Source organism: Halichoeres trimaculatus, unplaced genomic scaffold (assembly GCF_033239565.1).
Source record: "Halichoeres trimaculatus isolate MK-OKI-2021-1 unplaced genomic scaffold, fHalTri1.1 fHalTri1_scaffold_7, whole genome shotgun sequence".
Taxonomy (NCBI): Eukaryota; Metazoa; Chordata; class Actinopteri; order Labriformes; family Labridae; genus Halichoeres; species Halichoeres trimaculatus.
The window spans coordinates 14570467-14684474 of record NW_027437185.1 but is presented as its reverse complement, the minus strand read 5'-3'; the positions used below and the strand labels follow the sequence as shown (position 1 = coordinate 14684474).

The 114008-nt window shown below is 41.5% G+C and overlaps 3 protein-coding genes across 9 annotated transcripts; 2 read left to right on the top strand and 1 right to left on the bottom strand.

The window, feature by feature from the left end:
• Window positions 1-2313: 2313 nt before the first annotated feature.
• Window positions 2314-58472, top strand: ablim3 (actin binding LIM protein family, member 3). 5 transcript variants are annotated; one of them, XM_074673829.1, is made up of 23 exons: window positions 2314-2783; window positions 11860-11994; window positions 28377-28560; window positions 35758-35873; window positions 38756-38882; window positions 39006-39099; window positions 43547-43634; window positions 43744-43802; window positions 43899-43970; window positions 46288-46449; window positions 48064-48093; window positions 48232-48358; window positions 49681-49776; window positions 50068-50118; window positions 53896-54012; window positions 54282-54352; window positions 54565-54733; window positions 55913-55942; window positions 56264-56319; window positions 56467-56533; window positions 56637-56647; window positions 56771-56851; window positions 57235-58472. In XM_074673829.1, the coding sequence occupies exons 1-23, from the start codon at window positions 2771-2773 to the stop codon at window positions 57346-57348; spliced, it is 2070 nt and encodes a 689-aa protein (XP_074529930.1). In that variant the 5' UTR covers window positions 2314-2770; the 3' UTR covers window positions 57349-58472. The 5 variants fall into 5 exon arrangements, with proteins under 5 accessions (XP_074529930.1, XP_074529929.1, XP_074529933.1 ...); XM_074673828.1 differs by having other exon boundaries at window positions 53878-54012; XM_074673832.1 differs by lacking the exon at window positions 46288-46449.
• A 2415-nt stretch (window positions 58473-60887) lies between these two features.
• Window positions 60888-94242, top strand: afap1l1a (actin filament associated protein 1-like 1a). 2 transcript variants are annotated; one of them, XM_074674104.1, is made up of 19 exons: window positions 60888-61117; window positions 81648-81773; window positions 81877-81960; window positions 82642-82721; window positions 83998-84136; window positions 84325-84420; window positions 84533-84747; window positions 84826-85005; window positions 86394-86477; window positions 87023-87098; window positions 87408-87527; window positions 87625-87836; window positions 88114-88259; window positions 88383-88443; window positions 89007-89121; window positions 91148-91315; window positions 92001-92176; window positions 93069-93191; window positions 93316-94242. In XM_074674104.1, the coding sequence occupies exons 1-19, from the start codon at window positions 61096-61098 to the stop codon at window positions 93340-93342; spliced, it is 2250 nt and encodes a 749-aa protein (XP_074530205.1). In that variant the 5' UTR covers window positions 60888-61095; the 3' UTR covers window positions 93343-94242. The 2 variants fall into 2 exon arrangements, with proteins under 2 accessions (XP_074530205.1, XP_074530204.1); XM_074674103.1 differs by lacking the exon at window positions 60888-61117 and adding an exon at window positions 78310-78484.
• A 101-nt stretch (window positions 94243-94343) lies between these two features.
• On the bottom strand, window positions 94344-101244 carry gabrp (gamma-aminobutyric acid type A receptor subunit pi). Of its 2 annotated transcripts, none has more exons than XM_074674106.1 (10): window positions 100964-101244; window positions 99700-99770; window positions 99456-99568; window positions 99297-99364; window positions 98994-99211; window positions 98046-98128; window positions 97610-97747; window positions 97373-97525; window positions 95255-95448; window positions 94344-95172 (listed from the first exon to the last, which is right to left on the bottom strand). In XM_074674106.1, exons 2-10 carry the CDS (start codon window positions 99750-99752, stop codon window positions 94840-94842), a joined length of 1353 nt encoding a protein of 450 aa, XP_074530207.1. In that variant the 5' UTR covers window positions 99753-99770; window positions 100964-101244; the 3' UTR covers window positions 94344-94839. The 2 variants fall into 2 exon arrangements, with proteins under 2 accessions (XP_074530207.1, XP_074530206.1); XM_074674105.1 differs by having other exon boundaries at window positions 99700-99766.
• Window positions 101245-114008: the final 12764 nt, after the last annotated feature.

Genomic DNA, 114008 nt, shown 5'->3' with positions numbered 1-114008 from the left:
TGTGAAGAAGAAGAAATGTCACATGTTAATCTCTTGTCATTGTAATCCATTTCTCTGTAGTTTTGAAAAGATATCCTCTGAAATAGGGAACCAAACTATATAAGAGTATAAAGCAGATTAAAGGACAAAGAGAGAACATGTACAATCACTGAGCCCCAGAACCAAGGAGTTTAGACTTTGCAGAGGAGGAGAGAGGGAGAAATAGAGAGAAAACGTGGCGCCTCTCACATCCCGCCATTGTCCAGTTTCCTCCAGGCTTCAGAACCAGGGCTTCCTCAGGACAGGGGATGAGGTGAGCTGTTTCTTTAATAAAGAACAGGGCACACAGACATAATAAAAACAGCACCCACATTCACACACAGTGCAACGGCTCAAGCAAATATTGAAAATTGAAAAAATTGAAATGAGGGCTTAGTCAGACCTTATCCTATTAATGTGTTTTCTAATACCTGAAGAGTTCACATTGCTGCCAAAAAATTAGCTCTAAAATTGTTATCTTCTGTTTTCATATTGCAATAAGTTTGCATAGTTTTCTGTGTATTAAACTTCACTTGTTGGACGGTCTTGCTTCATGTGCACTTTACCCCTGCCTTATGACTGTCACAGCTTTAGAAAGAGCAGATAGGTCTTTCACCATTAGATGGAGATCTTGCACACCAGATAGCAGCCCCGCCGCATAAATGTGAACACACCTCTGAGTGAGAGTGTGCATCAGCTCTTTTATCATTCACACAGAGCAGAGCGTTTGATGTTGTATGAGCTGTGATGTCTAAATACATTACTTCACACGCCAGTTAAAGCAATTACTTTGTTCCTGCAACGACACCCAGCAGTGTATCTCTGTCAGCAGTTTCTCAATTAACCCCTCGTCCTGAACACCAGTTCCACTGTAAATAATCCAATTAACTAATTTGCTTACGTCGATTTTCCAGAAGAGGGCGGTGTCATGACAGTTTTAGCTACACCCTACAAGTCAGCCAATTCATAAATCTTCTCCAGACTCTGAATCGCTTAATCTTAAAGTATTATTTTTAGTTCCATTTAAAAGTTAGTGGTTTTACATTTTAGAGAATTACGGCATGACTGATTTAACAACAGATTTTAAACTCTTGAACGCTAAAACATCTATCTCAGTCTTAACTCCGACGGAAACATGAATTCAGACAAAGACGAATGACTTTTAAACATTTACCTCGTCTTGCAGAGTGATGTAGGCTACAGCATCCCCTGAGCGTACACAGCAGCCCAGAATGACGTCGATTAACTTAGATTTAAAGAGAGAAAGAGGTCAAGTCTGTGACAGACAGACAGAGCAACACCGGAACTACCACGATCTCACTTTCAAAATAAACTCTTAATTGTCATTTTTAAAATTTGTTTTAGAATTGATCTAAAGCCTTTGCTAGTAATGCTTCTATACACACAAATCACGCCAGCTACCAGAGCATTTTATAAGTTTATCTTTATGACTAGTTTTATGAGGAATTTTTGGTTTCAAAAGTCACGTAAAGCCCTTACACAAATTGACACTTCAATCCATGATGCAGCTGGTTATGTTAATAGTGTCACAAAACTGTTTTGTTGCACAGTTTATTTTCATTTGCAAGGAGCGACCAAGGCACAGTCACCCCCTTGTGGCCCAACTGTTAAAAAGTATGTGCCAAGAAGACAAAAGATGTGCTGAAGTGCGTTATCTTGACATATCAAAGACCATTTTCTGGTTTTAATAAATTAATTGATTTTGTGGTGGCTCTTATTGAAAGGGTTGTTATAGTTATTCTGATTATTTTATAGACACATTTTGTGTTGACCGTTGTGATGCTGTGCCACAAACCACAATATCAACATGACACTTATCACTGTCAAACAAATTAAGAAACCTTTGATTACGTTTTACATAATATTGCAAAGTTAACATTAGCCTGCTTTAGATTAGCTGAAGCAAACAACCCAAAAGTGTGACTTATTGCTAGGCTTCAGACACAACCAGTGGCTAAAGGGTGTTCATATACCCGCTTTAGTTTGAAATATAGACTAATATAGTATCAATAAATTAGTTATCACGAGAAAATTATCGTTGTTATGTCGAGATAACAAAAAAAATGATATCGTGAAAAAACAGTCTTTGTAATATCCAGATAGAAAGATAATAAGTAGTCATCATGAGACAAAGAAAAAACCATGGCTGTTCTCGGCTGTAATGCATGGCACTGTACTGGAAGCTTCTCCTCAGAAGCTGTCATCTTTGTCACTTGAGATTCGTTTTATTGTGAAAGGACTGAACCGGAAAGTATTTGTTGCCGTTCTCTTGACTTTGTTTGAGAGGCGCGCGGTGACAGCAGCAGCACACGAGCAGGGAGAGCGCGAGGGAGCTGGAATCAGCGAGGAGCGAAAATGTGAAGGTGGAAATCCGACTGAGCAGCATTGTGTTGTGACTGACGTCTGTTTATCTGTGAGAGGAGGAAAAACACAACCGACACTCACACACACCAACAACTGGAGCTCTGTTTGGAATTAATAATCTGTGGAATTATTCACGTTGTAATTTTCTTTTCTTTCCCTTTATTTTTGTATCTATTCCTGGCTCAGTCCACCTTGTAAATTGACTGGGAGTAGTGTTGCGGAGAGCATCGTTTTATTTTCACTGGATAATCATTTTTTATGACACCTTGTGGATGGAGTAAAGTGTTCCGTGTGAAGGACCTCTCTCGTTTTATGGGATTATTCTCGACGAGGACGCTTTGTTGTAGTTAAGAGCACACTGGGCATCATGAGTTCCAGTGGTAAGTCCTTTCTTGCACGCTTTCTCTTTACACTTGACGCACGAGGACAATACCAAAGGTGAGAAGAGCAGAGGGAAGAATTTAAGTACCATTAAACAGGAGTTAGTCTGACACTGGTGGAGGAGAATATCACCTGAAAAAGAATGAAATCCATTTAAACACATGAAATTTTGACTTCAGCTCACCATACAAAACATGATATTTCATGTCTCTATCAAACCACATTGTAGTTAATACTGTTGAAAAATAATGAAGCAGCTTGGGTAAACTTTTACCACCTTTAAGAAGCAGGTTTAAAGAAGATGTGTTGGCTAAATATATCTAGAGGTCAAGGTAGCTTTTACCCTGAGTTCATCCTTACAGGAGCATTTTTCAGATTCCTCCTCCACAGACCAGCTGTTGCTCAGGCACTCCCTAAGTCTTCTTCTCTCCTCTCTCATCCTCCTCACCCCCATCCTCTCATCTCCACCACAAACACAACCACTACCCTTGACCTCTTGTGGGAGACCACCCAGGCTTACAGCTGTCACCCCCTGCAAAAACCAGAAAATTAAAAAGAAAGAAAAGAAAGCACCACAGTTACAATAGCAGGGCCAGGAAATCCTTAAAGCGTTTGGAGGTTGTGCACTCTAACCACCGGGCTGCTCTCATGGAGTTTAGTTCAGTGTTGCAGCACATGACAGAGAAGTCTGATGGCCTGAGGGTTTGTGTCATACCTACAGTAGACCCAGGGCCCAGGGGCAGCTATGATGCTAAACTGACCTTGTCTCAGCTGACTGTGACCCTGATCCTGTGTCAGCTGAATCAGAGCTTTCCCTTCAGGAATGGCGGGTCAGCTGTGCGCGTGCGTGTGAGCATGCGCATGCCACAGCTTTGTTTACAAGTTGAGACTGGTTGATTCACAAGGCAGATCACTTTTTCAGAAATCCCCCCTTCTTTTCCCTCAGCTGTCAGAGAGGCCTGTTGAAGTTGACACGCACCAGGTGCTCGATGAACTGTGGGTGTCATGTGCTTCCTCCCCTGTCCTCCATGTCTACAGGAGGAGGAACCGGGTATTACTGCATCATTCATAATCCTGCCTGTCATTGTGTGGCACTACATTATTCATCCACTGCTCTTAACCCTGTGGTACCGAGCCTTTGCTTTGAATGCCAGTTCTCGTGCCGTGCTGTGCTGTGCGGTGCGTGTCGGGAGTGGTGTCACAGCTCCTCGCTGTACAGAGAAATTAGTAGAATTCTTTTGTTAAGCTTCAAAATGCCCTTTCTCAGCTGACAGGGGCGGGGAGGGAGGGGAGCACGTGTGAGGCCAGCATGCAGGGAGCTGTCACAGTCCTTTTGTGATTTTACAAAGCATGTGGCCAAACAGGAGTGAGCAGCACAAACACACACATCAACAACACGTCAACCTGTGGTTTGCGTGTGGGAGGACCTGTGTGTGTGCGTTTGTGTGCCACAGCAGGCAGATGGTGGTGTGACATGTGTCAGTAGTCTGGCTTTAGGCATGAAAACACAGCAGGCTTCAGAGCTGAGGAAAGAACAGCTCTTCCTTTCTCCTCTCCTCCTTCGCTCCTCTCTTCCTCTCCTCCTCTCATCCCTCCAGTCAGTCAGACATATGCTCTCCTCTTCTCTCAGCACTCTCAAGGTTTACAGACATGAATGGGCCTGTTAGGCCGCGCTGTGTGCGCGCTGTTTTCCGCTGCATTGGGTGTGATAGCCCAGAGGCCATCGACACACGCAGAGTAATTACACACAGCTCTGACTGTCTGTCTTCATCTTCTGGGCCTTATATCTCTCATGGTCACTGGGTTTTGTGTGTGTATGTGAGTGTATGTGTGTAACTTTGTGTGAGTGTGTGCGGGCAGGCTCCTATTTTCTGCCTGGCTGGTGAAGAAGTCAGGACTGTGGGTGTCGAAGGTTAGCTGCTGGTGGAAAGGACGTTGATTTTTCTCAGAGTCTCTCAGAGAGATAAGAACATTGAGTTTAAAGATGCAGTCCTACAAACTCCCTCCTAACTGAAATACCAGGCAGATCAGAGATAGAGTGTTCGGAGTCGGTGTGTTTCCAGGGAGTGATAAAACACATGTTGATCAATATACTGATCATTGAGCTCAGGGACCTGAGGGATCCGCAGAGCCATACATCACAGACAGCTCTGACACCTCTCCCCATCCCTCTCCTTCCCTCTCTGAAGCAGAGAGTTCTCAAGGATTGGACTAGAGGCATCCTTTGGTTGTTTTGAGTTGACGGTGAACTGAAATGTTCACTTGAACTTTTTTTTTTTGCACTGCAAGAAGGCTGATCAGAATTCTTCTTCATGTTTGCTCAAAGATGTGTGATCTTTGTTTTTGGAGATTTTCTTTGGATGGGATTTTCTGGAAGCAAAACTCAGGCTTGTCTCCTCGTCAGCACAACCAACTGAATAAGAACAGAAACTTTTTTTAAAAATTATATTTTTTTTACCATGGAGTTTAGCCGTAGAAAGCCTTTCTCTCCCACCAGAGGGGCTGTTCCATTAGTGTGTGACGTCACATGAAAACTATAAATTGGATTAACAAGTTCCTCCAATTAATTAGTCATTTTAAAATCAGTTTTTGTGTTAAATGTCTCTACCTGCAGGATAATGTGCAGTGAATTGGTGACCACAAAAAAAATTAGGATCCTTTAATGTGAGACAAGATACCTCCGCTTCAGGTTAGTGTCCTGCTCACCCTGTCAGGATTCTGATTTACATAACCACCCTCTCACTTTACATCCTCTTTTAATTAGGAGCCACATGAAATAGCGAATGACAGCTTTGAAACAGGCTAAGTCAAGATATTAAAAATTGTCATTGTTGTCGGATTAAAACGTTTAACAGGCCACATGTGGCCCCAGGGCCGTAGTTTGCCCATGCCTGTGTTAGCTCTTGAGCTTGTGGCCTGGGTGTGATATAGGGATAGACCGATTATCGGCTGGGCCGATTAACATCAGCCTCAAATATTGGTTATCGGCCTTCTTGACTACAAATAATCGGTATCAGTATCTGCCCAGAAAAATCAATATCGGTCTATCTCTAGTGTGAATCCATAGGGGTGTGAGCAGTAGCTAGGGGCTCTAGCCACTGTCCTGTCCACTGAAAAAGCAACAAAAGGAATTAAAGGAAAAATAATGGCAGCATTACCTACCAGGTAGCAGCATGCAGTCATTATGTCAACCTCAGCATTTGGCGTGGTGCCTTTTCCAGGAAAATTGAATGTAAATTGTTTTGCATTAAGACCTTCCTGGAGACTTTTTTATTGCACTGTAATAGCATCAGAGACAAGAAATGTCACTTTAATCTACAAAGGTCTGGAAGCAAACAGATTGACTTTACAGCAGACTTTGTCTGCATTCCTGTGAGCTTTGGCATTTAGAGCTGATTGGAAAGGCCTCGAGCTGAACTTTTAATAATTCTTTAAAAGGTTTCTTTGAACTGATGGTGGGAATATAAGAATCATCATCAGGATCATCCCCTGTGAACAATAAGTATTCATGAAAAGTAGTCGCAAAGAAAGAACATCTTTGATTTTTCACAAACTGAATGGACACAAGGATCTAAAGAGCTTCTGACTGACACTATTCTTCACTTTAAGGGAGAAACATTATGTACATATATATATATATATATATATATATATATATATATATATATATATATATATATATATATATATATATATATAAGTACAACAACATACAAGGAGCTATCAGATAAAATATAGGTTGTGTTTCTGTTCTGACTTCAGCTCAGTTTTTTGTCCATGGTGGGAGGAGTGGGTCTGGCAGTGGGCTAACAGGGAGGAGGCCTGTATCATATATGATGCCTGTTCTTCTGCCTCATCTGGCGAGCCGTCCAAACCAGAGCCAAATACCATTTATCACTGCTGCTGCCAGACGCCTCAGTTCAATAACACCGAGAACAAAGGTGGGAGACAAAGATGCACAGATGCAAACACAGATGCTGAGGATGCACACATGAATATTCAGTTGAGTACACAGTCAGGTTCGACTGCTCTGTATTTACAGGCCAATAATACAACAATACATGATTATCTTGTTTTTGGTCACCTCACCAGATTTCCTTATTGTTGAAGCCTCTGTGGAATAGAATACCTCATTGAAACAACATGAATCTCTTCTAATGTTAAAACTTCAGGATCTTATTTTCACCTGTGTAAACAGACAGAACAGAGGTAAGTCAGTCAGCTTGAGTCTCCACACGGTGGTTTTGTACATGTTGCCTCCTCAAGGTTTCTGTCTCTGCGACCTTGGTTTCTGGTGGGACTGAGTGATCAGTCAGAGTGTCAGAAGTGCTCTGACCTCTCTTTCTCTCTGTGGAGTGGCTGTATGTTTGTGATAACACTGGACACCGTCATTGCTGTGATGGATGCTCCAGGCCAAGGTCCTGACAGAGACGAAGGGTGATAAAGGGAGAGGGGGTGAGGCAGGGAGACATCTGATCATGGGATGTATTAGATTGCTTACAGGGAACATAGGCTGTTGCTTTGTTGTGACAATGTTTAATTACAGCTCTTTGATTCTCATACTTTTACTTAAACCCTCTGTCAGGCTTCTTAGATTTGAGGCACATAAGTGGTTTTAGGTTTTGAAATAATAAAGTCCTGTTAAATATTTGTTTTATCTAAATACAACAAAAAAGAATTCGGCATCCTCTTACTTATAGGTCAGTCTATATGGGCGCAACTCGCATACTCCACTCTGCTGCTCATCCTATAAATGCATGTTCCTTCAAATGTGGTACTGTTTAAAAGTAAAATAAACAGAGTTTCCAAAACTACAAGATTTATAGCTAAGAGGCATTATTAAAATGAAGAAATTATCCATTGAATATAAATTTCCTTACTTTTAGTTTAGTTTAGCTCAACATGATTAAAACAGGACTTAAGAAAAATCAGAAGAAACTCTTACTAACCCAATAGAGCTCAGCACGGCACCGGCACTACAACTGACATATTAAGTTTTGTTTGGATGTAGATTTGAAACCAGTTAAAATAGATTTTATTGGAGAGTTCCACTTTTATATTACGTATCTGATATGTCAGAGTGCTGTTTCCTTCCAAGCATAAAGCTAAAACAAAACAAAACAAACAAACAAAAAAACCCATTACAATCTAGATTATAATGGGTTTTTTTGAATGCATGGCATAACATTTTTTACATTTACATTTTTATAAACACAGCCATGGCATTTCTGTATTTGGAAAATATATGCGTAAAATTTTCTTTTTTTTTTTCTTCAAAAGTTTGACTTTTTAGCAATTAATTAAGTTAGTCAGGACATAAGTCCATACATCATATGAATGTTTGGATTATAAGGGTTGTATTGATGTACAGTAAAAGTTTTATGCAAAAAAAAAAAAAGAAGAAAAAGGAACAAAAAGATCCTAGAGCATGTAAAAATGTAAAAATGTTAAGATACGTCCTGGCAGAATTCGTATGGCTGGTCATAAAGGTTAAATGAACGGCCCCTTGCTGTGTATTTTAAGAGAATAACTGTGACTTACTTGTTTAGTTAATATAGCTTCTTTAGTTCTATAAAGCTTATGCCAAACTGAGGATAACACCGCCTGATTGTTGTCCTCAGTTTAGCATCATACTAGGTATTTAGAGTCTTTGTCACCTTCTCTTTTTTTTCTGTCTTTGCAGCAGTATTTCAGCTCTTTGATTATACACATCAATTGAACATGATGTGATTTTAATTGTCTTATTCTGGCTACTTACAAACAAGACACAACTTATTTTGAGGCTAGCAAAACCCCCATCTTCATCCAGCTGTGAGGAGCACAGCGGTTATGAAACAGCACATTCTGACATTAATAATTCATCTTGAGACGAAGTTGTCTTTGTTAAGCTCCTCCTCAGTTCCTCGACTTACTCGTCACTGCTGATATCCCAGCATTCCCTGTGACTGAGCTCCCAGCGTGTTGTTTCCTGGGGCTGTCAGGTCAGGGGCAGAAATAGCAGCAGCCTCTCAGTCCCCAGGGACGCTGTCAGCCTCTCTGACCCTGGCCCTGTTCTTATCACCTGTCTACCGGGGGCCGTATTCTCCTGGGGCTCTGTCCGCTGATTTGGAGTCTGTGGATTACACCTGTAGTCCGCTGGCTATCATTAGAAGAATGACTCAACTCCTCAGTGTGGAAGAAGATGGAGGGCTGTTTGAGAGCTTTGTAATGGGTTTAGATGGGGACAGCTTGGCTGGCGTCTATGAGAATGAACGCGCTGACACAGTTTGATGGAGTTACATAATCATCCTTCAGCTCCTGAGATGATTGTTCACCTGGATTTTCTTCTGAGGTGCAGCTTTTTGTATTTTCATTCTTAATATTGCATTTGCACTTCACTAAAACAAACTTGTTAATCCACAGGAACCTTATTCACCTGACCTCTCTGTCTCAAACAATGAACTCCTGTATAATTAAGCTTTTTGTTATTCCACTTTGCCAGGCTGCTGCGTGTGCCAGGAGTTTGTTTTGGCTCATTTCCAGGAGGTCAGCATTGTAAATAAATGTTTGTTTGTCCAGTACGTCCTGGCACAGGCGCGCTTGTGTTGCCATTTGTTCCCATTGTCTCCCACTCACACCTGACGGGCTCAGTGCTGCTAATTTGGTTTGATGACAACAAGGTGCTTTCTCCTCCTTGACAGTCACAAAATATATATGCTACTTCCAAGAGAGGGTCATTATTTGAAGCAATGGCTAAGCACTTATCAGTTAGAGTAGAGGGTCCCAGTGGTGCCAGCATTGTGAAGAAAAACAATGAACATACAGAGACTTGAGTGTGGGAGACCAGGAGTGAGAATTAATCATGCTCACATATTTCCATTGCCCACACTCCTGTCCCGAGCAGGAAAATAAACTACAGTCATGCATACATTTTCTCTCATGGAGCTATTTATGCCCTCACACTAGCTGCTTCGCAGTATCTGCTGCAGCATACACTATGCATACCCTGCCGTCAACTTCAGAGCATGCAAACAGAGCTCAGGCTATGAAGCGTGCAACTCTGTGAGACTTTTTAAGTGCTGCCGGTCCTTCGGGATTCATCCAGTGAAATGGAATCAGAAGCTCTGTCACGCCAGCCCATATGCTCTGAGTGAAGCAGCAAAGTCCTTCAGTGAGCTATTCAGGTAGGCAGAAAGGCCAGCTGGTTAGTCCCCCATTATACCCTCCACAGAGTGTAGGGCCACTCACATGCTCCTTGAGGAAGATGGAGCAAAATGAGAGACAGTGAACCCAGCTGTTCTGGCACAGGCTTTATATTAGGAGGGCGGTCTCTCTGCGTGTGGATGCAAGAGGATCTGTTTATTGCCAGATGGACTTTTAAAGAGCTTCTAATAGCCTGAGATGTCTTATATGAAGTCATTCTCCTCACTTGTTAAGGATCAAAATGTATTGCTATTTCAACCTGTGAGGTTGTGGTAACTTTTCTGCCTTCGTATTTAAAGCCGTATATGAGCCCCATTTCTTGACTAAAGGGAATAGCTCTCAGGCATACAGGGGTTTGACATGTAAGGGGATTCCTCCACTTTCTAACCTGATGCAGCAGCGAGTGCATGCAAGTGTTAATTGTGTGCGTCAGCTGGTGTGAGTCTGTAAAAAGTAGAGACAGTCAGAGAGAAAGCCCAGAGCCTACCCAGCTTAGGTGTCAGACCTCACAGCTTCAGAAGGAGTGTTGACAGAGCTACACACTGATTTCATTGTGTGAAATGCACACAGTACAGTCTGGAGTGCTGACTGAGACCCAGTTCTGGTGACTGATGGCTGCATACGGCTGAGAAACCTATTATTGATAGGTTTGGTCAGTGTTTCATCTAACTGTTTTGTTAGCCTTGTAACCTAGCCTGATTGCCAAAGTTATATGTCAAAATTTTAGAAAAGAAAAAACCCATTTGTTATATTTGTTAATTCTTTTTGTATTTCATTGACTACACTGCAAAAAACTGAAATCTTATCAAGTGTTTTTGTCTTTTTTAAGTAAAAATTGTCTTATTATACTCAATATGAGCCACTTTCAACTTATCAATCCAGAAAAATGTCTTGTTTCAAGTTATCAGAGTACAAAAATGAGGTTTGAATGGCTTGTAACCAGTAAAAAAATCTGCCGATGAGACAAGAAAAAATTGCTTGAAAATTTCCTTGAGACTAGAACAACGTCTTCATACAAGTAACTTTTCTCTTGTTCCATTGGCAGATTATTTTACTGGTTACGAGCAATTCAGACCTCATTTTTGTCCTTAAATAACTTTAAACAAGACATTTTAATGGATTGGTCATGTGAATTTGGCTCATATTGAGTCTAAAAAGGAATTTTCTACTGAAAATAAGACAAAAACACTTGATAAGATTTCATTTTTTTCAGTGTAGGGCAATTAGGCCAGACGAGCACTTTAAATGAAACCCAACTTGAGAAACAACTTGGTGCTAGTTTGGTTTCAGGATACATGATTAACCAGCTATATTGTCATTCTTTACCACTGTGCTATGTCAGAGTGCTGCAATATTTCTTGAGCAGTGGTTGCTGGATCATGGCTCAGCTACCAAAGTGAGGTGGGCTCATTGTAGGCTGGTGGTGCTTAAGGTTTCATTGCTTTTCAAGAAGTTGTTCATAGATCTCTTGGAACAGCCGTACTCTGTTTACCCGCTCCTAAACCAATAATACAAGTGCTGAAGTTGCCAGGAATAGATTAAATTTTGTCTGCTACTACTGGCTGTAAAAGTAAGCATGTCTGGCTAACTGCTGCCTGAATAGTTATCCAACCATTCATCTTGCCTAGTCTAGTTAAAGCTGTCCTAGCCATAGCTGTTTCTGTAGCATTACGTTGCCCCATAAGTGAGCTACTTTGCGATCTGTCCTCCTATCATTTCAGCTGTACATTGTTTTAGGAGTCTTGTCTAATTCCTCTAAGTTGTTATGTTCAAGATTGGAAAACTTGACAACAGTAAATAAGCAGGGCTTGGCAAATAGTCAATTCAGCTTACAAAGAAGATCAAGTTGATCGTGCAAACACAATAATTAAAGTGTTCCTTTTTTTCCTACAGCTTATCTCCAAGGCTCTTCGAGTGGTGAACGAAGCTCTGGACCAATCAGGTGCCAGGGATGTCGGGAAGTATGCAAAGGAGAGGTGGTTCGAGTCCAGGATACCCACTTTCATGTCAAGTGTTTCACCTGTACCGGTAAGATGTAGAAACTTGATTCATTACAGCAAAAAAAAGACAAACAAAAAATGTTTTCACAGAACCTAGGAGTATGAGTCTTGGTCATAAATGTGGTTAAAGTTAAATGAAATACGAGTCACATTCCAGAAGCAGACTGGAGACAAGTCATCTATCTTGGTCACTGCCCTCTGCACTCACAACAACACACACACAAGTCAACAAACACACACTGCATCCCCCGTTCATCCATCTCAGAGTGCACATGCTGAGTGCTACTATTAGCCTACGGAGGGGATTGGATCGGATCAGAGACGGTGCCTTGCAGGGGACTTAGCCTCCTGCTAAGGTAGCTTGTTATCTCACTGCCAAGTTGGAGAGGATTTTCCCTTGGTTGTACGCTGCGGTCTAATGAGACTAACTCAACCAGCTTTGCCATGCTACAAGTGAGCACTGCTGACCTACAAAAGGCACGGTGGTGACTTAACCTCTTATCCTCTAGCAACATAAATAGTGTGGCATGGGTTTCTCTTTTTCACTGTCTTTTTGTTTTATTAAAGGCCATTAGTCAGCCTCAAAAGTATCTTTTCTCATCTCTTCAAAACAATAGCACAACATAAAAACATCACTAAACATTTGGTGAAATGTATTTTTAATTCCTGTACACTAGTATTTTTATGGCTCTATGCTTCAAAAACAGGCAGGATGGCTCGTTTTGAGCTCAGATTCACACTGAAAGCTATTTTTTATGAATAAAAATCTGTTGAATTGGAAGCTGTTTCTGTTCCTCAGTCACATTGCAGAACCATCTCACCCTGCAGAAATAACTCAGGGTTTTGTTAAACATGATGCTGATAAGTTAAATGTAGAGACTTAAGGGCACCATTATGATAGTCACATATCTGTGCATGTGCAAATTAAAGCAAAAAGGGAGGATTGTTATTTGTCATGCTGCCGTACAGCCTGGAGCGAGCCTGGTGAAGATTTTGTTAATAATGCCATTTTTAGAGCTGGAACAGTCATGAGTTTCTTTTTTAATTTGCAGATGACGTTGAAAAAGTCCCCAGATGGATTTCAAAGAAATGTGTACGCAACTGTCACACTCTGCCTTGTAAAGTTCAGGGCTTACCAAACAAGTTTTACATCCTTATTTCCAAAACAAAAGCTGTCATGCTTTACAAGTTGTTGATTAAAATCATTTAAATTCCACTTTTAATTGAAAGTAATCTGAAATCAACTTACAGTATATATCATATATATTGTTGAAATTGAAAAATGTGTCATGAAAAGTAGGCGCTCATTCTCGTAACACATTCCAAAACAGTTGAAACAAATGTAGGTTTGACATTGGGTTTCATCATCTTTTCTTTTAACATCTCACTTTTGCAGCAGTAGCGACGGTTCCTGGAGTTGTGGAAGTGAAATATTGCCCCACTCATGATTCGACTTCAGCCTCTCAACAGGTTGAAGTCTTTGTCATATTTTTCTTTCATGATGCACCAAATGTTTTCAGTGGGTGAGATATCGGGACTGCAGACGGACCAGTTTGGCACCCAGATTCTTCTATTACTGAGTCATGCTGTTGTCAAAACATACAGAATGTGGTTTGGGATAGTCTTGCTGAAATATGCAAGGTCGTCTTAAAAAATCGACAATATCTAGATGGCAGCATATTTTGCTCCACTACCTTGATACATTATTCAGCATAGCCTTCACAGATGTGTAGACTACCCATGCCATCCATCCCCATACCTTTGAGGATGCTGGCTTTTAAACTGTGCACTAATAACAAGTAGATGGTTCCTGTCCTCTTTTGAGTGAAAGACATGCCATCAGGGATTTTCAACAAGGATGCCAGATCAGATTTGTCAGACCACAGAGCAGGATTTTAGTTCACCTCAGTCCACTTTAAATAGGCTTTGGCCCAGAGTAGAAGCTTGTGTTTCCTCATCATGTTTATATATTGTTTCCTTGTTGCTTGGTACAGTTTTAACCTGTTGCATTAAATGCAGTTAAAAAATGTGTCCTGTTTTTTTGAGTTATTTTGAGCCCATGCGGTGATCTCCACTACAGAGTCATGTCTGGTTTAATGAAGAATGGGTCCACCCAGTGTTGTTTTTGGGCCATGTCTCTTTTGTTCTGAGGTTTTTGCAGAATTTCTGAATTTGCTGTTAATGTAATGTTTTGTAGAGATGATGAAATCCTCAAATTCAGTTTGCAGTTTTACGCAGAGGAACTTTACTTTGAAGTTGTTGGAGTATTTGCTCATGCAGTCTCTCACAGATTTGTGAACCTCTTTGAATCTTTACTTCTGAGACATTCCTGGAGTGCCTCTCTTTATACTAAGTTATGACACCAACCTGTTGCATATCAACCTTTTTAGCTGGGAGGTTGTTTTTTTACTTTGACAACACTGATACAGTGTTTTGTTATCGCTGATTGTCCAACCTTTTTAAGTGTGATATGAAATCAAATTCAAAATAAGTCATATTTTTAAGGTACAACATTTGATATTATGTTTGTACTACAGTTAGATATAGGATTAAAATCATTTGCAAACTGCAAAAATCCCCTTTCAATTTACGTATTAAATACATCAACATTGTCAAAGATGTTTTACTTTTAGATCCTGTCCTGCAGTCCAGGCAATGTCTGCAGAGCTTATCCATGCATGAAAAAGTTGCTGATTGTTGCAAAACAACTTAAACCATAAGTGGTAGTCACAGTGCCCACAGTGTTAAAGTTGGGACAATTGCCTAATTCATCTTTAAAGATGTGTCACCAACAAAGTCAGCAGAAGAAAAACTTGAACGAGGATAGAAGTCCACATTGTAATCCTTGCAGAAATCTGATTTACTGTTAGCAAACGTTAATGTTATGCCAAATGCTCAGTTTCATGTGAGTACAAATAAGCACTTTTACTGATCTGTTTACTGAAGCATCAACAGGTTTAGCCCTGTTGCTCTGAACTAATGTAAACTAATGATGTAGCATCCTGTTTATGCTTATTATGAGGGCTTAGAGCTGCCTGAATTTTATAACAGGGAGAGCTGACAGTGGAAGTTAAAAAAACACCAAACTTTACAGGATAAATTCATGTTTAGAAGCAGAAGAAAATCTCATCTTCCTCATCTCTCCTCTATGAATAAGAGCAATTAACCCCAAAGGCTGATAGTTTTGTTATTTTTTGTAAGATAACATTTAGCTGCGGGAAATTTAAATATGCATTAACAGATTGGGACATGACCCAGATTAATTGCTTTAAAAAGTAAAAACACAGTAAAGAGATGAAGATTAGTGTTACGGCAGGTCCTGCGTTCAAAGTGTTATTGAATTATAGAATAATGGTTGAAATGTCCAAATATGGTATAATCATAAGATATATTTTAAATGCAATTCCAGACCAGTTCAGGAAGGAGTGGTGGTGGTGTTCCTGAGGCTGGTTAAGACGCTGAAGAAGCGGGTGAACACTGAAACCTGGTGATGACCACAGTGAGATGATGGTCAAAAAAAGTTAAAGAGGTGGTATTGTGCTTTTCTATACTTTAAAGATGGATATAAATCAACAATGCTGGGTAATTACAGATTTTCAAACTGTTTCATGTTCATGAAATCCCTGAATCTGTCTGAAAACTGCTCAAAACAGTCCGTTCTAAATTGCACAAGATGTTAACAAGATGCGCTGAAATGATGAGGTCATAGCACAAGGATCTCTTATAGGTCTTCCCATGGCTTCACAGGTCTGCAGAGGGCTGGCCTATTAGAAGACAGGGGGTTTGTGGAGCAGGGAGCCTTAAAGAGACAGCAGCTGACACGGAGAGTTTCTGACAGAGGCTGAAACTTTAAAAGAGTTTTCTAAAACAAGAGAAAGTAAAGGAATTTGAGCTGTAATTCATGTAAGTTACTAAGGAGATACCAGAGGGTCAGAATAAAGCCTAAAAAAGTACAACACCCCCTTTTTAACAACAATATTTGTTTTACTGATTATAAACTAGGAAACTCAGTCAGATTGTGGCTGTTGTTGTTGGTGGTGGGTTAATGAGGTTGGTGGTGTGTGGTGAGTGTGTTATGTAGATTAGAATCCTTTCTGGATGAGACAAGACCAACAGCTTTTCATTAAGGTCATGCTTACCCTGATGGTATTCTAATTTACATATTTACCTACTCACTGGACATTATATCTCTCATAAAACTCCTGGATATTTTAACCAAATGACAAAGATATGATAAACTGAGATGTATTGTTTAGAAAAAGAAGCCTCGAATCTGTTTAAGATAAAATCATCAATGAAAAAAGTAAAAACGTTGACTAGTTAATGATTGTCTACTTTTTCTGTTTCACTTTAAGGTTTAATTTCTTGTGCATTTGTCTTTGACATATTTGAACAAATCTGTTCTATTGTAAACAGATTTCTTCCTGGTTGTTTCTGTTTGTTTAGTTCTTCTTTTAAGCGTTTTTTGTTGAGCATCCTGCTGGTTGCTGAAGTAACACACTGAGTTTTACATTTTCAGTGCATTAAAAATAAAAAGTTCAGTGAGTCCATGCCACTGGCGGTTACTTTCTCTCTTTTTTTTCTTTTTTCACAGAGAAACTTTTCATATCCTGCCCACTGCTGAAAATGACTCAGAAAGATGTACATTTGACAGCCCAAACTTTCCCTGGCAATCTTTCAAAGCTGAATTTTTACATAAGTCTGGTCTTCTGCAGCTGTTGTCGGGGAAAAGACGGCTCAGTTAGTTGTGTGTTACTGTTTGAGCTGCACAAATGTCTCCACAGTCTCTTAACTCACTGAAGGCTGATCACTGGAGGCTTGTTGTTTCATGCTCTAAACATGCAGCCATCACACATATGAAAACACATGTGTAGAGTGCACACATATGAACGTGCACTCAGGGAAACAAGCATGCACAACCATACATGTGCATGCACGCTCGCTGTGGTTGTGAGGGGTTGCTGTGGTAACGGTGTGAAGGGGGCACCCAGGCCCTGGTTGGTGGATATTCTCAGCATCTCTATGGTGCTGTTAACCAATCGGGAGGCTCTATTCTGTGCCCCTGAGAAAAAAGGGGGTGAACACAGGAAGCAAGCAGAAAAAAAATGAGGAAAGGAAGGGGGGTGGGGGGATGTTTTTGTGTCGCCTAAACATTACATCATCACTTGAGTGTAATACCAATCTGATCCTCGCTAACTCCTTTCCCTTTTCATTTCCTCTTTCACTCAGAGCAGCAGTACAGTTAATGGGAAACTGTCATGGATGAGCATCATGTTGAATACACCTATCAGACAGACCCTCCCTTCTCATGTTCCAGAGAGCTCTCCACATCCCATGAGGCACTGGGGCACACTATTGTGCAGCCAGACTCTGCCACATGCCTGCCCGTAATATGCTCTCCTGTACAGGCCTTTGCAGAGCCAGCAGTTTTCTAAAGCTCTTATTGTTCACATGTAACCCCCTTAAACACAAACATGTTGCATGTCCTTTTCAGCTTCACCTTCTGTCCTCTATTGTTTGTCTTTGCTCTCCGCTTTTCATCAGCTCCCCTCGTATATTTTCTGAGGCTCAATTGTAACTGGGTTCAAGATCGAATTTCTATACTTTCTTCTTTCTCTCCGTCATTTCGCCCCCTTTGTTTCTTTCCCTTTTTCTTTCCTGATGACACTCACTCAAGCATGAAATCAATTTCTCATCTGGGACAGGATGACATTGGCATGCGGGGTGTGCGATTTGGAGGCTAATGGCTAAACTGTATTATTCCAACACAGCAGAGTGGCGATCCGCTACCAGCAGCCAATTGCCTTATCCGTCAAATGTGTTTATAAACTCTGACTGGGGCATGTTTCAACATTTGATTTCATTCTTTGCTGGGAAATTAGCTTGTGTACCCAGGTTATTGACCCTGACCAATGATATTGTCTGCGCCTCCGACCGATGTTTTCCACCGCGACAGAAAATCCTACTTATTGCCTCATTTTTTCCTTCTGCCACTTCTCTTATTCTATCATTATTTTTGTCTCCTATTTCCTCAAAGGGGCTGACTCTGCCTCATGTAGCAAAACATACATCCACCCTGTCAGTCAATTTATCCTTCCACATTTGAACAAACCACAATACTTTCTGGAAGCTCCCTTATCATAATTCCTCTCTCATGCATTAGTCAGAAGACGATTGGATCACTAATCATGTGCGTTTAACCTCTAATCTGAACCCATTATACAGCAACTGATTATAGCATGAAGGAGCCGCCACGCAATCAGCCCAAAGAAAGAAGTGTGTGGAAAATGCTGAAGACAGAAGCCAGCCCCCAGATTGATGCATCAACTCCAGACAGAGAGAAAGGAGTGGGTGTGTGTATGTGTGGATTATGAGGATCCTGTAGCACTGCTGTCTATACTGTACGGGTGATGTGGTGTTGTATTACCAGCAGACGGGCTGACTCGTGCATACTGGCCTAATGACATAGTGACCACATTTACCCCGCTCTGAAGCGTAATTGGCACTCTTAGATTCCAACAGAAACAGCGGGGCCTGTCAATGGCACGAGCGAAGGGGCTAACACGGCCATAAATCACACGCAAAAAAAGGGCTAAATGTGCTTCTGTTTCCCCGTGCAGGCACCACACATAAAAGCACAGAGGCGCAAATATGCAAGCAACGACAGAGACGGATGTAAACACTCACACATTCCCGCATAAACTGCCAGGCTGCTCCCAGTAGTTATTTATTTTCCCAGACAAAACAGATTTTTTTCATAAAACGACGCTAAAGGGAGTAGCAGATTTACACAGACAGGTCAGATAAATACTTGACTGCTCTGCTAACGCTTCATGTCTCGCTGCTCCTCTCACCAGGGCTCCTGTAAAATCCCTGCATCCTTGTCTTTTCCTCTGCAGACCTGTTTCAGTCAGTTCAGCCTCTTCTTGGCTGCCATTAGCCCCCATCACTCAACCTCTGTGCTAATAACATCAACCCACTGTACTGTGCAGCCGCTCTGCTCTCTGAGGGTGAGAACAAGGCCGGGATAGAGAGGCAGATGCTGAAAAGAGGAAGAAAAAGACAAAAAGCACTGTGAATAAAGAGGAAAACAAAGAGAGGTTATGAGGAGAAACTGAAAAAGAGACAGCACAGAAAAAAGTGGGGGGTTATTGAGAAAGGGGAGCTTCCTGTAGCTATAGCAACCACTGGTACGCTAGTCCAATCACCACGCCAATGCCTGGTTGCTAGGGAGAGAATCCGGCAGGGAGGGAAGGGAGCGCGGCAGGCAGCGGCACTTTTCCCCTTCGACTCTCCAGGATCAGGGGGAGATGACAGGGATTGTCTATCCAAAGCGTCACCTTCTGAAGGGATTTCCACACACCGACGCCCTGCTTATTGTCTTTAAGTGTGTGTGAAGTGTGTTTCTCTGTATGTGTGTACTGACTACACTGAGGTGGAGATGCTGAAGTAGGTGTCGTGCTCAGCGAAGGAGTTATTTCTGAATGATCAAGTGGATCATTAAGCAACATTTCCTGCTGTGTTTGAGTGAAACACACATGAATCACCACCTCTACACATGTAGCTCTGTCTTTAGAGAGTATACTCAGGGCTCGTTTTGAGTCCCCACAGTGTGGTTATCCCTCTGTGATCCCATTCATGCCTCTTTTCCCCTCAGTTGAGCGTCCTCTTAGCCCTCCGAGGGTTAAAAGCTGAAGGCCTCTGCAGCAGGACTGGTCTGCTGGTATGAAGGGACTCCGCTGGGCAACCATCTGTCTCCATCAACAACCGCAGCCAAATTTTAGAGGAACCCTGTCACTCATGCATGATTTCTCTCTGCTTTAGCCTTTAGCTGTCCTCTCTCCCTCCCCCTCTCTGTCCTTTTCCATAACCACATCTCCTTCTGTTTTTTGTTAGGATTTTTATTTTTGAAGCCACTTTAGCAGTTTTGATGTTGGGTTGGTTGACGGGTTCAGACCAAAATATCTTGATAACCGCTACTCGGATTGTTATACCATGTGTTGTACAGATATCTATGTTCCCCAGTGGAAACATCCTGCAGGTAGACTCACTTTTAACCCACAGCTAACCAAAGTGTTGATCAGAGTTATCTCTTGGTTGATGTTTGTCATCCTCATGCTACTAGCCTGCTCAGTCGTTGGTACAGAGGAATTTATCCCAACAACCATTGGAAAGCTGGTGTCACTTGTAAATAACCCAACAATTATGAGTGAATGAAACTTGTCTCTGATTTTCAGTGTCACTGGAGGACAGATCACAGTGACTTTAATAATTATCCCTTTTAAGTGCTGGGAGCAGGTCAAATATTTCTTTCATCGATATTAGTGACCCCTCAGGCCACAAGCCCATTTAAGGGTTAGTACACAGAAATTCATCTCCAATCAAACATCGACATCTCTTGGTTGTTCTAAGTGAATGAATTCTTCATCTGTACTGAAAAATTAATCACAACAGCTCCTGGAAGAACTGTTGTGACATCAGATAGTAAGACTCTTGTTCCCTAGAAGATTAATCTCATCTTGCGAGTGATGTTTTCAGCCTTGTTAAAAAGTGGCCCCACATCTTAATAAAGACCCAGTGTATGATTTAAGATGCTATGAGGAGGATCTGTTTTGATTGGACTGCCTCGCCACCTTCTGGCCCAAAGTCTCGCGCAAACAGTCGGGAAGACATGACTTTTTAACAAGGCGTGTTTTTGTTTTGGAATTAAATGGAGATCAGATAAAAAAAAAATGTCCTTCTTCAAGACAACTTTTTACTAGAAATAACGCACCGAGGAAAGGGATTTAGCAACGCAGTTATGTAGCACTGTGGTTTCAAATGTGACCAGCAAACGCTGTCAGTTTGTACCATAGTTTAGTAACCATATGTGTGTAGTGCTGCTGGCAGCATTCTTCTCCCTCTTCATTTTATTGATAGGCTCTCTAGTTTGAACAGACCACTGCAGAAAAACTGCTGAATGAGAGTTGGAATGGACATTACCTCAGTTTAGCCCCTGTGTTAGCCTTTAGCACAATCACTCTCCCGTTTAGCTTTCTTCTGCTCTTCTGTCCTTTTTCTGTCATGGTTAGGCTCCTGTGTCCACCATCACTACAAAATTAATCACAGAAAATGTTTTCAGCAAGGAAAAACACAGATCTATCTTCCCACTTCTGAACTTGGTCAGCCAACGTGGTGTTGTCATAGAGACTTTGATGTGCCGTAAACCAATCCGGCCCTGCTTGACCCAGTTGGGAAGCTAAGAAGAAGCATTTAGTAATAACCATTACTGGCGTTGATGATGTTATTTTAAAGTATGGATTATGATCAGGCATTAATCTAGAAGGGAGACTTTTGCAAGATCACTTCAAAACCCCTCACAGCCCCTTTAGATTAAAGATGAAGACTATGGGTATACTCCCCAAACTGTTAGCATCACCCTGCTAATGTTAGCATTTAGATCAAAACACCAATCCTTGTGGACAGACTCACAAAGCTACCAGTGTGGCTGTAGACTTTTGTTTGCTCCTCTTCCTGTCTTTCTGACTGCCTCTTCTCTCACCCTGTGATTTGGCAGGACTTGAGAAAACACATTATTTACTCTTGAAGTGTTTCCTCCTGTCAGAGGGGCTCTGATCCAAAGGGACAGGGGGAGGGTGGAGGAGCCAGGGCCCCATGTTGGCAGCACAGATGTGGGGGTGAATAGGTGATTACCTCCCCTGCTGGAACTTGTCACTGCCCGGCTACATACATGCCTCTCTACTAAACTGTGACTGCTGCTTATTATCTTGTAAAAAGACTTGGGAATTAGCTTAATGTGGACCGCAGCAGTGAAACAATAAGAGTGTGCAGGAGGTTACTTTGATGTACTGTACAAAGCATGGCCATTTACTTAATGGCACATTATGAAGGCCTATCAGTCGCATAATGAGCTCCAAGGAGAGTCACATTGCTGGAAAAGGGGAAGGTTGCAGACTTGGGAGAAAAAAAAGGTGCAAATGGAGATAAAGTGGAGACCTTGTGCTCGGAGCCACAAAGATTTGGAAGCTGTCTTGAAACGGAAAGACATGGGAAGAGAAGGGGAGGAGGCAGTGGGTGGTGTCTGCACTATTTTGGGGTTCCGGATCGGGCCGACTTTGAGAAGGGAATTTTAATTGCGTCTGTTGGCTGGAGATAAATACCTAATCATGCAGACCCCCTGTGGGTGCGTAATCAGCGCTGTTCTAATGACCACAGCTGCAGAGACCGGCACATGCTAACCTCTAATCATTAGACTTATGATCTTTAGATGGAAACTTCTCGGGTTGCCAAAAAGTAGAATTATGAATGAGAGAAGACACATCTTCTGGTTTCCCTCGTTAGAGCCTAATTCAGAGAAAATAGATGAAAGAAAGTCCTGGATGAGGTCCTGCAAAGCTGAGTTTGTTGGTTTAGCTAATTGATGACACATCTGATTGCGTCAGAGTGATTCGACATAAAATCAGTATGTTCTTCATAAATGGCAAGAAGATACTAAAAATCACTTCTTATTTGAAATTACAGGAGGCAGTAAGTTCCCAAAGGACCATTTATAGGACTGTGAACTAGACTGGTCTGGTGTCAGGCTGCTGTTTTTATGGGTGGGTATCCACTTTATGGGCCCAGTTTGAGGCTGTACCCAAAGCCTTTCTTTTCAGGGCCAAGCCACACAGTGGCAGAGACACCAACTGTGAGCCAGCTCCACCCTCCAGGCCTCCAGCTGCAACACGTGGAGGGAAAAGTTAAAAGCAAGTGGTAACGGCTGCTGAAAACTTCGAGAGTTGAGGTTTAAGAGTTAAAGTAAAAGAAAGTGGCTTAGGGAGGAATGTTGCTCCAGTGCGTTCCAAGATTGGGGATTGAGCTGATGGCTGGGGGGTGTTGGCTTAAATTTCTGAGCACTGTTGGGGTGCCCTTGAGCAAGGCACCAAACCCCCAAACTGCTCAGGTGTGTACTGTGAGTGCAGCACCATCAGTCTGTCTTCTCTAATTAGGCCCCGTTTACACAACGTTTTATCTGAGAACGCTGAAACACAGGGAAAAAGATCTGTGTTTACATGGAAACACTGAGGGACTGAAAACGCTGTAGTAAGCATTCCAGGTCTGCAGGCGGCGCAATAACTGTCTTGTCCAGAAGCAGCTTTTGGTAGATCTCCACCAAAGTAGAGTTGAGCCGATCATCTGGTGTATTGGGGAATACCAAGTGCAAAAGTGGAGCAACAGATGCTTATTTAGTATGAAGACAGTCAGCAGATTCGGCAGTGCAATCACAACATGGTAGTTCGGGACGATCGTGACAATGGTACTGTTGTCCTGTTGTCCTGTTGTATGCGCTCACACGGGTGTGACGTCATCGTTTCCACCGAAAACGCCGGCTTACTGTTTACACGGCAACGGACGGCAGCGTTTAAGAATATCCCACTCTGGAGGCTGTTTTCAAAAGTTTCCTATTTAGGTCGGCTGAAACGCCATTTCCATGTAAACGCGAGGCTGAAACGCAACAAAATGTTTGCGTTTCACCCTGAAACCATTGTTGTGTAAACGGCCCCTTAGTGCATGCTTCCGTGCAAAGTCCTGTTTGTGCATGTATGTATACAGCATGATTCAAAATGTAAAAAACAGAATGTTCCCCAAGAGGAACAATAAAGTATATCTTTTCGCGTCTTATCTTATCTCATCTTAAAATGATTAATTTTATTTCATGTGTTCAGTTTAAAAGTCAAGGATAAAATGCTGAAAAAAACAGCAGTCGTACATTTGTTGTCATTAAAATGTTACTAAGTTATGAAGTGACAGCACTTTATAAGCCAAGAAAAAGATCTATTTTTCCTCTTTGCTATGACTGCATACTAACCAGATGATCCCTGAAATGTCAACTTAAAGATATGTGATATTTGTTGGCAGCCCCCTGAAAATATGAATAAGTTTCCTAATGTTTCAATGGTGTGTGAACAGCCGAAGCCGTGACTGTGTTCATGTTCTTGTGAATTGATTTCTTCAGTGCAGAAAAGTTATGACATTTTCTGTAAGTGCTGAATACGCTACATTCATATGAGATGATATTGCTATCTCAATATTTAACTATATTTACAGGACGTGACAGCGACATTACTTATGCGGCCTCTGACGAGTCTCAGGAATCCTGGTTAAGTGATAAAGTTTGAACAAATTTTGATCAAGCCTTTAGGTTTTATTCTGATAAAAGTCAAACTGTAATTTTGAAGCGAAGCATTTTTGGCATCACACCAGATTTCAGACTCGTTTGAAGCTCAGCATCCTCCCTGACAGCATTTTGTTTCTAGAGCCACCAGTTCACTCACCAAACAAAACAAAGTGCCACCAGCAACACCACATCACTCAGTCTGGGGACCTGGCTGTCTCTAGGGCAACTGTGGAAGGTTTACATCTCCTATGGCAACTGAGGAAGGGGGACGTCCTTTGCTACGAATCCAGCCAATCGTCCAGTCACAGGAAAACAGTTTGATTAGCCAGAACAGGTGAACCAGCCGGCCAGCCCATCCAATCCGGTCTGAGCAGAGCCGGTCTGCTGGCTGTGATTTGGTCAGGCGTCCGTATGCTAATGAAGTGCATTAGGCTAATTGAGCAGATTCCAGTAATTTGAAAATCAATCTGAGAGCAGATTGAAAAGCAAATCGTTTTAAAAGAGAGAGTGACAGAGAGGAAGAAGGAGTGGGAGAGAAGACAATTGATCGAGCAAATTTTCACTTCTGTTTAGTTTTGGAAGATTGGAAGCGTTTTTATCAAATTAATGCAATGGATCATTTGTATATTTTGCTTTGCGAAGAGTTCATGTGGAAATATTTACTCTTCCATTTGGCCTTTCCATGAAGGCATCAGATAGCCTGTGATTTGGGTTTCTGGTCAGAGTAGATCTGGTTTTTAAGGCAGCAGAGACACTTTTTGAAGCTCTGTGCCATTGTTCAGCGGTTCTGGAAATGTGGTCACACACACACGCACACACACATTTTTGCAAACACATACTTTTAAAATCTGAATCAAGATTCTTCTTCGTGCATCTTCCCTCTCTTCTGTACTTTTGCAGCCACCTCGCCTTGATGCCAGTGACCTGTCGCAATGATAAAGTTCCATCATCATATCTCAGCATACACACTGTCCCATTTCATCAACCCAGCTCTGCTCACACACACACACTGACACACACACATACACATACACACACACAGTGCCATCTCATCGGGGATGGATTTATGTGTTTCCATCCTCCTGTGGGAGCTGAGATTGTTTTGTTTTTAAGTGAGGGCCCATTGATCTTTTATTACACCATTAAGTCAATACGCTGCACTCATAAACAGCTTGAGATTAAATGAGCCCCTTTGAAGGGTTTATGTGCGTGTGTGTGTGTTTGTGTGTGTCCGTCTGTGTGTCTGTGAACCCTCGGTCTGCCAGCGGCCTGAAAACTGGTGGAGACAAATAGCAGCAGCTCTGGACTCCATTGCATGGTCTGGATGAAGTCATCCATCAGCAGAACGTTATTGATATTGGATCCTTTTTCTTTTTTCCTCCACCAACAAAATAATTTATTTTTTTATGATTGTAAAGATACCTTTATTTACTTTTTTAGAAGTGTGTTGTAAGCATTTTTTCTACCCTTACCAGACATTCCTCACATTGTTGAGATCCCTGTCAGCTGTTTTCCTGGTGATTATATTACAAGTTTTCATGCAGAGATTAGTCAGCGGTTTGGATTTAGTGTAAATGCAGTGTATTTTTTCATGGGTATTTGTTTCTATATATGCAGACTCCTACATTGAGCTCAATTACCAAGAGCAGGAAAGAATATGAGCTGTTGCGAGAAGTGGAACAGACACAAGTTTACAGTCGATTTATGCTCTGGAACAAGAAGATGAGAAGTAATGATTTTATGTGTTAAAGAAGTTTTTATTCAGTACAGTTTTTGATCACCTGCTTAATCAAATAATGTTAGATAAAGCATTCTTTCCATGACCACCTGGCCTGTTCAGATTATCAGATGACTTGAAGAATCTGCTACCGAACAGAAGTTCATTCATATTTTATCAAAGCATGTTGATTTTGAGCCTCTTCCTGTTTTTCATTTCGGTGCAGGAAGCAGCAATTGTGCTCTAATAGGAATATCAGCACATTTTAATGTGTATATCAAAATAGTACAAGCATCTATTTAGCCCACCTCAGGCCATATCTAAACATGAACATGATATTACCGATGTGACTCATTTGTGGACTTATAATCTTTCAGCTCACTGTTGCATTCACAGCTATCACTGTTGTCTCCACTGAACAAAAAACCTGTTTAGCTTTAAACCTTGTAAAGCCTAACCCAACAAAAATTACTCCTAAAATTTTGATTATTTTTGTCATCAAGATTTTATTGTTGTTACCCCTTTTAACAAAATCTACAAAAATATTGCTATTTTCATTGTTATTTTGTATAGGAAACATAGTTTGTATCACATCGGATAAATTGGTTTTGGCAACTTTTTTAATGAAGTATATAGTAAAAATGCATTCTTTAAATGCAGAAAATACTTGTTTTTTTAATTATTGATATTATTGATGTTATTCTTACCACAACTTCTTAAAAATTAGCACTGGTTTTTCTGAAAAAAAGTGTGTCTATGGTTATATGAAAGCAGCCCAGATGAAAAGGGCCAAAACACAATTTCAGTTGCCTGTAGTGGTATGATAATTCCCAAAGGGGGGTGGAATATATATATATATATATATATATATATATATATATATATATATATATATATATATATATATATATATATATATATATATATATATATATATATATATATATATATATATATATATATATATATATATATTTAAATATATGTTTAGATATAAATACATTTTAATATTTTTTCAAAATATATATATGTATAAAAAAACATTTTCTAACAGGTTTTTAAGAAAACTATTTATCATATTGATGAGTGACAGGTCTTTGAAGCATATGTATCCAATTGAACTCATTGAACGTGAGGCTGGGTAGGGGTTGACTTGCTTGAGTCAGCCTGAAGTTTTCATTTGAGAAACTGCTGGTTTGGTACGTCTGTGTTTAGGTTGTTACTTAAGAAACAGTGTGGGTAAGAAAACTATACTTGTGTAATTTCTTGTGAAACGACATTCTTATTTCAAGAAACTTGACCAAAAAAATTCAAAGCCTATTAGAAGATTATTGTTTTTACTCATTACAAGCCTTTCAAGTGTCATTTTTGTCTTTTGTCATCTTGAAAGAAGACACAGTTCTGGACATGTCAGGTAAATGTGACTCATATCAAGTTTTTATGAGACAATTTTGACAAAAAAGGACACAGCTAAGATTTTAGTTTTTGCAGTGTAATGGCCAGATCTTGAATATTTTTTATTCTGTGTGTAGTTTATTTAAATTATACAACTTGTGGTCTTGGGTAGATTTTAAACAGAGTAACATCAGCTCCAATATGTCTCGCTGTTTCAAGTTTGCCAGCTAAGCAATGAAAGCGTCTCTGGGATCAAGCAGTTCTGTCAGAGTTTGATGTTTTTTGGGTTGAACTGGCTCGTCGGCATAAGTTTTATCACCAGCTTAGCTTTTACTTTTAAGATGCTTTTGTGTTTCTGATGCTGTGTGATGACTGTTTTAAGACTTTATGGGATTCTCATCAGCACCATGTGTCTTCTGTGACTGAGTTTTTTCCAGCTACAGTTTACAATGACTGTCATCTCTGCTGACTGGTTAACCACAGAGTCTGGGAGAAACCAGAAACCAGCAGCCACAGCGAAAACACCTCCCGACTAGAGTTACACTCACTGAAATCAGTTAGATTGCACAACGCTGTAGCATGTACTGTCTGTGAAAGGATACAGAAGAAAGACACACACACAAACACACAAACTGAGTATTCACCTTGTGCATACGCAGCAAATGATTTCCTTGTCTCATCTGTTGGTATTTAATAAGTCTGTTGTTCATTTTTTTATGATGCTGGGAACTTGCAGTGTGTTGTTTTGTCTCCTTCTTCACATTGTTGAGCACAAAATGACTTTTCCTCTGATTATGTCATTATATTCCCATCAGACCAAATTGGCTTACCACTGTCTGGAGCTGAATAACTTCCCAAGCAGCCATGCATGAAGACAAACATTCACACATACACACAAACAAGCACATGTGGACACAAATGCAGGTATAATAGACCGGAAAAAAACTCTAAACGGAGCAAAACAGGACTCTCCAGTCCATTTGTTATTTGATTTGACTTTAACAGAACATGACAGGAATAAACCCACAATGTTATTTCAGAGAATTGAGGCTAAAAATATCATTTCTGCTGTGGTCTGAACATTTGTGGGTTAAACTGTTTGCATAGGCTGCTCACAGTCTCTCCTCTGTTTTCTCCACAGTGTGTAACTGTGATCTGGCGCGATCTGGCTTCTTCCAGAAGAAGGGTGAATACATATGTACGGCAGACTATCAGCGTCTGTACGGGACACGCTGTGACCGCTGTGACACCTTCATCACAGGAGAGGTGGTCTCTGCTCTGGGACGCACATACCACCCCAAGTGCTTTGTCTGCAGTGTCTGCTGGTAAATATGAGCCCACAAACTCAAACATCCAATGTCCTGTATGTAAAACAGTTTTGGCAACATTTATGGTTGGACAGTAACACAGCAACATTTTGTTTTGGGGCTCTATGTTGGATCACCTGAGAAAAAGGACAAACAATGTAAGGCCAATGTTTCAGATGTGTGCATCAAGTCTTTTTTAAAAACGGTCATCTTTGCTAAGCTGCACCAGCAATATTCTCCGGTTCAACATATGACTAACATTATTATTTTGTCGACCCAAAATGCCAGTGACATCTCAAAGCGATAAACTGAAACCTCCTCTCGCCTCCGCGGCACCAAAAGGTTTTTACAGAATTGCCGTTTTGAAGACTGTCCCAAAGCAATAATTGAGCTCGGAGGAGAGAGGAGGGAGGAGGGAGGAGACTGATCGGAGGAGCAATGATTGAGGAGACACGAGAGCTGGCTTTCACTGACAAACACGCCCCCATACAGGATTTCGCTCTCTGATTGGACGCTGCAGCGGCTCCGTCTTCTCTACATGAACCTTCACAAACACAGCAGAGTTTATTAAGAGAGAAAAGACGAGCTGAAAACAGGCACTGAGGATCATTCAGAATCAGGTCATAAAGCTGGGAACAAAAGGTGTTTGTTGTGAGTTTAAAGCACACAGAATAAACAGAGAGCAGGTTTTCTTCATGTGATCGTGTTAAACAGGTCAGAGGAACAGACAAAGCCCTGGTACCATTTATGTTTTATTAGAGCTGTTACAGCGCACATGTTCAGACACACCAACAGCTGTTAGAGCTGACTGACAGAGGGTCCAGAGGTGATCAGCTGATGCAGTCATCACTGAAACACGTTATTTCATGTGACGCTCTGGAGAAGAGGACGTCCCATTGCTCTAAAAGCAAATCTGCTCCATTTCTCTCTCTCTTCTCTTTATTTCTTTGGGTCTCTCCCATCATCTCAGGTGGGAGGGACTAAGACACAAGGTAACGACGCAAGTAGAGGAAGGAAGGATGGAACTTTGGAGCTTTGATATGCACCCCTGGTCCCTAAGTAGCCACCCTATAGTTGGAGCTGCAGCTCTGGTTAATGGCTGCTGCTATAATGTTATTGTGCTGTAGACCCCTTTAAAACATAATTCATCATAAAGGTGTGACACATCTTGGCAAAAGAAGCAGCATCACTCTCCATTCATTTCGGCTAAGTAAGTGAAATCTAAATAAAACTGTAAGCAGCATTAAGACATCCAGTTGTTCCATGTTATATCGTGAACTAAAGTTCAGAACTAACAGTGCTGTGGAGAAAAGAGCAACCATGCTAACTAGTGACCTTTGGCCAAACATGTCAGTGATAGTCAGCTGACGGTCACTTGTTAACCATGTCACACTTAACACTGAAACACCTGCGACAGCCATGACTGAGCTGTTAAATGTGATTAATATAACCCTCCTTAGCTATCCAGGTTTGACTGTAAATAAGTTACATTAACCAATAAAGTTTCTAAATCCAGTTTTCAATTTGTGCAGTTAATGAAAAAGTTGGTCCAAAACCATTGTACTCCACAGTACTTTGGTTACATAAATGTGCATGCAACTGGTATATAAATAAAACACTTGTCAGGGGCTATTTGTTACCAACACAGGCTTGTGGATGTTCATCTGCAAGGAGGACCAAGGCTTGTGGTGCTAGCTCTGCTAATGTTAGCGTCAGTAAAACTGATTTTACATTGATTACTCACAAACTCTATGATTTTGTGATGGCTGCCATAAACAAACTGAGCTTGGCTTCCAAGAGAACATTACAGATCAATTAAAACATTTGCATTTCTTGTTGTTGAGCTGAACTCAATCACCCACAACAAATATATATTTTTTTCTGCTCTTGGTTTGTTGCCTTTTCTGGAGCATCGCATGTTTTCTGAAGCAGAGACTCTGTTCTGCTTTTTTGTCTTTTGGCCATCACCAACTTTTGGTGAAGTCTTTTGCTCCAGAATGCTCCACTGTGGAGTCCACTGTTTGCTGCTTGGTTGCTAACCCAGCATGGGTCAGATCATATAACTTAAAGCCCTTTTTTGGAGAGGGGGATTGTATCTGGTGATATTTGTCTTTTAGATCAGGGATAGGCAACCTAGGGCACAGGTGCCAGAGCTGGCACATGAGGCTATTTATGTTGGCATGCAAAGAATAATTTACAATGAGACAGAGGACCAAATAATTAAATAAATAAATAAAATAGTTGATAAAAGTATTGTTTTGTATTCTATTTAACACAAGAAATTTAGTGCACTATAAATGTTCTTCTGTAAAAATTTAACAAATAACTTAAAATAATGAATTTAAATAATTAGTGTTACAAATGTTCAAGTATGTCTGGCAAGTGTCTCCCCGCAAATCTCTTGGGATGCCAGTCGGCTAGCTCGCAATTACATTTATTTAGCGGCAAAACAATGTTAGCAAAGTATGGGAAACAAAGCAACACATTCAAAACTTTTTGTACTGGTAAAAAACAGCAATAGCAGGGAGTTAAAGCATATCTCACTGCATAACTAAGCATGGAAGGAGAGCATTCAAGGAGACTTTGTTATCCACTGACAATGAATTCATAAAAGAAGTATCTTAAAGTTGTAGGAGTCATGGAAAAGGTTGCCTGCCCCTGCTTTAGATTGTAAGTTTACTGTGTTTTTCAGGGTTTGGTTTAATTTGACAGTAAAATAAGGCAGTGGAAATTTGACTTGTCAAAGAAAAGGAAACAAAGCAGTGAATAACAGTGGAGTCACATTACCGAACGAGCGATGCACCGATGCTCTCTGTTTTTGTCATGAGTCACCGTTTTCTGCCCCGTGAGCACGAAATCCCTCCTCAAACCATGCTACACAAGTTTCATCTTCAGAATAAGAAATTCAAAAAGGTGATTCATTCCTGTATAGTGGGTGTATTAATGCCAGATATACAGCCTGTGAATCAGTCTTTTCTGAGCTCCTGGACATCAATAAATGTCTGATTAAAGCTCAGGCAGTCTGGCGTTTTGCTTAGTCGAAACACGATTCTTTAAGGAAAGCTGACCTGGTGTTTTACTCTGAGGTTTTTGTAAAAGTAGGCCATCTCTCTTCTGACCTCCATCACTTTTCATGTTAAGCTCCTCCTGAATGAACTAAGAGTCAGCACTCCCTGTTGGCTCTCTTTTCTCTCCTTTTCTATTTCACTGTTTTTGTCTCTTCCAAGGCTTTTGTGCTGCATGTATTTCAGCACCTCTTGCATTTTCACTCTAAATATGTGGGAACAAGTGTCTCATTTTTCCTTTTCTTCCTCCTCTTCCTCCTCCTCCACCTCCTCCAAGTTTTATCCTTTTTTAACTTTTTCAGAGGTTTAAACAAAAGCATGTATTTCCTTGTAAAAGAGTGCAGTTTGTGGTATATCAGCTAATAAACAAACAGTCTTACCAAGACGCTGAGGGGCAGAAAAAACTGACCCAACACCAACTGGCCAGAGACAGCCAGTGGAGCAGTCTTGGCAGTGATCAGGATGTCTGTGTGTGTGTTTATGTATGTGTGTGTGTTTGTGTGTGTCAGTGCATGTGGAGTCAACCAGAAGAGACAGCAAGAAGCCGAAGGGTGAATCTCTTCCTCCCCGCTCCGTCTGCCCTCTGTCACATTGCTTACAGTCCTTCCTTTTACCTCCTCTCCTCTCCTGTCTGTCTTCTCGGCACACGCCCTCCTCCTCCTCATCATCTGCCTTCCTCTCCTCATCATCATCCTAACTGCCATCATCCTTCTTTCCTCTCTTAATCATCATTCGCATCACATCATCTTCCATTGCGTCTTCATCATCCTCTGTCTTTCTCTTGTCATCCTAATGAAGGCAGATTGCAACTTTCCAAGGCGAGTTTCCTTTTTTTTGAAGTAACAGCGGTGATCAAAGCTGGAGGGTGCACCGCTGAAGCCAGAAATAGCTTTTACTTCTGCGGCCAGTTTTTTACGAAAAAAAAAAAAAGAGTAGGGGGGGTAAGAAAAAAAAACATGCATTAAATATGTAAACAGATTTAAATTTTTAAAGCACTGAGAAAGGCTGACAAGGCAAGAGCGTCTTGAGGGAAAGAGCAACACACAGGTAAAGACAAGGTCAAGATAACATACTCTTCTGCAGCACTTCCTGTGCTTAAAATGTGCTGTACTCTGGGGAAGCTCTGGTTATACATGTGAAAGATTCATCTTGTCATGCCTGGAAGTGGACACGGATGGAAACCACAGAAACAAGCTTCATATGTCTAATTACACTTCTCTGGTTTCTCTGTTTGCTCATCTGCCGGATGCTGTTGGAGACTGCTAACAGATTGTTGTCTGCGGCAGCGGCACCAACTGAGCAGTTAGATTCATATAAAACACTCAATAAAGAATACTTCTTATCAGCTTTCTTAGACTCACAGATTCAAACCTTCATCTATGTAATTTAAAGCGTAACATGTCTCCCCTGGCACATCTCCCTTGCCTTCTTGACCTTCCTTTCTGTTTTATGTATGGATAATGGATACAGTCTCCTTTAAATTATATAAAAGCTGAAAAGAACAAGCCTGAAATACTGTCGCTTCCCTCCACACACACACACACACAAACGTCCAGACAGAAACACTTGTAAACTTCTGGTTCCCTTTGCACGGCCCACAACCTCCAAAGCTGCGAGTATTTAACGCACAAACCTTTACTCCGTCTGGGTTTGTACATCTGAGTGTGAACATGGAAGCTCGGCACTCCTGTGCGCTGACTGCGAGCTCTGCTGGAGACTCTAGCCTCCCTCTGGGTCTTGGCTCGGGCTCCAGGCCTCGGTGGGGGAGTAAAAGGATTACCGCCGTCTATGTCTTTTTAAACAGCCTTTCCTAAGCCTTTTAGCCTTCCATTCACTCTCACAACCTACCCAGTCATAAAAATCAGTCCCCGTATTTAAAAAAATACTTGACAGGAGGAAAGACATGTAGAATGATGCAAGTTTGATATTATTAAATTAAATTTTGTTTCATTTGGATTTTATGTGTTCAGATGGTATTTAAAACGTTGTGCCCACAATGGGCCTCACTTACTAAAAATGCGTAGAAATGTTATTACTCACTCAAATCACCAAATGAGTCATGATGCAAGCACACCACCCAATTTTCTTATCTCCACCGAGGCTATGGTAGTGAACTAGAATCATCCTAAATTGAAGGACCTGTGCCACCAACCCGCAATCAGTATACTACCATGTCCCAATTTATCTATATAAGGACGTTTGTTCATTGCGTCAGAAGGCGCCATCGACCTTGACATCCGCATTGCCAGCGTCATCCACACAGCCCACTCACCCACCCCGTCACCCCAAGTCTTTAAGAGGTGATCAATAACCAGCAGGCTCTCCTGAGTACTGTAAGGAAAAAATATGAAGTGATAAGGAGGAGCAAGTTATTTCATGTCTTTATCCAGTTTGCATTTTTGAAATGTGCTTTAAGACTGACCTCTATTAGAAACGCTGCATTTACCAAACCCAACAATTTAATTAACATTAAATTTGAGAATGACATTTTAGAATATAAATTGTGATATTTAGAATTATAAAACTAAACATCTCATATAAGAATCAATGTTTGTAGTATGAAAAGAGTGAATATGCAACAATATCATAGTTATTTAAAACATTTAGTTAATTCACAGTTTTTATTATTGAATTGTATCAGAGTCTTTTTCTTTCACCGAAAGCAGTTTAATATGTCATGCATTTAGTTAAACGTGAATATGTTTACATTTTCTGAGAAAATTGGTCGTCTTTGGGTGTATGCGTAGTCTGAAGAGATTTTATTTTTGTTCAGAGTAAGAGCAAATTCAAGAAGTAAAATATTGATGAATCACAGATTTGTGCACCAAACGTTCATTTGAGCAATTAAGGCATTAAATTTGTGGGTACACACTGTTTGTGATTGAGGCCCAATGTTTTGATAAATTAACTCTCCTTTCTGAAAAGCTTTAAGCTACAACTGGGTCAAGACTGGGCTAGCTTGTTGTTTTGTTAGTTAAATATGCCATTTTTCCTTTTTCCAACCCTAACAAGGTACAGGCAGGTGGCTGCCTATCATAAGTCTGGTTCTGCCCAAGGTTTCTGTCAGTTAAGGACAGTTTCTACTCACCACTGTAACTTTCTTAAAGCTGCAGTACTTAGACTGTCCCTGTGGTACCTCTGAAGTAGCTTTACATGATTTTCTACTTAAAAAAGTGTTTCTCCTCACTCTGGTGTTTTTTAAAATACTAATTTTAGCAGCTGTCTGTGAGGCTCCTTGCTCCACACCCCCTAAATGATGTCGTCATCTAATTTCTTATGGACCTTTTTGCACTTTCTATACTCTTTCTTACTTTTGTTTTCTTAAATGCTGCGATGACTCCTGAATTTCCCCTCGGGGATAAATAAAGTATTTTCTATTTTCTATTTCTATTTCTAAAAAAGGCCAACCTTGGTGTTTGAGGCCCACTCCACCATGTCATGAACCATATATAAGATTGAACTGTGATGATCTATGGCATGTAAATGTGTTTTGGTTTGAATAGTTGGGCAAGGGGAGTGACACTTTTCTTGCCAGCTTCAAGTGGTCCTCAATGATATGCACTTTCAGAGTTTTTACTTCTCTTTTCATCACTTTCCTTCTCAGAAGTTTCTTCTTGGTTGGTGTATAAATTTATTCCTCCTGTAGTTAAGGCAAAAGCCTTGACATGATGGCAACAGCCGCATAGGGAGTAGACTACAGCAGAGTGAGCTGGGCGTACAGGCTGAGAGAGAAAGTAACTCCTCAGATCAGTATGCACTCCACATAGTCTCACTAATAAGTTTTCACTCTCGATGAGGGAGCCAGTTTGCCTTTAAGAAGCCTGTGGCAGCGTCACATTATCGGCTCTTTAATCACAGAGCAGCCAGGTGCTCCTGCAACAAACAACGTCCTATTAACCCGCAGCGGCAACTGTTTGGAAACATACTTTCAGGTTCACAGAGGACGTCAGACTGCATTTAGCCTGTGTCAATGGGATTATGGCCTGTCTGTCACCCAATCATGTTTCTGCCAGCACTCATTTGTTATTACCCTGTGTACACTTGGATGTGATGTAAACACACAGGATGACTGCAGGCATTGTAATCTTTCACTGTGTGCTTGTTTTCTGACTCTCTCCCTGTGTCTGCCTGTTATTTATTTCCTCCTCAGTAAACCCTTCCCCATCGGAGACAGAGTGACGTTCAGCGGAAAGGACTGCGTGTGCCAGCACTGCTCTCACACACTCATCAAGCCAAATGAACCTATCAAGATCCACGGGCCCAGCCGTAAGTCCGCCGTCCTCCTTCCTTTTAGGGCCATCACCCTCCACGGCTCTCCGAGTCTAATGTGACGTCTCTATGAGGCCTATTAAGCTCATTTAACCAATCAAGTGTCTGTCAAATCAGTGATCCGACCTGTAGCACTGATCTGCCAGCTGAGGATTACGCAATACAAACAGGCCCATAATTCATTCATTACTGTCAACATGCAGAGAGTAGATGATTTTATCTGTTCACTGCACATCTGTTCACATACTCCATCATGAGCACACAAACCTTTCACTGATGCACCACACGGTTAGTTAACAAATCAGTAAAAGCTGACCTGAATATCCCGTGTAATTAGCCTGGGCCTGCTTCTTCTGCAGTGTAATGCAGGATGTATGATCCCCGGCCAGAGCAGCAGAGATTGATAGTGAATCATTTGTTAAGTGTTGCGCACAGACAGCTCACTGCTGCTCGCTGGCTGTGCAGTGATAACAGATGCTGCAGAGGCAGTGAGTAACTGTCCTCCCCAGATCGCTCCATTCAGGAGGATAAAACCCAAACAGCTCCCCAGGTACATGTTCATCACTTTGTCTTATGAAGAGGCAGTCTGTGAGACGGCTCGCAAAGCGCAAACACTTAATGTTATGCACTTTTACTTTTCCTACATAATTTTTATGGGTAAGAATGCAAATGTGCTCTGAGTGCAGACCTATTTTTATAGACAGTAAAAAAATGATGACTTTAGGGGAGAGGCTGAGAGTCAGCTCTGGGTGTTGAGTGTTTTTAGTTAGTGTTTGACCAAACTTTTACACTGATAAATACAGCTTTGGAACCTCAATCAAAATTTCAAATAAAATGAATTATCCTTAAAGAGACAGTACCACTATTTTGTTACATTCTTACCAAGCAGCAACCTCAGGTCTAAAAATACAACCTGGATACAATCTGGAGTTTGTTGAGTGTCTGCTTGAGGCTGGCTCCAGAAGTACCAGAAAACACCAAGCCAAAAAAAGGTGTTTTCACAGCAGAAATAAACATTTTTCCAGCCTGTACATTGACAGATTTTTTTCTTATGCAGCAGTTTAGAAGATATCAAGATTTCAGGGTCACCCAAAAAGAGGCACAGCTCAGTTGATTGACAGGCAAGGGCCCTATAGCTGTTAGTGTGGAGGCTCAAAGCCCGCCCAGTTTCCTATATGGCCCCTTTCAGGGATTTGCTTCAAAACTCTGTTTCAAACCAAGCAGCAACCTCCAGTCTAAGAATATGAGACAATACGGAAGTGCTAAAATCTGATGTTTCTCGAGTGTCCGCCTGAGGCTGGCTCCAGAAGTACCAGAAGTCACAAACACACCAAGCCAAAAAAAGCTGTTTTCACAGCAGAAATTAACCTATTTACAGCCTGGTTCAAAAAACGTCTCCTGTCTGAATCACTAATTTCACTGTTGACACACACTGTACGGGGGTGAATTTTTTTCTAACTTGGCAGTTTAGAGAATGTTAAGATGGTAAGCTCATGCAATCAAAGGCACAGCTCAGGTCACATGACCGACATTCACCCTATAGCTGTACTCCAAGCCCTTGCCTCTACCAATATGGCTGCGATTGCCGGTTTGCTTCAAATTCCATTTCAGAAACAGACGGGTGACGTAGACTACATCTATTAATGATACAGTCTATGTGTCAAACACTAATAGGTGACATTGCTGAGACTGTTTCAATATATTATACAGTTTATGGCTACACCCTGTACAGGTCACCAGCCTCACATTGCTAACATGTACAGTTAAAATACAATTTACACATGATAGTATCCTGATCCTGGCACTTGATAGGATTTGTAGGATATGATCCACGGATGACTGCACTGACCACTGCACCATCGTGCATTTTAAACACAAAGACTCAGTATGAAATATATTTTGCTTTTGACAGCTAACTCAAACAAATGCTGAGATGAGAAACTGTGCAGCAGTTACTTTCTCCTCTGTAATTCAGTATTTCTAAAACCACTCCTTAAGATTTCTTCTCACGAGCTCTGTTACATCTTCGTCAGATGGGCTCATACTGTTTTTGTTTGGTTGCTAAAATGGGAACTGTATCATGACTCAGAGGAAAATCAGCTGTGCGGAGTAACAGTCTGGGGCTGAAATCCTGGCTGTATGGACTCAGCACTATCACCCAGAATGACAGTTGAGATTTATTTAGACTGCAGAAACCCAACTCAGTACACAGCAGTTTGTCTTTACCGCAAAACACAGTTTGTCTTAGCTGACAGGGCTGAGTGAAGTCGTCCCCTGTGCCTGCAGGCTCCTCTCAGGGGCAGCAGACCGGGTCAGAAAAGGTTAAGCTAAGCCAAACATCTTCCAAATGAAAACAAATGGAGCGCTGACCTTTTCCAGCATTTTGACACACTGCTGCCATGCATCATTTGAAGCCTCTTTGCTGTCCTGCTTCTTAGTGCTGGTCAATAACGCCTGCTGGGGGCATCTGAGTAGAATGCACAGTCTGCTAGTGTACAGCTTGTGAGAGTGAAAAAGACAGAGAGGGATTCAGACATGCCTCATGTGAGGGGGATTTTATGCAACTGTTTTAGCCCTGAGGCTGTTACAGTGCTACTTGCTTCCTGCCTGCATTCAATCATGTTTAACAGTGCTTACAGTTGAGAGAACAAGCCTCACAGCACTGCAATATCCCGCAGCAGTGTGGCTATTGATTAAGGCGGTGGCTGTGCCACAGGGGCTGTATCTACTCTTAAGAGGACTTTAGAGATAAACTGTTAAACCTTGTCTCACTTTGTCTCTCTCCTTCTCCTCCCTGCTCTATATTTATCCATCTGCACCCCCCTCCCCCTTTTTCTTTTCTTCACCTTTCATTTGCACATAATTCCCTCCTTCCTAAGACTGTGCTGGATGTGGAGCCGAGATCAAGCAGGGGCAGTCTCTTCTGGCGTTGGAGAAACAGTGGCACGTCAGCTGCTTCAGATGTCGGACCTGCAACATGGTCCTCACAGGAGAGTACATCAGCAAGTGAGTGTGAACACAAACACCAGATCCAGAGCAGAGGGTATCATATCTCCAAAAAGCACATAAATAGACATACTGTACGTCTCATATCCTGCAGCACTTTGATTTGTGCTCTCTGTGTTACAGGGATGGAGTGCCATACTGTGAGGCAGATTACCACGCCCAGTACGGGGTGAAATGTGAGACCTGCAGCAGATACATCAGCGGAAGAGTTCTGGAGGTGAGGAGCTGACAAGATATCAACACAGGGTGGAGTTAATGGAGATTTAGCAGCACATAATGCTGCAGCAGTACAGGCATCTGAATTGGGAGTTAGCTGTGCTAACTGAGTGTAATCAACGTTATCAGAACGGAGCAGTTGCGTTTGATTCTCGCCTCCTGTAAGCCCTGCTGTGCTTCAGGGAGAGAGCGACTTAAGATGAGAGCATGATAAAAAATGTTTGTCCTGCGTAGCTAACACCAAAACAAATTCAGCTGCAGCGTGGAAGCCTGCTCGCACATTGGTGCATATTTACACTTTTCCAGTTTGCTCCAAAGCCCAGATGAGCAGGAAACACTGATAGGAGGAGCAAAAAACAAGACCGAATTAAAACAACGTGTAAGGAGTTGAGAAGAAAAGGGAGTTATAAAAAGATCAGAGGGTAAAGAGCGGAGGAGAGACACAGAAGGAAAATTCGTCAGTGACAGAAAAGCACATTTTGCACTTTGCGTGATGTTACGTTGAAGCAGTTTTAAAAGAGACAGGAGTAAACATTCAGGAGAGGAGAGGAGAGGAGGAGAGGAGCTCAGGCAGAAGAGGATGGGTTTGCCAAAGAAGTGAAGGGGAAATGATGAGGGGAGTGGGGTTAAGAAGAATCAAAATGATAAAGTGCAAATGTTAATTAAATGTTTTGGAAGAGTCTCAGGAGTGTGTTTTCTGTGGGGACCTGAGGAGAGAGCAGATGTGGTACAACTTTAAAAAAAAAACACACACACACACACACATATTAACAACCCCCTCAAACACACACACACACGCACACATGCACGGGGCCCTTTTGGTCCCCTGCTCCTTTGCCTGTCAGAATGGCTGGTGTAAAGTGCTTTGTTCCTGCCTATCAGCCTCTCTGGGCTATTTATAGACATGGGGACATGTCAGCCTTTATCTGTGAAGCTCTCTCTCTCCCTCTCTCCCCGTTATGTCTCTTTCTCTGGGTGTGCGTGTGTGTGTGTGTGTGTGCTTGCGCGCATGACGCTCGCTCTTCACTCTTGTCACTCTTTTCCCTCCGTCAGATTTTGATATCATAATGTTTGACTCCTCAAGCTGCAGCAGGAAACTGAGTTGACTCAGAGTAAGTCAGGTGGGGAATGGGGGAGAAATCTCTGCCAACACACACTCCTCACACACTTCTCACACACTTCTCATTTAGGATGTGGATTACCTGCTGATGCCATCAGTGCCGTTTCACTGAAACTGGGATAAAACCTGTGTGAAACTTGAGAGGCTTGTTTGATCAGATTTTTGTTTGTTTTTGATAACTTGTATGAACAATTCCAGTTTAGTATAACTGTGTTCTCTTTTCACTTGGGCTGTCACTTTAACGCATTGATTAGATTAATTAATTACACCACAAATTAATGCATGTTAAAAACTAAAACAAGATTAACTCATTGGCTGTCAGCCACTTTCAGCGAATATTCAACAATCCTTCAAGACCTGAATAATATTGTTTTCTATGACCATGTAAACACCAAAACTGCCTTAGAAGAGTGGACTCTCTTCTTTTATGTCTCTCTTCATGTTTTTGATCCAAAAACCAGACAAATCAAACATTTTTTGATCACGTTCTTCTCCGGTGCTCCATCCTTTGATCCTCTCCATGATCGTCGTCTTTTCTCACGATCGCGCTGCTCTTTCTCTCTAAACTACAGTGACACATCCTCAGTTTGAGTGTGAGCTGCCTGAACTTTTCTGACTCGCAGCGTCTCTCTGTGTCTCTGTCATCTCACACCTTCTCCTCATATCCATGCTGACCTCTCATCCAAAGAGCGCACTGCTCTCACCCACAGTAGTTTATGAGCATGATTTTGACTGACAAGCTCCTTCAGACCCCGCCTCCCCCTGCTGAGAAAACATAATATACTTCTATAGACGCAGTAAACAGTTGCACGTCAATGGCAGCGAATACAGACATTTTAATCTTGGCCACTTGAAAAAAAACGTGGATTTACAAATCTCTTCTTCATGTATTCATATGATTAGTCATGCAGTACAATTTTGTATTGTCTTAGAATTCAGATTCTTTATTTGGGTGCCTTAAGCAGATATAAGGTTAAAATATCATTAGTTAGATTAATCAATTAGAAATCCTGTTATTAATTAGACCAGCTTTTTTAATCGCCTGACAGCACTACTTTTCACATGAAGTTGTGATGTTTGTGGCTCTTGATTACATGTCAATCAACTTTTATTATTGAGATTAGAACATTAATGCCTTCGCTTTCAACATGAATCATTTTTGAGTCTGGTATTTTTGAGTTAACAGACACAGTCAATCCTTGGTGGCTAATGACATAGAGGTCTTCATGTGGAGCAGCTCTGCAGCTGACAGAGTGACCTCCTGTATTCACCTGCAGCCTGGTTTGTTAACAACGTTGTGGTGGTAGTCTATAAAATATGACTTAACCCAAGGTTGAACTGTCTATTTCAGTGTTTTCACACAGGGTTATTGGCAGGGGCAGATCCAAAGGGGGTGACATGGCCACCTTGAAACCTGTTGGAGGCTGTTTGCCTTGTCAGAGGCAGGACCTCAGTTGAAATCAGTCATTTGACTGTGTTACTGCAGCCTGTTGGATTATTTTTTATTACCATTTTTATTACCAAGGAGGTTATGTTTTGGGGAGAGTTTGTCTGTGAACAACACAACTCAAAAAGTAACAAACAGATCTTGATGAAATTTTCAGGAAGTGTTCAAAATGGAATAAGGAAGAAAAGATTAAATTTTGGAGGTGATCCGTATCACCGTCTGGATTTTTCTTAAAGGATTCTTTATCATTGTAAGATAGGGCCGTTTTCACCATGTGTGTATATAACTCCACTATAAATGGTCGGATTGCTTTTTAAAACAATACAAGACAAGGTCACCATAATTTCTGACAGATGTAAAAGAACGATCCGGATCCTGGCAATATTCTGGATACTAAGATCTGGAATATGAAATATGTACTGGCTCATCATCATTTTCAACACTGTCAGGTAACAAATTATCATACAAACCTGCAACTAACACCAAATTGTAGCAGACAGTCTGCTGAAAGGGAGTATAACATTAAAGTAGGACTAAAGTGTTGGTGACAATCACAATATGCTTGGTGGAGGTCTGCGCTCTTTGAGTGCTTTTCTAGTATAAGCTTCATTTTTGTCAAATTCATGCCTTGTTGTCTGTTTTACCATCACAGGAGCTTGACAACTTCTTTGTCAGAGTTTCTTTTTCCCAATGCTGAAAACTCAAAATAATCTCTGGATGTGCTCATTTCTGTTTTGTTGATGAGGCTTGTTTCACAGAGCTCTGCTTCAGACCAGATTTCTAGTGCAAAGGTTGTTTCTTAATGAGAAGCTGTAAAGCAGAGAAAGCTAGAAATAAAAAAAAAACAGGAAGTAAAGAACTGGATCATAAAATCTCCTCTCTTTAGTTTCACTGCTTTCCTCCTCCTTACTTCCTTCCCTGGCGTCTGAGTTCACCAATAAATATAGCAGCCTATTAATGCCACCATAGAGGATGGAGGGGGGGGCTCATTAGAAACGGTAACAGCAGCTGTTCAACTGATACCTCAGGAACCCAGACGGTAAACGCTCTGCTGCTTGGAAAGCACAAGACTGAGAGGCTGCATCCTCAGGCTGGCTTTCCTTTCAGAGAAACCAGAGACAGAGAGGCAAAGCAGGGATTGAAGATGTGGCTGAGATTCAATTAAGAAGCATACTTTTTATTGGCAGACAGAAATGTCTCATTTTTCTGCAGATCGCATAAAATACTAGCATAAAAAGAAGGGGATGTCAGAGGCACATAATCAAAGGGAACCCACAAACATTGAATTACAAAAGCTGGGAGTGTTCAGGTGAGTCCCAGACATGCAGCTATAAATAGAAACTGTCTGATGGTATGACAGGAATGCAGAGGTGACAAGACGGGGCCACACCTCAGCCGTGCAGGGACACATTTGAGACACCTCAGGACTGCATTAATGGACACAGTGACGTCATACTGCATCATTTCATGTGTCTGTCTCACTACACATGCACCACGTGTGTTTGGGCATGGTCCCTTGGGGTGCTCTGAATGTCCAAGGACATGTGTCGCACTCGTGTGTCCTTCACGTACACAGCAACCTGGGCTTACACAGCCTCACATGTTCCCCTGAATGACTGACCCATCAGGATCTTTGCTCTAATTATCGTACGGGGGGAATGGGTGTGCTATTCGCTGATGAAGCAACTACAGGCGATGATATAATGTCTCAATACACTCTGAGGCCATTGCTGGTCAGGTGATATACAGTAGAAAACATATGGTGGTAATGACCTGCTCAAGGTGGGGGTACGGTTTGTAGATTAGCCCACACTGTGTGAAGCTGTTCGTGATGATAATTTATGTTCAGTCACACCTCCTCTCTTGCTCATCTTCTCACAGGCCGGAGGAAAACACTATCATCCGACCTGCGCACGATGCTCCCGCTGTAACCTGATGTTCAAAGAGGGAGAGGAGATGTACCTGACAGGTGAAGCTTAGTACCATCTTTTTGTGCACACACTTAAGAGTACATGCCCATGTAGATGAATGAATGGCATGTGGGAACACCCAATCTGTCTTCTCTGACTCTTCTTCAGGATGCGAGGTGTGGCACCCATTATGCAAGCAGGCGGCGAGGGCAGAGAGGAGACTCAGGGTGAGATAGAGTTTGAAATGAAAATGTTCAGAGAAATTGAAATCTGTAATTTCATCACAGCAATGTCTGTTTCCTTTGTCTGTTTGTGCCTCACAGCACAGACGTCTGTCGGAGGCCTCCATCTCTCCGCCTGGCTCCTCCATAGGCTCTCCCAGCAGAGTTATATGTGTAAGTAAACCGTAACTTTAAAGCTCCCTGTCACTTTGACTGTCACTCCAGCTGGCACCAAACTTATCCTGAAAGCACAGTCACTGCACCAGAAACACAAGCACTACCCAGAAAGCTCGAATGATTCAGCACCACATAGAGAGGCTGCTCACTCCTTTGGCCTGTTCACCTGTCTGTGTCCTGTCCTCTGTTGAAGCAACTTCAGTGAGTCAGAAGCAGGAAATATGAAGGGTATTATCCTGCTGTTCAAAAGCATTATGGACCATTTTTAATATCATGAATGACCATCGCCAGTCATCAGTTTCTAAAAAATAGTTCCAGAAATCGAGTACTTTTTTTTTTTTTTTTAATAAACCCTGTTGGAAGTTAACAATTTTTGAGTCCAGTGTTGTATAAATAAGGCTAAAGAAGTCGAAATCTTGGCACAAATGATATTGGCCCTGGTGGATAAGTACTCAAAATATGAAAGATTCAGTAACATTCAATTCGTAGTTCAACAAATGTAGAAAATTTTATTTTTGTCTTTAACATTAAAACCTGAAATAAAGAGAAATACTTAATCTAAAACACTAAATATCAGCATATTGGCATTAAAACTGTAATACATGCTTATTTTAGCATTTAGTTTAATAAAACTACCACTCAAGACTCTAAATCGTTTTCCTTTTCACACATGAACTCTATTTAAAATCAATTAAGGGCCGTGATAGTTTCAGGAAGTGCTGTTCACACATGCATCTCATAAGAGAAATATTTGTGAGTCTGATCTTTTCTTGACTCTACCTCCCGACATAGTTTACAATACCCAAAAAAAAATACACAAGAGCGGCATCTGTCCACCACCAAGAAACTTTTCAGAAATAAATTACTTGAATTCAAGGCAGCCAAATGATATCTTCAAATCACCACAACAATCAGACGTGACAAACATTTCAATGAGGTGTATTAATTTTCTAAAGTTTGACCACAGCCCATCTGGAATGGATGGGGAGCTGAATTTTTTGACCCAGCCAGCCACCAGGGGAGCAGTGTTTGTGGCAACCTCACAGTCGATGATGTAAAATGGGAAAGGGAGAAGGTAGCGTACCAGCACTCTACCAACTTTCTTGCAATTCCAAAATATCACCTGTGGATACTCATTCAGTCGACTCAGCTTTTCACGACTGTTTTACCGGAGCGCTAAAATAATAAAGTTAGCACGAGGTCAGGGCTTTTAGTATTCACACATGCTGCCCATCAGCAACGTGGGGACATTTTTAAGCTGTGCAGCTCATGTGTAAAAGAAGATTTGCTGAGACTTCAAGCTGACAAAGCATTTATTCCTTAATTAATTGATAACTTAATACTGTTTTCAAGAAAGGGAAGAAATCTTTAAAAAGTCGAAGCACATAAAAGTATCTGAAGTAAAAAGAAAAAAAGAGAATCATTATTACTGCACCAACCCAACACACACCGACTTCAGGATGATCGTCCTCGGGGTTGTGGCCTTAGGCTTTTAACTTTAGTAGCGCTCCCCTGTGATTAGTATTCTGCAGCCGTGTCTTAAACACACAGGTATAGTATTAAATAATATCACAATGGTATTATATATTGTAGTGAAACGGAAGAGAGTACCTTTAATGTGAAAATATAAATGTGCACACTTAAGTGTAAACAAAGAATTGCAAAAAAAACTTCAATACTGCTTCTAACAATAATGATGATAATAAAAATATAAAACAGACTTAGTGTATGTGAAGGTAGTTGCTCGGGGCACTTCACAGTTGGACCACTCTGTCCAAGTGTGCTGCTTGGCAGTTTGCTGAGTGTTGCTGCATGCTGGCTGTATTAGCATGTCGAGGGTTGTCTGCATGCTTGCAGGAGTCACTGCTCTCTGCTCAGCCCTGCCCCGCTCTGCTCTGCTCTCGTCTCATAATCAATGACCTTTCTGTTTAAGGTGATGGATGAGGGAGAAATGCAGTGTAAGCATGCTTCTCCTCCATGCTGTCTCCTCTCTCCCTCTTTCTTCTTTTTCTTGCTCATCTGCTCTCTTTCTCACACATGCTGAGCCCCTGAAGGTCAACAACTTACACCGCTGTCAGGTTGTGCAGCATGCATGTGTACGTCTGATGAGTGCTCACACACACACACACACACACACGCACATGCATATGTAGATGTGTGTGTGCTTCATCAGCTCTTTCCCTCACTGCTGCATGATCTGCCGTCTTCTGCTGGTGGAGTTTTACTCTGCTTTGTTCCTGTGAATCGTCCATGTGTTTGATGTTGGGTCTTGTTGCTGTTGTCTTTGGTGTGTGTGTGTGTATCCTCTCTCCAGGCCAGAGTGAAGAATGAGATCCTAGATTATAAGGACCTAGCTGCCCTGCCAAAGGTCAAGGCCATATATGAGGTCCAGCAGCCAGACCTCATATGCTCCTCATACCATCCCTACCACAGATACACCCCTGATGACAGGCTAGACACTTACAGCTATGGGGAGGTACTACAGCTACACACTCCAGGCCAGACTGAGGGTTCCCCTCATCATCAGAGTGTTTCAGGAAAAACACTGCGCAGCTTTTAAAAGGAGCTGTTCTGACAAGAAATGTGTTTGTCATTACAACTCAGCAATGTAGTTTTTGTTGGGCTCATTATTTTCATTTTTTCATGATTGACTTAATTCAATAAATTGGAAAAATGAACGTTTTCATTTTGGATAAAATGTTTAATTTGAGAGGCATTTCTCAAGGACACTTTTGTCAATATCAAAGGTGAAAAAGAACTTGGTACCCTTCAGTATCTCTTAGGTAAAGCAGCATTACAAGAATATTTGATCTATTGTAAAAAAAAATATTCTTGTTACCATTTTTAAAAGTAGTTTTCAAATGAAAATAAAAAAATGTTGAACTGAAATTTCAGCAAAATTTTGTCAAACTGAAAATGATGAGCCTGTCTGTAGTTGTTTTCATTTGGAGTGAGTGCTTTGTAGATTACACGCTGATTTTCTGGTAAGTGTCTCTTTCTGAACAATTCAATCATTCAGACCTTATTTGTAAAGCACTTTTTTTTTTTACCTCTGATGCAGCACAAAATGCTCTAAATAGACAGAAAATCAATAAAACAATTAAAAAGCACTTCCCGAGCAAGGTTTAAGACAAACTTAACAAGTATAATATGTCCAACAACAAGCCCAAAAAAGTAATAAACAAATAATAATAAAAAATTATAAATCAAAAACAGAAACTGATAAACTGGCGGGACACTTCTGAAAGTTCCTATTGATGGAATACAGGGCCATACTATTAATTGCTCACATACAAAGAACAAATTTAACAAATTAAAACAAGATTTTAGACGTCTTTCATTCTTAACACACAAACACTAAGGAGCAGGCCATTAGCTTAGCTTGCTAATATCAAAAGAATGGGCGGTGGTCGGGGAATAGTTTGTTGCTTTTCAGTTTATTCAGAAAAATCCCTGCATTAGCAAAATTGATTTACCCAACTGGATTGAGAAATGTCTCTTATCTTGTACACAAACAACTTCAGGGCAGATTCAGGGTGTTGTCTTGAGCCCTGGTGAGAAATGTTATCGCTAGTTCCCACCAAGCGCAGTTATCAAACCCAGATCCAATCTGTGCTTTGATAAAGGAAATTAACTTGTGGGCATGTTAGCTTTTATGGGAATGTTGGTCTGAAAATAAGGTGTGGTCGCGTGTATGTTGCTGTTTTGAGCACACTAGCAGTAACTGTGTCCTAAACCAAAAATCACTTTATTAAGTCTGCTGCTCTGTACTTAGCTGCTTTTTGGAGGATGATTTACAAAGATTAGCAAACATTGGTGAGTCTGATGGATTGAAAATCAATACTTGTATCAAGAAAGCAATTGGTTTCAGTTCTTGACAGGTCTATTTCTTACACTGACTTTAAAATAGAGTTAACGTGTTGTCCAACGAAGAAAGCACACACAAAATATGGATGTTTGTATAAAACAGTGATTGAACTTGTCAGACCATTTGGTTTTTTCTTGCAGCTCTGATATAAAAACATGCTTTGTGATGTACTGGTCCGCTACTTTACAGATAATAACTCTTCTCTGTTTTCTGATCCTCCAGTCACTTGGGACACTCTCCCCCTATTCTCAGGTAAGAGCCCCCCCTCCACCTTTATCAGCTGAGCATTTTAGATGAGTTTAAACATGTCAGCATTTCACATTAGCCTGTCGATGAACTATTTGTCCCCGCGTTGCTTTCACCTCAACCTTGTCTCCCTTTTCTTCTCAGGACTACGACAGCCTGGACATGAAGCAGAGACGATGTTCCAGTCCAGGTTTTATTGACTCGCCCACGTTTAGTCGTCAAGGCATGTCACCCATCATGCCTCGCTCCCCACAGCACTATGTCTACCCTGGTGAGTCAGATGGTTTTCTGTTAAAAGACGTCATGCTGTGCCTAATGTGAAGTACACGTCAAACAAAGTTGAACAATTTATCTGCTGTCTGAATAGTTTTTTTTTAATTTATTAAATTATTATAAATTATTACACTCAAGCTAAGTAATTTAAAGGAATGACTGGGCATTCTGGGAAATGTTTTTATTTGTTCCCTACAAATGTTGAAATTGTTAAGCTGATACTGCATTTATTGGGATCAGTTTAGTTTAAAACTACTGTTGTAAGCTTAGCTGAAGCTACCATAATAAGCTAACCTGACTCTTAAGTTGCCTTCGATCTCGTTAGGGTTTATGACAACCAGCATGGGGGAGTGTTTACTCTTTCCCGTTTTAGGTCAGGATTTTACATACACAAGCACTACTAAGTACAGGTTTGGTCATTAAATGTCACATTTTATGGGCTGGGAGGAAAGCCAAAGACCCAGAAATTTCACTAAAAGACTTAATAAAGTGATTTTTGCATAATATGGGACCTTTAAACACAATTCTATGAACTTGAGGTAAAACTTTCAGCATGTATTTAAGCTAAACAATGCCACAACAACCAAGTAGCTTTTTCCCCTCAGGCTTCTATTCAATGGATGCAGGAATTAGTAAATTAACAACATTAGATTATTTAACATTTACATATGCTGTTCTTTAGCTGCTGCTTTGCCCACACTGACACTCTTGGTCATTTTTACGTTTGCATTCCCAAGCCAAAACTAAGATGCTCACAGGGCAGCATCTTTATTTGTTTGAAGGAAGGTGCTGGACGGTTTCTTGTCTATTCAAACATTTCCACACAGACATCACCAGAAAATATCCATCGTGTCAATATGGTCTGTTTTCATATCCCTGTACTTTCAGCAAGACAACAAGTCGCAGTGGGTGTTTCCCAAAATGTGAAGCTGCTCCTTTAAGAATAGTTATGTTGCTTGTCATTCCAATTTAAAATCATTGTCATTTTCATTTGTTAACTAACATACCATCTTAGTATATCAGTTTGAGGGGATCACCTCCTCAAAGCAGAATCTCTTTAACATCTTTCCCCAAAAAAAGTTGTTCTGCTGTATCACATCCTGCATTCATCTCATTTAACTCTTACACATGTGCACTGACACTGAAATTACCGTGGTATGAAGATCAGAGAACTTCCTTTGTCATCACACAAGTGGAAAAGTTAACCGGTATCGCTCAGCTATTTGAAAGTTTGTTTTCATCTTCACGGATGACTCTTGCCTTGAAGCCTTCCTTCATGCTCATGTTTCCTTTGCTGTGATTGGCTGTGGCTGGCTGCAGGCTCTGAAAGTGGCAGGAGTTCACCTTATTACGGCCAAGAGGGGCGGTCAAGCACACCCACCACAAACCAGCCCCCTAAACATTTTCATGTACCAGGTAGGACTCCTCATCTCCTCATCGCTCTTCACAGAGACTTTTTTTTAACTAGCCATTTCTCACTAACGCTGATCATTTAGAAAGGTCATTTTATGTTTCCGGGGAATGAGGGGGTGTGAGAATGTGGCTAAGTTGTATTTTTATTCCACACATAATTGCTCTGGTGTATTCTCCCCCTTTAATTGCATTTAAATCATCTTTCCAAACCACACCTTCTCCCTTGCGTTAATCCCAGCAGATTCACTGCCACTCCTCCACGTTTCACTTCTCCATCTCCTCTTCTCTCCTCAGCCACAGGAGACCCCAACATCTACAGGAAGCCTCCCATCTATTCCAGAGCGGGTACAGTGCAGTTAGCCGCGCCTTAGCCTGCCTGTCCTCTTGTTACTTTAGCCATGCTGTGCTTGAGTACTCGCCGTAGATGTTTCTTTTACTGACCTATTGATGTGTTACACCAGCCCCCTGTGAATCAGTCCTATTGATGTTCCAATTATCACCGAAATTGAGGCCATCAATAACATAACTGGATAAACAGAAAGGGTTCAGTCTGCGCTTTAAAATGCTTTTGGAAGGTATACGAGTCTTTGTTTAATGCATAAATCTTTAGCAGCTGAATCCAAATGGAAAAAGGTTGCGTGTTAAGCACAAGCACACTCTGTTGCTCCTGTGTGCATCTTCCAGGAGCAATGACAGGTTCTTGTGGACAAATAGGCCTGGAATAGACCTTGAATGAAGTGAAGGGCGCTCAGGCGTGACATGTGTTGAGTTGATGGGACTCTAAGGACACACAACTCAGCAGAACAGAACAATGAAAGAAGCACTAAAGGAAACTGTCTGATAACTGGAATTTATACTTTCTTTGGAGACATCTTTTTTGTCTCCAGCTGAGCAGTTGGTGTGATTTAAGGAGATGTAAGTGTTTGAATCTGGAGACAGCTGTGTGCCTGTAGGTTGGTGAAAACAGTGTGAATGTGAGAGGGGGGAGTCTGATTTCTTAACTGTGTGGATTTGATGTTGTTCAGTCAAACTGCATGGCAGTGCAGTTAACACAAGATGCTATTTTTGCCCTTTTTTTCAAACAAGTCATTAAACTTGGATGCACTTCAGCGGGCTCCAGTACAAACATTCATGAGAAAAAGATGCACTATCCCCTTGTCAAATTAGACTAGAAAAGATGTTCAGCTGAGAGTCATAAGACTGGGGATCTCTTGATGGAGGATAGTGTATCTTTGTTGTTGTCCTGCATGGTCCTCTGTGCTGTTATTGTTTGTGTGTGTGTTTGTGGAGTCAGCTCTGCAAAGCTGTGTTCAAACACTTCTCTATGTCTCAACTAGCTTGTAATCAGTACATAACTGGCCATTATGTCCCCGGAAAAGACATTTTGTGCTCGCACAGATTCAAGTAAAAGGTTAAGATGGCAAATAAAAACACCCTCTGACTTTTCAGTGTGGCTGTGCTGACATTCAGCACACATTTCAGCTTCAGTCCCATTGATCCTCCTCGTTCTTTATGTCTTCCTGAACAGCTATTGATTATCGTTTCCTCTTGTTTCAGCACTAAGCAGGATTGATGTAAATCCAAAGCCACTGCAGACACACGAGAAGTTGTGTTGCTGTGCGCATTAAATGCCTGTTATGTACTATTCTGTGAACACATTTGCTACCTGTGCAGTTGTCTGTATGGTTAGCAAAGCTCTCATATCCCAATAACGTTTCCCTTCTTTCACCTCTTTCTTGTTGCAACCAATCACTAAAATCACTTCCCTTCACCTTCTGCTCCACTTTACCTGCTGATGATGCTGCTGTAAGTATCCCCTTCCTCTCCTTGTTTCACTCATTGTTAATAAATCTGATCATATTTGTCTGTTAGCATGTGTGAAGTGTCAGTCCCTCTGTCTGTTTCTGTCACTCCATGTAAAACTGTGTGTTCATACTTCCTCTGACAGAAGTCTCAATCTGCAGTCTAATTTTCTCTAAATGAGTGTGTGTCAGTGTGTGGCGTCTTGGCCGTGTCGTCAGGCTAATAAGAGCGTGTGTCCCAAAGATGAGGATGTCTGCCGTCGGAGTCATGTATCATGTATATAGGAATTCAATGGATCATGGATCGGGGCTGGCATGGCTAATGGCTAACAGAGTGAGGAGCGATCTATCTGACATTAGGCTGCATGTCACCCCCATTGACTCCCATTGACTGTGCTTTAGTGCAGAGTGGCATCAATATCATCGCCTCATGCCATCATGAAGCGACTGCGTGCCTCGGGGCGGCGCAGTAACTGAACTCACTTTAACGCTGGTTATTTTCCTGCTGTTGGCTGAAATATTGATCTCCTCTGACCGGAATGGTATATATGATGACTCCATAGCATAAATGAACCCTCTCGCTGTGCGTCTTTGTGATATTCATTAACACATTTTTCTCCAGAGCACGCTGCAGCACGATAGCTTACAGGCGCAGTTTGTGAAACACTCCTATTTACTGTTTTGCCAAGAGCTGGTGGAGAAGATTGAAACGTCTTTGATATCTGTCTGTCCTACATAAAGCTGAAGCCAGAATGAATTAGATTAGCTTAGCACAAGTACTTCAAGCTAGAGGAAAAGCTAGCTTGAAGACATGAAATGGTTAGAAAACCTGCCAACAAGCAGCTACAAATCTCTCTAATTTATACTCACATGTTTAATCCCTTCAATTAATGCAAAGTTCTTCTATAAGTTAGAGGTCATAGTCAGGAAATAGCTACACTTACAAATCCATGTCACACTTTACAGCCGTCTCGCTAAGGGTCCTAGAGTCAAAAAACATATCTCTTAGCCTAGCATAAAGAGTTTGGGCACTTCAGAGACTTAAGGACTGAACTGTTAGCTTGGCGCTGTCCAAACTTATTCATTTCAGGTTACTGTCTCCTACAGGTAACTACCCAACCTCTAGGTTTTTCTCAGTCATGCAGAAACCTGGCATAGTGATCTGGCTTGGTTTTGAATTCACAGCCTCACTGCAGGCTAAACAGAAAGCTTTGATCAAGGATCCTTGGTGTCAAACAGAGAGCTACAGAAAGGCCTGAGAGATTCGGCTTTCACTGGACATTTTATTTTCTATGTATCAGTGAAGATGTCTTTTTGTTTTACATGCTTGTGAAGCAAAACTCATCGTACTAATAATACAGTTATACTCTGCAATGAGGTAGCTACATGCTGCTTTTCTTTTGGTGCGGCTGATCATTTTACTCTTTTAATAAGCTTTTTTCCTTTTTAATCATCTGCTTAGTAGCAGAATTCATTCAAGTTTTTATTTCAGCTTCTTAGTACAGTTAACTGTTGTCAGAATGTTACTGTTTATTTGTGTCTTTGTGTGAAAGCTGCTGTGAACCAACTGCCCCCAGAGGGGCTCATACATTTGTTTGAATTTAATTGAACTGAAACCCTCAGGTTGGTGTGTAGCTGTTGTAGACTCCAGGAAGTGTCTGTTTCCAGCCACTAAAGAGCTGACAAAAAGCTTCCTGTTAGAAAATCAGTTACAGTTTAAATTTTTTAAAGATTAAATAAATTAGATACCGCGTGTTGATTTGTTAGCTTTAGGTGATAACATGTTGTGTTTTTAATTTTAGGACAGGAAGAGGTTAGCTGTTTCCTGTTTTTAGCAAAGATAAGCCCTCATGAGCAGGTTTGATTTAGCTGTGAAACAGGCTGTATTTAACAGTAGGTCCCCTCTATGACCTATGAAAACTGAAACAGCAACAAAACTGAAACTGTAATGTTGACATTTTTATGGCCTCAAACCGCAGCAATGGGCTGGTGTCAGACCAGGTGAACTCGGAAAAAAACAGCCATTTCTTTCCTGTTGTCACAGCTAATGAACCCAGGGAGGACAATTTTATATACTGCACATACAGGAGATTTAACATACTCTCCACAGGGGGCGCCAAAATCAACCAACACATTCGCATTGAGACTTAAGCATAATAATCTTCTCTGCCAGTTCTTTACAAAATAAGCAAATAGGTGTAGTTCTCCAAATCTCCAACTGCTATTTTTCGAACAGAGATCTCGATCACTTTTTTTCATCTTGTATTTATTTTCCCCTCTGACTTGACCTCTCACTTCACAGACATTCATGTGGACGCAGCAACCAAAAGCCGGACCAGTGAGGACATCCTCAGATCCTCCAGGCTGTCCACCTACTCCCCCGAGCCATACTCCCAGTCAGAGTCTGACTACTACCCGTACACCAGTTCCCCTAGGAGTAAGAAGCTGTTTTATTTGATCACATTTGGAAGGATGATCTGCAGAGTGATGAACAATCCTTCACGTTTTATTGAGACCAAACTCACCACAGAAGAGCAGTGTGTACTGTTTCTTTAAGAAGTCATAGTCATTAACACACCCGCACATCAAAGTAGAGAATATTTTGTAACTCTGTGTTGTCATGTTTATTCGTACTTCCTGTGACTTTGCTCAACTGTAAGATCTATATTCATACACAGGAATCTCTTTTATCTGTTTTTCTTCCAGCCTATCGAGTGCAGAGGAGACGCTTCTCGACAGGAGGAGATGAAGAGAGTTGGAGTCACGGTCTTCAAAGAGTAAGAGCTTCATTATTTTTCTTTCTTTCCTTCTTTAGTGTCTGGTTAGAGACAGCTACCTACTTAAAAACACCCATGAATAATACACCTCTCATGGTATGGCTCCTAATCTCTCCACCTTTGTATTTATTTGTTTCCTCCTCCATCTTGCATTTGCTGTACATTCAATTATCAGTTTTCCCTCATGACTCCTCTTCCTTGCTCCGGCTCAGATTGGGAGTGGCATCGGGAGGATGATCCTAAAGGAGGAGATGAAAGCTAGATCTGGTTCCTATGACAACGACCCCTGGGGCAGCGCAAGGAATTCTCGTAGTGGGAGCAAGGAAACACTCAACACAACGGGCTACGGCACCACGGCGTACAACAACACCGTCAACGGCTGTAAGAATCCTCCCTGCCCCCTATGCGTCGCCCTCTTTGTCTCTCAAGCGTAGAAGCACATGAGCAGCCGTGCCTCTGCTCCCACTGTGATCATATGTCGGTGTTTTATGGGCCTCAGTATCTGCTGTCATCTGGGTTTAAGGAGAGGGCAGGGAGGTTGTGGATGCAGGTCAGGAGGGGTCATGGCTGCTGCAGGCGAGGCGGTTTATTGAGATGTAAAGATGCTAAGATATGCTGCTGCAGAAACTGTCATAGGCCGGTGGCAGCAGCAGCAGCAGATGTGGCCTGTCTGTGAAGGGGGGGCATATCTAATCACACTGATCCTAAACTGGTTTTGCAGAAGTGCCAGGTTTGATGAAGTGTGACCTGAAGCTAACAGAGTTGTTTCTGTTTCTTAGAACCAAAGCTTCACACGTCACAGATTATACTCCGTGTTATTTTAGTGTATGACTTATTTACGCCAGCCTGTTTTCCTCTCCACTCAGTGATTCCCTCCTCTTTTCCCTCCCTCGCTCCACGTCTTTTGCCATCCTACATTTCACTAAATTTCCTCCTCCTCCTCCTCTCCCCAAAAACACTCCCTTTCTCTACACTGTTAACTCCTCATGTCTCTATCTTTCCATCCATCTCTGTGTGTATCTATCTCACTCTCTTGCTCACACAGCTGGTGTCCCACGTCCTGGTTTATTTATGAGCAGTAAGATCTCTCATTAAAGCTGTTTCTCTGATGGGAGGGGACAAAACTGAACAGGACTCTGTTGGCTACAGTTGAAATGCAGAAGAGGCTTGTGTAAACCAAGCTGTGGTGTGTGATTGGATGTTGAAGCATTCAGTGTCTTTGTGTGTTGTTTTTATTTTCTCACTCCCCTCCTCTCCTTTCCTCTCCTTTCCTCTTTTCTTTTCTTCCCTGAACCAGTCCTTGCCTGGCCTCTTTCTGCCTTCTTGCCCCTTTGATGTTTTGTGTGCCTCCCGGAGCTTGATGGGTTCCCAACTTACTCCTTTTCAATGTCTTTGTTGCGTCTCTAACCAGAGAGATGGCTGTCAAATCCTGACTGTGAATTTCCCAGAATGAAGAGTTTCATCAAAACTTAAAGCAGAGCAGAATAAAAATGCTGTGGTATATTTGACTGTTACAAGAAGGAATATACCATTAAACTATATTACCTGTTTATTTTGCAGCTCCCAGATCTCAGAACAGTGCTGATAGTGGTGAGTTATATTTCATAAATATTCCCTGTTTTTAGGCTCAGAATGGACAGCTGTCATCAACAGCTGAGGCTGATTTAAGTTATTTGTAAGAGTCATTTTGGTGTTAGCGTTGTGCTATATGTGATGTATTATTGCTAAGTCCAATGATTTTAAACAAACAGAGCTCCAGTGTGATTTACACACAGCTGGAACTTCAGGATTTTTTTGGTTAGTCATCACCGCCATCTTCTGGCAAAGAGGTGGCATTGCAACTTCATTAATATAAATGTAAATTTTAAGCCTTTGACTTTTCTTATCTGCAAACTTCTCTTTGTTGTCTAGATTTTGTTTGTAAGTCAGCATCGCTACCAGGATATGGACGCAACGGCATTCAAAGGGTGAGACTGCACCAAACACTTCACAATACACTGTATTTAATGAAAAAATGCCCACATACGTCTTATGATATTGACTTTAAATCTAAAGCTCTTGATTTTAGTATTTTTTTATTTAGTCTAAGCTGCTGTCTCTGTCTCAACCTGCAGCCTCAGAGTGCAGACTGCTACCAGTACCAGTACAACAGCAGCAGCGAGGTCAACTGGGGAAGCAGAGGTAATTCAGTATGGATGTAAAACATGCACCACTCATTAAATTAACTCAATTAATTCAATGTCTTAAACTTTGTACTCATTTTGCTCTCTTTTTTCCTCCTCAGCTGAATACACGGTAAAGTTTTTAAATGATCATTCTAATAATTCTTTCCATGTGAGGAGGTCAATATGCAAAATAACCCCATTGAGACATTAGCGTACTGTATGTGGTTAAACTGAGTTTTCTCTGTCTGTGCAGGTGTATCCATATGAAGCGCTTATTGTGACCACCAGAGGTCGCAACAGGCTGCCCAAAGATGTAGACAGAGCTAGATTGGAGGTGAATGGAGTTTAAGGTTGTGGGGGGGAGAAGTTCTCCTTTGAGAAGCCAAAACTAGTGCTATTAACCATAAGTCTTCTTTTTTTGTAACAGCAGAAGATAAACTACCTGCTGTGATGAAACTAACAATAAAAACATTTTGTGTTCATCATCTGTAATTTTTGACAGTGAAAAATAAACTACAGTCTTAAAATTTTGGGATCAGTCTCAAAATGTGTGTCACTGTATGCATGTAATTGAAAGCTTTTTGTTATAACCTTATTGGTTTGTTTGATAACTGAGGTCTTGTTTTTGAGTGTTTTATCTGAGGGATACTGCACTTTATTGGTGCATCCAACCATGACTTGTGACACTGTATGTCTTTTTCATTTCCCATCTCTCAGCGCCACCTGTCCCCAGAGGAGTTTGTCCAAGTGTTCGGTATGACCGTGGAGGACTTTGACCGGCTGGCTCTGTGGAAGAGAAATGAGCTTAAGAAACAGGCCCGACTGTTTTAATAACAAGCGGACTTCTGTTGATACTGCCATATCTTGAGCAAGAGACTTTACTGACTGTAAGAGGGGAGAGATGGGAGGACGTCTCTACAGTTTCACTGCCATGGCTGAGAACCTGTTCTTTATCTCCTTTAATGATGAACCAAATCTTGGTCACACCGGGGTGGACTCCTGAGGCTGCAGAGACATTATGCACAGATATTACAGACTGATAAACTCTTACATGGTTGCAGGCGCAACTGTGGCTGTGTGGCATGTAAGCAATAGAGACGGAAGCGCTGTGCTTTACTTAAACCAGAGAGATGGAGGAAGTGTGTCTGTGCCCCTTGAAGGCCACACATGGGGACGCGTGTGACCAGAGCCACAGTACTAAAACATGAAGAGGAGATTTTTGGCTTTGCCTTATTTGTTATGCTCTCTTAGTTATGAGTGTGCAGCACCAGCATCTGAATGGGTAGAATGTAGTAACAGGTTATCATTTATGACACTTTATCGGTGTGAATGATTAGATGGGAGGAACGGATAAGTGAGCATACAACATCTTTCTACTTTAGCTCATGGGGTTGAGTTTTGTTTACCTGTTTAGCTCCTTCACATGGTTTACTGTGTCCCTCTAGTTTACACTAATTAATGCATAAAGAAACAAGAAACAATCTGAAGTGAGCATGACTTTTTCAGGCATATGTGTGACTTTAAATGAACTGTGTGCAAATGAAAACCAAAGTGAGAATGCAAATTTACAGATTAGCAGATCACCTCCATGTAATGTCTGGATAAATATTTTAAAACGTCACCGTTAGATACAGTTCACTGTGCAGCTGTAAGAGAAACCTAAAGGAATGTGCAATTCAGAAGAGAAATAGATTAAAGAGACATGATAAAGTCCTCCAGCTTCATATTTTCCAGCTCATTGCAATAGAGTGATGACTAAATGTTTTAGGATGTGGACTGCTGTCATTCGTAAATTTCCTACATTCACTATAATTTATATTCTTTAATGATAACCCAATAATTTTGTAGCTCCAGAGATTATATTCACTCACATTGAAATGTTCTGCAAGTTATTTAACACACTAAGATCCAGGGTTGTTGAAGACTTCTTTTGAATAATGTTATTTTTGATTTTGTCACAGCAAATAAAGCTTGAAAAAAAATCAGTCTGCTCTTTCTTGATATTTAGTTTGGGAATCTAATTAATCAGTCAATCAGTAAATCAGTAATTTGCAAAAACTAAATTAAAAAATCACCATTTGTCATAGATTTTAAAAATAAAACATTGAATACAACTAAAATATGAAAATGTCTCAATGCAATTCAAGAAGAATTTTCCTTTTCACCTTCTAAACTAAACAGTAAAATCTGCTGAAAATTGTCAGGATAATAGTCAGGGGTATGAGAAACAAGAATCCATTACAAGATCTTGTCATCTCTCACAGATTTTAGTCGGTTTTAATATTTATTTTGAAAAATCTTTGACAGGTGAAAAAGTTCCTGTGATAGATTATTGTTCCTTATGTCTCTGGCAGATATCCTGAGAATTTTCAGATTATACTGTATAGTTTGGGAGAAAATTACAGGTAAGTAAAAAGTTCAAGTAAAACCTGCTGAAAATTTGATGAAGCTTTTTTAAGTGTTAGAGCTCATAAGTGAAATGGTTAACAAAAAGGTTCATTTCTTAAGGCTTCATATGCACACAGTCGTCCTTCCCCCCCCCGAGCGCGCGCTGGTGAAATATATGTACATACATACATACATACATACATACAATAAGACATCAAATGCACTGATTTACATGACTCACCTGACACACCTAGCATACCCTATTCAACAGATGCACCCTACTCACCCAACTCACCCTGTTCAACTATAAATATCAGACTAACCCAATGCATCAGTCGCATTCAACATACCTGACCCACACCATACACCCAGCTCACCCGAGACACCTGGCGAATTGATGCACACGACACAACCCCACTCGGCCATCACACCCAACAAACCCAACTCACCCAATACACCCGAATCATCTGGCCAGACGATGCATCTGACTCACTCAACACCATTCTCACCTAACACACCCGATGCATCAAACTCACTTGACCAAAAAGACACACCCAACAGACAAGATGATCTGACTCACCCAACTAACTCAACGCCCCTGATTCACCCAATGCACCTGTCCCAACCAAGGACACACCCGGCTCACCCAATGCATCTGACACAAACAACGGATCCGACTCACCTGGTACACCCAATTCATCTAACGCACCTGTTGCACCCGACTAGGCACCTGACACATTTGACACATGACGCATCACCCAACAAAATGCTTTATAAGATATGGACTTGTTGTGGATTTTGTTTAAGTATTTTTGTTTAACCCGTGTTCTACCCTTAAGCCCATGCTCTATCTCTCTCATGTTTAGCTTTCTTCTATTCTTCTGTCTTTTTCTGTCAGTTTGGCTCCAGTGTCCACCATTACCACAAAATTAATCCAAGCAATCGTTTTTAGCAGGGATCTCTCTACTCACTATCAAACTTTATCAGGACTGGTGTTGTCATAGACTTATGGTGCATTCAAGGAAACCCATAACTCGTATATTTCCCACCTGTAACTCGTGAAAATGCCCTGGAACGGCAAAAAACTTGTAACTTAGACCCGTGAACTTGTACCAGATCGATGCACTCTGAGTTACGACTTTGACGTCACATCTGTGCCAAAATTATATGGGAGCCTCTATAGATGCTGGTGCTGTGCGTGACACATGGTGAGAAATAGACTTTACAACAATGTAAAGTAAATTCAAACGTTGCAGTCACAATTTACACACACAATTATGAACTATAATCTGTTATGTGTCCGAGACGGTAGACAAATGTGTCGCTAACACAAAATAGCTAATAGAGAGAGAATAGAGGGAGGGAGAGCTATCATCACTGGGCTACAAGTGTAAACTTCTAGTCTAATGTTCACACATTGCACATTGGCAGCAACTCTGGCGTTCAGTGCATTAATCAACAAAAAATACACTTTAAAATAACAACATGTACCATGAAATATAAAGTAAATACCTCATGCGCCGTTTCCCCTCCTCCATTTCACTTGAATAAAGAATTTGCAGGCTCCTTTGGTAATTGAAATGACCAAGCAATAATCTTAGAATTTCTGCCATACATCCCAGAATTTCTTGCGCTCAAACCAATGTCATAAATTGCCTGGAACGCTTTCAGGTCGGAACTCAGAGATTTCAACTGGGAAACATAGGAGTTAGGGGTTGCCCCGAACGCACCATTAGATGTAGCCTACTCTAAATGAATCTGGACCTTTCTGACATGCCCAAAAGCTGAGAAATAGCATTTAGAAATAACTATTTTGGTGCTGAAAACATCATTCAAAACTGTAGACTGCAATCAGATCAAGTATTGAGACTTCTTCAACATCGCTTAAAAAGTCCTCACAGTTCCTTTCACAGTCTTTAAATATCTCATTCACCCCTACAAGTGACTTAGTTGGACCGCTCCATTCAAAAACTGTGAGAACACGCCCCCTCCTCTACGTACCGCTCCTTACACCAGCTGACGCTAGGACCCTGCAGAGAAGCCGCCTTCCCTTCGAGTTCCCCGGCCTGCAGATTTGTAATGTAGCGACAGTATCTGTCAGCAGAGGCCCCACACGCCTTCACACACTCATTCACTCATGGCCCTACACTGAAAATCTGTAACTCTCACATGGACTGAAAAGCTGGAGGGATGGACTCAAGAGGCACGAAATGTAAGTTTCCTTTTAAGCCTCACACAGTGAAGAGATGTTAGGCATGGGGAGGGCAAAGCTTTATGCTACAGGGGTTGATCACTTTATGCATGCAAATGTAAATGTATGTTTTAATTGATAATTCTAGTGGTTTTTAAACATGTCAACCTCTCATGCACGGTGTTTCCCCTTTGCACCTGTGACTGCACGCCTGATTTAACTGGAGACACTTGCTCGAAGTCTTTTCATTGCTCTCAGTTTGCAGTTTGTTTACCTGTATAGTCCTGTATGAAACTGTCTGAGAAAACTCCCCTTTCCCCCTGTTGTTTTTCCTCCTGATGTTCATCTAAGAAGACACAATGGCAGTGCTCTTTAAAAAATAAATAATTCTGCTTTGGTCTCCCCCCAGCTGCTTGAGAGGCAGAAAACCAGCTTCTCATCTAAAGTTGGATTGTTTGTACAGAAAGTGGATCTGACTCATCCCCAGTCAAGTCAAATATCTGGATTAGGCTGACACTGTTTGATATTGGACACCCCCAGCAGAGAGCTCCTCTGTTCTGTAGTTAAACTCTACTATTATATTTAAATAAGTGGAAATACAGCATGTGTTTCTGCCTGTGTGTTATTCTCTGGGAGGGGTGTAGTTCCCCCCCTACAAAGTACAACATTTTCCACATTGTAATTGAAAACAAACACATTTCACCCCCGTGTGGGCTTAGGGTGAAGTCAGATATAACAACATTAGCACATCATGTTGTGACACAGCTCAGCGTTTTAAATGTGAAGTAACAATTCCAGTGCAGAGCTGAGATTTCCACCATGTTTGTGTCAGGCTCCTGCTTTGGAGTGTTGTTCAGAGGCTTGCTGCCAGCTGTCAGGCAGGTAAACATGTGACAGTGATTATAGCATTAATGGAAACTTAAGCTTAGTTGAAAGGGGACAAACTGCCCACATGTTGTCTTTTAAAAGCTGTGTTGCCAGTGAGAGAAAGGCAGTTTTAGCCACAAACATCACCCCTGACTTCCTCATCCATGAATTTCTTCTTTCAATCCCTCCTCACCCTGTCAGTATTTGGATGATCTGGAAGTTTTTGTGTTTAGTGTACACAGCATGTCTAAAGAAGGAAGTATGTTCAGGTCTTCTCCAGGTTTGAAGAAATCCTCACTCAGACACACAAAACACATGCTGGAATTTGGATTGACTGACTTTTTGAAGTTTGTGTAAACACCACAGGAAAAAACACAAAGTGACGACTACATATCCCTGGGGAACGCCCAAATGCTTATGTGCTCTTTGAACACCTTGATTGGCTGCTTCTAATTTACTTTCCTTAAAGTATTTCATAATCTAAGAAAGAATTGTGAAGTCAGTGAGGGATCAGCATTAACCTATTCACTCCTTAGTTACTTTTGACTGATAATGATCTTGGAGTTACTTGAGTTCAGAAATCAAGCTCAGTGAGATTACTGAGAGGCAGGTACGAGCATGAATACTGAAACTTCTGAATATGCAAAAAGAAAAAAAAAAAACAATCCAGCTGGAGCAGCAGTGAAACAGAGGTTTAGTTTCCACTGTGAGAAGCAGAGCATCAGGTGGGTGTGAGAGGGGAGAGGCTGTCCCTGCAGAGATGGAGCAGAATGGTGGGATTGTCTATGAATTTTGACCAGCTGATAAGATGAATCAAGGCTATTGTCAAGAAGTTTTACTTTTGAGCATATGGGAGAACTTTTTAGACAAAACAGTGATCTGCTCGGACTTGATGCACAAATTAAACAAGCTGCTTTTCTAACCTGAGGTCTGAAATCTTCACAGTATCTGTGTCTTTCCTTTAATGAGATGGTTGAAGGTTTCCAGATATTTTCGTTCCATTGAGAGATGAATGAAAAGAGGCTGTGTGTGTTTGAGGAGAAAGTTTGCCATTCCTTGAACCAAATTTTTCCCTGAGAGTTATTTACATAAATATTAATGATGCTTTTATGTCACAAATATGTGTTGATGCTTGTGGATGAGGTCCTTGAGATTTTAAGCAAGGAATTGTTTGAAGCTGAATTAAAACATGGCCTTAATGGGTAAGGTTGAGCAGGGCAAGAGAGCACATTTAAAATGCTGTGTACTGACGTCATCCAGCCAGTGGTCAGCGACCTCACTGTGCATGCATTGGTGTCATAGACCTTTTCATGTATTGTGTGGTGTAGGATTGTCACATTGCCAGAATCTTAAACTTTGATTTATTACTGGTAAAAATCTAACTGCACCAAAATAATTGAACTCCTGAGCACATTTGAGTATCTTTTCTCATTTATAACCATGCTGTAAGTAGTGCTGATTCAGGAAAAAGCAACTGAACATACATTGTGTCTCACCACTTTGTTTTCATTAGTGATGCTCACTCCTGTTACTTTCTCTCTTTGATATGTGACCCTCTTTTCCAGCTTTGGGTTGAAGAGTCTTGATTTTTAATTTTTTTTTCAAAAGGTTTGGTACTTTTCAATACTTTTGGTGTAAAATTAAGGAGCATTGCACCTTTTTGAAGCGTGTGGTATTGAAGAGTTTTTTAATGTCTAACAGTTTTACAACTCTAGGGCGGTGTTATCTGCATTTTTACATACCAAAAAACAGAGTTTGTGCATGCGCCATGACTCTAAAGTTTTGATCATTCTTACAGGATTAGCTTATGTCAGCATTTTACAACCAGGGTCATCCCATTTTAAGTGCGGCTCATGCAGCTGAAATGTCGAGCTTTCATTGTCCTGATTTTGGACGCACAGTTGGAAGCTGTTTCAGATGAGGAAACAGGAGCCACATAGCAATAAAACCTCATCCTGTGGCTCAGGGTGGTGTCAATCCCACTTTTACAGTTACAAGTTATGGTTTTGGCAACAGATTTTAATGTTCACTTTCATTTAAACATCTTCATATGTTTTATCTGAGCATGAGTCTGTAATAATGCTTTCCAGAGAAGCACTGAAACGCTTCACTGAATAAAAATGCAGCCTTGTTGTAACAAGCTTGAACACCAGTAATGATAATGAGAAATAAGGACAGGGGACCTCCCCTCCATATGATCATTATTTATGCCTGAAAAGTTCACAAGCCCTCTTGTTTTGTTGTCTCCACCAGACTTTATGACGTTTTTTTGATCTAGTGATAGAGTGCAGACATGCTGACACACATATACAGTTTAGAATAATATATATGTATGTCTGCCTCATCATGCATGAGCTATAAATCATGCATGATTGTGGACCAGCCCTGTAAGAGTGGAATTCCCCTGTATAACCTTCGAGAGCAGAGGAGATCACAATGATTCATATGGCTGAGATATGTGCAGTGCAGTTTAGTGTGGGTGTACACATTGTGTATAGGCAATGGTCATTCTCTGCCCGGCTGTTTGTATTGTGTTCCCATGGAGATATCCTACACTGCACTGCAGTAGAGGACTGTAGAGTGTGAACAGGCACATCCAAATATGTTTTCTACTTCTGTTGCACAGGGTAAAACATGACTGTGCCTGGAGCGTGTATGCACCCAGGTAGTGAAAGGAAAATTTCAATTTTATTGAGAAGACTTGGCAGATTATACGAGTCTTAGTAAGAAAAGACTTGAACAACCTGTTATCAGTGTCACTGTTACTCAACAGGAGTTTGGCTCTTAAATATGAATTATGTTAATATAAGGGTGTAGAGGTTGTATTTTTGCCTGTAGGTTAACAGTTCACAGTAAACTTGTTTGTGTTATGCAGAACATAATTTACAGATAGTGTGCCATCATTTTATGATGCTTAATGTCAGTTAGCATGTGGAATGTGTTCAGGGAGTTTTTCTAAAGCTCCTGTGAAGAACTGTTAGCCTGTGTCAACTCTAGATACCCCCCTGAACAAAGCAATACACTTTGTCCGTCATCCAAACTTGAATGCAGCTAGGTTGAATCCAGCAGTATATGGCTTCAAAACTCTGCATCAGAAGCAAATGGGTGATGTCATGATCACGACGTTCTTGTTTTATAACATCAAAAACACCTGAAAAATTCTGTCGTAAATGCCAGGATAGGTATTGCTAACTAGAAATGGTTTGATCCATTGACATCATTAGCCTTTGCTTAATGCTTTTCTTGTCAGATCTTTACCAGTACCAGAAGTCACATATACACCAAGACAAAAAAAAACATTTTTTTTAAAGCATAAATTAACCTATTTACAGAGACAAAAAAATGTCTCCTGTCTGAGTCGCTAATTTTACTATTGGCACACACTGCACGGGTTGGATTTTTCTCTAACTCGGCCGTTCAGAGGATATTAAGATCGCAAGCTCCCCCAATAAGAGGCACAGCTGAGGGTCATGTGACCGACAAGCGACCTTGCCACTACCAATATGACCGCTATAGCCAATGTGCTTTATTTTCCATTTCAGAAACAGTCGGGTGATGTCTGCAAGACTACGTCCATGTTTTATACAGTCTATGGGCCAGACCTATGTTGATGTCACATGACCTACCACACGTCAATCATGCTTGTCAGTCAGCAGCAGAATTTCCAAGACAATGGCCGAGAGATGAAGTGATCAAAGCTCTGCCTCAGTTTACAAACAAGGACGCAAAGTGCAATTTGTGCAACACTGTAGCATCATGCAAGGGTGGCAGCACCACCAAACATTTGTCACAGCATTAAATACCAAGAGTGTCACGTCATATTGATTTACTTATAAACTCAGTAAAATGTTGACAAAGGAAAACTGTGAAGTCTACTTTTTGTATACAGAAAATTCACAGGAGGAATTGATAAGGGAATCAATTAAGAATTTGATCACAAGGGAGACTGATAGTGACATTGGTACCAGTAAAAGTCTTAGCAATATCCATCCCTTAAATAACAGATCTGCCTCCAGGTGTAGCAGCAGATACCTTAGCACCTTCCTTTTTTCTTTAAAAGAAATCAGTTATTCCTTTTTTTTCTAAAGTCTGTTGTTACATCCATCACATCCTTCATTTATCAGAGCTTGGCTTTTCCTTCTACACTGCCATATATTCTGATCTGTCTTTGTGATCTCCAGACTTGCTGCACCTTTTAGCTTATCAATCTGTTACTTCATGCTCCTTTGGCACATACAATCTTTAGACAAATAATGTCAGGGATGATTCATTTTTGTAGATTTAAATGTTGCATCAGGCCAGAATTCACATCAACCCTTTTCATTCATATCCACAGTCATGTTGTATGAAAAGGCTCCCTGAAGCTTCCTCGATAAGAAATCAACCTAAGTAATGACTTGTACCCTACATAATGGATAGACTCAAACAACGGCCTTAAGACTCTGAGAATGTGTCCTAGTTTTCTGGTGAACAACTGAAGACAGCGCTCTGCCCCGGTCAAAATCTCATTAACACGAAAAGTCCCAAATGGAAACAAAGCAGCTTCTTTTCTCCTGTTGTGTGGATGTGTGTAACTGGGATTGTGTGTGTGAGTGTGTGTGTGTTTTGTGTATTTTACCCTTGCCTGTGCAGCATCAGTAAAGCAGAGCCTCCACTTGCAGAATAGCATCTTTCTCAGTGTGTGAATACTTTTCTGTGAGGCAGACATAGCTGTGTGGTGATCTCATAGGACTCAGGGCAGATACGGGATCTGAATAATATTGACTGCACTGTGGAGCCTTTGTCTGGCAGCAGGCTGAGTCAAGCCCTCTGTGCCATCTCAGACCTGAATAAATCAGAGAGCACAAGATGAAAAATGAGAGAGAGGGGAAGGAGGTTTGGCAGACATGAGACATCCCCCTAAATCATGGTCAGTTCTGTGATCGTTGACCCTTGACCTGTCTCCACACTGACTAATACCCAGGTGCAGCTGTGACACCTGGCGTGTAACGCTGTTCTACATTAAGACACCCTCAATCCTGATGACTTTATATTCCTCAACCTCTTTTTTTCAATCAGGGTTAAAGGAAGATCTGTCCATCCCATAATGCATAGGAAAAAACTGGGGAAACCCTGAGAGATGTCAGGGCGGTAACATGGTTTAACAGGTTAAGATGTTTTCTGACAAACACCAGCATCTGAAATTTCAGAAATTTCAGAAACAGCAGTGCAGAGTGATATCAAGTCAAAATTTGCCTCTTAAAAAGATGCATAACCGATAGCTCTTCTATCGTCATCATGTTTGATGCCAGAAATGTTTCTGTTGTGTGAACTCTTTTCTGCGGTGTTTTTGACTTAGAGTGGTGCCCTCTGGTGGCTGTGTTGAGTCACAAGGAAATTTCCCTATTATTTTAACCTTTGTTCATTTCATATCTGGGCGATTGGTGTATACTGGGTCTCCTGAGCATTTTGAGCTTGCTCAAGTAGACTTTAAAGAAACGTCAGCTTTTGGCACTTCAATACTGGCCTCTTATTTTAACAGCAGAGGCTGCCAAATGGTTTTCTGCCATTCATTTGTGTTGATTACCATCTGAACAACAGATTTCTCAAGATAAGGCAGGAGAAGAGGATGAGTGGGGATGAATCTGGCATTAATAGCTTCTAGGGGAAGTGGAGAGCCCTGACATGTGGTGAAAACAATGGAAAAGCTGTTCTTTTTACAGGATGCATCTCTGTTTTTGATGCACTACATATTGGATGTATTAATATGACATCTCACTGATGAAAACCGTTCAAAGGCACAGTGAAAAACAGTAAATGGGAAAATCAGCAGCAGTGCTTTAGTAACCTGACCTGCAACTGGAGCCTTTGACTCTCACTGCTGACATAGCAGCTTCCTGCAAACACCACTGCTCCCCAGATTACTCAGCTGCAGTGAGGCCTTAGTGAAGTGTGTAGGTGTGTGCATGTGTGTCTTGACTTCAAAAGCTTCTGTGCTCCATCGCTGCCCTTGAAGAGCCAGTTAATGCTTAAACAGGTGAGTGGGAGGCACCAGCCCATTATTCTTCCTCACCATCACCATGGGAACATCCAAACTGCTTAGAGGCTGACTGCGTTTTAGAAAATTTCTTCCTCTGTGTCATGCTCATTAGAGTGGTCTGCAAAGTAGAGAAGATGCATGTTAGAAATGAGCTCCAAGCATGTGTCAAACGCTGACTGCATGAATAAGTTACACCCAGTTTGGATGACGTCTCGTCTCCACATATTTGCAAAGAAGAGGCGACCTAACCAACACTACTCTTCTTTAGGGTGACACACTCTTTACTTACTCTGTATGAAATGTGTTTTCATGCTGTCCAGCTGACCACATGTACTGAGAATGTGTTACTTCGTTTGTCTTTGTGTTTCTAGCACAAAAGGTGTGCAGACTCAATTTGGTGAGTCCACCAAAATGTGCGACTGTTTCATTTCTCTGACAAGCAGTGATCACTGTTTCTCTTATTCTTTTCTGACTAAAATGGAATTTTATTGATGGCATAGGCCAGGGATTCTTAAAGTGGGGTCCCAGAACCCCAAGGTGTCTGCAAACCACTGCTTGGGGGTCCACAGAATCATTTAAAAACGATTGTAAAAGTGTGATGTATCACTGAAAAATCATGTCAACAAACTGGGATCTCCTGCACCAATAAAATCAGCTTTTTTTTTTCCAATACTTCCACCTATTTATGTTTCGGGGAACAAATCTGATGATAGTGACATGTCTATCACTTCACATAAGGCAACGATAGGAAAAAAAAAGAAAACCTTGGAGCCAACATTTTCTCAAAGTTTACTTTTTTTAATTTGGAAAGTATAAATGTAGTCTAGATGTATCATTGCAAAAGTCATTATTAAATAGTTATTATGCTAATCTATGTTACAATACTGCGAGGGTCCTTTGAAAAATGTCCCACCTGAAAGGGGTTGTTGGTCTAAAAAGGCTTAGGCAGGTGCTCCAAATCAGTGTTTCTCACATTTTTTTCAGACAAAGGACCACTTATCCTCCCAGAAGAATTTCGTGGACCACCACGAGCTAAATAGCCCCAGAACAACACTTTCTAGCTTTACCTGATGTAAGTGCCCACACATTGAGGAAGCTTAAGGCCTGTTTACATGCCATGTAAGCAGCTCCACTACTCAGGAAGGGACATCAGCTTTTATGGACCCATTTTTGTAGATTTTATCAATTTGTGTAGCAGCCCTACAACTTGCACAAAAAACCCCCACAATTTCCTCACGCTCATTGTGGACCACTTGGAGGCACTGGTGGACCACTAGTGGTCCACGGACCGCAATTTGAGAAACGCTGTTCTAAATGACTCTGATTGGCATGTTGACTGTGCACATCCTTGAGAGTTAATGTCCGGCAGAGACAAGATGCAGCACACATTAACAGAAGGGTTAAAACTGCAGCAGACATGGCTATCCAAAAAGCTGGTGATAGAGTTACACTTTTAGAAGTTCACTTGGAAACCTGGAAAAACTATGTCTCAGTATAGAGGACGACATCGGGACAGTGCTGTTAGTTTGTTTTTTCCAAAGCTCTTCTGCTGCCTCAGCTAGCTTATGAGCCTGTCACTTACCAGGCTAGATCGACATGACAGTTACACTTACAGATACTGTCCCATGTCATAGATGAATTCAGTCCGGGGGATGAAACCCATCGCCCCAACAAGCTGACGTAACCTTACTGAAGTCGATCTAATATGAGGTGGAGAGGTGAAGTTAGTGTAGGCTTTGCCCTCTTGCAAACGGCTACAGTGTATCCCCCACACAGTCTGTGCCACGGGAGAAATTAGCTTTCTGAACCAAACCATTTTTTGTACCAGGCTGTATTTGTATGTCCATTTGCTGTAAAGGTAAGACTTTTTGAATAGGTGTGTATGGTGGTTCCTGGTACTTTTGGAGCCAGCTTTAAGTGGACATTTGATGAACTGCAGCCTTTAGCTCTTTTGTATTGGCTGTATTTCTTGTGACTGGAGGTTGCTGCTTCTGTTCTTCCATGTCTCTTGCATGGGCTCTATGATTTTGGTGGTTGCAAACCGCCTAAGCTCTCTAGTGTGCCCTCTAAAGGTATCCCCCAGTAAGATGCATAGTGTGTAGTCAAGTATGTGAACCAGAAAAGCTCTAATTCAAGATTAAAAAGAAAGAGTATGTCCAGCCATAAAGAAGCCTGGAGGGACAACTGAGTATAAATCATCTCTTTTATGTTTCGAAGTGGAGGGAGATTGGTGGGAGGGTGTTGCCCACCCACATCCCCTCAGCGCACCTGGTAGGAAGTGTACATTTCTTCTTATGTTGTGGAATGTGTGCTTGGGAGGTTTGAGTTTAAATATTTCCACAAGATGAAGGTTCAGTCTTTAATTGTCAGCCAACCAAGATCTGTGAGACAGAATAACAGCCGCTGCTTTTAAAAATAAACCAAATTTCCATCCTTTTGTGTTCACCATGTTTGTATTGAGACTTATGAGCATCACAGTGTTTGTGGTGAGGTCCGTGCTGTATTTTACAATAACCTTAAGCGTCTCCTTGTGTTCTATAAAAACAGCGGGGAGAACATGTTTCCCCCTCTCTGTCTTTAATTAGTTCACCTTTATGACTTTGTCAAACCAAATAAGTTTTTCCACATGCATCCCTCACCTGCTGCTACACTTCAGCCTGTTAACTGTGTGTATTCATTGTTATTCTGATTATTGTATGTGTTTAAAATGTCCACCTACTTAATTCATGCACATGTCAAAGCCATGAGAACGAAGGTCTCAGGGGGACACCTGCAGCAGCTAAATAAAGCTTTGCTATTATTCCATAATTAGGAGCTCTGTTATGTTGTCACGCCCTTGAAACAGTCACAGAAGTGGGCACACTGAATGCTATCTTGCATAGGATCTTGACAGTGAATTGAGATTAGGGTCACCAGAGACAGTACAGTAAAAGCAGGAGAGGGTCAGCTGACAGGAAGAGGAAACAGAAGGCCGGAGGTGATAAGTGATGTCATCAGTGGTGGGAGGAAGTCCATCTCCGTAGGGGGCATGTGGGGCATCCCTATACAGTTTGTGAGCCCATTAACAAATGTAGGGCAGGAAGAGTGTTTTGTTGGCAGTGAGCAGAATAAGATGAAAATCAGCCTCTGAGGGTCTTCAGCTGCAGGCTTATCAGGGCCAGCATGCTCTTTGACTGTGTGCTTTGATAGTTTTCACCCTCATCTCTTGATGTATGATGGCCATTTTCCCAGCAGCTGGATCTGTTGGGGTAAAGTCACCACCACAGACTGACTACATTAGTATGGAACCATTTGGTTACAACCAATCAAAGCCACAAAAGCTAATGTAGCTTACAAGGCTAGCTAAATAGCTTCCTCCAAATGAAAAACTATGTATTTCTACACAGGCGTAGCATGATTTAGTAGCATTTGAATCTTAAGTGATCTACTGTTTCGTGAAGGCTCAGCTGCCTCTCACCTTTTCCAGCTTCTGCCTGTTGCCTGTTTATACTGGTTACCATGAGCTTTTTTGCTGTCTTCTTGTTGGTGTTTTGCAATTTGGGCTCCTTCCCTGTTGCCCCCACTCCCCACAATGACGCTGCCCAGTCCCATCAGTACTGACACACTGGGGCATTACAAGCCATCTTGTTAATTTAAAATGCCAACATAGCTTAATCCATGTGTCAGAAAAGCCTAATATCAGCTAAATGGTTTGTGTTTGTCTGAATTAGGTCAGATGGAAATCTCCCTGTAAGTGAGCAGAAACAGACGCATCCTCCAGAGCAAATAAAACACAGATCAGTTGTGTTCCCAGGGTAGTTTTCGGCTGCATTTTCCAATGATCTTTAATTTCATTGCATCTCCAGGGAATCTCATAAAATTTCCCAGACAGTCAAATGAATAAAGGAAATTAACGTTAATGTCCTTCCTGTGTGTTTGACAGGCAAAGAGCCAGTAATAATAACTTAGAATCAGGAGTAGTAACCTACTTAAACTGATTCTTTTGGGCAGTGGAAATAAGCTGCTAATGCATCAGAGGCGTTAAATGTTGTTATCACAAGCCTGATGGCCAGCAGTTGTTTCCCTTACAGATTCAGATAGAGCAGATTCAGAATAATTTTTACAAGTAGTTGTAGCAGTGTGTCTGGAGATATGACCCATACAGATTACCTTTTAACTACTAAAGCTCCGTTCACACCTGCATAAAAGTGACACCTGACTTTTTCTGGATGGGCAACATGTGTTGACATTATCTGCCAAATTTTTCACTCTGACATTGTCCTGATTTCCTGCCAGTCCAAGGGTCCAGGACCCACTGTCACGAAAATGTGACTCTTACAAAGGCCTGCATTTCTTTTAAAGCAAATGAATAGGGAGTAGATCTTTTTAACACTACTTAGTTTTGTAACCTCACAGCTTTGTGCTCTGAGACCAGTCTGTAACATACGTGTAAGGTTAGTAAATACAAGCTATGTTGTACCAGTGCTCATCTACCAACTCCAACCTCACAAAGCAGAGTTAACATAACCTCACTCTTCATTTTATTGATAGACTCTCAAGTTTGAACAGACTACTTCAGAATAACTGCTGCATGGGGGTTGAAATGAACATTAGCAAAAACAGTTTAACCCCTGTGTTAGCTGTTAGCTTGTGCTCTACCGCTCTGCTGTTTATCTTCTTGTGCTCTTCTGTCCTTTTTATTTTTGACAGTCCAGCTCCTGTGTCCACCACTACTACAAAATTACTCAAAGGATTTTTTTTCTTCAAGAAAAAAACAAACCTTGCTGTTAGCTGGCGTGGTGTTGTCTTCAGGATGCATTTAGAAACAAAGTATTTTGATGCTAATTATTCCAATTTAAATTGTGGGTTACAATCAGGCATATATCTTGAGGTGATACTTTTTCAAGATCACTTTAAAACCCTTCACAGGGACTTAAACTTGATTGTCAGTGTTGTGTTTTTTAACACAGGCAAAGTCACCACAATAAAAGTCTCCTCCTGCTCCCTTTGCATGCCCCAGCCACCCAATCACTTGACACCAGAAGGTATTGAGCTGTGCTGAGAAGGGCAGATGATCTGCAAAGACCCTAAATGATCTTCTTTAAGATGCTCAAACAATGTAAGTTCAAAACTTAAGGCACAAGTCCAAAACAAATGCAACATCTGAAACACCTAAGACTTCTATCTATCTTTGTTTTGATTGCTTGTATTTGCAGCTTGTTTTCTGTTAACTCAGTCACCTTGGCTTTTGCAGCACATTTTCTTTCTTTTTTCCAAGTGTTTAATTGTAGTCTTTTGCATGTGTCTTTGAATTAGCATGAACGCATTTGCAGCACCTTCCAACAGAGATCACTTGGTCCATTGTGGATCATCTGTCTTTGTAGGCTCTCTGTATTTGAGTGACAAGTTCATGAGAAGATCAGGGCTTGAATTCATTAAATCTGGGTGTGAGCCATGATTTTTGAATAATTGAATACTCATTGATTGTTAAGAAATTATTCAGTTCATGCAATCTACTATCACAGCTTAAAAATGGATTTCAATGCAGTCACACAATGGCCAAAAGTGAAAACTTTTTGCTACCCACTGTAAAATAACAGGAGAGGAAAAAAGCATTTGGTGCCAGTTAAACTGCTGTTGTGAGATTTGGAAAACAGAGAAGACTGCAGGCTTTTGTAGCTGCCAAAGAGTTCTGTGGAGAACTGCTTCAAAACAAAATGAGGTCAAGTGCGAAATTTGCCCTGTTGGCCAATTAAATAAGATATGATACACTGAAACTTTGGGAAAGTTCCTTAAAGATGACTACACAGACCTTACAGTGGGTGATAATATTTAACAGCCAGGTCATGGTTGCAGTCATCACACTCATTTGTATCATTTCCCCTGTAAACCAGTAATGTTTTGGTTCACTTATCATGGACTGTAGAGATGTGACTGCCCAGGCATGTCTTGTACTGGGGAGAGGAGAGCCGTCAGACTTAGGAAATGCCTGGAATCTGAGGAGTCGAGTGGGAGGAGATTTCATCATGATAGGGCACACTGGCTGGTGAGAGAAGTCATTGTTGGCACAGCTCTCGATACAATTAAAAAACCCCAAACACATCTGGTCATGGGGTTTACCTCACTTTGTTAGCGTGCTTTGGTTACACACATCCCTGTGATCCATCCAGAAATACAGATGTGGCTTCAGATGTTTTTATCTGCCTCTAAAATATTATGAATCAGCGATTTTCTTCAAACATGCACGTCTCAGCTTTGAAGACTGAGCTGCATGGTGGTATTTAGATAACCCTCTCATGGCATGAAGATAACATTCAAACCCTGGTGTCTCTCAACTGACAAACCTCTCCAGTGACTCACTTAGCATGAGATAAGATTTTGCCTTTTCACACAGGCACAAAAAACTGCTTTTCTTTTCCTCTCATAAGTTCCTGAATTATGTTGTTAGTCTGGTCTTTGTTACGAGACAAAGACAATCTCCCACACTATGTCTTCTGGACACCTCAAAGTCTTTAACCTGCAGTGCTCTTTCATGTTGGATCAGGGTGGGTGATGGCTGTGTATCCAACATGTCCAAAGACAATAAGGAAGGGGCCACTTCCAAGAAAAACCCAGCAGTTTTCATTAGATCCTGATCTCTTGTGGAGACACAGATGGTACACTCGTTTGAGTTTTGCTCAGCAGCTTTGTCCAACAGGAGTTACCGCTCTGTGGTTTGACTTTGTTTTGTGTCGACTATTGTGGTCAGTCGTCTCCGGTGTTAATATTTGTTTTCCAACTAGAAGTCCTTCAAGTTTTAGCCTGAGTGAGTCTGTTTTACAGGAGAGCTTTTGTATCCGGTCTTGTAATACTCAGAGTGCCTGCCTGACCCTTCTCGGGCATCAACAGTCCTGTGTGAGTTTACGGCTTCCCAGAGGGGGTCAGGGGTCACATTTAGTCACAGTGAGGAGTGGTTTCAAAAACCATTACCAAGCTTAGAAGGGTGTGTCTGTGATATTTGTCACAGCCAGTAAGAATTTTGGTTTAGTTGGGGAAAAAATCAAATCAAGGCCCAGTGGACTCTCTGTTTGGAGGCTGGCAGGAAAACATGTTGCTAATATATTGAGGTAATACTTTTCTGAGTTTTCTGCACTGACATTGAGCGCATCTATTATTTCATAGCTCCATCATCCAATGAAAACGTGTGCTCGAAGCTCTATTCTTTGAAGGTGTTTCACAAACAGGTGCATCACAATCGGGTGTCAAGGTCTCCCTGTATCAATGTTTCCTTTAAATGTGGTCTTGATTTGGCCAAATAGGTCTCTGTGATGCCACCCATTTGTTTCTGATAAGGACTTTTGGAGCCTGTCATTGGATGCAGTAAAGAGGCAGGCCTTTAGCATCTTTGCAGACAGCTACAGGGTGACCACCTGTCAGTCAAGTCGGCCATTCCTTTACATGAGCAAAACCCTTAAGCTGAATTACCTAAAAACAAATTATGAGTAAATTCTCACCTGTATAGTCTGTGCCCCCTGGAGATAAGAGCTATTCATACCAGGACCATTTACAAACACTTTTATTGAATCTGTGAGGGAGCAATAGCTGGCTCATATTTTTAGAATGAAAGCTGCTGCTTTGTTCTGCTTCTGCTTTTGCTGTAATGTTATTGAACTCAAACACTAGGGAATAATATCACTCCCCTTTGGGGATCAACTCTCAATACAAAGGCAAAGTGATTGTGGAGCATATTTGAAGCACTGCGATGAAATCCTAACTCAAAAAGGATCTTTCTATATCTACTCCATCCATCTAGTTTTATTATAAGAGAGGGCTCAAACAACAAAGAAGCAAAATTTAGGGCTGCAGCTAACGATTATTTTAGTAAACAATCCATGAATCAGGGGGAAAAAGGGTGAGAATGCGTAATGGTAAAATTTGCAAAACCAAACAATCGTTGTTATTTTAATTGGTTACTATTGCTTTCTTAATGATATATACAAAGAAACAACATATTTGAACAGTGTTTAAACTGACCAGATGCAAAATTTATAAAGTATAACAAATGACAAGAATGTATTGTCATTTAAGGGATCAACAGTATGGGCAAAATAACAGAAAATATATTATGTCATCAGATTAAGAACTTAGTGGTTCAGAAAAGCAAATAAATAAAACTGTGTTCTCAATCCTTTCACCTGCAGGTCAAACAGTAAACCCCCTCTGCCCTACCACTATCTGTAGCAGCTAATGCTAATATGCTAACATTGGTTTAATGAACTCCTCGTGGTTTTCAAACGGGGTGACGGTTTAATAAAAAGACAAAACGAGTCCTAAAATACAAACCATGTATTTCACAACATATAAAAGGAGTGTATGTGGGATTTTGTAGCTCCTCACCTTGCTTTTGGGCTCCCCGGCTCGTCATCGATGAGCCCAACATGTTTGTGTTTTAAGTGCTGGATCACTGCAGTTGTACTGCTGTGCCATGCGAGCTCATTTTTGCAAACATTGCAGTTAACACGCTGTGTGCTTTTACTCAGTGTGAAATACTCTCAAACTCTGGAGTTTTTCAGATGAACGGCTTTTCCGGCTCTGCCATTGTTCGCGTTTTTACTCGTTTCCCTCGCCTGTCAGCTCGGCTTCTCCTCTGCCACGCTGATCTGTTCATATGTGACGTATACAGCCCCGCAGCCCAGGTAATCTACACTCCAGTTAAGTAGGTGGCGGTAATGCACCTACAGCTAGTTGTGAACCGCTAAGTAATCTGACCAAAAGAAGAAGATAAATAAACTGAAGACAAACTAAAGCTGCGTTTCCACCAAGCAGACCAGTTTCGGTTTGTCTCAGTACGGCGCGCATTTTGTGGCTTTTCCACTGACTCATCCCTGGACAGATCCCCAAATAACCGAGACGAGCCATCCCACTTTTTGGGACCCCTCCGTGTGGGTGTCAGACTGAACCGATCCGATTTCGGAAGGTGGAGCAACACACTACAGACCGTTGATTGGTTGAAAGAATTGTCACTTACCCCAACAGTGGCTGTATTTCTCGTTACGGCTCACAGACTTCTCTGAAACAAAGCTTGATTGCTCTTTGTATCAAATCTTTGTTTAATGTGTCGGGTTTTTCTTCTTCATTGGATTTATTAGTGGGGTTAACTGTGTCCCGCTGCTACGGCGTCACGCCATTGTTCAACAGCTGCGGCATCCGGCTTACGCAGCCTACCACAAATGGGCACAGTTTGCTGTGGTAACACAAACAGGATGAGGCTTAACTGTACCAAACTGTGCCAAACTGTACTGAACCGAACTGGTCTGCTTGGTGGGAACTCGGCTTAATACAGTGAGGGCACAGCACAGTGCATCAATTATGGAAAAACATTGTCGACACTTTTACTATTCCATTTGTATTGGTTTTATCAATTCTTTGTTGCAGCCCCCAAAAAATCGTTCCTGTTGTTTTTTAGCAATGCTTGAAAGAAGAAAGTAAAGAAATGTTTCATATGGCTAAAGTGTATTTAATTCAAAACAGGTTCAAAGAGGTTAAACTGATCTTGTATACCCTGTACTCCGTTATAGGATCTTTATAGGACCTGTAGAGTCTTGTGTGACAGACTGCCCCACAGCTGACTGTGTTTAAATTCTACAGCTGATATATACGGTTACAGCCTACATTTAATTTGTATGAGCATTTGAGTTGCAGCATTGTGGTGTTTGTAGATGTGTCTATTGTTCTGTGGGGGTTTGAGGGTTTGTTTTGCAGTGTGAGTGTCTGTGTGATTGAAGGCAGCGTGTTGCATCGTGTCAGAGCCCATGAGCCCCCCTGAGGCAACAAGTCATCCACGTGTAACTCTGAAAAGTCTCAACTTGCCTTTGCCTCTGCTCCGCAGCCTTTTCCTAATCCCTACTTTATCTGTCACATTTTTAATTTGATAGGAATCAATCAAAGCAAAAAAGTGTTTGAACATGGCTTTGGACTTACAGTGTCAGTAAAAGTGATACAGATGCTCCAGTTTGAGGTGAAGGTACAATAACTTACTGTGTCATGGGTGTCAGTGGGTTCACTGGCATCTTGTGTACGGCAGCCCCTATGTGGATCTAGTTAAAGGTTAATAATGTGTTGAGGGAAAGAATGTGAAGAATAAAGAATGTGAGTAAGCTATTAGTCGACATGTGTGTGTTTACACAGCAAGCCTTTCCCAGGTGCTATACGATCCCTGGGATTACAGCGGAGGGGGCTGCAATAGAGCACACACACAAACAGAGCACCACTAAACCCCCCTCTGCAAGAAAGGAGAGGAGGGGAATGGAGTTAGTGAGGGAGGGAGGGAGGTGTAGGCAGATAACAGATCAGAGGGAGGAGAGGAGAGGTGAGGGCAGTGTGAGTGCAGCAGGAGGCAGACTTCAGCTTACCTCCACGACAAAGACTTCACAAGACCAGGCACACGGGGAGCGAGCCTCTTCACTTTCTGATGCTTTATGAATGAACCTGTTTGTCTTCTCAACGTCGGAAAATGGTCGGACTCTCATCCACTGCTGTAGAAGGTAAGAGATGAAAAGACAAGTAACAAGAAAGTGTGTTTCCAAGATTAGGGAGGATGCAAGGATTTCTAATGTTTATGGACACTTCCTAAAGGCACAGAGACTGTAAGGAGACTCAGAGTTACACGCCTGATGTTTACTACACACACACACACAGCATCATTGCTGTTCGCTGAGATCTGCTGAATTGTTGAGAAAGCCACATTGTTGCCACCCAGGCTCACTCGTGAAACATTGTTATTTTGGAGCCTCCAGAGACTCTTTGTGGGATGTGATTCTTGCGTGATTAGTTGGAACGCCTGCCTGCAACAATATTGTGAAACACATGCATAATTCTGTGGCTTGCGACACAAGAGTTAATGTGAGAGACGGAGAGGGTAAGAAAAAACCCGTGCACCCAGCTGAGGTCACATTATTCATCATATCAGGGTTTGGTGGACATGTTAGCACAGGTGCTCAACTCGCTGACATTATTCATCCACCCCTGCTTCCCCCTTTCCCTCACACAGTCTGCTAATGCAAGCCTCTTTGAAAAGTCTGAGTCTGCACTGTTGAACAAACTGCTCTCATTGCCTCACTACACAATCCACACAAACACACACAAACACACACAGAGTCCAGCACTGTTAACAAGGTGAGGAATGTGTCCTGTGTTTAACAGCAATTGTCAGAGTGGTGTGAGGAGGGAAAAGTTTGAGTGTTTTGCACATTCTTGCAGGCACTGCCTGCACATAAATGATGATATATATCAAGATGTTTTTAGATTACAGATTCAGTCCAAAGACTTTTATCGCAGATTAACATCAACTGTTTCAATTTCTTCCTTATCTTACATGTTTTGACACAGCATTTTCACTTTGTACAAGCTTCTGTGCAGTTTTCCTCAGGTGCCAAGCCACAAAAAACAGCTTAATCAGGCTTTTAAAGACATCAAAGCGACTTCACACTCACACTAACATGCACAGGTTAACTGTTGGGGCAGAGATTTAAAAGATCATGTGCTGCTTTGGAAGTGTGTGCAGTGTGGTGTTGATTATGAGGGCATGACCGAGGACTTTAGGGTGGTCTTATGTGCCTCACACGCCAAATGCTGTGGAGTAATTCCTCTTTGCTCATTTTGGCACGAGTTAAATAACGCTGTAATCGTCAGATTGGATAATCAGATCTTTAGAAAGCCGTTCCAAGTGAAATATTGTGATAGTTTACGGGTGTTTTGACGCCTACTCCCCAAAAGTAACGCCTTGATTTCTGTGTTATATTTGATTTAATGTTGACTGGTTTAAATTTCAGTTTCTCTTTGCTCTGTGAATGACTCATGCTGCGGATAAAGTTCTATCTTCCCCTCGATTAGGGGAAGCCCAGCAGTAAGCTCGAGCCAGGATCTAAACAGCTGGAGCCTCTGGCAGAGACGCAGCTCTCACCGGGCCAACACTTCCCTCTCACGAGCTTCCTCTCCATCCACGGCCTCTTTTTCCTCATTTCCCCTCGGGGTGAATCGGGTCTTAATGAGGACACATTCCAAGTCTTCCACGAATAAATTCCTCATGCCCGCTTCTCTGAGCGTGCTTTTGTTACAATGGACGGAAACTGCTATAGTAAAGAAGACAGAGTTGTTAGACAGACTCAGGCAAATATACACCTACTGGAGCTTTTGTTGCTCTTTACTGCAGCTTTGGCTGGGCATTGTTAAGCCCATAGGAAGACCCACCTCAGGAAAGTATGTCTGTCTTTAAGGAGTGGGAGCAGTCTGAAATGTAGAGCACACTTCCCTGAAAGAAAAAAAAAAGATACATCTTCCAGATCATCAAGATTTTCTGCTTGTCAGCACAAGATTTTTGTGTCAGAGTGATACATCCAACAGTAAACATGCCCATCAAACTCAGAAACACAACATGTTTGCCTCTTTCTGACCAGGCCTTGGTGAGAAAATACATTATGCAAGCAGTTTTGAACATTTGGCTCATGTGGGCAAGTCTTTATGTTTGTTTAGCAACAGGTCTTGTTGCCACCTGACCGCCCTCAGAACAAAGACTTCTCCCCTGTCCCGTGGCTGACCTCCAGTAAGATGCATGGTTCAGCAGGTCTAATGTGGCTGGACTGTGAAAGCAGAGCATGTGTGGAGAGAAAGAGAGATGTGGGAGTGGGGAGTGGTGGTGTGAGACGGGGGGGTAAGTGTGCCAGCAGTGACTCAGCCAGTTGTCAGGGATTTCTGTGGATTTGAGGAAGATTGAGAAAGAGATGTCCTGTTACGGATTCAACAACACAGACAGAAAGAATCAAAACAAAAGCTTCATGAAATAACAGAGGGTTGGTGAAAAGAGTTTCTGTCCGTAACTGTGGAGTCCAAACACAGCAGCAGGTTGTGGACCTGTGCTCTGAGGGTCCAGCAGCTGCAGGATCGAGACGGTTTATTTAATTTCTGTTCTGAAAACAGGGAGTGGAGCAGTCCCACCTCCCAGATCAACATCTGATGTGAAGCTTGTATCCCTATAAGCCTCGCAGTGTTAGACAGCCATGTGAAAAGTGTGGATTGAAGGAGGTCGACCTGTCTCAGCCAGCTCTGGCTTTTGTGATTCCAGGACTGAAACCTCCCGACTGTAAGATAAAGATCAGGTCCCTCTGAGAGCTGCTGGATTTGGCCTCTTCTGGCCTCTGTTAAGTGGTCCTTCGATTGTTCTTGTCAGAGTCTCATATTTCTGCCAACATCTTTACAGGCTTCTTAATTCACCTTTCCCAGCGCTGAGAGTGACAGCTGATTGATATTTGGGTGTGTGAGCCAGCAACGTGTCAGAACCGCTGCAGAAAGAAAACTTATTTTTTTCCCGTCTGTGCCGCAGGTTCAGTTCTTCTGTTTAAGTTATTTTTCCACTTTCTTCAGGGTAAATGAGCAGTTAGCAAACCTGTTTCCTTTCTCTGCAGCTGTTTTGTTGTTGTTTAGTCTGGCTGGTTAACAGGAGAGAACTGGGGGAGTGCAGCTGTGTGATAAGGCAGCAGGTTGATGTACACAAACTGTGAGGCAAAGTGACAGAAAACGAAAGAAAGACACAGAAAGAGCCTCTCTGACATTCACCTCTGGGTTTGTTTGGACGTGTCAGTCTGACCTTCGCCCTTTTTGGCTGATACACTGAGCCAGTGCCCCACTGACCTTTGCCCCCCTTCTGTGCAGCAATGGAGGTGTTGGTGAGTGAGCTTGGCGCACTGCTAAAGATGCTGGACCAGGAGAACCTCAGCTCCTCCACGCAGGAGAAGAAGACCTGTGTGTGGAATCTCCTGCAGCAGATTCAGCCATCAGGTCAGTGAGACAGACTCAGAATATATCATGAAAATCCAAAAAAGGTTTTATTTTTCAAGGCAAAATTATGACTTTTCCATGTGGCTGTTTGCTTCTCTTCTAGTAACAGGAACGGACTACATCTACATGAACTCATCAGTGTACAGGAACGGCACCAGCTTTGTGGAGTCTCTCTTTGAAACATTTGGTGAGATTGGACTCCTTTATTGAGTCATTACCATAAGCTGTCTATAGAGTGGACAGCGTGGCTCCGCCATTTACCATTGTATGATTTTGAAGCCAAAATTACCCTGTCTCAGGCGCTGCCATTAAAGCAGTTTGGAGCCAGAGTCTGCGCAGTAGAGACTGTGAGGGATTCTGGGAGAATCTGAGTGGAGCTGGGTGACAAAAAAAACATTTTTTTTTTCTATCAAGAGTCTAATCACTTCTTGACTCTACCTCCCAACATATTTTTCAGTCCCTTAAAAACATACACTAGAATAGCAGCTGTCAATCTTCATTAAATGTGAGGTAAAACCTTGTTTTAAACCTCTTATAACTACTGACAATGAAACTTTTCAGAAGAAAAGAGAGCTTTAATACAAGGCAGCCAAATGATATCTTCAAATCACCGCAACAACCAGACGTGAGAAACATTTCTACGAGGAGTATTCATTTTTTAAAAGTTTGACCACAGCCCATCTGGAATGACTGGAGAGACAGATTTTTTGACCTATACTGCAGCCAGCCACCAGGGGAAGCAGTTTTTGTGGCGACCTCACTTAGTGCCGAGCAAGATGACGTCCATTTCTTTTACAGTCTGGAGTCATAACATGGGAATTTATTGATATATGACCTCAACATTGTCTTAATGTGTTGTCTCATGCAGATTGCGAGATAGGGGATCTAAAGGATGTTACAGATGATCTCAAAGAAGACCAAAGTCTACAAATGGACACTTTAAAACAGGTAAGTTCTCTATATACATTTATGTACAGTCATATCACCTATGTTAGTAAAGTTAAACGTTAGTAGTTAAACGGTTGCTAGGCGCTACCCAAGTAGCTGCCTGTTGCAGCAGCCTGTTGCAGCAGCCTGTTGCAGCAGCTCTCTCGTCTTTGTCCGTTTCTTGTAATTTTTTCGTCTCTTTTTCGTAATCTTTGTATTTGGAGTAGATCATTACTTTGTATGGTTCATTGTCGGTCAAGGACACCAAACTTTTTGTGGCTTCGGCGGTATTTTTTTACTACTTTTCTCCTGTGTTTGTCTGGAGATCCTACATGTAACCATGGCTGCATTGTTTACATGCAAAATTAGCTCTTAGCAGCCTGTAGCATGTCAATGCTAACTGGTGTAGGGCTTGATGATTTCCCTGGAGCTGAGGAGGAGGTGAGGACGACGTGCTGGTTCTCGGATGTGAGCTGGGAGGTGACGACGTGGACCTGTCCTTCCATCCATCGTTGTTGGGAACGTGGGATCTAGCCCCGGGGGATGGATGAGCTAGCTGTGCTAATCCAGCGGCATCGTGCTGTTCACGGACGTGGCTGGCGGAGCTGACATTGGACGCCGCGACACATCGGAGGAGCTTCGCCTGCTGTGAGCAGACAGGATCCAGGAGACAGAGACTGAACAGACTGCTGGGGAGGCTCAGTCCTGGACCCTGTGGAGGTGGAGGCTGGCTGGACTGGAGAGTGGTGGACGAGTGGTGGACGGGATGTCGTCATCTAATTTCTTATGGACATTTTTGCACTTTCTATACTCTTTCTTACTTTTGTTTTCTTAAATGCTGCAGTGACTCCTGAATTTCTCCTCGGGGATAAATAAAGTATTTTCTATTCTATTCTATTCTATTCTATGTATGAATATAGGGCTTTAAATCCTGAAAGTGGGTTAACACAGTTTGTTGTTGTATGCATCCATCTTTTTGAGAATGCAGTCCGTCATTTCAGCACTTTATTTCCAACTTTCCGGAGGAGTATTGTGCCTCTTTCAGGAAAAAAAGGCAAAGAAAACAGAGATTATGTTCCATGCTGGGATTTTCCCGTGCACACATGCTCATCACTCCGCAGGCTGTTGGAAGAGAGAAGATTTCAGGGCCCGCCCGGAGCCCATGTGTCTAATTAATGGATGTTGTTTTAAGTTTTATTTCTGTGTCTCTTTGATGATGTAGTTCGCAGACTGTGTATTAACATCCTTCATGTTTATGGAGGAAATCTGATCGTTGTGTTTGTGTGTCTGTTTTAAGGAGAGCTGCACAGACTCCCAAGCCCCACACTCAGCTGACTCTCCCCCACCTCTGCCCACAACACCTCCCCCTGAAGAGTACTACGAGGAGGCAGTGCCACTCAGCCCTGGCAAGATGCCTGAGTACATCATCACTCGAGGTCAGCATCTTCCCGCTGTGCTGAACTCTGTGCCCTTACTGCCACTGTGGTGCAAAAGAAAAAAACGAAGCCAGCAGTGAGCATTAAAGTCTATAAACACAGGGATGCAGCATGCTACCAAACATAATTACAAAGTGTATGTTCGAACATCCTGTGTGACTAATTAGGACGTTCCTCTGTCTCTGCAGTGAGGCAGAGCCCTCCAAACTCCATCGAGGATGGATATGAAGATGCTGAAAACAACTACCCGACTACCTGCATCAACTCACATCGCAAAAACTCCTGTGAGTTTAGTTCAGCAAACTTACAAAATAGGACACTCTTTTGTTTCCGTCTGCATCTGCTAAATTAAACTGTAGAACTGTAAATATATCTACTCCGTGATTTCTTCCACAGACAATGACTCAGATGCTCTGAGCAGCTCCTACGAGTCCTACGAGGAGGATGAGGAGGAGAGGAGCCCGGGTGTTCGACTGACTCATCAGTGGCCCTCTGATGAGAGCTCCATGCCTCCTGCCAGAGACTGTCGCATCTGCGCCTTCCTGCTGCGCAAGAAACGCTTCGGCCAATGGGCGAAGCAGCTGACTGTCATACGAGAGAACAGACTCCAGGTGAGGAGCTGTACGATTCTTCAGGAGAGCAGGAAACCGTGCATTCAGGGTTGATTCACACATGTCCTTTACCTGCAGTGCTACAAGAGTTCCAAGGACACGTGTCCCTACGTGGACCTGCTGCTGCCTCAGTGCACCGTGGTGTATGCACCTAAAGACAGCAAGAGGAAGCACCATGAGCTCCGCTTTACTTTACCCAATGGAGACGCGCTGGTGCTGGCAGTACAGAGCAAGGAGCAGGCCCACAGGTGGCTCAGGGTAAAGACACTTAAATACAATATGTAGGAGCTCAGCCTCATGATGAGGGAAGCTCAGAGAAAATCAGACAATCAGGGTTCATGCTGATCATAATGTTAATGTCTTATTTTTTTCATTAAAGTCTACTTGAAAAAATAAGAATCTTCAAAAGGCTCTACAAAAGGGTCTACAACTTCAAATTGAGCCAGATAGACACTTGATGAGGTTTAAGACTCGGTCATACTGGCAGTCCATACCGTGCTTTGGCTTGCTTCAACCCCTAAAGTCCAGTTCCTTTGGTCAATGTGACCGCAAGTGTGCCATGCTTGAGCACGGTTCACTTCTCTGCTTTGGCACACTTCAGAGAGGTGGGCTTCAGCACGGGTACAGGCATGGGGACATGGGACACGATCTTTGACATAGGATCGCTGTGACAAACCCCCAAATAAAGGTGGATGATTATTTTGAAGTAATAAAAAACAATCATTAGAAAGTTCATTTACAGTTCTACAATTTAGCAGATGCTTTTGTCCAAAGCAACGTACAACACAAGCAAGATTTTAGACAGAAGGAAAACCTAGTTAGTGCGACAAAGTGCTACAAGTAATTTGGCTGCAGGTGCTGCCATTAGGTGCAGTTTTTTTTTGATAATGTAGAATAATGTTGCCAACTAACCACAATCAACTGCTGCAACAATATACTTCAATCTTCAACAAGCTTCAGTAATTAATGCTGAAAATTGACTAAGAGCTGGGTCTAAGGCCTTCTGACTCATTTATCACCTGAGGACAAAGAGGAGAAGTGTCAGCTTAAGTGCTGAAGGTGCACTCAGTATATTCTGACCTAGAATGGACGTTATAAAATTGGTAACGAAGAAAATGTTCAGGGACTGGTATTAAAGTGTAGTACCAGTATTGGTATCGTAAAAAATACTGAATGATACCCAGCCCTAATTAGATTATGGTCTCCGATCACTGGAGGTGACAAATCAGGCTCTAAATCTGTCTCAGAATCATCCAGCTCGTTGCTCGCCTCAGCAAGAAATCATGTATTCTTTTGTTTATAAATTAAACATGCAAAAATCCTCAGAAACACAAACAAGTGTTAGGTATTTAAAAAGGACTTTCATCCAGATCTGTTTTCCTGTGCATTTATCTTCTTTTTTTTGTTCTTAAAGGCAAAGAGTTAAGCTTTCCATCAATAAATATGCTAGCTATGTTTATTAATAAATGTCCAATTATTTTCAGAAATAGGAAAAAATCTTTTCACAGGAGGAATTTCAGTCAACCACAATGTTCAACTGCGATATATCAGTGCATCCTGTCTTGTAACACAGGCTTCAGTCTTGCTCACATTCTCTTTGACAGTGTGTAAACAGCAGTGGATTGATATGTACGATACTCCTACAGGTTGTCAAAGAGGTGAGCGGTCAGAGCGCCGCGCCTGAGGAATCTGCATCCCCCGTCATTCAAAGAAAAACTGAACTTGACAAGGTAAGCACAGAAGAGAGGATGTTTGTTTTAACACGTCTCTGTCAGGTTTTTTTTTTTACCCCCAGAAGAGAAATATCTACCGCCTCAGCCACGGGAAAAGAAGGGATCTAGTTGTCAACATCAGTTTTCTCTACCACCTGTTCAGTTTCGCAGCGATACTTGTATTTGGCTCACAGAACAAAGACAGTAACATAATTGGACAGTAAGACAGAAATGATAGCAGTGGTAGTGAGTCAGTGTTGGAACAAGCACATCTTACCAACCTGTCAGAACATAAACTCAGCTCAGCCTGTCATCAGTGTGAGCGCGGAGTGATGAGAGAGGAGGTTTCATGAGGGAAAATACCAGAGGATTTACTCCAATCTGTCATTATTTTATAAGTTCAAGTTGATGTGGGAGCATGTGCGAGTGAAATAAAACCAATAGATTAAATATTTAGCTCTTAGTTTGTCAGAAAGGAAGGTGTAAAATGCCTGGCTCTGGTTGTGTTCTAGCAGGCAGACAAAGAGACGGTTTAAACCTGTGTTTATGTGTTTCTTCTTCAGAGATTATCTGCAGAGAGGAACACATCAGATTCAGACAGCGTGGGCGTGTCGACTGGCGAGAACTGCAGAGAGAACGGTGAGATGAAGATCCACAGAGCCTCAAATCAATACAACAGACAGTATTTAGGAGCTTTTTGTAAGCTGCCTCTGTGGTCATAATGACTTCATTTCCTACAGATTACAGCTTACGTACTGCTCTGTGGTAGAGATGGTACATGTTGTAATTATCCAGGGTGTCATTTTAAAAATTAAAACAGCAGTGGGATATAACAATTTGACTTTTAAATGTTGTAAATATTTGACAAAATCAAACAATCTGGGGCTGTTCAGCTTGGCAATGATTAAACAGGCAATAATAAACGTCACATTTTTCTCTTTTCCCCAGGCAAAGTCAAACGTGGTGCTTTTGCTGCTGGCCGTAAAATAACACGCATCATCAGCTTCTCCAAGAAGAAGTTTCCTCGTCCAGGAGATCCCCGCTCATCTTTCAATGATCCTCGACAAGGTTAGTTCCCACTTACCCTCCATCTTCACCTTCATCTTCACTCTTTACATCCTCAAGTTCGCAGCACCTCATTTCTCTTTCACTTGTCTGTGCACAGGTTACCTGTCTGTGTTGGTGAACCAGGTGTGGAGGGAACAGTGGTGTTGTGTGTGTAGAGGTTCGCTGCACTTCTACAATGAAAAAGGAGATCCTCGAACCTCGCTGCCTTCACTCCCACTCCACGGCTGTGAGGTGGTACCGGGGCTGGGGCCCAAACATCCCTTCGCCTTTCGAATCTTAAGGAGCAGCAACGAGGTGGCTGCTTTAGAGGTAAAATCGTTTTTGATTTTTTCTTAAGTTATGCAAATCCATTAAAGAAATATCTGTCAGCTCAGTGTTTTGATTTTACTGTTTGTACATTTATTAAAATCCTAATGTTTACACTGCTCCATTTCTGGTGGATGTGCAACTGGCTTCAGTTTGCTGATATAACTCACATCATTCATTCTGTCAATGTGCTATTAATGACACATCAACTGCCCAGTAGATGTTGAAAAAAGATACTACATCAATAAAACATTTTGCTGATGTGTTGCCTACTTTCTAGGCTGGCAGCTCTGCAGAACTTGGAAGGTGGCTTGGCGTCCTCTTGGCAGAAACGGGCTCCACGACAGACCCCGAGTCACTGCATTACGACTATGTTGACGTAGACACCATCGCTAACATCCGCGACGCTGCAAGGCATTCCTTCCTGTGAGTGAGACGAAGAAGGAGGAGCTGAAATATTTGGACGGGGTCAGAGCAAGGCCGCTGACCAATGTAATGATGTTAGGACCTCACGCAGATTTCCATTTCCTCTTTTTCCTCTGATCCTAGGTGGGTCACATCCTCCACAGAGAGCAGAACGTATGATGAGGTCCCCAATGAGGACATGCAGGTGAGATACACGTGCTCAGACTCACAGACTCATGCTCTCAGCTCAGTAAAACCTCAAGCCTGATGCTGAACTTTGATGTGACTAGATTAGAAGCTGCGTGTGTGTGTGTGTGTGTGTGTGTGTGTGTGTGCAGCTGTTAAAAACTGTCACCACTGAAATATGACACTCCGTATCAGTCATCAGACAGACAGGGCTCTGTTACAAGCCTATCAATGATGGCTCTTTGTAGGACAGAGGACAAGCAGTGTTTGGGCTTGGGGCGAGGGAAACAGACAAAAAAGAAAAAGCGATCAACGGGTGACAGGAAGGCAAAAGGTCACTGTGGTTTTACAGCCAGTAAACACCTCTCTTAACCCCTCTGACACGCACTTAAACATACACCTCTCACCTCCTATGGCTCAAAACATACATACCACAGTGGTCTTAAACCAATAAATCTGAGGATGACTTTGTTTCTAGCTGACATACAAATGTTTGGTTTTATTTTCTCTCTGTCCTCATTCTTCTTTTTGCATCCTGCCACATCTGTCACCCCCCCACCCCCCACCTCCCGCTCCAAACAGTCAGGGGAGGACCACAGACAGCAGTGTGGGAATCAAGTAAAGCGGCGCTCGAGTTTCTCCAGCAGCGACTCTGAGAGAGTCAAACCTCTAGTCTCCCTCAAACGAACGGGCTCAAGTAAGTACCTTTCAGTAGTTTTCCAAAGAGTTGTTGCTGCACATTAAGTGATTTCAATGAGAATTAAAATGCAAAAGCTTGAGCATAGAGGTTAAAGATTGTGGGGATGATCAGAATCGTCATCACTTGGATTTTTAAAGCTTACTACATTTGGCATCTATGGAGTCTTTAAACTTGTTTTAACTCTTTAAATGCTTCAAGGAATTAAATTTGCTAAGCACAAATATGAGTAAAAGCTGTCTCACATTTCAATCTGCATTTTTTGCAATGAAAAAACTCTACATGGTTCTCCTTAGAATGACTAATGAATGAACAGTTTTTTCATATAAAACAGATGTAGTTTTCTTCTGGGAAAAAAATGGCTGAAGCATCAGACAATAACATCAACTAAACTGATTAGGGATGAGTACCTTTCACATTTGAAATGATACGGTACCGATGCCTGGTACCTGGCAATTGGTACCTGTACTCAACGGTACCAATTTTCGGTAAAATAAAATGTGATTTTTTTTTACTTAAACATATTTATTCTTCAATATAAAACCTTGTAATGCTGTGTTCATGTCTATCATGGAAAATCGCCCACTCTTCCACTCCCTCACAGTCACAAGGATGCATTTAGGTACCTAAACATGGAACCTTTCGATTTTGCGTGAATCGCCACCCAGTACTTTTGACAGAATTCGGTAGGTGCCTATAAAAGTACCTAATTCGGTACCCATCCCTAAATCTGATGAATGCTATGATGTAGATGGAAAACTAAGCAAAACTTTAAATATCTTTATCACATTTATCAGAAATACTGAATGAACTTGAAAAAGTAGCAAACTTTAGTTTTCCTCTTTACAACAGTTTACTGGTTACAAAGTCATTAAGTGAATCAAGCCACTTCTACAGTGTTCACCTGAGCTAAATTGAATGAGAGCAGAGTCACGTGTGAAGGTGTAAAAAAAACTTGTTTTCAGTTCTGAATTATTGTCTCACTTATAAAAGGTAAGAGGACCTTGAATTGACCCCTGTGGGACACCTCTGAGGAGCTTTAGTTGTGCATTATGAGCTATAGTGAACTATTTTTTGTAATGTCCATAATTGGAGGCTTTTCAATAATCAAATAGTATAATCTGTGCAGTTTTAAAGACAATGAGCAATGGACTTTAACATCTGCAGAGTTTTTATCTCAGCTGTGTATAATATCACTCACATCTTATCAGGTAGCTGAGAAATAAACGTGGACTAACTCTTTATAGAAGCTTTTCCATAATACTCAGCTTTATGACCCTCTCTGCTTCCTGTCTTTTTTCAAAGACGCCCTTTGAGGAGGCCTACAAAAACTGCAGAGCACACCTGATCATAAAGTTGTGATTTATTTACCAGTGTGATAGGAAAGCTCTTTTCTCATACAATCCTTTCACTGGTCTTAAAATTTGAGCTTTTGTCTGGAAAAATATTTCCCTTTTCCTTCCTTCTCTCAATCATGTCCTCACTCTCTGTTCACAGTATCTTCCTTCATCCCTCACCTCTCCTCCTTTCCCTCATATCAGTTGGCCTCTGCTGTACAAATAAAGGAGACGAGCATCCTGGGTTTAAGAAAGTGATATCGGTGTAGTTGGCTGTCTCTGTGCTCTCCTCAGAGCTGTTTCTCAGGCCGTCACTGAGGAGCTCTGGCACTTCAAAGAAACGGCTCTTCCCTGGTCTGAAGGCTTCAGGATGTAACCTGAGATTTATTGGACATTTACATTAGTTTCGCTGTCTTGCCTCTTGACCTCAAACTCTGCAGGAGTATGTGTGTTCATGTTTTATTAATACATTTTATCAATGTTTGGTACAAAAGTCTTTGTTCAAATCACGACAATAGACTTGTTTATTGTCAACACTTCCCTTTGAGGTTTAGGGGAGGCGTTGTACTCCTCACACATGAGACTATAAAGGAGAGGGTGAAATATTGCCATGAGACGTGTTGTCTCCTTCCCATAACCCTCAGCCATATGAGCCCTAACCTTTGCTCTCTCCTGACTTCTCCACCCAGATGCCAACCAGTACGGACGTTATGGGAAAACACGGGCTGAAGAGGATGCTAAGCGTTACCTGAAGGAGAAGGAGGAGCTGGAAGGAGAGAGGGATGGGATACGAAATGCACTGGTGACGCTGCGACAGGAGAAGAGAGAGCTGAAGGAAGAGCAGAAGACAGCCTCTGGTACAAAATGTTCAAAGTAGAGAAGCTGCTGCACAAATTCTAGACACACATCTACCACATATATCTCAAATACTGCAGGAAAGAAACTAGGAGAGCAAATAGAAGAATGTCAGATCATAAATTTCCTTCAGGATGTTTGAGCACATTCACGATCTGCGCATTAACCACAAGACGTGCATGTCCACTGTAAATTGTGTTTCCTTGTTCTCTACTGACTTACACTGTGACCCTGTTATGAGAGGGCAACGTGAGAACAGAATGTCCCCAGAGGGACAAATAAAACATCTAATTACTGTTATTATTACATTTAAAAACATGTTTGTGAAAATTCCTTCTGAATCGTATTAATTTCCGGCAGTTTCAGATCACATACAGAATGTATTTACATTTGAAATATGAAAATAATGACAGATTTGACGATGAGTGAAAGTTCTCTTAAGGCAAACTGTCACTGTCCAGCTATGACAGAATTATATTTGGAATCACATTTCATAACATCATTGTAGATCTCCATGTAAATTATTTAGTATTTAACAAAATTTCAGGTACTTAAAATGTTTAACTGTTACAGACACATGAAATATTTTTGTGCAATATTATAAGAAGGCTGTCAGTACACTTAATCCACTTTTCATGTCATTGCTTGTCTGTACTTTTTTTATGTTTCTTTATCCTGGTGGAGCAGAGAGAAGACAGCCCGTTCTGAATAAGCGAATCTCTGAGCTTGAAGAAGCCTGCAGAGCCAAAGAGGCAGAGAGAGTGGACCTGGAGCTGCAGCTGACCCAGGTCCAAGAAAATCTAAAGAAGAGCCTGGCAGGGGGAGTGCTGGGAGCTCCTGTTGAGGCAAAACCACCTATGAAGGTATGTTCACTCTAAAAACTGAGATCTAAGAAAGTTTTTGTCTTACTCTGACTAAAAAATGTCTTATTAGAGTTCACATGAGCCACATTCACCCAACAAGCCCAGAAAAATGCCTAAATTCAATATTAAAAAAAGCAAAAAGGATGCCTGAATTGCTTATATTGAGTAAAAAATCTGCCAATGGGGCCAGAAAAAATGTACTTTCCTGGCCCTTTTTTCACTAGCAAGCCTTAGCCCTGCTCTACTTGGCCCGACTCTACTCTGCTTGTTATGTGATGGTTTTCCACTAGCCTGGTTCTTTGACCACTGTGTCCACGTCATTTTTAGCGCAACACAACAATCTCAATCAATGGAGCTCCTGTCCTCGGCCACCAAACCCAAAAAAGCCTGGACCTCATTGTTGGACCAGGGAGAAACTTAACGGGACACTATTCTTGCAGTCATAGATCAAAAATGGCGGGTGGCTCTTGTCCTCTTATGTCCCGTCTTGTTTTGGGTGTCGCGCTCATGACTCATTGATGACGACATTGTCGGACCAATCAGTAGCCGGCAGTCGGTGACGTCATCTTTTAGTATCGACTCTGCTCACTTGGAACCAGAGTGGAGTATGTATTAAAACTAGCTTGTTTTAGGAGGTACCAGACCAGTAGAAACACGCTGCAAATCGAGTAGGGCTGAGTAGAGTCAGGCCAAAGCATGCTAGTGGAAAAGGGCCATTTGTTGTTGCTGTTTCTTATATGAAGAAGATTTGTCTCTCCCCATTGGCAGATTTTTTTTCCCAATTGGGATAATTCAGGCATCATTTTTGTCCCATTGTCTTAAAAGACAGCCTGTCAGGTGAATGAGGTTCATCTGTTGACATAAACATTCTTTGTTGACTCTTTTTCTTTAGGGCTGCAGCAGAAAGAAACAGAACATCTACAGTGAGTCTTTACCTGTTAACTGTGCGTCTGAAATGCGCAGGAGACCTCCTTCTGTTTATGCTTCTTCTGGAACAGTCATGCAGAAAGCAAAGGTATTTTTAATGAATTCTCCATCTAACTGCCTCTGTTTGTCTACAGCACATCTGGATATAATGAAAAAAGTCATTTCATTGCAATGTTTTTCTTTTTCTGAAATGTTTTCTTCTTCTTCTGCAGGAGTGGGAGACCAAGAAAGGAACTTGAGATCATAATTATGACAAATTTTAACAAATAAATAAATAAATAAATGGATGTCAGGAACAGACTTTTATGACACCTGTTCTCTCCAAGGATAATCCTCTGGTGTCCCAAAGCTCTGAAAACAAACTGTAATAAGTGAATTTGGCCACAAGGTGGAGGTACATGTCAGTGAATTTTTACTCCTCTGTCTTCCTGAAAAGAACTCCTGTCTGTCTCTTTGTTTTTTCATTGTTTGGGGACACAGATTGAAATGTGGCAATCAAAAAGAAAGAAAAAAAAGTTTGTAAAAGAAAGAGATGAGTAAAGTGTGCTGAGAAGTGAAATTGAATGCACAGATGCAGTGCAGTGAGATGGAAGTGAAACAAGGGATTGGGATTTTCTGTATTTCACAGAGCAGAATGTTTAGTTGTTGGGATTTGAGAAATGTAAGAATGAATCAGACAGAGGGTGTGAGCAGTGAGCCAAAATGTGTCTTATTTAGCTTGTTTATGAGATCATATTTTTCTGCCTGTACATAGTGAGCCATGACTACTGTCACATGTTTTATATGTCTATGTTTCTACCTTCATATGTTCAAGGTTTAATTTCTCATCATTATTCTGCTCCAGTATATGGTTTGTATCATAGGGAGCAGAGTGTGCTCTGTTGCTTCTCTCAGGTTGAACCTGTTGAAGCTGTGCTATACTGCAAAGCAAAAACATCCACCTGATCATTTGGACCAAAAAAAGGAACGCATTCAATACCAATAAATTCTCCCTTTGGAGGTAATTAAGTAACTAACAAACATGGTGCTATTCACCGACACAAACTGATGTTTTTCTGTCCAAAAAGAAAAAAGAAAAAAAAAAATCTCCACTAAGGCAAAACCTGTGGTTAACTTTTGCACTTTACTGTTCTGCTACCTGGATGAGGGAATAATAAAAGTGTTTTGTTCTCAAATGTTGAATCTTTAATCATGTATTACAATGCAGATATTGGATGTCTTCCTCATTAACATGTCACACATTCACAGTCATTAATTGATTCTTTTAATTTTTACATGAAATGCTGTGAAATATAAATGTGATTCCATAAAATCTATGAAAGCAAAATCAAGAGTAATGAACAAAGTCAGTCAATGAAGGCATTTCAATGCAGAAGTCTTTTGTTCAGATCTCCACAGATAAACATTGTGATTCATTGTTCTCATGCTAATATAATAGCAGCTGCATCCATAAATGATTGGATGACAGCTTTTGATGAACGTGACACAAAAAAAAATATTCTCCTGCTTAATTGAACTGCTTGCCATCACCTTGTAGCCCTATCTGTAGGTTTTGAACATGTGACTCTGACTGATTGTATCATGAGTTAAGATCCAGGCAGTGTGACTGGTTTGGGGTCTTGAATGAGGAGGTAGAGCAGCATCAGGATGGTGAAATCAGCAATGCAGCAGCAGCAGTGCAGCAGCAGCAGCAGTAGTGCACCTGCAGCGATGCACCTGCAGCAATGCAGCAGCGCTCAGAGGAAGAGATAGTAGAGCCAGTACAGGATATTAACAAACAGAAAAGCTGTGGGAAAAACCGTGCGGGCGTGGCGATCAATGTTGTGTGGATTTTCCACTGTGAAGACGGATGCGGCCCTGCGTGATGCCCCCTTCACTGATGACAGGTTGCAGCCCTGCTCTGGACTCTTGTCTTTTAATGCTTCATTGTTTTGAGTGTCACTATTGGCTGACTGCTCTGCGGGCTCCTCTGCAGTGGAGCCGACCTCTGCAGACTGCTTCGGTTGGGTGGAGGTGACGATGGGGATAGAGCCATTCCCACTGGACTCGTGTAACTCCTTCAGGAGCTCCTGACAGAAAACAAGATTTATAACAACGTGCAGCCATTTCTGGAAATGACAGCATGATTTTAAATAGTGAACATGTCCTCACCCTGTGTAGGTCCTCTATGGTGTGGTTCTGCATGGTGTAGAAGTGAGCGCAGGCGTACTCCAGCAGAGCCCCAAAGATGAAGGTGAAGCAGATACCCAGGTAAACATCAATGGCCTTGATGAAGCAATTAGCATTTGGAAGAGAAGTACGGGCGCCCATCATTAGCGTGGTCATTGTTAGGACTGTTGTCACTCCTGGAAAAAAGTCAAGTCAGGATGTTATCATCCTTTTAATGCTGGAGTTAGCTTGATGTCACGTCCACACACTAATTATCAGATTAAATTCAAATATTTTATTATTTTCTGTGATCTTTGGCCCCCTCTCTGCCCTCTCCACTTTATTAGCTGTTTGGTCTTTCAACTCTTTGACCTTCTTTGCAGTTCATACTACTAAGGTCAAAATGTATGTTAAACAGGAGCTTAAATGATGATGTATTGATCTAAGCTGCTATATTTAGCTCTGCTGGAAATCAATTCCCACAAGACTGCAGGAGTAAGGGACAGAGATAAGGGTCCACCTGTTGTGCCTAAGCTAAAACTGCAGGAAGTAAGCAACAAGCTCTGGGTGATGTCACCTTCTAGCTTATGAAAAGGTGTAAAAGCTTAATGACGCTTTTGTACATACTGACTCAAATATCTTCCACATACTCACGAAACAGGCAAAGAGGTGGAGCTGAGCTGACTGAATGAATCCACGTTCACAGCTAAATTTCAAACCAGCCATGCTTTGAGTACAGCCACATTAAGCATGCAGTAACTCTTATCCTGACTACAACCAGGCCAAATGAGTTTTTGAAATAAAATTCAAAGAGCTCAAAACAATTATTTATACTTTATAAACATTTTAATATGGGCTCTGATGGAGTCTCCTTAGCGTTTGGATCAAACTTCGAGTGGACAACCAAGGAGCTGCAGTTGTGTGAATTTCTACACTGGTTTCATGTTTTAAAAATGGAGTTGGGGACTGAGTCAAAACATCTCACCGGCACAAAATGTGTTACATCATGTGTTTCCAAAAAGTAGTCCGACAAATGAATCAGAGCCTTCAACTTCTCAATTCTCCCCATTGCAAGCAGGGGCTGTCTACACTTGCTGTACTGGTTGTACATTGTTTGGAAGTATACTATGACTGCAGCAATGTACTCTTCTTCACTCTTTATTCTTTAACTCACCCAAGGCACTGTGAGGGTCTTGAAATAGTCTCACCTTGAGATATTTGCTTGTTCTAAAATATAAAATCTGAATTATTTTTTTCAGTACATGTTGTGACTTTCCTGAGAGAACAGGAATAAATTTACAACACATGAACTGAAAGTCTCTTTTATGACCTTACACTAGTCATCAAAATTTTGTGATGAGAAGCAAAAATCTATACTTTTTCCATAACAAAACTGCTTCTATGTATGTAGTATATATGGGAAAACTTGCAAAATCTGCAGAATGCCAAAAATCCCTGGATGTCCTACTGATCCAGGAAAATTTCTCCGTATGCAACTGACCAGCGCTGATGCCGTTTGTCAATGCAAGTGGCAGGTTTTGGAGAATTACTGCCATTTACTGGAATGAGTCAGTATTAAAACTACAGTCCAACAACACTAATGTTAGATGGTTCATGAGATAGAAGTGACATGATGAGAAAGAAAGACTGGTAAATCTTCATCCAGTTTTAAAAGAGTTGTTTACATCTACAAATTCATTAAATCCCATATAAACCAATTATTACCTTTTTTTAACCATACATAGAATATATGGAAGTGATTTTTCCATCAGCTGTAAAAATCAAAATGAAATCCCTTCCAGTATTTTCAAAATAAACGATTTAACTTTTGGCGTAATATTAAAAGGTTTGGAAAACAGCCCCAGTTTTCATTCCAAAAAAACAAACAACAAAACAGACATGCAGTGGACATAAGAATGGCCATATCCTGCTTTCATCACTTTTACCACGATGACTTCTAATTTTGGGATGAAGTCAGATCTATGAAGAACAGTATCTGCTTTTTGGCTTCACAGTTTGCAGTTAAAGGTCCAAGTGTTTCATCAAAATGGGTTCCTCCAACCTCCAAACATCAGCATATTTAACTGTTGTTAGATGTAGAGTAAGAGATGTGGTTCTGACCGATGCAGGTCCTTGCAGGAACAGATGACTGACTGATCCAGAAAGAGACCCAGGAGAGAACCACTAGCAGAATAGAGGGAACATACGTCTCCAAGATAAAGAACAGCACGTTCCTGCGCAGTGCAAAATGCAGCACCAGCTTGGGGTATTGTCCTGCGAGGAGAAGAAAACGACTCAAATGTTACATCGTAAAAAAGAGAAGATTGTTGTATGTAACTCAAATACGTGTCTCTGTACCTGTTTCATACACGGCCTCTGACACTGTTGTGTAATAGCTCTCTACACTGTACTGAGCCAGCCGCAGTGTGTCCAGACCCCTCACTGAATCATTCCCTCTGGTCCAGTAAAAAACCACATCCTGCAGGTTATAGCCCCCTGTACACACACACACACACACACACACACACACACACACACACACACACACACACAAACACACACACACACACACACACACACACACACACACACACACACACACAAACACAAACACACAACAAGCTTTAACAATTTAACTGTGATGGATGTAACCAGCCTGGGGATAAGATTGTGTCTCCAATTTGATACTCACTACCCTGATGATGATGAAAATGGTGGTGATGATGAAATGATGGTGATCTATGTCCTTCAACACACTTGATGGATGTGTTGGGTGGGGCTCACAGGTACTCACAGCTCTCCAGCTGCAGGGTGCACACCTGTCTGTCCATGGGGTACTTGGTCAGGTCCATGTTGCAGGCGATGGTAGCTGTGATGCTGTGGAGATTATCAGAAACCTTCAGAACAGTTTCCCTCCAAACACTGCTATCACTTTGACAAGGTGATAAATAATGAATGAAGACAAAAAACTCTTCCCCAGAGATGCAATCAAGACAACAAAGACTCCAATCTGAAGTGTCAGCATCAGTCGAGTCTGCACCTGATGCTTCTTTATGCATTATTCATGCCAGGATTCAATAACACATCTCTTAGGGTGTCATCCTGTCCTATTTGTGTGTAAAATTACCACAAGAGATGCAAATTTTGCAGGAGAGGGGTGAGAAACATGGCAGATTTGTGTTTGACAAACAAAAACATGGATCTCCTTAGCAACGCGAGTATTTCAACAATGCTCGAACAGCTTCATTAAATCACACAAATAAATCTCCAAATGAAGGAAAATGCAGCACAGCATTGCCCTCTCTGTCCTCAAATAAAGCTCTCCAGTCACAATAATGTTTTCTATCAGTGTGACATGGCAGCTTAGACGTCAGGACAGATTTTAGTTCTGTGGCCAAGGGGAATCAGACAGTCTTCTTTAACACAATCTGAAACATTTGAAAAAGAACAAGAAATATAGAAAAGTCAGTTCCCTTAAGTTATATGACTGACTGATGATACATCGTGGATCTTTTCCTTTTTTTAGTAGCTCCTAAGGCCAGTTCATGGTTGATTAGCACGACAGCAGAAGATAGCAGCCTGTTAATAAGAATAAAATCAGCCATCCTGTAATTTCTTATTCTCTTGCTCAGTTTCCTCTCAAGAGCTCTGATGAACCAGTTCACTCCCTTTACGACATGAAAAAGAGCACAAAATGTCAGTAAATGTCAAATCAATACCAGAGCTAAAGAGTCAAATATACCGGAGAGCGTAGAGAACAGTCCCATTGCTGAAAATGCGAATGAGGCGGTTTTCCACTGTGACGTCATGCAGGAAGGAGCGCTTTGAATCCGGGATGAAGGTGTCAGGGATCCAGAGCAGGGACACCAGACGTCCATCAACACTGACACTTTCGTTTCCGGGGAACACCAGCCGGGAATCACGCCACCGCTGACGAAGGAAGATGGTTGCAGTGTAGTCCTAAGAGGAAGAAGAAGGTGAGGCCTGGATTTGTCGCAAACTTTCAGCTTCTTAGACTGATAAAACAGAAAGAAGAGTGATGTACCATATTGATTTCAGAGATGGCGTCAATGCTGGCAATATCAAGACTCATTCCGATCTCCACAGGGCCCTCTATTAAAGAGAAGATTGAGATGTAAGTCACTTTCAAGGAGCACAGTCCTCTTTCATGCACGAGGAATAGTTATTCAGCTTTTTTTTTTACCATTGAAATTAGGTCTGAGGTAGCGGTTGTATCCTTTCATCAGCTTTTGAATAGTTGGGAGGAGCTGGGAGTCGTTCCAATCCCCCCAGTGTGGGTTTGCATTCATACACGCACTAGTGAAAATGAAGAGATGAAAGAGAAGAATGATCATGGAGGAGGTACAGGGACCAATCAATACAAATGTCAATACCAGCCCCTGTTGTTCACTATGAACTTGTGTTTTCTGCCTCAGGCTAGCTCTCACCTCGGTGTGAGGCTCCAGCAGAGGACCAGGAGAGTCTGCAGGTTGATGGACATGGTGGGGTCAGCAGCTGTCTCAGGAAGATGTGAGAAACAAAAGAGATGTAAAGACATAAGTCCCAACACACCCTCCCTGCAAATTCCAGCCTAACGGGTTAACTCTGTTCCTCCATTAGGTGGCAGCGCCTGCATGAACGGGATCGTTAACCTCAGGGGACATGTGCAGCACAGCAGCCTTTTTCACAGTCTTTGATGTTGTAAAACTGAGCTTCCTCTCTGCCCGCAAACTTGATAAATGCAGCAGAGAGGTCTATCGATCCTGCTAGTTTCCATGAATGCATAAGCAGCTGCCTCTTTTTGATTGCTCTCAAACTCCTTGGAACACAAAGAAAGACAAGAAAGAGTCCAGATAAGGCCGTATGTCTGCACCTACACATTTAAATGCTTGTTTTTCTGCACACAGGTGTATTTTATAACCTGTCACTTGCTGATTTATGTGGCGTCCGCCTCATGGTTTATTCACAAAGCCTGCCTCACACCTAAACCAAGTCTCTAACTCATCAAGGATTCCACTGTTATCTACTCTACTTGTTACACACCTTTCCTCAGAGTTAGTAATCGACTCCAGCCTCTTCCTCTTCGTCCTTTTTCATTTCATCCAAATAATCTTAGTCAAACATGATCTCGCTTATGGTTTTCTTAAGCAGAATTGGCAAAAAAGTCTGTGGACAGAGGGGCTTTGCACAGCATGTCCTGCACATGTTTATTTCATACATCATGTATTATTCACAGAGCACTGTCTCCACAAATAATGATGCATATCAGCAGCACTATTGACTTTCCTTTCCAATGATCTGTCAATTAGTTTTTAAGTGCTGTGGACATTTTAATGCCCTACATGTTTTTCCTCTCACTGTACCAGCTGATGAATAATTCACGTTTTATTTTCATATTTGTTTAAATTATTTTTTTCACAAAACTGGGTAATCAAGCTTACATCAGAGATGATACCACTCCTTCTTCTTTTTTTTTAGTATTATGATTTTACTCATATTTCTCTTTAACCTTAAAAGCTGTGCAAAAAAAGAAATATTTTTTAATCCTTTTTTTTTTGCATGCATGTTCAAATATTTATTAACCGTACATTTATGTTGCATCTTTTCAAAACAAGGCAATACAAAGAGCAAAATTAACATTTTTTTTGTCATTTCAAAGACCAATTCCCTCCCACCAGCTTTGTTCCCATCATGCTGCTTTTCTTCTCCTACCTGTTTCAGCCTTCAGCTTTCCTTTTTTCCACCTTTGGTTACTCCTCTTCTCTTTCCACTCTCCTTTGTTTCCTCCCCCACACTCCTTCCTCTCTGCACCCCAGATGTTTTGTGAGTGGCTGTGGTTGTTCTCCCTCCTTGGTTATTAATGATTAGATCCCTGTGTTTCTTCCATTTATCATCAGACTACAGGTTTCATCTGTTATCAGGTCCGGCTGTGTGGGCTTCTCGTGGTTGTTGTACTCTCTGTGAATCTCGCTCCGTCTCTCCCCACAGCTGTATTCATCTCCCCACTGAGACTCTGTGCACCCCTCCCCACCTCCTTCCCTTTCTCTCTCCCTGCTCCAGCCACTCTCCCACTCATTTGAGCAGCATCTCCCCTCACTTTCTCACTGCCCCCCCACCCTCCACAGAAAAGCACAAATCACACCGACGTACAGTATGCACACACACTCTCACACTCTCACACACAAATATACATCTCCTTTGATTCCCACCATCACTTCTTCTCAGTTCTTGCTCTCCTCCTCCCACACCTTCTTTTTCTTCCTGTCCCTTCATCTCAATCTGTCTTCCTCTTCTTCCTCGGTTAACACCAACACATCACCCCCTTTTAGGCGCCCCTGTCTCACTTCCTCATGCCCTCTCCTCCCTCTCAAACTCTGCTCCTCTGCATCAGTGTCATCCTGTGAATTACTTTCCCCCTGACTCTCTCCTATGTAAAACACAGATGTGGCTCCTACATAAGATGAAGAGCCTCTTTTAACCTTCTTTTTCCTTTCATAAAACTTCAAAAACAGTATTCCTGTATCATTTTGACTTCTGCGGCTCTCAATGAATAATTTACTCTTTTAACACCTGCTAGAAGGGTGGCAGATTTCCACATTTTGTTTGTTAAAAAGTAGAATCCACCAATGGATCAGTCGGCTGATCGATCGGTGCTGATTTCCTTCATTTTGGGGGATCTGTGATCGGCTTATCCTTACATATGAAACTGATCTTATACACCTCTGGGAAGGTCTGACAGCCAGCTGTTGCTTTTTGCTCTGAGACCTAAAACTCAGGACACTTTATTGGTCGTTCAAGTTAAAACATAAAGATTTTATTGTCACAGGTATTGTTCAATGATTTTCAATAAAATAAGATTGGAACATTTAAGGCAGAGTTTCCCAAACTTTTTTTAGGTGACCCACTTTTAGGGGGGACCAAGCCACGGCGACCCAATCCAAAATATGTCCAATCTGTGAACCAACTGAAAGAATAACTGTGCAAAGATAAAAAAAAATGATTCTTTAATTAATCATGTTTCTGCACACTCTTACATCTTTTGTACCAGCTAACAGGCCTTACATATTTGAGAAATGCATTACAGCTTTGTTCAGCTTCCACTCTGAAAATACTTGCATTTTTAATATACGGGTTAACCTGCTTGTTTTTCAGAATTGTATCCCAGTCAAAGGGTCATTGCAGGTTTCAACAAGCTAAATTTAAGACCTTTTAAGACATTTTTAAGACCATAATGTATAAAATTTAAGACCTATTTCATACCGATGCCGGCAAAAAAGTACAAAAGACTTAAAGGAAAATTGGAGGCCCGGAATTTTTTCACAGCTCTTTCACATTGGAATACAAAACATGTAATCTAGCTTAAAACATGAGAAACTTCTCTGTTGTGAACCAAAATTTGTTTGGAAGTCAGAATAAGAAGCAACATTGGGAACTCTACAGCCAACAGCCATTGTGTGTGTGTTTTCCTGTGCACAAAAAGGAACTATCAGAGCTCTTGTCCCGTGGCTGCAATCCCCACCACAATATCCTTGAGCTCTACCAATTGTCCTCAAAAATCAAAACATTTCAGCGCAAGACTTAAGGCTAATGCATGTTTTAAACAAAAGTAACCTCAATAGATTTTTAAGTTCTTTCAAAACTGTATCTAAGACCTTTTTGGAGATTTTAGGAGAAATTTAGACATTTTAAGTTCTTAAAATCAAATTATTAGATTTAAGACTTTTTAAGACCCGCAGTTACCCTGCAGCCATGTGAGATTCAGGACAAGATATTAAGATGTTATGTTCATCCAGAATAAAGGTGACAGAATCTGTCCATGTTATTTTTCAGCGTGACATCACTGCAAAGCTGTAACAAGCTGTAACAGTTCAGTTTCTGCAGCTGGTGCCGTCCAAGATCCAGAATCTAACTTCAATTTTTTTTATTTTTTTTTTGGAAACTAGCGATCACAGTAATCAACGGGTCAGCTCTTTCACATGTGTGACAGCTGTAGCAGTGAGTGCTGTAAAACAGTAGGAAACATACGGTGGCTTGGCTTCGGTTGTTTGAGTAGCGCCAGCTCATGGCATCAGACTTTGGAAAAGCAGAGACATGTTTCCAGTTACAGTAAACATTGTGGTGATGACCCTTCACAATGAAAACAAAACAAGCCATGACAGTGTGAGGAGCCAATCATCAGTAAACAAATCTTCTGGTTAAAGAAAGCATGAATTTTGTGTAAACATTTTGAAAACTAATTTGGTGACCCATAAAAAATCTCTGGCGACCCAACTTTTGGGTCAGGACCCAGACTAGAAAAAAAATAAAAATTGGTATTGGCCCAAATCGGTATCTGCAGGTCAGGCTTTTTAAAGATTGGTGATTGGTGATCCACCAGAAAATTGAGATTGGTGCACCCCCACTGAAAAGTTGGTTCGACTAACAAATAACTGTGTGCAGCACTTAGGTAGGCAAGTTCCTGTCAGATCACGGCATTTTTCCACCTCACTTGTTGTAGAAGCACGTAAGTGACATAAATTTTGTTTTTGAAATTTGGGGTATTATGAAAATGTTGGCCACAACAAACGCCATTTTTGAGTTACACTTCATCCTCAGCTTTCCCAAGTTTCACAGAGAGAATGAACAGGTGGAGAACCCATTCACATGATTATGTGATGAAAAGCAACAATACTTGATGAAAATTTGTCAGTGAGTTTTTTTTTTTTTTGCTTTGGAATAAAAGAAACAGCAGTTAGACATATTTAGCTGTTTTCTCTGTATTCTTTTTGGCCCAAAATCCATTGGTATCAAGTGTGGATAATTTGTATGTCAATGTGTGATCACCAGAGCGTGTGGCTCCCAGTGCACTGAAAGGAAAAAGGCAGAAAGTCTCCTGACTGCTAGCCAACATGAAATAATAATAACCTGAAGCAGAATCCTGCTAAAGTACTAAATCCAGGACTCTGCACCCAGGCCCTCTCCGCAGATCTCTCCCAGCATTCACAGCTATTCAATTAAGTATCTTTTAGCCCTTACTTCAAATGAAAGATGTGTAAACTCAGCCCTTTCAGCCTCTGAGTCTGAAATCCCTGATGGCTATGGCTTATCAACACACAGCAGCCTCCCACAGCAGACAAAGCAAAGCTCTTTTAGAGGTAAATGGTCAATCTTTCTGCCCCTGCACCGGTGACATTGTGATTAATCTCTATTAGCTCTTATTCTGTGACTGTGTAACAGAGGTTCCTCTCTAATTATGAAGCCTGACCTATGAGAGCCCGCTACCAGGAGATTCACTTGATGTGAAAAAAGCCTTGAGGGTAAACAGGCTAATAACATCTGATGAGATTTCAGTGCAGACGTTTGACTCGCTGCAGCCGTGGCTTCCCCAGGCTTCATTCTCCCATATTAACTGTTTACTGGTCACTAACAAGCTGATATGCGGACATGCTGGTTTGATAACTCACTGCAGTCCTAATGCCCTCTTATTCTTAATTTCATGCTCTGATGGCGGTATGCTTGGATAAACCGTTTTCACCCCTAATGACAATGAGGAGTGTATGAAATATAGAAGATAAGCAGATTTGCATCCAGCCTGAGATCATATAATACAGAGAGAATACACAGACAGTGAAAGAGACTGATAGAGATGCCTGTGAAGCTCCTGAGGGAAAGGATGTAAATGTTTGATCTGTGAGTTAAGGGGCTAATGAATAACTATAGACAGCACAGGGACGTCCAAGTGGCAGACGAGTCAGTGTTACTCAGTATCCACTTGGCTGCCTCTGCCTACCTGCCTGCATGTTAATGTATCATCTGACAATGATGGAAAGGGTTTGCCTTCTTATTAGGCTCACAAAAGCCTGTGTTTTCATATCCTTCCACCTGCTGTTTTTTCTTACCAGTTCATAAGCTCCCTTTTCATATTGTCTTGTTCATTCTCCACTTTTTTAGGACCTATCTCTCACAACCAATCTGCCAAACTCAGAGGCTGTTTGGACACAGTTTTGAGTAAATTTAACTGCTTGTAAAAATCAAAGAATCTCTGTGTTCTCAAAGTTTGGTTCTTAGTGCAGTCCAGTGCAAATGCTTTAGAAATGAGCCAAATGCTAATGAAGCCTGAGCCTGGCTAAGACACAACTGGCACCAGTTAGTTAGCTAAAGCCAAACAAATGACCCTGTGGACCAGTAGAAGGATGTACCAGCTTAGCTTACTTACAAGCACTGACTCTAAGATTATACATTTAAAGTTTAAAGTTTTTATAATTTTTGTTTTTTATTGACTCAAGTAAAGGAGAGTAATGTTAATGGAGTTTTGATAATCACAAAGAGTAAGTGTTAAAATAGCCAAATGAGTCAAAAGACAATTCTAACATTAGCCTGTGGATATCATTATTTTTGAATAAGGAGCAAAAACCGTGATGTCAACCAAAACTAAAGTTTCATAAAACAAAAATTACACTTAATAAGTATTATTATAAGTAATAATCATAAAAAAGCAGTTTCACCATACATCTGCACAGTAAGCTAGCAGTATCAGAAACCGAAAACTATGATTTTTTGTGCTAATGCTGCTCACATTTCTCCATAAAAAATGTAAATGCAGCATGTTTAAAACACCTTTTTTTGTTCTGCATTTGACCAAATGTTTAAATAATATGATCTGTGAGTCATTTCAATAAGGCTAACAGCCATTATAAGCATGAGTTAGCTTTAAACAAGGTGCCTGTAAACAAGGTGATTCAGCCTCTCTGGCTCATGTTCCTTCATAGAAAATAAAAGTACCATTTTGGAAAGTTCTCTTCAAGGTGAGCTGTGTTCTTTTTGATTGGGATATTCCCCCATCCCCCCCCCCCCCCCCCCCCCCCCCCCCCCCCACACACACACACACACACACACACACACACACACAGAAACACACTTCACCCAGTTAACAGCACACACCATACCATTACCATTAGTGATATTGCTGTGATTGTTCATCTGACAGCTAATTTCCTTATCCTTTATGGCTCTCTGTCTCTCACTTCCCCTCATATTAATTTATGGTTTCATCAATTTAGTTAGGTCAGGAATTTTATCTAACACATTTCTCCATACTAGCCTCTGTCCAAAGAGAACACTTGAAGCTGCACCACTCTGGTTCCTTTCCCGACAATCCCACTTCATAATCGTCCTTCTCCGGCTCACTTGTCTTGGCTCTTGGAATTAATTTCTATTTCTCTGCCTCTGTCTTCCTATCAGCAGGAACATACATTTCGATGACACCATGCTTCAGGTTATGTCTTACAGAAGAGTCGCTACATGCACATTGGCCCTGGTGATTTGCTGTCATGTGACAAATGGAAATGTCACAGGACATCCCATGAGAGGGAAGGAGATAAATCTTTCTTAAATGACCGTGATGGGTGCCATATCCAAGAGAAGCATGTATGAATTAATGAGCTCTGTGTTCTGAGCCAGCTGTCATGTTTCCCAACGTCTGTTGTATCCACTTAGAATGGATGAAGTGTTTTCTGTTCCCTCTGTCTATAAATATAAACATACAATTATAAAATACATATCCTCTTGCATTCTTTCTTAAAGATGCTATGAGAAAGATCTGTTGTATTTGTACTCTCTAAAGGGAGTCTCCACTCTCTGACATATGATATTTTTAGTAAGGTGTGTTTGTTTTAGAATTAAATGGAGATCAGATTGAAACAAATTTTCTTTGTTCAAGACAACTTTTTACTGGATACAGCATGCCGAGGTAAGGTATTTATCAGTACAGTTACGTAGCGCTATGGTTTCAAACAGGACATGTAGCAAACGTAGCAGCTGGCTGTTAATAGCGACATTGTTAGCCTGGTGCTCCGATGTCTCTGTAGGCTAACGTGACAACAAGTAAACACTCAGTTTGAGTGTAGTTTAGTTGCCGTTTATATTTAGCACAGCTGGCAGTCTTGTGCTCTAAGACATGTCCATAATGTGTAATGTTGGTAAATCCTGGTTAGCTATGTCCTGCCAGTCATCTACCAAGCAGAGCTAACGTAACCTCATTCTTTATTTTAGTCATAGGCTCTCAAGTTTGAACAGACCACTGCAGAATAAAGGCTGCATGTGGGTTAGAGTGGACATTTTCACAGCGCAAAGGCTAATTAGCCTTTATCGAGCTGTATCACTCTCCCGTTTAGCTTTCTTCTGTCCTTTTCCTGTTTGACAGTTAGGCTCCTGTGTCCACCATCACAACAATATCAGTCATAGAAATTGTTTTTAGCAGAGTAAAACACAGATCTCACTTCACTGACTTTGTCGGCTGGCATGATTTTGTCATGGAGACCTAGACATGCACTATCTAACTCCTCACAGCCCCTTTAAGATGGATGATGTACGGTGCATCCAGAAAGTATTCACAGCGCTTCATTTTTTCCACATTTTGTTGGGTTACAGCCTCATTCCAAAAAGGAATAAAATCATTTTTTTCCGTCATAATTCTACATAGAACTAACCTTGCAGAGCAGACGGACCTGCCTGATTCAGTTTCTGAAATCCTGCAGGTCCATCTTGCCAGACTCCATTGACCAACGATTTCACTTGGCTAAATTCTGACCGGCCCAATCAGGGAAGAGAGGCGGGAGCTGTGGGAGCAGACGTGACGTCAGCAGACTTTTGTACTTGTCAGCGTTCCTTTGATTCTTAAGTTAAATTTATAAAAATGGAAGCTGTCGTCTAACGCCTTTTTCACAGCTGTTTCTCGTGATTCGGTAGTTTTTCTTCTATTGTTTCCCAGAAGCATCGGCTCACATAAGCTATGTCATACCGTGGCTTGATGTGGATTGGTCTGTGGTGAGTGTGTCAATCAGATTGGTCATCCAATCACCAGCTGCTGATTTTTTTTAAAGTCCCGCCTCTGAAAACGAACCCGAAGAGCTGCTACTCAGATGGACTGTTGAAATATTTCCGTGGCGGTTATATGAAACTGTTCGTCTGGCGTGTCAGGTTAACATAGAACACCCTGTAATGCCAATGTGATTTTTATTGATTTATTATTCTTTTATTTATTGAAAATATTAATTAAAAAAACTAAGACGCAGGTGTACATAATTATTTACAGCCAACATTTACTCAATACTTTTTTGATGCATCTTTGCAGCATATGATGCCAGAAGCTTGGTGCAGCTACCTTTGGGCAGTTTGGCCCATTCGTCTTTGCTGCACCTCTCAAGCTCCATCAGGCTGGATGGGGAGTATGACTGCACAGCCATTTTCAGATCTCGCCAGGGGTGAGAGACAATCTCCCCTGGAGACAATCCTTTGATATCTTGACTGTGTGCTTAGGGTTGTTGTCCCTTAGCACCAGTCTGAGGTCAAAATCGCTCTGGAGCAGGTTTTCATCCAGGATGTCTCTGTACATCGCAGCATTCACCTTTCTCTCAATCCTGACAATTCTCTCAGTTCATGTAGCTGAAAAACATCCTCACAGCTTGATGCTGCCACCACTATGCTTCACTGTACAGATGGTTCTGTCCAGGTGATGAGTGCCGCTTGGTTTCATCCACATATGAAGCTCAGCATTAATGCCAAAGAGTTCAATCTTTGCATCATCAGACCTGAGAATTTTCTTTCTCATGGTCTGAGAGTCTATCAGGTGCCTTCTGGCAAACTCCATGCAGGCTGCCTTTTACTAAGGAGTGGCATCTATCAAGCCGCTCTACAGGTCTGATTGGTGGATTGCTGCAGAGATGGTTGTCCTTCTAAAAGGTTCTATTTCCATCGAGGACTGCTGGAGCTCTGACAGAGTGACCATTGGGGTTCTTGGTCATTTCTCTGACTAAGGCCTTTCTCCCTGATCTTTCAGTTTAGTTGGGCCATTTGCAAAGTATGAGAATCTCCTGTCAATTGGATATTTTCTAAAGTTTTTGAGTGTTTCAATCCAGTCACCTCTTTATCCTGAAGGTCCTATGGGGCACAAAAGTCTTATTTTCCACAAATCGAATCCTGAGGATTTATGTAACATCCTCCTCATTTCTTTACAAAGTTCTGTATAAAGTTTAAATCCCCTTTCCTGCATGTAATCACACATGTGAATTTAGCCACCTGATCCCTTAAGAACATTATATCCACACAGGTATAATTAAAAACCTCTGAAAACAATGTTCATATGGCATGGCACAGCATTCTGTTTGGGACTGGGAGCAGAAACCAACCAACCTACTGAGGCATTCAGTGCTTTGGTACAACACATTATTAGAAGTTCAGGTAAGATTAGAAACAACATGATCAAAAAATTGCTGAAGCAATTATCATCTTTAGACAATCCCCTAAGATTCGAATCTAACCACTATTTTTTTTTCATCTTTACTCTTCATGTAACTCAAAGTCCCTGTGAGGAGTTAATAAGCAATCTTTAAATAGTCTCACTTTTATATATTTGCCCGTTTTTATAACACAATCTAAAATGATTATCAGCACAGAAAATGGTAATTTCCTTTTTTTCAGTATTTGTTGTCTGGTTGGGTTTCCCTGGAGAAAAAGATCCTTTGAAGACACAATGCTGTTAAAGTTAAGCAGTGAGAAGTGAGTCCACTTTTCTCATCTCTGACGCCTCCTCTACAAACTAAATCATGTTCTTTATACCTAACAGCACAGGATGGTCTCTGACAAGTCAATTTGTCTTTTAAGCAGACATTAAGTTTTAAAGATGAGTTGTTCTACTTTAGATAGTTCTACTTTCTTTTCAGTGGTCATCACCATACCGCTATCACTCCAGATTCATTAGAAGAGCAGCTGCTTCATTGCTTTCCAATAAGGACTTTGGGATTTGGAACTCAGCCCAGAGGGAGTGAAAAAAAAAGAATAATCCTGAAAGCAATAAGCTGCTTACACTTTCATTATTAAGATCTTATTTTGTGTCTTTATGAGACTTTATAAAAGCTTCAGTTGCTTATCCCCCAAATTGGAAAACATCAAGACACAATTTCATTTTAATTTAATTTATCTTGTCATTAAAGAGGCCAACCAATGGAGGGACAACCATAAACATCAAGTTGCCATTTAATGCATTTGACCAGAGTTACATTTTACATACAACAATTACAGCTCAGAATCTTTGAATATTTTTTAGGTGTAGGGGGTGGTCAATAATGGTGATGTTCTTCTTCAGGACATTCAGAGTAGCAAACTGACATCATAATGTAAATTCAGGTATCTGTCTAAATACGTGAGCCTTTGACAGTTTGATCTGAAACTGGCTGATTGTATTTGCATGATTCCAACAGACCAATAATCCTACTCTTCAGATAATAACACCAAATTATCCAATCATGTCTTTATCAGACAAGCATTGATCCTTTTTATCCTCAGGGATAAACTTGCACATTCTGTAATAGGCAAATTTTGTGTTTATACAACAATAATATTGATTTTACAACACTAATCAACACTGCATTTGTTTTCGCCAAGAGCACACACTGAGGAAAAAAATGAGCCAAATTCTCCTGGCCACGCAGCTCCTTTCTGCTCTGCCCTCAGGTCCACTCAGACTGTTATTATATCTGTCATTAAGCCTGTCAGCAGAAGAGACTGGGAGCTTCTCCTTGTGGACAACAGGGTGTGCAGGCAATTAAATACCTATTCAGCAGCATATCAGATACAACTAAGTCTGTTTATATTTCTACTCCATTTGAGTATGATCAATGATATAAATTTTGTTTAGCTTATACCACAAACAGTGTAGAGAACTACCTGCTTATTAAGAGAAACAGTGTAGTTCATTTTATTTCCCCTACCACCAGAGGTAGCACTTAGCTACATCTGGATATGATTTGTCCCACACAAACCCAGGTTGAGTGTCATCACAATATCAATTGTGACCTCAGAAGATTTTAGGTTTACTGTATAGAAGCTCTTTCCATCCTTAAAACATGTCTCTTTACTGTTCTCTCAGGCGTTACACATATTTAGGATTACCATACTTAAGTAGATCAGCTCCTCAGTGACTTTTTTCTTGCATATTCTCTCTCTGGTGAGTGCCTTCGTATATGAAAGAGTAGCTGTTTCAAAGTGCTTTTCATTCCAATTCAAGTTTTGGCTCTAAAGCTCTCTACTCTTTGTTACTCCTTGGATTATGAGGTAGATGCCCTCTGTTACCTCTTTGGCAAAATAAAAAATATTGGAGGCATCGATCCATACCTCCGAGGGAGCTCTACAGGTGTTCCTCAGTGGACAGATGGTGAACTCAAGGGGTTTTAGGCTGCACCAGCAACAGTTGGTGGCCCCCTTAGTGCTAGCTCCCAATGGCTAAGGCTGTAATGTTTTTAAGGCTGATTCCACTGCTGGTTGCTTTGCCATATGCCATGAACTGATTATGGAGGTATTTGTTAAATATAAGCCCACACCCCTTGAGGTAAATCCTCCAATCGTATAAGCTTGACTCTAAGATACCAGCGGTTATGGTCTGGGTCAAATGCTAGCTGTAAAGCTAGCTACTGCTTTCCTTATTGTGACACACATAGACCGTATATCAAAATGGGTGTGGGAATGAGGCCACAAGATTTACCGCTGCACCTTTTGACAGGCTGCAAAAAAAGGTCATAAAACTGGCCTTCACTATCATTCCAGAGGGAACATTGGTTAAACTATAAAACTAAAATACATCTCAAATACATTTTTCTTGGTCAGTCAGTTACATCTCAGTGTGATGATTCATGTCTTAAGTGCCAATACTTGTAGAAGTTAATTTTGAATGAGTTGTTCAATTTTAAAAAAGGGCAGATGCAACATCATGATCAACAGCTCTGTTTGCAAAAGTAGGTTCTCGTGTGTGTTAAGCTTAGCAGAGTGCAGGAAGAACAACAAGAGATAACTTGGCAAACTCAATCGCAGGAGTCATCAAACTTTCCTCATGAACAGTCAGGGGTGTCATCAGCAGGGACCTGACACTTGTTCTTAAAGACTGCAGTGCCACACAATAATCAATCCAGGGACACACATAACATCAGCCTGGTTTCAGTCCCTATAACCCTCAGGTGTGGATGCTCCTGTACAAAGCCTCTGTGATGCATCTGTAGATACTACAGAAACGGCTTGAGACTCTGGTAGACTGACGTCAGAGCTAACCCTGACTTGCAGGCAGGTATGGCTGGCACAGTCCTCACATTCAGAGATGGGCTTTTGAGCCATTCTGTCCATTCTGACAACTAGCTCTCTTTTGATATCCTGTCCAGTCAGTCTCCAAGGAGGCACCAGTTTGATCTGTGAGCTATGGGTTACATGGCAGTTGCATGAGCTTCCCTTGCTTTTCTGGCTTCAGGGCTATGTGCCTGCTGGAGCTACTGAACTCGGTTACATAGCCAGAAACCTCCTAGTGGGGAGAAGGCTGCATCCATAATTGGTAGAAGAAGTATGTGCGAATTAGCGAATGCTTGATTCTTGCCTGGTGCCTGCTGACTAGAACAAGGACAGAGGTCCAATTAATTTTCCTTTCAAAACAGGACTGTAGCTTGACTAAACTATGCATGCAAAGAGAAAGATTGTCCTCTTTAGTTTTACTTAAAGGTACCATACACATACTGACCATTTCATAAGGTACATCTGTTCAACTGCTTGTTCACGCAAATTTCTAATCAGCCCATCACATGGCAGCAACTCAATGCATTTAGGCATGTAGACATGGTCAAGATGATCTGCTGCAGCTCAAACTGAGCATCAGAATGGGGAAGAGAGGTGAGTTAAGTGACTTTGAACATGGCATGGTTGTTGGTGCCAGACGGGCTGGTCTGAGTATTACAGAAACTGCTGATCTACTGGGATTTTCATGCACAACCTTCTCTAAGGTTTACAGAGAATGGTCCCAAAAAGAGAAAATATCCAGTGAGCAGCAGTTCTGTGGGCGAAAATGTCTTGTTGATGCCAGAGGTCAGAGGAGAATGGCCAGACTGGTTTGAGCTGATAGAAAAGCATCAGTAACTCAAATAACCACTGGTTACAACCGAGGTCTGCAGAAGAGCATCTCTGAACACACAACACGTCCAACCTTGAGGCAGATGGGCTACAGCAGCAGAAGACCACACTGGGTGACCCTCCTGTCAGCTAAGAACAGGAAACTGAGGCTACAATTCACACAGCAACACCAAAACTGGACAATAGCAGATTGGAAAAACGTTGCCTGGTCTGATGAGTCTGGATTTCTGCTCCACATTCAGATGGTAGGGTCAGAATTTGGCAACAACAACATGAAAGCATGGATCCATCCTGCCTTGTATCAACAGTTCAGGCTGGTGGTGGTGGTATAATTGTGTGGGGGATGTTTTCTTGGCACACTTTGGGCCCCTTGGTACCAAGTGAGCATTGGTTTAAACACCACAGCCTACCTGAGTATTGTTGCTGACCATGTCCATCTCTATATGAACACAGTGTACACAGAGGTCCAATTAATTTTCCTTTCAAGACAGGACTGAAGTTTGACTAAACTATGCATACAAAGAGCAAGACTGCCCTCTTTGTTTTAACTTAAAGGTAATACAGATTCTACTGGGACAAGATGTCTTGTTGCACACATGACCAGGTACGCCTTTGAATCATATTCACTGACAGGTAGAAGTTCACAGAGCCTGAAGAGCAAACCCACTCATCTGCTATCCTCAAATTGACAGGAAGGCCCATGTTTCTGGAAGTGCACAAGTTTCAGGATGTAGCTTAACAAAGAGTTAAACTTCTCCTCTTTGTCCTCAGGGGTAGAATGAGTCAGTAGGTCTAAGACTCAGCTCTTATTGATTTTTTAGCACTATTACTGAATGTT

What these genes read in the sequence shown, in the direction of transcription:
- ablim3 (XM_074673828.1), top strand. An exon ending in ACACTTACAGCTATGGGGAG is followed by an intron (nt 46,450 to 48,063) that starts GTACTACAGCTA and finishes CTGATCCTCCAG; the next exon opens with TCACTTGGGACACTCTCCCC. An exon ending in TCCCATCTATTCCAGAGCGG is followed by an intron (nt 50,119 to 53,877) that starts GTACAGTGCAGT and finishes CTCACTTCACAG; the next exon opens with ACATTCATGTGGACGCAGCA.
- afap1l1a (XM_074674103.1), top strand. Translation starts at nt 78,454, where the DNA reads ATGGTCGGACTCTCATCCACTGCTGTAGAAG. An exon ending in GTCTCTCTTTGAAACATTTG is followed by an intron (nt 81,961 to 82,641) that starts GTGAGATTGGAC and finishes TGTCTCATGCAG; the next exon opens with ATTGCGAGATAGGGGATCTA. An exon ending in TTTCAATGATCCTCGACAAG is followed by an intron (nt 87,528 to 87,624) that starts GTTAGTTCCCAC and finishes GTCTGTGCACAG; the next exon opens with GTTACCTGTCTGTGTTGGTG.
- gabrp (XM_074674106.1), bottom strand. Translation starts at nt 99,752, where the DNA reads ATGTCCATCAACCTGCAGACTCTCCTGGTCCTCTGCTGGAGCCTCACA. An exon ending in TGCTGGAGCCTCACACCGAG is followed by an intron (nt 99,569 to 99,699) that starts GTGAGAGCTAGC and finishes CATTTTCACTAG; the next exon opens with TGCGTGTATGAATGCAAACC. An exon ending in CCATCTCTGAAATCAATATG is followed by an intron (nt 99,212 to 99,296) that starts GTACATCACTCT and finishes TCTTCCTCTTAG; the next exon opens with GACTACACTGCAACCATCTT.